This window comes from Ptychodera flava, chromosome 20, assembly GCF_041260155.1.
Source record: "Ptychodera flava strain L36383 chromosome 20, AS_Pfla_20210202, whole genome shotgun sequence".
Classification (NCBI taxonomy): Eukaryota; Metazoa; Hemichordata; class Enteropneusta; family Ptychoderidae; genus Ptychodera; species Ptychodera flava.
This window is the reverse complement of record NC_091947.1, coordinates 11308707-11442284: the sequence shown is the minus strand read 5'-3', so window position 1 is coordinate 11442284 and position 133578 is coordinate 11308707. Positions and strand designations below refer to the sequence as shown.

The window sequence follows — 133578 nt, the reverse complement described above, 5'->3', positions numbered from 1 at the left end:
AAACGGCAAGCATTCGTTGTGTCAACTTCATGGGACAAAGAAAATTTTCATATTTGGAGACAAGGAGCTGAAAATCACAGGGGACAGTTACTAGTATAAAATCAAACGGTAAATAAGTGTCCGTCCAAGGCTACTATTGCTTCAAGACAGAATTTTTTATCATTGGAGTTGTAAAAACCCCACAAACACTGTATTTATTGTTTTTCAACCCCCTCTGCGAGGTGTCTTAGAGGGCAACACCACTTGAATGTCACTTTATGTAGGTTATCTTAAATCTTAGATGTTTACCTGTCAATTCCTGGAAGTGTGAAGCTCAACGAATGACACAATCGCGGCGTGATAACATCGAACCTATTTCAGGCAATGTCTACAATGTATCATTGTTAGATTAAATAATAATTAATAATTTGTGCATGACTGGGCCTAAATACTAGCATACCAAATGCAGACCATCGCCTGGAAAAATATTGCTTACCCTATTTCATGTCAAATTGGCCACATCTTTGACGACAAAATCATATTAGCGTTCTAGATAAGAGGAGACTGTAACGGCCATCACACGAAACAGTGATGTTCCACAATGCGAAACTTAAAGGGATGCACTCGTAGGAACTGCGCCCAAAGGTCGTATGGGACCCATACGACCAATGTTAACACTGTATCCAAGGTACTTTTGTGATTGCTGAAAGTTTCAACATGTGTACATCGTATAATTTAAACTTTGCAGCTAAGATGATTAGGTGCATCTTGATATCGTGCACGAAACACATTGTTTGTAAACAAGAAACTCGCACAGGCGCAGTTTCGACGAAGGTTTCCCTTTAAAAGGTGTTGCTATCTATTACAACGGTTGAACTTAGAAGTTTTACATTGTCTATAGTAAGTAAACGAGATAAACACAGTAATTGAACATGGCCTACTTCAGCAGTTAGGGTTAGGGTTAGTATACGTATACTCACGGCAGTACCAGCCGGTGTGTGCACATGGATGAGGCACTGTAAGTCTGGTCTAGCAGCGTGGACTGCAGACTGCAGCAACCAACCCGGGCGGAAGCACTCATACTCAGTGCTGCCACGTTCCAAGATGTTGCCCTCCAGATCAACCTTGATCAGATTGGAAGCTGAGACTTCATAGAACATCAGTCCAAAGGGATTGATTAAGAACTGGGTATTGTCTTTGGACGCATTAACCTATATACAATAAGACGGGATCGTCAATGAAACAATCACACTGGATAATATTTGAAATATCTATTCACGTCGAATTTTGAAGAATTTGCATGCAGTTTATCCTTGAATAGAAGTTTTAGATATGAAAAAATTGAATGAGAAGTACGTGTTAGGTCGAATGTGTACGTGTGCGATGGCAATTTACTTGTACAAAGTTTGTGCATCTTCACAACCATTTTACGAGCTTCCTCTGTAATTGAAAAATCTTACAGACATTCCCATCATACATACATACGTGTACATATAAATGTTAAAAGACGCACCATGGTGTAGTCAATTTAAGCTAAGTTTGAAGAAATCTGAGTTCGAGTCTTGTCATATTAAATTTTAAATTAATATCACAGCCGCCTTATAAAGCCCTTGACCGATGATATAGTAAGACAATTCATCTACTTATGCATATGCAGTAGGACATTGTTGTAATATCAACTTTCAATAAAGGAACGTTCAGACGTGTCTTATCAACCCTGCGAACTGGCTAACAAGAAAACACGGATGCATTTAATCACTGACAGCCCAGCCATGGGCCCAAATCTGTAAGTCGCGACTCGGTGCCCAGTCTACAGAGAGTTAAAGGGGAGAAATATCCTTAGTGAGTGGACAATATCGTATTGTGCAAAGCAGAGACGGGAAGCTATTCGTTTCTGACACGTGAAATTTAATTTAACTTAGTTCTGAGTAATAACTATGAAAAATTCATATCAATCACCTGTGATTAAACTATACACGTATAGCATGAGTTTGATGAGCCGTACCGTTTTCCTGGAATCATTCCGATAGGAACCTTTTGAACCTTTGAACCTTTTATTGACAATTTGATTTCATATTTTTGAATATCTGCTTGATTAGAATTTCGAAATGTCATGGAACGACACAGGAAACCGTTATGTCGACAGTGACTCAAGGCATTCCCTATGGATTGTCAAGAAAGGTCTATCCATCGGACAGCCTCGCGATACTGTACCGAAGTTTGGTCGGTGGAAGTCAACAAGAGGTAAATCACAGTCGATTTGATTTTAAACTTTGAACACTAAAGTAACGCCAAACTTTATACCACTTTCAGTGACGACATGAAGGGTGCGACAGCGAGTAAACGGAGAATACGCACACAAAACCAATAGGTGAGATTGACCAGTCATAGATTTTAGTAGAGTATTTGTGTCAATTTTCTATAATTCATGAATAATAATTTTATGCTCCGCGGAGATTTACTCTGGAAAGTAAAAGGGATGTTTTTGGCATTCATTACGTTATTGGTCAAGTGCAAACCGGTTCAAAAGGTTTCAAAGAATAATTTCTTGTATATTTTGAATTTACTGTTTCATTATTGTTCTCCAGTGTCAGTCTTTCACTTCGTGCTCTGACGATGAGGTCGATATACATGTGTATGGTTAAAACGTATGGCATCGAAGCCAGCTACTCACAAAAACCACACGTGATTAAATAAATGTGTAATTTGAGAGTGTGAGAATATTGGTTGAGCTGATTGTTTCTATGCACTGTTCCTAACTGCAATAATTATCGTCAGTCGTATTACGGCTTTATTTGCTAGTTTACAATATACAGCGTGTCTGTTTCGTGCTCCTTGAAGTACATCCCTCTTTCTGTTCTGAATTTGCTCTTTAAAAAAGGCTTGGTATGCCGGAAAGACCGAACCAAAGCAAAGTGCAATAAAATGATTCTGTCGATGTAGCTGCTGATTTGCCTTCCTACGAAACTTCACGAGACCTGAATGTAATCGAAGAAAGGGTTTAAGGTAGTATGCGCCTCGAAAGTGAAAGACTTAAACTTTCGTTCAAATTTTCTTCAATCAAACTTTCAACCACCAAATCGAGAATAAAAATCATAGGTCACCGGTCACGAGAGAAATAAATTATCTGACATTTACAGATATTTGAGTTCAAAATGGCCTCCATCCCTGTGTTACTATGGGGAAAAATAAATTTTCAACAAATTCAGACGGTGAATTGCTTACTCAAAGAGCTTTAAAATAAGCCCCACAAATAGTACATCATGCAGAAAAGACGCATTCTACTTATAGGTTCTCAGGTCTGAAATACGGCAGGTCAGCGTCGAACATGTTTTGGCTGGTTTGAGTCAACACTAATGAAAATCATATTCCACCAGTATTTCTGTTTCTCTCACTTATTTAATTGATGTAACTTACTGTTATGTGATTGAAGATATTGTTTGACCATCCATACAAATCGATCAATCTGTAGACTGCAGCTAATTTGCATCTCAATTCTTTCTCTTCCGGACTGGCGTTAATGTTGTCCAAGTCATTATCGCAGATTGGAAACTTGTATCTGTGAAGACCAGCCTTTGAGAAATATGCGATGCAACAATGATCAATTTTGACATTGTTATCTCGCTTTTGCGACGCTTTATCGAAATGTGGCATTCATGCAGACAATCGTTAGACGTTTTCGCTTGAATCCCGGGCTTGAATTAGTATATTTCGTCTTTAAGTTGGCTTTAAATGGGCAATTTAGTTGCTTTGAATGACTATAGCGAAACCCTTCTGGTTAACTTAAATCTCGTCATAGACAGTAAAAGTGAGATACTCTATGATCTCGTACATAGGAATAAGTCTTCGATAGCTTCTCATCTATTAACTTTCATTTAGTATCAACATCTTTTGCACGAAAAGCCCAAGAAATTCATTCAAGAGTGGCTTTGGTTGTTAAACACATTACAATGCAATATCTTAACATCAGCCAGAAAAATTAACACGACTAAAACAGGAAAACGTTGTTTGTCACTTACAACCGTTCTTGTACTTTCTAAAGCCTTCGCAAAATGTCCGCTCACACCTGTATTTGATGCCATCTGATCAAATTCTTCCTCAAAATCTTGATCGCACTGTCGCTCTTTATAACTCTGTGTTCTGTTTACTACGCACCAAGAGAAACCTGGACATGAAAGCACAGCAACGTTATCAATAACCAAATTAAATATTTATCAAGTTCAGCCGGACCAATCCCAGTATTGAAGGTCACAGTATCACGTTTGTGGTGTTCAAGTACTCTACATGCATGCTCAATCTAATTGAAATCAGATGTAGAGGACGGCGACGTCTATACTTACGCGGCCCGGTATTCTGTTGCTGTCCGGGCTGTCGCCTATTTCTACGACAGCAAGAGAATACCGCGTAAGTACGTCGCCGTACGTTACATCTGATTTTAATCAGATTGCATGCATTCCATGCAAAATACATCAAACATATAGGCTAACAAAAACACATATATACGCACGTGCAGCACGTGAGAACAAAATTGATATCGTTGAGTTTGTAAAATAACACTGGTAAAGAAAAACGGACGGCCTTCCCATTCTGATTGACGGCTAGCATAAAATAGAGTAGAACTTCTGCGGTTAAACGCCTTTAAATTGTCGCAAGGAACGGTTTTCTCATTTTCACTGCTACGGCATTTGTACACTGCTGTTGTCTGCCAGCCGAAACAGCCAACACGGTGGTTTCAATCGGGTTCGAACTGACAACGTACGGTACCCGTCACGTAGCGGAGAAGCCAGATACAAAACCGCTCGGCTAAATCCCCAATCTCAAAAAGATTGGTTCAATAACCGGGCTAAAGTTGTTACAATTTCTGACTGGACCTCTCCACACGCTGTAGAGTTCGTGAAGCACTCACGCTCGTACGCTCACTTCCACACATCGCTCACAAACTTTGTCGAAGCGAAGCAATGAATACATCGCTGAAACTGGGCGGAAGACAGCCTCGGGGACAATTCTGTCCACCAGCAGCTATATCAACCCAAGGTAGAAAATACGATCATGGTTTCAATCGGGTTCGAAGTCACAACGTACGGTACCCAGTCACCAAATGTCATCAACGACATCAAACGAATTCATCAACCTGTCAACAGCACGCGAGATACTGATGTAGTGAAAAGAAACAGCGTTAATGTCTCGCCTGATTTTGACATAACCCCTGACACATTTAAAACCCTGGGCAGTGTCCGCAAACAAATTTCAGCAATGTTTCAATTAGCTGTGGATCCATAGCTGTGGTTTTTTGAACGGGATTTCTGCCTTTTACGGGCTGGTTTTGACTTTTACGTCTTTAACCTCGCCACCACAGCTATTGGCATCTCTGTTGACTAAGGGAGCGTTCAGTTTTTACGGCCGGGGGTGGGCCGGCAAATTCTTTCTGCACATCAGTCAAAATAAGTGAACCCCATACTCATTGCAAAAAATTGACGACCCCCCTTTTAAGATAACAAAAATTTCATGACAGCCCCCCACATTGCTTGAGTAAAGCTGCACACACAAACACCTTTGGAGGGGGCAATAGAATCCACCAAAAAATTCTCAGATTTTTTCAAGTGACGCCCCCTTACAAACTCACAAGGTGTTAATGTTCAAATTTCCCCTTCTGACTTGCTATAATTTTGAAATTACCCCTCAAAGGGATTGGACAGAAATTACAGATGGATTGCAATATTTTTGCGCAAGCGCGTGTGTACAAAATTTTGATATTTGGATTCTATTGATAAGCAGCTGTTGATAATGTTGATTCACTATACATGGTAGTCTATGAGAAAACTATGTACACTTTTTCACTACAAAACTATATCTATGCATTTATAGATATTTGATAATGTACTTAATTGGAATTGGGTTGTTACAACTGGTATGTAGACAAAAAATTTGACTTAAGAATTTCACCAAAAATGTTCATCCACTATACATGGGAGTCTATGATGAAATTGTGAATAATTTTTTTCTAATGAAAAACTTGCTATACTTATGGACATACGGACATTGAATAATTAACATAATTGTACTTGATTAGAATATTATGATTTAAGGTGCATATTATGTGTACAAGAAATATGATTTTAGAATTTCACTGAAAATGCTCATCCATTAATACATGAGAGTCTATGAGAAAACTATGAATAATGTTTTTGCAATACAAAAATAGGTAAATCTGTGTATTGATGTACTCTCGATTATTAATATTAATTGTTTGATTAGACTTGGGTGGTAACAAATGGATGTGTTCGCCAGAAAGTAAATTTTGGAATTTCACCGAAATGTAGATTCACTGTACATGGGAGTCTATGAGAAAACTATGAATAATAGGTAAATCTGTGTATTTATGTACTCTCGATTATTAATATTAATTGTTTGATTAGACTAGGGTAGTAACAAATGGATGTGTTCGCCAGAAAGTAAATTTTGGAATTTCACCGAAATGTAGATTCACTGTACATGGGAGTCTATGAGGAAACTATGAATAATTTTTTTCCAATACAAAAATAGGTAATGTACTCTCGATTATTAATATTAATGTACTTGATTAGACTAGGGTGGTTACAAATGGATATGGGTGCAAGAAATTGGATTTTAGAATTTCACCGTTGATTCACTATACATGGTTGTCTATGAGGAAACTATGAATATTTTTTTCCAATACAAAACTATCTAAATCTGTGTATTTATAGACATTTGATAATTCATTTTAAAGTACTTAGTTAGACTAGGATGGTTAAAAGTTGATATATGTGCAAGAAATTAGATTTTGGAATTTAACCGAAATGTTGATTCACTATATATTGGAGTCTATGAGAAAACTATGAATAATCTTTTTACAATGCTAAACTAAATTAATTTGTGCTTTTATAGGTGTTTAACAATTGATACAAATGTACTTGATTCAAATAGGGTATTTGAAAGTTCAAATGTTAATTGACAACAATATTGATATTGGAATTTCACCGAAAAGTATAATTTCACTTTTCATGGTACTAGTAGTCTACAGGTAACTGTTAAATAATTTCCCTGACAAAACTTGCTCTATCTCTAATATGTAAGTAATAGGAATTGTTCATTAATCTCAGTGAGTTCGAGCTCAATTTACAGTAAGGCAAGCCTCAGAATTGCCAAGGCAAGATGTTCATATGACAGATAATTATACTTTTGTTCAAATTTACAGTTAACTGACTTCAGAGAATGAAATCATGCAGCTAATCATTTTTATCTCCCAGAATATTTCTGAACACTGAAACTGCTTTTTGACGGGACGGATACTTATGAAAATTAAGTGACCCCCCCCCCCCGCTCTGAGCTGTTTGAAAAATACATGAACCCCCCCTTTGCAGTTTTCAAATTTAAAGTGACCCCCTTGATTTTGCCGGCCCGCCCCCGGCCATAATAACTGAACGCTCCCTAATGTCCAAAGTACGCCAGACAGCACGCTTATTATATCGCTAGCTGTGGAAACGCAGCTATCTGTTGGCGAGGTAGCGTGCGTCACTATGCGGCCCATCAAAAGGTCAACCCCGCCACGGATAGGGCGGGGTTTACATTTCGATGACCCGCGTCACAGTCACCTGAAGTCGGTCTTTGTACTTTGTACTTGTTTATTTCGGACTACATTCGTCCCTATAAATTACACAAAGGAAATACAGATACTGTGATACAAAAATACAACTGGTGTTGGATATCCTATTCATATATAAATTCATTCACTATTAACCATGAAAGATCGACTTTCTCCACAGGTTACGCAAGTCAGAACTGTAAAACAGTACATCATTAACCATTCTTACAATTGTATTTCACTGTAAGATATTCTTTTCATCAGAAAATACATTTGCTTTCGTAAAAGAGCATAAAAACTATCAATCCTATGAGAAACAAACATAGAGTTTGCACTACTGCGTCTCTCATAGCCCAGAAAAATGCGAGCTGCATTATTGTAACCAACTTTCACTTTTTTCAAGACACCAGCAGTATAATAAACCCACAGATTACCACCATGTAATTGATAACAATATGCTTTGAAAAGATTACATTTTACATTGAATTTCAAAGAACATTTCCTCGAGAGCATATTTACAGATACATATAATGCTCTCCTTTGACGCTCAATGTCTTCATTATCACTAAACTGATCCGTCAACAAATACCGACGACATCATGCTTTTTCTTATTGTAATTTTCATACCATTAAGATAAACAGATGGAGTGTGTACAATCTGAGTGCGTTTTGAAATGACACGCATGCAATGTGTTTTCTTCGTATTAAAAGTAATGTCATGCAGGTCGCCATAGTGGCTACATATGTCAACCAGTTTTTGAGTTCCCTTGACAGAAGGGCTGATCAAACAGAAATCATCAGCGTACATTAGGTGATTTATGAAGACACCACCTATGTTACATTCCCACTTTTGAATTGACTAGTCTTGTACTCAGATGATCAACATAGATATTGAAAAGCTTCGGAGATAAAACTCCGCTCTGCTTAACACCATTGACTACTGTAAAACTGTCAGATAGGCAATAGGCCCAACGACTAAAAATATTCTGAGTTCTGTACCAGATAAGGAGAAACCTTACGAAAAGAATTGGTACATTTCTAGAGATCAGCTTTTCGAACAGTGTCCAGTGATTAACTCAATCGAATGCTTTGGAAGCATCCATAAACGTAATAATAACATTGCTACCTCGTTTCCTATAATAACTAATGATTTCTTTCAAAACAAATACACACGTCAGTAGAATGAGAGGGCTTAAAACCAAATTGGTCTATTCCGCTCGGCGTCTATTCCCCATAGACGTGAGAAGAATGTGTGTGTATGTATATAAGAATATATGTATGTATGTGTAGTGTGTGTGTCTATGCATGTTTGTGCGGATGTATGTGTGGACATGCGTACGTATGATGAATGTATGTATGTATATGTATGTATGTATATGTCAACCCTGCAACGGATCCGTGGCGGGATTGACCTTTTGATGACCCGCATAGCGACGTACGCTACCCCGCCAACAGATAGCTGCGTTTCCACAGCTAAATAAAGTCAAAATTACATCGCATGGAAAAGACATTTTTATCAGGAATAAAAATGAGTGGGTCTATGTATGTAATAAAGAAATAATCTCCCAGTATTCCTCACTGGTGTGACGTCATCGAAGACACGCGTTATCCCTCCTCGCCTACCGGCTCGGAGGGATACTGCCGCTATGTTGGGGGAACCCTCGTCTTCGATGACGTCACACTCGTTCGAAATACTGGGAGATTATATATAAATATCCATTCTACGCAATAAGGACAGGATAAAATTCAAATTCGTTACGCGCGACATTGTGAATTCTACCCATCCATCTCAGAAACCCTGTTGCACAAATCGCTTGAACTTGCAAAACAGCACAGCACCATATCATATAGGGATGTTCATATCATTATGTGCACTAAAGGAAAGTATTTCTATTTGACGACTTTCATACCATGGATTGAGCGTGATAGCACAGTCCAGTTAGTATTACGTGACAATGGGAAGTTGTGACGGAACTGAGGTATAAGAACTGGTGAGACTTAACATTCTCAACATACTTGCCTCATCATTCGATAAAAAAACTATATTGGTCTCAGGCGTACTTAAGAAGACAACTGTCAGAAAAGCAAGGAGAATAAAAAACCTATCACAGTCGTTCCATGACCTCGGCCTAAAAATAACCATCCACATAACAACACGACTTTCTACGTCTCTTTCTACACTCTATTTTGCATTCTATTACTCGACCTACTTCATCATTTCACAGTTTAACTTTACTTTTCAAAGTTAAACATTACTACTCTCCATTTTATTCAGCTACATTTCACTTTACAATTTGACAACAAGTTCCTATTTTGCTCTTCGAAATGCCATTTTACACTTGTCACAGACATTGAATGTGATGGCTGCATTCGCGCCAGAAGCATTCTATCTTGGAGAATTGGCATTGTGCATAATTTTGAATTCTTCATGTTAGAGCGACCTCTATCGATGTACAGGGTTGACTTTTCTGCGAAGTTTGCCCTCTCGCGTGTAACGCATTGAATACGTTGGAGATAAAAAAAAAAGTTCAAATTCAAGCAAAACATGGTATTTCGAAAAGCAAAATAGAAATTTGTTCTGGTAAATTTAAAAATGAGATTTAGCAGAACAAAATGGAAAGTAATAATATTGAACTGTGAAATATAATGTTAATTGTGAAATGATGAGGTAGCAGGTTGAATGTAAAATAGAATGCAGAAATAGATACAGAGAGCCGAGTTGCAAACTTGAATTCAGAACAGAATATTGAGCAGCAAAATTGAATTCAGAATATGATGTCGAGTTGTAAAACTGAATTTAGAAAGAACGCTGAGTTGTAAAAATTAAATTCAGAATTGACAAGTACTCAGAAAAAAAGGCAAGAAATGTATTAAGTTTTAAAAGTTTGACCTGTAGTGCGTAGATTCCAAAACTGCCCATCATTAATTTTAGGATTCTGGAATCTTACCAGCAGAGCTAATGAGAATAGGTGATTTTCCCATCATCCGAATTCATGATTCATCCATAATTCATCAACTCACTGCTTTTAACTCTTCTGTCATTCAACAATAAAGAGATCATCAAGTGGGTGGAATGTCAATCGTCATCGATTGCCTTGTCTAGTGACCTGTATCAATTTTTCATCTTCTAATGATTGACTTGCCTAATTGTTTGCAAATTTAATTTCCAACTTCTTGGACTTTTCATTCAAATTACTGGCATAGACTAGCTAGCAGAGTCATTAAATTGATAAAGTCTGCTTATATACAAGGTCGCTTATCTTGTAACAAATGTGAACGTTATTTTTCAGCGTCACTTGTATGGATACAGCTGCTAACAGCCGACTTGTTTGTAAGGCACACACCTTTGATTCCAGCATAATTTCAATCTTTTCCCAGCTTGACAAATTTTTTGTAAAATTGTACTTACTAGGATGGAGTGTGGTTGATTGTTGGCGTGGATACAGTTGCCATGGTAAACGTGCACTGTAACAGTTGCCATCGCAATATTTAAGCCCAACATTGGACATTGTTCTACTTGTTTTTATTCGAATTCCCTATTAGGAAAATAGCAGTTTCTCGGTATACTCTCTAAGGATTGTAGAAGTGTCAACACGGGCTGTATGTGTGTGACATGTATTAATTGTGATTGTTATCGGTGACCGCAACATTCATTTGTAGACACATATCAACTCATCGATTTTATCTTTACTAGCGCATGCAACATGTACTTGGAAAATCTCAGAACATTATCTCTTTGGTCCAAAGTTTCTTTTATTGTTGCACGGTTTTTCATTCATTAGTTGATGATTTTATTTCTAAATTGAATTGACACAAATTTGTCCCTTTTATTTCTGAATTGAATTGACACAAATTTGTCCTTTTTTCTAAGGCACTCAGAGAGCACGTTAATAGTTGCTATTTGCCCACATTGAGTGCTTGACATGACAATCTAAAGACATTTAACTGCAATATGGATTTGTTCAGCTTTAATAGATTTGCTAAAAATTATCACAACACAACGATTTGAAGGTCGATGATAAATAGTACACACGTTTTTCACGTAAAAGAAATATTCCAAATAAGTTAAATTTATTTAGTCTCAAAATAATAGCTAATAGATGAACTGACAATTTTTATGTAAGCATGGGCTACGATGATGCTCATCGTGTGCCGCCGATTGTACACACCAAATTTTAAACAAAGGACTCAAGGTGTGATCGATTTTACATGTAAAGTTGTACAGTCAATTTGACTTACAACGTTTACCACTATGCAGTCGTCACCAACTCGGTAAACGTAGAAGTAGTTTATATCTTAGCAGGTGTAACATCCTTTTAAGACTAACGCTGCTTTCTCGAAGCTCTTTTTCAACTTGTCTGTTGTTCTATTGATTAGTATTTACTGAAACAATAGTTCGTTCAGTAATGTACATTGTTCTTTGATGTGGTGAGTTGCCATTGACCGTGATATTACAAAGTGCATTAGTTTCTATTGTTTTCCAAGTAATGTCTATGTTTTTGTGAGAATTTCATCCAACTGGTGATGTTTCGTTTAAGAAAGGCGGACGAGAACAAAACTTGTCGTCTTTCATGCCATACCATAGGTCAACTTCCGTCACATTTGCAAGGGGCGTTCAAGATCCTGCAACTTGGTTTGACAGCTGTCCATTGTAATCAATAAGTTGGTATAGGATCATGGCACTTCTCGTGTTGTCAACGTGAAGACTAGACAAGTTGATTGCCTTGACGGTTAGATTTCGTGTAACACTTTCCATCGACAAGTCTATATTAAAGCTTAAAGGTCTATCTCGAATAAGCTGTGTATGTATATGTGTACACAGCTTATTTCAAGACAAGCCTTTCAGCTTATACAACTTTGTGTAAGAGTTCAAAACCATTTTTCAGATTATTTTCAACTGAAATTTTGGAGTCAGTCAAGGATGCATGCTCAGCCCACTGTTTCTTGTTTTATTCATTAGTGAACTAAAATCGTGTATAATGAATGCAAGTTACACAGGAGAGCAAACAGATGATTTGTGTGATATTTTGTACTCGTGTTTGCTGATGACATTATCTTGTTCTCTAATAGGGTAAACGGTTTACAAAATCTCATAAATGTACTTTTATAACTCTTGTTATAGAAATAGAAACTGAATGTGAACCCATAAAAACCTATAATATTTGTGTTTTAAAAGCAGGGGGAAAACTAGCCAGTGAAGAGAGATAATACTTTAATGAAAAAAATCTCTACTGTAAGTTTTTATATATATCTTGGTTTGCTATTTTCCTGTAGGTAGTTGGGATAAGGTCAAAGGGAGAGTAAAATCTATCCATACTACAAAAGCCTTACTTTAAATCAAAAAGCTGCCTTTACCATTGTATTTCAAACTATTTAATGCCATGGTTACTCCTATTTAAACGCATAGAGCTGAAATTTGGGATTATAAGCAGTATAACAATATTTTAAGGGTTCAACAAAAAAATTATAAAAATATTCTTTGTGTAAGGTCAAATACATTTAGATAACCGGTCTTAGGGGCATGTGGCAGACTACCTAAATTTGTTACTTGTGTTATGAAATGTATAAAGCCTTGCTTAAAATTGATGCAAAAGGAAAACTACAGACTCCCTTTCAGAGCTTATGCATAAACAATTAGATTATAGTGAGAAAATTACCTGGGCAAGTCAATTACGCATATTACTGCAATATTTTGGTTTTCATTATAAATGATTGGCTCAGGAAGTTGGTAATTCCGATTATATTTTGTCTTGATTTATACCAAGAGTTGTTTAGGTTCGATTTAAGGCATGCAAACATGTACAATTATGTATATTACTGTGAGAATGTCTGGTTTGTAAATATATTGAGTTGATGGAAAAGCGGGATAAATGTGTGACTCTTGGCTCGCTAAATATATCCATCATTGTATAAATAAAAGATTGATATCAGAGAGAGAGAAAGGTTGAAAGTTTCATTGAGGAAAGTTGGAGCAAAGTTTAAGTCTTCACTTTTGAGACGGGCGCATGCTACCTTAATTCGAGAAAGAATATACTGACTTGATGAAGCAATATCCTTCAGGATAAAATACCGTCATAATGTGCTGTGTAATGCATTTTCATGAAATTCTCAGCTGCCCATAGATTCTACTCATTAAAGAAGAAATGATCGTCACTTTCTACGACGTCGTCCAAGTCCAAGTTGCAAGAGAGTCTCGTAACTACAAGAGCTCTACATGAACTGCGAACATCCAATGTGATTTTAACCAGTCGTGTTGCAGGGAGGCTTAGGCGATAGGTTAGCTTCTTTCTTGAAGATATTTAATCTATATGCAGTAAATTGTTGCTGTATTTAATTGTCACACTTGCCATCGTTAAACTTTATTTCTTGATATTATAAGTGACCCTCTCCCTAGACGAGTTTTCTGAGAAGCTAGCCTCCACTCCTTCCCCTGTTATTGTGGTGAAACTCATCCACTCACAATTACTAAAGGCATAATTATTATTAGGGTTTGTCCATCGGACCGTCATCCATTCAACGTATAGTCTTACGCTGATGAGGATAAAACTCCCCTTATAGAACCAATTAAAAGTATACTGCTAATTATGGCAATGTATCTGACGACACTAATTTGAATTATGTTTTAAACTTATTAAGAAAATTGCCAATATTAATGATTCACGATATCCGCGCATGGTGATCACATTTTTATGGATCAATTTAAATAACCTCTTGGTTTATTGACGTATGTACTCCAAAACTCCATTGTACTAACTGCTTACATCGTCTTTGAGATGAAATAGTTCCGCAGCGATAGAAATGGTTTACATAAAGAAAAGTACGGTGTCATTTAGGGCGACACTCAGTTCTGCACTCAAACATTAAGTTCAACTTTCTTTCTATCGGCACGCTGTAATCCAAAGAGTCTTTCATTCTTTCATACAGGAAAGATATTTACATTTTCTGGACCAGTGTGTCTGGAAATGATAAGTAAAAATATATGAATAGAGCAGAAGAGTCTTTGATGAAGAATCGTTAGGTTGAGGTTCAAAATCTGGAGGACAGAGAATTAGAACATCGGGGGGGGGGGGAGTTGGGCCATTCTCACCAGCCTGAGAGTTTTTATCCTCCTGCTGTTGCCGCAAAGATATAAGTAGTGTACGACGTTCAGCTACGCATGTTTCTAAAATCGTATAGGCGAATTAAGGGAGTGTTCAGTTATTATCTTCTGCATCAGTCAAAAGGAGTGAGCCCCCTCCCTTTGCCGCCCCCCAAATTGATGACCCCATTTAAGATGAAAAAATAATGAACCCCACTCCCTAATATTGAGTAAGTATTGATCAGATTTTAAATGGTAACTCTGGTCATTACCCGTGCATAGATACTATACGACAATTTGAGGCACCGTTGGCGGTGGTTAGGGCACCTGACTCGATATCGGAGGATGGTGAGTTCGAGATTATATATATATATATATATATATATATATATATATATATATATATATATATATATATATATATATATATATATATATATATATATATATACATATATATATATATATTTACTTACTCATCCAGAAGGCCAACCCAAATACAGGATGAAGTACCCATATATGTATATATATATATATATATATATATATATATATATATATATATATATATATATATATATATATATATATATATATATATATATATATATATATATATATATATATATACACAAAATCTTAGAATTTGGATGGTCTCAACAAAACACAACTTATGGTTCTTAAAGTGACAAGCTTTCGCCTTGTTCACAAGGCATCGTCAGGTCCAACTGATGAACAGAATCCAGGGGTAAAGTACAACCAACGGGAAAGTACAGGTGTGAAAAAAGGACAATAGGGTGTTGACGGAATTCAATGTTATGAGCAGATGACAGGAACAATAGGGATTGTTGGAACTTGAACGTGTCAATTACACGGTTATAGGTGTTTCTGTGTTTAGTCCATCGGGGAAAAAAGTGCGTAGTTTCATATATATATATATATATATATATATATATATATATATATATATATATATATATATATATATATATATATATATATATATATATATATATATATAAGTTGAAAAGAGGATTTTTCCAATATCCTGCTCTTCTTTCAGATCTCGTACTGTCTACTGTGTGTTGGAAGGTTCAAAAAATCTTCATCACTTGTGCAGCTGCCAATTTCACAGATTAAATCCTCATCATCCTCTTCCTAGGCAAAATGCTCTGAGTCTGTCACTGTCACTGCATGCACCATCAATCTACCTCAAGGATACTTTACTATATAGTATACAAACATAATATTTATATTTATATCAAGAGTGATAACACAAAAGGTGTATTTAGGTATTTCTTCGTTATCGCATTGGCATAAAAAACGATGCGATTGAAACTTTTCATTTATATTCTAGCCTTTGTGTTTATTTATAACAATTTTGTACATCTCTGTCCTGAAAACTGGTTAGATATCAACAGTAGTGCTATGCAAACACACATGAGGAACCTTCCAATTTAAGTCAGTTTTCAGTTTAATATATAAATTGTTGATTGATGTGGTGTGAGTTACCATCGACAGTGATATTCATTACAGTAAATGCATTAGTTTGTATTGGTTTTCAAAGTAATGTCAATGTAATTGTAAGAATTTCATCCAACTGGTGATGTTTCCTAAAAAGGCGGATGAGAACGAAACTTGTCGTCTTTCCTGTCATATCATCAGTCTCGTTCTTGACATTTGCAAGGGGGGGGGGGCCACAAGATCCTACAACTTGGTTTGACAGCTGTCCATTCTAATCAATAGGTTGGTATAGGATCAAGGCACATGCTCGTCCTGTCAAAGTGAAGACAGACAAGTTGATCGCCTTGACGGTTAGATTTCGTGTAACACTTTCCATCAACAAGTCTATATTAAAGCTTAAAGGTCTATCTCAAAATAAGCTGTGTATGTATATGTGTACACAGCTTATTTCAAGACAAGCCTTTCAGCTTATACAACTTTGTGTAAGAGTTCAAAACCAGTTTTCAGATTATTTTCAACTGAAATTTTGGAGTCAGTCAAGGATGCATGCTCAGCCCACTACTTCTTGTTTTATTCATTAGTGAACTAAAATCGTGTATAATGAATGCAAGTTACACAGGAGTGCAAATAGATGATTTGTGTGACCTTTTTTGTACTCGTGTTTGCTGATGACATTATCTTGTTCTCTAATACGGTAAACGGTTTACAAAATCTCATAAATGTACTTTATAACTGTTGTTATAGAAATAGAACCTGAACGTGAACCCATAAAAAACCTATAATATTTGTGTTTTAAAAGCAGGGGGAAAACTAGCCAGTGAAGAGAGATAATACTTTAATGAAAAAAATCTCTACTGTAAGTTTTTATATATATCTTGGTTTGCTATTTTCCTGTAGGTAGTTGGGATAAGGTCAAAGGGAGAGTAAAATCTATCCATACTACAAAAGCCTTACTTTAAATCAAAAAGCTGCCTTTACCATTGTATTTCAAACTATTTAATGCCATGGTTACTCCTATTTAAACACATAGAGCTGAAATTTGGGATTATAAGCAGTATAACAATATTTTAAGGGTTCAACAAAAACATTATAAAAATATTCTTTGTGTAAGGTCAAATACATTTAGATAAGCGGTCTTAGGGGCATGTGGCAGACTATCTAAATTTGTTACTTGTGTTAAGAAATGTATAAAGCCTTGCTTAAAATTGATGCAAAAGGAAAACTACAGACTCCCTTCCAGAGCTTATGCATAAACAATTAGATTATAGTGAGAAAATTACCTGGGCAAGTCAATTACGCATATTACTGCAACATTTTGGTTTTCATTATTAATGATTGGCTCAGGCAGTTGGTAATTCCGATTATATTTTGTCTTGATTTATACCAAGAGTTGTTTAGGTTCGATTTGTGGCATGCAAGCATACATAATTAATTATATTTACTGTGAGAATGTCGGGTTTGTAAAATATATATTTAGTTGATGGAAAAGCGGGATAAATATGTGACCCTTGGCTCGCTAAATATATCCATCATTGTATAAATAAAGATTGATATCAGAGAGACCACAAGAGCAAGGTTAAATTGGAGTATCATGCTGTTAGTGCGTCCCCTTTTTTCTGTACTTTTTTTCTATAGTGTTGTATTTTTTACAGCTGTTGTTGTAACCTGTTACCCACCACAGAGACTTTATATTTTTGTTTGTTTTATTGAAGTAATAAATCACGATTATAAAAGAAAGAAGCTGTGTCAGCAAAGAGGAAATGATGGGTCCTGACTGACGTATTAAACAAAGAAATTTGCGGAAGCTGGCTTTTTATGAAGGCCTGGCATTTAATTTGAAGTCGACTTTGTGCTGTTTTGGTTACTGTGGTAGAATGTGCCTCGGGTACAGATATTCAGACACTCAAACCTTTACAATTTTCGTCTGACCTACAACTTGTGGGTTCTCATTTTACAGCTCTTGGATAAAGAAAACATTTTACTGTCATAGTTTTCAGAAAATTGATTTTTTTTCTGTCGAGTTAAGACAGAGATGACAGCCATTGTGGATTTCAGATTTTTTTTCTCTCGTACTAAAATTTGCAGGGTAACCCCCGATATATGTTCTTGATTCGGTTAGAGAAAGTTTGAAAGTTTCATTGAGGAAAGTTGGAGCAAAGTTTAAGTCTTCACTTTTGAGACGGGCGCATGCTACCTTAATTCAAGAAAGAATATACTGACTTGATGAAGCAATATCCTTCAGGACAAAATACCGGCGTAATCTCAAGTGCTGTGTGATGCGTTTTCAGGAACCTCTGAGCTGCCTGTAGATTCTACTCATTAAACACGAAATGATCGTCCTTTTCTGTGACGTCGTCCAAGTCCAAGTTGCAAGAGATTCTTGTTACAACTGCGCAAGCTCTATAAACTGTGAACATCCGATGTAATTTCAACCAGTCGTGGAGGCTTAGGCGATAGGTATAAGTTAGCTTCTTTCTTGAAGATATTTAATCTATATGCAGTAAAGTTGTTGCTGTATTTGATTGTCACACTTGCCATCGTAAACTTTATCTCTTGATATTATAGGTGACCCTCTCCCCAGACGAGTTTTCTGAGAAGCTAGCCTCCGCCCCTTACCCTGTCAACTCATTCACCCACAATTACTGAAGGCATTTTTAGGGTTTGTCCATCGGACTGCAATCAATGCAACGTTTAGTATTATGCTTAAAAGGATTAAACTCCCCCAATAGAGCCATTTATTTATTTATTTATTTATTTATTTAACTTTATTTACTGTCGATAACATGTTCGGCCAATAAGGCCGATCTTCCACAAGGTCGACATTAAAAATTTACAGAATGACAGAGGAAAAAAAATACAAGTACAAATACAAGCAACAAACCAGTAAAAAATCAGGTCAAAAAATAACAGCAATTAAGACAATGAGGCAACTAACAATACAATAAAAACACAAGGCAGGAACATATCACACCCGATCCATGAGAAATTTATACAATTTCAACTTGAAAGATCTCAGATTTGGGCTGTTTTTCAAAGACGAGGGGATTTCATTCCAAAGGACAGCATCAGAATATGAAAGGCTTTTTCTCATTATTTCCGTTCTAATTTTTGGCAAGAACAAATTGTTTGTTGAAGTTGAGCGCAGAGACCTGGATGGAAGCAGGCCCAAAGTTTTAAACAATGGACCATTAAAAATTAAACTGCTAATTACATTTATAGCGATGTGTCTGACGAAACTAATTTTAATCATGTTGTAAACTTATTAAGAAAATTGCCTCGTCACAATTTTAATAATTCACGATATCCACGCATGGTGATCACATTTTAATGTATAGGTCAACCTATTAATTTATTGATTTTTGTATTCTATAACTCTTTAACTGTCTATATCGTCTTTGGGATGACATCGTTCTGCAGCGATAGCATTGGTTTATATAAAGAAAAGTAAGATGTCATTTTGGGCTACACTTAGTTCTGTACTCAAACATCAACTTTCTTTCTTTTGGTTTGCACGCTTCAATTCAAAATGTACAGGAAAGATATTTAGTCCTTCCCGGGCACTGAGGTACATTTTCGAGACCAGTTTGTCTGGAAGTGGATCAGTAAAATATATTAATACAAGAGAAGAGAGTCTTTGATAAAGAATCGTTGGATTTAGGTTCAATATCTGAAGGACAGAGAATTTGAACATGGGGAGGGGGTGGGGTCGGGCCAATCTCACCAGCCTGATAGCTGTTTTTCCACCCCACGATGCTTCGTAAAATGCCTCCAGCTGTAGCCGCAAACATATACATTCGTAGTGTACGACGTTCGGCTACGCATGTTCTCCAAATTGTATAGGCTAATTTAGTTCTCCAAATTGGAAACACAAATAGGATATGGCCAACTTGCCAGTTTGGCATGGATATGCTCCTCGGGGATGCTTTCTGATTGGTATACACCCATATTGGTCCCCTTGTTCAATACTTTAAACTTTTGACCAAGATATCTTTGACAATTCTGACTCTAGCACAGCTTTTGATATGAATAAACATCTATCATTTTTAGAAAGAGTTATAACTTGACCAAACTGTTGGCCAAAAATGTAGAGTTTTAACAACTCACCCCTCCCCTTAACGGAAAATTGTAGCGTTTGTAATTTGTAGTTTGAACTCTGTAGGGTACACCAAGTACCTTATTGAGGGGACGGGGGTGTATGCCATCTCCTTGGAAGCTACCAAAGAAGTAGCAACCACGACTTTGCAACAGACAGCCGGTAACCTATCAAATAATGCCACAGGGCAGGCAGGATGACCAGTCTGATCATTTCTTATGATGAAGACCTTTTGACAAGGCAAGGATCGCTTGGCCAATATTGTCATTATAACTAGGACATTCAGCAAAATAATTGAACAGATGTTTTATTAGGGATAACATTTATTGAACTTACTATGTATCATGAAAAATATCAATAACCACTATTTCCTGTCCTTATCTCTCACGCACCTGACACGTTGTTATCTTTCCGGTGCTAATCCTAATTGCAATTTGATTTTAATAATCTCTATAAAGATATACGCCCTTGATTATTCTTTACTGTGGTCGTACCGATTATGGTACGTCGAAATATGTCATTGCGACTAATTGGGAAGAGAAAAATGAATATTAAAAGTTACCGTTCTTTGAAATTCACCTTGAGGAGTAAGATGTTTGAGTTATTACACTTTTTGTTAATTACACGAAATTTTAGTGTTCTTATAGACCACCACCTCCCCTCGGAGTGGCATTCCCGCCTCCAGTGCACACATATGATTGGTAGATATTTCTCAGCACCAATTTTCGAAGATTAATAGGACAGCTTGCGCTCTACGAGGTAGAAAGCCGTCACTTGTGTTTGCGCTGTACAAAAAAAATGGTCTGTTTCTTCCCCATCAGATATATTTATACGAGGCAGGTTCAGTTGATTTCAAATCTATTTTTATAATAGCCATTTGAATCGCATTATGTCCAGTTGTTTTGATCAGATTTTCATCACCAAAGTCACTAATTGATTGTACATATATATATATATATATATATATATATATATATATATATATATATATATATATATATATATATAATTATATATATATATATATATATAATATACACAATTCTTGCGGTGTGACACAACAATTTAATTCAATTCGGATATCGTGAGAACTGTTTCACCTGTATGTCCTTGCTGCAAACACCATTTGCAAATAATCATGGAGTTTTGATAAAGTTAGGCAATATTATAACATTTCTTTACAGTCATCGAATGTAGGTTTTTGATGCACACAGTGCAGTTCTAAGTGAGACACTTTATTGAGCATGCAAAATATTCTCCGGTGAAAAATACTATGACAACGCCCTTGGTTACACATGTATAATTAATGCATTGCCATGAAACTACTTTTTTTAGATATTTATCAAACACTTGTTGCTACCTCCCTCGAGTGGTATCGTCCAGGTGCGATATGTTTTTGTCATTTACATAGGTATGACTGAACCCTGTTAGGTTTGTCATTCTGTGTTGACAACGGAACGTGTTACAAAGGTAGGTGACACTGTTTCAATACATCATGTCATCGTAATTTATTGTATAACCTGATTAAGTATTCGTTAATCCCAATCTAAAAATGATCTTGACCGTAAGAAAAGTAATTTTACAGGGATGTCCTATTTGCCTCTATTTCACATGATATAACTGTGAAACAGTTTTTTTTCCGTTGCTGGTTGTTTATGTTTATTTGTAGTTTACCTCCACGTATTACTGAGCATATAACACATGTGGTGACAGCTTTCGGTCTCGAGCAATAACTGACGTTTACACAATAAAATCGCGAATGTCAGTGTTCACGTTCTATGCTTAATTTTATACTCACTGTGTAGTTTGCCTGGTGGAGCGTTTACATCATCATAGTTTGCCGAGTGGAACGTCAACACGACACATTCCGAATTCCAATTACACTAATTAGTATTAGTCAAGACAAATCAGCCATGCCAACAATTTTACGATAGGCACTTCTCTCAGCTGGCAGTGGTGGCAGTATACGTGAGACTTACGTCAGCTGTATCGGTTAATAATTTATATTTTAATTTTTTTGTCGATGCTTTTATTGACGTACTAGAGGCAAACTGTGTGTGTATTTTTTGATGTAATTAATATCCCACAATCAACTGGAAAGTATGGCAGAATTTTCATCGTTTTTTTAGTGCAATTGATGTCTGTATCATGCTGACAAAATCGAACTGAATCTTTTCGCTGAAAAGGTGATTAAACCTATATTGAAAAATGTGGTTAAATATGACAAATATTGACAAAAAATATTATCAGCAATTGGTTAAAGTTTCACGCATTAGAGCGCTGAATCAATGCTTGACTCAACTAGGTCATGCTCCACATCATAATGGCTGGTTGCCAAAATTCATAGAAATTCGAACACTTTAGTTCCCTGAGAAGACACATAGCTACATCAAATATATGCGTTAACATAATATCGATGTGAATCTAACTGAACTGTGTTGGAAATACGAACAGTCTGGCTGGCTTTCGGTTTTCGACAAGCGCTGTGTCCTTGTGTCTATTTCTACCAATCAAATCTTGTGTCGCTGTTCTCATGAATGATCGTTCTCCTTTTAAACTATTAGGGTTTAAAAATGACCTTACTCAAACGCATTTGTTGTTCCGGCTTGGAAAAAAACAGTAATAATAGTACACTAAAAAATAGACGAACTGCGTAAAACACATGTCTCTAATACCTACCAGTAGAAACCAGAGAGCAGACCGTATGGAGAATTTTGAATAAAACTGAAATACAATCATGACAACAACCACTGCAATGTAAATTTCAATATGGTTTTTTGACAATTACCAAAATTAAAAACCGTTTTAATGATGTCTGCGTTTTGTCGGTCAAAAGGGAATATATCAAATACATGTAGGTAAGTGTAACCCATTATAATGATTGGCAGACAATCTGAACACGGGCATGTTCAACCAAACAATTGCATATGGACGCCTCTCGAATATGCATAAATGTCATAATAGACGATTAATTCCCGCTAGCAAACTCATTGTATGAAAGGTGCGTTTCCATCTGCGCTAAATTTCGGGGTAACATGATTCAAGGGTTGTTTATTTTGAACTTCAATGAGCGGTGTTAGGCGTTTTAAATCCACAACACCACCTCACGATTTTTAACTTTTTGAAACCCGTGTCCGATGACATCTGTGACTTGGATACTGTTGACGATGCCCTTGAAGAAGTTCCCGGATTTTATAAATTTGCCGTCGAAATTTATGATTACATAAAAAGTATGTAAATATCAATAACGGAATCCATCTATATTCTGGAGAGGATTATAATGCCAATGAATAGACGTACAAGTCCTAAATAATAACTACAATAGCATTCCCATCATCGAGGGTTTGTTTAATTTTGATTTCGAAGGGCCATGACATGCCAAACTTGCAAATTTGCATACTGACCGTGTATTGCAGCTTGTATTTACGAGTTGGTGTCTGGTGAATGAACTTCAGAGCTAGCTGTCAGCACGAACATTGACCAGCATCGGGTTTACATGTATGTTACATCATTTAGTTGGAACATGTTTTAACTTGTTTACTGTCAGAAAGTTGTGAAAATTGCTTATACGGGCATGTGCTCTCTCATCAGCCGTCAATGTTGTCGCCGCTGTCTCCTTAGCTGGCGCTGTCCCTATACATGACGTCATTTTCATTGCCCGTGGTGTGCCAATGACACCGCTGTACAAGATCAGTGAAGTCCGCTGCAGAGCTATACATCCTGTGCCGTGCTGAACGAGCTATCTGGTGATTCTATAGTATTCACACAAATGTTGATTAATTTGTATATCTGATAGTTTTGCCGTAGACCCTAGGGTCTATACGTAGACTTCTTTTTCTGAGGTCGATGGTTTTATTAACGGAAGTCAAATACTGCCGGAATGACAAGATCAAGAAAAAAAATGAATTTGTGCGAAATCAGCTGCGTTCATCCCGGTAAAGGTCATGAAATTTGGACGTAATTGAGATTGTCTGGTAAGGGGAAAGTTGATGAACAAAAAGCGCACAAGAACAGTCTTGAGAAAAATTGATACACAAGATCATTAGAAACCAATGAAGGAAAATCCGTGTCATCCTGAAGTCAAAATATTTTAGTTCAATCAAATATAATTACTAAATTTAAAAGATTTTCGTGGCCACAATATTTAAGCAGCGGGTTTTTTATGAAATACAGGAGTATGCAGTCTTCGATAATTTCTCAAACCCTCTTCTCTCACAAGGCAACATTAACCACTAAGTTTAAAATATATTTCCTGGGGGCTGGGCAATGATAATAGTTGAAATTGATTTGTAATACCATACAAACTTTGTTTTCATCGTTTTGCGTCAAAACCTACCAGTGGCGCCTGTTGACGGCAAATACATTTTTATGGAAGGCGTCTTATCGCCAATAAAATTGTTAACTATATTATAAATAGTTTTCAAATTTGAGTTGACAAACATATTGTTATCAGCTTCCTTAGATATGAATACAATTAATATATGCTATTACAAGATTACTGCAAAAATGAACATTGACACGACAGCATATGTACTTGGCTGTGTAATTCATTCTCATTGGAGGCAGATTACATACAAAAAGTCAAATGTGGAATAATATCGCCATCACAGCTTGACAACAGCATGCGATAGTATTGCCACCGAAATTACACTTCTCTCCATTGTACACCTTCACACTTGAATAATTCTCATAATAACCCGACTCGCTCAGACCAATAGCAACTTCAAAATTTCCTATTGAGATTCATTAGTTTTGTTAATTTTATTTAATTCACCTAGATAATGGTTCTAAATGATAATTGCGTTTGTATAATGTCAGTAAAGGGGTATTTACCTTTTTCTAAAAGGGCATTCACCTGTTTCTAATAGCCTGCGAGCATCCAGGGGTCCTATTAAGATGGTTAAGGATGGTTACAACACTTCCATGGTCTGTTGTGTTATTATTTGTGCGATAGCAACCGTCTGTTCTAACTATTGTATCGTACGGTGTCGATATTCCACCAGTACGGTGCAATATTTAGATATTGTACTGCACCGGTGCAATATCTAAATATTGCACTGCACTGGTGCAATATCTGATTTTGCGTAACACACCAAAGGAGTCCAACATTGAGAAAAAGTGGTGCTTTCGCGCTGGTAATAAAAAGTTAGTGTGATGCAACGAGAGAAGAAAGGACAACAAATGACATCAGAAGATACTTTAATACACCAAGATCGGCCTCCAGGTGAATGTAATGGAGACCCGGACCGCCGTAGGATTAATTTGGACATTGGAACACTCTTCCATGCCAGCAGGCCCGTCAATTCTTCATCATACTTCTCTTTGATTGCCCTATATTTTCCGGAATTATCCGACATCTTCGGTATTTTGGTGGTCTTCCATGCAAAACTCGGCTGATTTCAAACTGTTGCTTGATACTTGTTCCCTGCGACTACAATATAGAATGCTTTTGCAATAAGATTACTATTTCAACATCGATGTTTAGTTATATAACCATGAGCAACACACATACCGGTCGTGGCTTGCACGACATGGAAAACTAAAAACCAGTCTCATTTTTAATGAGACTATAAAATGAAACCTGCGTGGTGACTGCAAGGTAAAGACAGTGAAGTTGCAAATTAAAGCGTTGTCACTAACCCAAACCATTCATTCCGTAGCACTATTAACGTTGCAATGTTAATGTACTGTCATATTTTTCGCATGGTAGTAAAATTTAATTGGTAAATGTTCTCATAATCTACCTCGATTAGAACAGATAATGGACATAGTTATCATTAGCGTATTTCTTCCAACAGGCACAGTCGTATACCAACGGTCTGCTCTGATTTTTTTGGCCGGCAGTTGATAGTAAATATCTTAAGGGCGATCTGGTTGACTAAATAGATACGCAAGTGTTACTTTACTCAAAGATGCATCGGCGCAATGCATACTAAATACATATTCATTTAAGAATTGGAGACACCGCACTAATCACTTAATAAAGTCTGTTGTAGGTATCATGCAAATGCACGATACATTTCTTTTTGCATTCCATATTTTTGGACACGACATAGGGTCATAAGGCGCTATCAGTCATAGCAAGAGTGTAAAAACTAATAGATTTATGGTTATGAATACTGTTGATAAAAATGAAATATTTCTGTCATCATTGTATCCTTCCAAAGTACCCTACTGCACTCCAATCCTGAATGACTATTAGTTTTATTGCCAAATTCACGCAGAATATACCCGTTAAAGTAAATTTATGATTACGAATATTCTTAATGAAAATTAAATATTTCTGTTATTATTGTATAGGTACAAAAAATACCCTACAGCACTCGAATCCTGAGTGATGACCAGTATTTATGCCGAATTCACGCAGTTGTAGCGCGGACCCTCAGAAATATGATCGGTATAGTTGCAGCAGTTCTGTCACCGGCTGTTGTTTATGATAAAGGGGTTATCAGAGATAGACAGGTGCAACCAACGAATCCTGTTCGCACACGCATGGTACTTGTCGGAACTGTGTCCGTAAATAGCGACATAGAGGTCGGAAGAGACCGATCCAGACAGTTTGTCACCACAGAGTAAAGGTAGCGCAAGTCGTTGCGTTGGTGCGTCAGACATCGCTTGGCGTTTATCGCGTAAAGATGTGCAGTGTTACTCTTCGAGTCAGCGAAGGACAGGAAGCGGCACTCGCAGCCTTTTTACAGTCACAGTGACTGGGAGCAGAATTTAAGTCGGCAGAGAAGATGAAAATTCTATTAATACTAATAAAGATCGAAGAAAGTCCAATACAGTTTACCCGACATCAAACAAACTATTCCGAGAGACCTCTGTGCTGCCCAATTTCGACATCATTAATGTCAATCATGCGGTACCAGCACATTTAAACAAACTGTAAAGGCATCGGCCAGGTAGACCGAAAGTACATGTGAGTTCACACGCACCCAAATAAACGGCGCTCTGCAGGACCACTAAATATTCCGAAAAAGAGATACACGATCGACAATTCGAGATTTGTCCTCTCAGGGTGAAAGGTAACAGCCGTCAATCTGTCCCTTATTTTTGCGATTTCAGTGTCGCTTATAAAATTGTCAACCTCGATGGATGTTTAATAGCCATGTTTTGCTATTGGGCAGCTACAACGCAAACACCTAAGAACCAACTATTTTAGGATATCTTGCCAATTTTCTGCTAATACTCAGTGTCTGAATGAACAGAGATTTAGGCTCAATGAGACTTTTGTCAACTTGGTTACGATTCCACTAGTGGAGAAAGAGACAAGACATAATAGTATATCTCATTTTAGTACACAAGAAATAACATTATATCACTGTAGAACCTTTGCTTTTGAAAACACCTTGACATAACAAGCCTTAGGATGGCCGGCAATTTTGACGACACTGCCTTGGACTTAAAAGTGCTCACCATTAATAAATTGTAACAAATTACCAGAAATTTAACCTGAGCAACTGTAGTTTGATTTATGACAATTCACCACCTCTCTAATCAAGCACAAATCACCGTTTTAAAGTCTAACATATCTGTATCTCCTATTTGCCAGCGACTTTAATTTCCAAAAAATTTTCTGCTAGGAGTCATGATGGAATCTTTCCCCGAAGCTAAGTCGATTTCCTGGTCTTTTATGACGTATAACACTGCTACATTCATCATAATTGATAACTCATCATTAAACCATTCGGGAAAAATGAGATGTAAATTTCAAATATTGTCTCATATCTTATCATTATGAAATTAGATCTCATCTATCGAATGCTCAAATTTGATCGGAAAGATTGCGAGATATAACTACTAATAGAGAGGACATAGTTGAAATTTTTCAAGAGAAGTTATAATAATGAAAACCCGTGACCGACCGAACCTAAAAAGTGTTTCCTCTATGTCTCATACCACTGTCAAAGGTTACCTGTATACGCAAACAACAAAGGAAATAAATATCATCTCCTCTAAATGGTTCCATGGCAACCACTAGCTGTTTTATGAAGCAAGACAATAGAGAACTTAGGTCTGCGTCATCTTGACTTGAGGAGATGACGAGATGACAGGAGACAAAACTAGATTTTACTCTGACAGCCCTAAGTTGAAAATTATATTCAGAAACAGCTATGCTAGATCAAAAATATGTGAGTATTTGCCTGATGCGATCTGTTTGTGCATTTTTGCAATCGGCTTCCACATACTATAAAATATATCATTTTAGCGATCATTTTGAGCTAATTTAGCTGGAATGAAGGGTCGCCAATTAAAGATGCAGCTTATTCAAGCATTTTCCTTATCATTAACAATGATCAAAAGTGTCTTGTTTAATAGCGAAAATAAGCATCCGCTGATTCAACTCAATTCTCAATTAGCTAAAATGCAGCTGATTCAAAGTATTTTACAGAAGTATTTTACAGTAGACTTGTTACTATAACGTTAGAATAAATCCTTGCCTTGAGTGTTGAGTTGTCAAGAATCAGATAAATAGTCATAAAAAATGAAGATCTTCATGTCGTTATATGTTAACCGATATCTTTGTATTTTTCTTGCAAAAGTCCCTATAAAACTTGTCGCGGCCAGGATTCAGCAAAACTTGCAAATTAACAACGTTTATGCAAAAATAAGTTACAGTGTGCAAATGATAGACACCGCAGTACAGAAACTGCTATCACAGCGCATGTTTTACAACTGAAGACGGCTTTGAACACAAAATTCGTACCTAAGATATTTCAACCAATTCACATGGTCTTCATCAGCTATGCTAAGATTGATATTCGTAAACTTCTGCAGATCATGGTCATGTGAATCATGCAAGTAATGTGACTAAAGAAGATGTTTTAACTCCATTCCTCCACACTATTCAGTGACTGAAGCCTTGTTTGATTTCACAGTAGCTTCCTTCACATGTAGTTTGATAATGTGATCTTCTTATACTAATGCTTTAAATTTGTACTGTTAAGGTTGGTGATGTGACCTGTTTTGTCACATAAAGTGTTCTTTTATTGCTAAGGATACCCTAGGCTGATGTTCTTGGATCCTGATTTCCAAACATCTCCACGCAGTCGCTATCCCAGTTTTCACAGTGGCTATGATAGATTACACCACATTATTTCAGATTTTCATTTTTCCCCCTTAATGTTAGTCACCACATCAACAGCGACTCGCGTGATGGACAACTTGAAAGAACAGTCACTGTGATTCAAATGTATTCATGCACAGTTCAATGACGAAATTTTTTAGAGTTTTAAAAACGTTTAAGAGAGTTTCTTCTATAAAGGAAATCAAGCATATAATTGTCATTTGTATATTAAACAAAAAACATGAGTATGAAAATTATTTCAGCGTGGCTTTTTATGAAAACAGGCCAAAACAGGGACTATGACTTTGTGCCTTCGAAATAGGAGACATTTATGGTATTGATATAGTTCAACAATCATAGAATTCCCTGGACACAGGCCAGAGAGAGAGAGATTAATAGAATCGCCACACCCAACGGGTTGGGATGGAATGTCTCACACGAGTTGGGGAATTCTGGCTCACACGAGCCGAAGGTAAGTGTGAGACAGAATTCCCCAACGAGTGTGAGATATTCCATCCCAATCCATTGGGGTGTGGGATTATTTTTCTCACGTCCCTCAACTATCTTTAGAAAAATGCATTTTATATTATACTATCAAAAAACAGCACCCAATTGCTCTTGTTTCATTTGTATCATTCCGCACAGAAAAATGAAGTTCCTTTCATTGATGTGCATATCAAACACGTTAACATGTAGATTACCGATATGGCAATTTTGTTTTGTTGGTCAGCCACAAAATTCCCCAGGTCATCTGTGGAAAATGTTGCGAAACAGCTCTAGTGGCCAATCAGTTGATGACATTGCGTGAATGCTGTCGTCTGCTACAGCCTCGTGTGCAGATGGCTCGCTCATCGAAGTCTTTCGCTAACTGTATCGCTGTCAAGTCAGTTCTTCTCCAGAAAATATGTCGACGAGCGTACACAGCCGATAGGTTTGTAATGGCCTGAATTCTCCCGTTAGGGATGGACCATTAGACCTTGGGAGGGGGGGGTGGTCACAATGAAATTGTGAAAATTTTTTTTTACTATTGTAAATTTCTGAAATTTTTTTTTTCCAATTGAGATTAGCTGTGCAAATTTTTTTTTTCAGAGTAAATTTTCAGATTTATAATTTTTTTTTCGTTCGTCGCTGTCTGAAGATAAAGAGGGCAAACATGTGGTGCCAAGCACCACAAGCGGTCACTGGGAAGAGGTCAGGAGAGGGGTGTCCCCCTGCTGCTGTTGGAGCTTTTGAAAAATAGAGATTAAAATGGTGTTATTTGGTGGCACTTGGGGAGTATTTTTGCGGGGGGTGGTCAGGAAGGGGGTGTCCCCCCTCCTGCTGTTGGAGCTTTTGAAAAATAGAGATTAAAATGGTGTTATTTGGTGGCACTTGGGGAGTATTTTTGCGGGGGGTGGTCAGGAGGGGGGTGTCCCCCTCCTGCTGTTGGAGCTTTTGAAAAATAGAGATTAAAATGGTGTTATTTGGTGGCACTTGGGGAGTATTTTTGCGGGGGGTGGTCAGGAGGGGGTGTCCCCCCTCCTGCTGTTGGAGCTTTGAAAAATAGAGATTAAAATGGTGTTATTTGGTGGCACTTGGGGAGTATTTTTGCGGGGGAAGGTCAGGAGGGGGGTGTCCCCCTCCTGCTGTTGGAGCTTTTGAAAATAGCGATAAAAATGGTGTTATTTGGTGGCACTTTGGGAGCATTTTTTTCGGATTACACATCTTCCTCTGAAACATGGTCTTCTTGCTCCTCAGTAGCTTCGTATAGTTTTGAAAATTGACTATTTTGGTTTCCTGGCTTCCCTTTCTACTGCGTGGTGAAATGCCTACATTCACCCCACCAAACATCATGCATATCTCATGATTTACAATTGATTTTGACAAGCTGAGAAGCTAAAATAAGCTATTGAAATTTGCATATTTGTGTTTTTAGAGCAATTGTTGCCCTTTTTTGATCAAAACATCTATTTCTCTGTAGCAGCATGTCCAAATTGATTGGATGTGTATAGATGTGTTGAAATTTCAATATTTGTCTTTTTGGGCAATTTATGCCATTCATGGTCAAAAAATCTGTATTCTCTGAAAGGGCTTGTCCAATTTCTTTGAAATTTGCTACACAAAAACGATTAACCATTCAGATTTATTCAGTATTTGCTATCGAGAAACTTTCAAAGTTCAACCCTTTTATGTGTTTTTGTGTTGGGATTTGTTGGATAGATGGCATTCTACGTAGTGTATTGTTGAATGTTAAAACATGTGTTGCTGTTGTTATTTGAGGCTGTTTTTTGAGAAAAAAGAATTGAAAATGCCTTTTTAAAAGCAAAAAATACATAATGACTTGATATGTCGTTTCATCATTATTGACGTGTTCTACTTGTTCACCCATTCTTGCATTCATCATTGTAATAAAATGCTGTGAAAAAAATGAAACTGATGTGGCCGGCATCTGTTTACCTTGATCTTAAAAGGCAAATACAACTTTCTGTCTTGACAACCATACCATAGTTTCAATGTTTTACCTAGTGTACCTGCTTGGTTTGTACGCAGGAAACAAGTAGAAAACAGGCTCTATAATTTCATAATTTTCAAGTGATCAGAATACAAAAGTCCTGAAAAGATAAGATAATCACAACTTCCAGTATAAGGGATATAGTCACTCTAAATGTATAAATTAAAATTAAAAATGTGCCGGGAGGATGTATTAAAAATACAGAAAGTTGCTTACTGTCGGTAAAATCTAAAAAAAATTCAAATTTTCAAGACTTCTGCAAATTTTTTTTTTACGCCTTTGTCTTCTTATTAATTTTTTTTTTATTTTGCAAACTAGTTTGAAGATTTTTTTTTCCTAACTTTCTGCTCTGAAATTTTTTTTTTCTGTTTTTGACCACCCCCTCCCAAGATCTAATGGTCCGTCCCTTACAACATAAAAGCGGTCATCCTCCGTGTATTTGTTGCCGACGCTGACCGTACTCAAATGTAGAACAACCTGTTCACTCTGCGGTTCAGTCGTCTGTCAGCTATAGTGCCAGTTGTACATTACACGCGATGTTCTATTCGTCAAATAATTCGTACAGAGAACTGGGCGCTGAGCAAAATCGACCAATCAACATACGTTTCACATACGAGGTGTTCGTTCGCGCAACAATACAGAGTGTGAGAACAAATTGATCTCACACTGGTGTTCTACACTCCAAGCGCACTTGGGACGTGAGAATATGAGACATGGTGTCAATATTGAACAATTTATCGATGCCATGCATTGTGAGTGGTGATAGATTAACCGTATCGATACAATGTAACATGTGCTGTGATTGGTGAAAAGTATCAGTACCAAGTATTGTGATTGGTTAATTTGTGATTGGTGAACAATATCGATACTATACAATGTGATTAATGAAAACACCTCCACCAATAATCAGAATTACGTGATCTTGGAGTTCAACACGATTGAAAATTAAAATGACAGGGCGTTTAAATAACATTTTCAGAATTAACATCCATGGCAATACACAATATTAGCAAAATCATCTGAAACTCAAAGTAATTCTTCATGCCTTAGTTACATCTGCGCCAGAATAGTACGCGTTTTAGTTTGGTGTTGAACTTTTAAAAGCTATCTCCAAAAACCGCAAGGGGGACGGACGGTGGCATCAAACTTTCAGAATCTTTGTCGGTTCAAAAAGAGTCCTACATAATCTCCATATTGTCAAGGAAAGTGCAGGACTTGTGAAATATTTCTCGGAGTTAATATTTTAAACTCAACTGGCATACATGAAGCAAGATAGCATACATTTCTGAAGTCTTATCCATGCAGAAGTTGTCATGGACTGAGTTCGAATGGTGCTATGATGACTGATGCAGATACCATTTTTCCTGTTGCTAGTCAAAGATAAACTTTAGATTACAAAAATTAAAAAAATACCTTGACAAGGATTAACTGCATCAAGATAAATACACACAAAAAAAAATCTCATTTGTGTACACATACAAGCTATATTTTCTCTATTTCAACAGGATAATCTAACAATTAATAATAATAATAGCAGCAGTAGTATTAAACTGTTGTTGTTGTTGTCGTCGTCGTCGTCGTTGTTGTTGATTTATTGCTGGCTTGCTTTAAAAGTGAATTAGTCATGTGATAGTTTGTTCAACACATTTCGGTCCGACATTGTCAATATGAGATTGAGATTGCATCATGATTATATCAATTGAAAGTGGGGGGGGGGGGTGGGGGGGGTTGAAATATCACTTAGTATACTCTAGGAATTCACTTGATATAGAGTTTATTTTACTTCTTCTATGGAATCATAGTCAAAAATCGACTTCTTGTAAATCGGCATAGGATTACAGTGAGGAAATCATTTAACAAATTTTTACAAACAAAAATAATAATACACACTATTTTCATTGTTGTTCGTAATGATTTTTCAAGGTTTCTGTGTCCGCTTAATCTTCTGTGAAAAGCTCAGATTTGAACTTCTCATTATGGATTACAAGGGGATTCACAATAATGAAACTAATAGCTGAAGTAAGTATTACTTTTAAATTACCGAAGTTTCTATATTTTGATAACTTAATACAGAAACCTGGACCCTCCTGTAAGGAGTTCACGACATTGTTATCAAGATGACCAATCTCTTTATCTACTTGCTCGCTGTCGGCATTGTGGCTAGTGCGCCATCTACCGGCATTGATGACGCAATGAAAGAGCTTTTACGTCGAATGATACAACTAGAAGCCAGATACAGTGAACTCAGGAGGGAAAACGCGGAGCTTCGATCTGTTGTAACATCGCAACAAACAATCGACGGCGAATACACCAATGACGGGTCAAATATTAAACGTAACCTACGAAATGAGGAGGCCTCTGAAGATGACACCGTTCCTTTACAAAGAAAATTGAATATCCAAGAGAGAAAGATTCAGCAATTGACAGAGAAGCAAGAGAAATTAGAAGAACGCCTCCGTGATCTTGAGAAAGAATCGCCCGTCAACACCAAATCTGCTAATCAAGTGCAGAATATGATTTTGGGAGACAAAACATTCGTAAAGGAACTGAGTTCTACCTTATCAAACAGTAAGATCTGTTTAAATTATTTTTTTATAATTCTGAGGGGACAAATTGTAACAATTGTCCATATGCTACCATTTGTCATCATTCGGCATGTAACGCCTGTTTATCTATGAATTCGCATTTTGGCTCAATTCATATTTGCTAAGGGCTTAGTGAACAAAATTTTACTATCTATTCAACATGTTCCGTGTAAATTTAAAATGATTGAGTGATAAACTTTTTTCTAAAAATTACAGCGGACTCATAGTTGAAGGCACTTCTCAATTTTTTTGTTACTTCATGACTTACAGATCATATTATAGGTAGCTCTAAGGGACATTCATCGTCACACGGTATATCTATTGTACTTTGATTTTTGAAAACATGCATAAATTTAATGACATTATAAGTAACTATTTCAGAGAATGTAACGACATGAGTAAAGAAATCTCAGTGATAGTTTGTCACCTTTTGAATATTCGATAAGTTGCATTCACTCCGGTGCTTCACTCGATGCGCTGCGTTTTTATCGGGAAAACAACGATTTTACAAAGAATGATAAACTAATTTGACACAGCAAAAGGAAAGATAAGATGAGAAAACTTAAAATGTGTCTTTCAAGCGTATTAGACACTGAACAGCTCTTTGTAATTACAAATATATCGTCAAAATTATCGTAAAACACGAAAACTTACAAACGATTCACCTCGTTGCCACTTTTGACATCAATAATCTTTTCAAGGGGTTCATTCGACGCGTTTTGAATGAGTTTTAAGGTGAAATGAAAAAAAAAATAGACTTTAAAGTTTAGCAGGTCATAATGTAAAATGAGTGGTTTAGTCACGGTCAAAACGATAATCCTCACGGTTGGTGATCCATGGGAATAACTAATGGAGGGGAATAGAGTTGGGTAATGAATAAATATGGACTATTTTCGTTGAAATGAGACATGAAGGTAATTTAGAATAGCTGTAATAGCAACACACTAACGTTGTTCAAGCTTTTATTCTACAGATGTTTAATATGTAATATTTATTTCCTATTCAAGCCATAGTACACTGGCTTCAGAGAATGAAAATATTTAGAGAATGACCTTTACTTCCGGGAATTTTTTGTACATTGATACGAGGATTTTTGACAAGGTGGACATATGTGGATTTTGAAAGGTGCAAGTAATCCCTTTTCAGTTTCAAATTTTAGAATGCCCCCTTAGATTTTGCCGGGCCGACCTCTTCCCGACCGTGATATATGTACTCTTCCGAAAATGTAAGATATGATTTTGCCAAGTAATAATATGTAGATAACGGTGATGGAGCCCATGTGTGTATCTTACACAAACAAACAAACATGGGGCTCAGTTGTCTTCTCAGGGAAGGACATTGCAAAAGTGATAGATGCATCGATGCAACGTATTACAATTACATAAAATGATTTCGATAGGAATCAAAGACTGTTTTCTTACTAAATTATATTTTCTGTAAAATGGAAAGATTCCAAAACTTCAGCGAGAAATTACTCAAACATGTTTTCGTATTACTGTTTAATGAGTAATATTTTATGGGTTTTAGACCACTTTCAAATGGAATTGACATAAACCATTAATATACGTATATAAGTAAATACCGTGCAGTTTTTCACATTTACACCAAATAATGATCTTTATGGTCTAGGGAAACGATGAAATCCCGCCACAATGACAAACTTCTAAACGAATGATTGTTCTGGAAGAATATGGACTGTTATTCAGCGGTTAGTTTGGACAGTCCCAGGCATTTCATGTAGCAAACACTATCAGTCGCTGAAATCGATTTACAAATTTATCATAGTACATGACACAATCATCAATGTTTAAAGGGAGGATGTCGTCGGAACTCTGCTCAAAGGTTGCCAGGGACCCCAACGACCGATGTAAACACTGTATTTAGGGTACGTTGGCGATTGATGAAAGTTAAAACATGTTTGTTAACAATGGATATCGTAAAATTTAAACGTTGCAGCTATGTTGACACCATGCATCTAGACATAATCGTGCATGAAATACATTGTTTGTAAACAAGAAAGTCGCACACGCGTAGTTCCGACGACTGCCTCCCTTTAAGTTATGTCTTGTAATTGTGGACATTTACATTTATAACACAAATAGTCCAATGCAATGGACACGGCGGGTCACGTAGAAATGATGGTGATTAAAGTCTACAGACGACACTCTTATTGCACGGGGACGTAATGCTTACACATCCACATATTTTAACGGATATGAGGATGGCGTATAGGCGGTAGAGTGACGATTTAAAATAGTTGTATGGAACACTTCAGGAGGTACATTTTACCAAAGCGTTCATCCTGTCTATTACAGTATCGAAGAAGTGTGCTTTCTCGGGAGTCCGAACTCGACTCATGCTTGGAGATTCTTCACAGGCACAAATCGTTACATATGACGAGCAAAACGCAAACAAGGGAAAAGATTTCGACATCGATACTGGTATTTTCACCTGCGAAGTTCCTGGCATCTACTATTTCTCCTTCACCATGCGGTCATATCACTCCCACTCCATCGGAATTACGCTGGTGAAGAACGGAGAACTGGCCGTATCCATGTTAACTGACGGCGATCCAGATACCCGTGACATCATGCAAAGTCAAAGCGTGATGTTGGACTTGGTGGCCGAAGATGAAGTTTGGTTACAACTCGGTCCTCACGACGATTATGCGGTTTTCAGCAGTGGTTCCAAGTACATCACTTTCAATGGGTTCATTTTGTACCCCAATCTTGTCTAAACGCCGTCTTTAATAAAAATACAATTACAAATAGGTATGAAAATATCTTCGAACACGATTGGAAATATTTTACGATAGTTGCGTGGTGTGAAAGGTAATATCTGAAATTGTCAAGAATAAAGTAATATAGTGGCAGGGCATGATTGGCAAATAATTATCATCTTCTTGCAAGTTCAAAAGACTAAATGAGATTAAAAATTCAAGGAAGAGGGAAACTAGTAAATCTGTTAAATCTTTTATAACAATACAGTTACCAAAATAGTTCTGGGCAAATATTTCACAAATCACACAAATATACCCACTTCTTAAAATGAAATGAAAAATATGCCCACTGTACCGAAATACATTTCACAACTGAGAAACGAAAACTATCACTTGAAACATATCATTTTGGTTAGATCCTATGTTTTTAATTCGTATGTCAGTTGGCTTGTCTTTAAACATATCAGGGCAGTATATTCGATGATGGTTTCTGTTTTCGAGCTCTCGTAAATTATCACACCAGAACGATACATTCAGTGATTGTGCTATTTCATGTTTTGCACCGATATATTTAAAGTGTAAACATATTGATCTTTTCAATATTAGGTTGTTCAAGTTACTTTTCAATCCTGGTTTCCGGGGCTCAAAATAGTATATGTAAAGCCCATAAAAATAGTACATGTGAGAGAGTGAGAGAGTGCGTGTGTAAGACTCGGTGCCAATGCATTAATTGTGAGTTTTAGCTGCGGATCGTTATGGACGCTAACAGTCAGATGGAGTGTCTCTGCAGTGTACATTTGTATCGTTATTTGGAACCGTTATTTGATTTCAGCTATCTGCACAATCAATGAATACAATTTATCAATAACTTTTCCCAGTTGGAAAATATCGCGATAAAGATTTGAACAGATTTCTGCTTAAATTGATCTAGTACCTTGATGATATCGGTTCAATTTTAAGTTTTGGTGAAAGGTTTTTGGAATTCGCCAATTAATATGCTTTAAATTCAGTTCATTACAGTGTCCTGTTATTCGTCAAAATATACTGAGAGAAACATAAGTGTAATTAGTTTGCAAGAGATTCAATTTGAAGAGGACGTCTTAGTGATTACTTGAGCAATTGACCAGCATTGCCACGAGGCGGTCGTGGAAGCAACGAGCAAAAAAGACTTAAATAAATAGAGTCTGCTTGATAAACATATCAATAACTTCTTTGCATGTATTTAAGACATATGGTTAACGCATATATACCTATTAGAATATATTCATAAATTTTATCACAGGTTGCACAGTAATAAGAAGTATTTCTCAGGCATACTGCACTAACTTTGCCCAGTTTTGAGCAGTATTGCTCAGGCATACTGTGTACTTACCAGAATAAATTCATAAAATTTATCCAAATTTGCACGCTTTGGAGAAATATTGTTCACGCATCATGTATCTTCTTTGATTTTCACGGTTTACAGCAGAAATTAAAGTAATTTAATACACGATCTCTAGAAGTCAGAGGGCTGGAAGTTTGAAGTGTGACTCTCCCGCTGTACTGTTCAAATCAGTCACAAGGCTGGACGTTTCCAAATCCCCATTCCAAACTCTTACCCCAAAATAATCAGGTGCCGCCAACTAGTAAATTTCATTGATTTCCCAAAATCTTCACAAAACATGTTTTAAAGGCTGATATACCAATTTTACTTATTTTTTGACTTTGACCTAAAATTTGGAGGGGAAAGTAGAGCTGTTCGTAACTCCCCTCCTACTGGCAAACACAGAAAATGTGCCCTCTCACTGAATTTTGATGCCCACTGCCCTTCAGCATCTATGGTCTGCCCGCTCCCCTCTCCCCACAACAATTCAAGCTCCCCACTGCCCTCTCCCCACTACTGAAATTGCCAACTAGATGCCCACTAGGCAACCCAGATCAATACAAAACTTTGCCAGAAGCTAGCAGTATACGTTGGAATATTGCTGCCTCTAAGTTAGTTCTATCAACGACGGCTTTGTTCCCCCCCTACGTATTTTCCAGTACCCACTGTAAAAATTTTCTCCCAGCCCACTGAAAATAATGACATTTCTTCTCCGCCCACAGTAAATACCGACTTTTTCTCCCCGCCAGCTGATTAGGTAATTTCAAAATTTGCCCGCCCGCTGAAAAACTGCGCACGAACACCTTTTTGCACGAACAGCTTAGTTGGCGGCACCTGAATAATTCATCGCCCCTTTGAGAACGTAACCTTTGACCTTATTTCCATTAGTACACACATCTTTGACGTCACCACTTTGTGGAATGCCATCATTACAATGTTGCCAGAAGTGATAATCAGTTGCAGGATACGGGAAATGTTTACAAGAGTTCCAATAATTGAAGCTTTTGTAGCGTGGACGACTTATGGAAAAACAGCCTTAATGTGTATTTTTGGCATTAACAAATGTTATATGGGACCCCTGGAGCTTTGACCCCAAAGTGAAAGGGATCACACGCACAGTGGTTGCTGTACATATCACCTGTGGCAACATATCCCTGGTATATGACTTTGCACACCAATGACAGACAATCCGAATGGCCTGGAATGAATGAACCTGGACAAGGTATGGTGTCCAATCCATGCCAAAATTACTACTTTGATTTTACAACACAACATGCCATTCCGAATTCTATTTTACAATTCAACATGCTCTTCTGAATTTCATTTCACAACACAACATGCCATTCCGAATTCTATTTTACAACACAACATGCCATTCCGAATTCTATTTTGCAATTCAACATACTCTTCTGAATTTCATTTCACAACACAACATGCCATTCCGAATTCTATTTTAAAACACAACATGCTATTCCGAATTCTATTTTACAATTTAACATGCACTTCTGAATTTCATTTGACAACACAACATGCCATTCCGAATTCTATTTTACAATTCAACATGCTCTTCTGAATTTCATTTGACAACAACAACATGCCATTCTGAATTCTATTTCACAACACAACATCCCATTCTAGACCAAGTTCTGCATGGCAGGGGTGTGTTACCGGTGTTATACCGCCTCCCACCACAAATGCTATTAGTATATAGGCAAAACCGCTGCAGATGATAGCTCTCGGAAAGAAGGTGCGGTTTCTCCGCCGAAAACAGCCGATTTTGAATCCAAAACTTGCATTGATCATCGTTTTCGAGCACACCCATCTCACCTAGGTATACAATGTGCTCAGCCGCGCTTGTAAACTTACGCAAAGCGTACTTTTCTCTCTCTATGCGAGGGAAGTGTTGGTATATCCGCCGCAATCGTAATCATTCAACCAATGAGCACTCGGGCGAAAACAAGCCTTGCAAACAAAGGAGCGTCGAGATGTAGCACTCTGTAATGAACATTAGGGACTGGTCAGTTTCTTCGGCCGGGGGGGGGGGCGGTGGATTATTTTTTGCCGACGTCAAAAAGTGGCTGACCCCCCTATTCCAAATTTTGAAAACAAGGTGACCCCCCATCCCAAATTTCGAAAACAGGGTGACCCCCCCCTGCACGCGACAACTGTAAAACAAAAGGTGGACATAAAATATATATATATATATATATATATATATATATGTGTGTGTGTGTGTGTGTGTGTGTGTGTGTGTGTGTGTGTGTGTGTGTGTGTATGTGTATATTTAATATTAATATATTTTATATTTTACATACATTTATATTTTAACAGTCATTCTGTGTTTTAATGAAATTGTTTGACATGTCAGTTGTAAGATAGGAATTTCAAAGTGTCAATCTTGACGTTTGAATACAGTACATTTTGAATGAGTTGTGAATGTATTTCACATTTTCTATGCTTAACCAGATGTCCTGAACAGAAATGGATGTCAATCATTAATATCAAAGAGGAAAAAGCAGTAAATCAAAAATTTGATGGGTGTTAAGACTTGCCAGCCATCCAAGTAAATCTCCTGAGAAGCCATAGAGAGGCATTTTTGCTAAATCTGATGTGTGCAGTGTCTGAGATGACCATTTCTTGTAACATTGAAACCATAAAAGCACAGCTAATGACAAAAACTGCCTTTTCAACTGTTATTTTGGTCATAAAAAAGCATTCTACAGAAAACCTGAGACACAAAGGAAAACAGTTGCATCAATGACAATGAAAGATATCTTGTCATTTTTCCATCTCTAAAACAAGTCACTTTATCAAATATATATTGTGAAATATTTGTGCATGTTGCTTTCTCATACTGAATTCTCATACAGAGAACAGAAAAGTATCAGGAATTTGTCATGGTTTTCATATGAAATGCAGATTTCATAACGGTACACTTTCACTTAGCAAACATCAAGATATCTCTGGCATATATCTCTGATTTATTAAAGTATGGCGCCCGAAGGGCGCGGAGAAAAATATGAAACATCCTGATACCTCTGATATATATTTCTTGTTTATTAAAGTCATGCACAGGAAGGGCGTGCTGAAAAATGTCTGATATATTAAAGTAATGTGCTCGAAGAGCACGCTGAAAAATATTGAACATACAGATATCTCTGATACATGTATGCCTGATATGTTAAAGTTGGGCGTGCTGAAAATATGTCTGATTATTAAAGTTACGCACCCGAAGGGCGCGCCGAAAAATGCAACTGAATGATGAAATTTGTGGCTGACACAATGCATTTTAGGCAATGATGAGCCTGTGTCGAAATTCAATAACACACTGACCCCCCCCCCTATTAGGCATTTCAAAAACATGGTGACCCCCCTATCACCAAAGTCAAAAACAGGGTGACCCCCCATGAATCCACCGCCCCCCCACAGGCCGAAGAAACTGACCAGTCCCTTATTTCTAACCACCACTCAGCTATGAACAATCTACGATGATCATTTTCTGTTGACAAAATAATTTTCTTTTTTCTCTTCAGAAGTTTTACATATTTCACAATTTTCTCTTGTTTCACTCCTCTCAGAACGTCGACTTTCGAGGTTCGACATCGCGATGCTCTTTTGTTTGCAAGGCTGTTTTTCCCCGAGTGCTCATGGGTTGAATGAGATAAACGATGGCGGCGTCAGACACGAACGCTTCCCTCGCATAGAGAGAGAAAAGTGGGCTTTGTGTAAGTTTAAAAGCACAGCTTAGCATATCGTGTATCTAGACAAGTTGAGCGTGCTCAAATAGGAGATCGATCACGATTTTGCAATTGACTAATTATATTTTCTAATTTTTATAAGTCAGCCGGCCCATTGACAAGTTTTGCAGGATGTTCTTAATCACAAGGCCTGACATGGAAAATTGTGCGGTGAATTTAACCCAATATCTCACTCTTGTTCATCTACATTCACGTGTAGGCCTACATACAAAAAAGCATAATATATTTACTGTATAACAAACCTTCTAGTTTTAACGTTAAAAACAATAACATTCTGGGGGGAAATCTCTTATCCCCATAGGCCTAATTGTCAATGTTAGAGATTTATCATGTAACTACAATTAGTACATAAGTGCGACCGTTTAAAATTTGACCACGTGGAGAAAACGATCATATTTTTATATTATTTTTCGGCTATATGTACTATATTTTATACATTCCTTTTCATAATTCATTTCACATAAACTGATCCTGTAAAATTTGATATCTATTTCATGATTTAGATATTGGTTATAGTTATTTCAATGTCATTGGTCTATTGCATGAATATGGATTCATGCCTATAATATTTTGAACATCGTATATTTTAGTAGCAATTTCTTGGTCGTACATAATTTGTCATTGAAATGCAAAACGTGGCACCATAAATTAAACTGTATTACTCCACTTTCTTTTGTTTTAACAAACATGAAAGGTAGGGAAAGCAAAGCTAAAACACAATCCTGCACTTTTGTCCGTCATGTCCCTGCTTGGCACTCCTCGGATCTCTGCTTGCTTTTGCATGGCTAGTCAGCTGGCGAGTATGTCAGCCCAGCTAAATCTGAACTACTTTATAAAGTATACTGAGTGTAGAAGCAATAATGAGATCGATCAAGTATCAGATACATGCTTTTAAACTATAGAACATCCTTGTATTTAATTCGTAAAGATTAGAAACGATAATTAGATCGGTTCAATATCAGATATATCCTGAAAATATTTTACTGAAGAATGCCAGCTAAACTTGAGCCAATTTATAAAGTTTAGAAACGATAATTAAATCGACCAAATATCGGATATATCCAGGAATAAAGTACTTAAGAATGGCTAGCTAATTTCTGCTTATTTATGAAGTTTAGAAATTATCATTAGAGCAGCTAAATATTGGACATATCCCTATTTTTGTTAATGAAGAAAGCCAAGCTATATGACATAACTTTAGACACTTATGCTAATTTATGAAGTTTAGAAACGATAATTAGAGCAGCTAACTGTCAGGTATATCTATTCCATAATATTTTGTTAATGAAGAAAGTCCAGCTTTCGGATATATCTATACAAGTTTTTCTTCAGGAACGCCCAGGTAATTTTGATGTAATGTATAATGTTTAGAAACGATTATTGGATCAGCTAAACTGTTGAATTAGCTGTGCTCATTGATACAGTTTAGAAAACAAAACCTTTAAAGGCTCAATTCCGCACCTTGCTTGTCATTCAGTTGGTTGTATAATTCAGTATAATGCCTTTCTTTTTTCGTCTCCATTACAGCGAGTAGAACACGTACCATAATAAGTTTTCAAGAATTGCTCTGCCAAAAATATTAAATTAGAGTTCCACATAAGAACCTTTAAGGTCAAATCTTATAAAACAAACTTGAAACAAAATAATTTAATATACGATGCCAATAATATTTTGAGATCATCCGTGACTATGATTTTGGCTGACTTCTTTCATAAAGACGTGTTGATAAAAATTTATATGTTTCAGGAAATTTGCCGTATCTGTGTACCCCTAGAAATATGATCCCAGTGGCGACTAAATCATATTAAGTTCACTTCATATTTTGACATACGTCTGTTTCAAACAAAACGGATTTCATATAAGCATTATATTGTCTTCTGTATTGTGTGGAGCAAAAACAAATGGTAGAATGTAAGATAAGCCGTAACTTGAAATGTAATCTTTTTGGGTATTAGGTAAGTCTTGGTCCTATTTCATGAAAACTGTAAAAGGATATTTGTATATTACAAAAGGTCACCTTAAAGAAAAATAAATCGCTTTACTAATGATACCCCACAACCAGGTTATGTATAAGTTAGGCTCGGCATATGACTTAAACAGAGACAGGTTTAACAAAAATGTTCGTGGGTCTCAAAATCATGATTTTGCGGTACCCTTCAACACATGACTGTGACAGCTATTGCGTCCCAGTATTTTTTCAGTTAAAAGTCTATTTCATATTTGTGACTTGGCCTTGTAGCAAATAAAACAGATTTTCTACAAGGCATTACCCTTTATTATATGTCTAGGTTAAAAAGTGGTAGAATTTTACGTTTAACAAAAAAGATGCGATTCGCAATACTTTGACTTTACAGTTCCCTTTTCCAATATTTTTTCTGTTAAAAGTCTCTTTCATATTTTCATATGTCTCCGTAGCAAATAAAACAGATTGCATACAGAGAATTGCCCTTTGTAATATGTTTAGGTAAAAATTGGTAGAATTTGAGATAAGCAGTGACAGTAATTTTGCAATATAAAGTTTGGGGTATAGGGTAAGTTTTGGTCATATTTTATAAAAGCTATTAAAGATATTACATATTAAAATATGTCATCTAAAAGCAGAATAAAATTCCTTTCCAATGTAAGCCGACAAGCTAGGTTATGCTGAGCTTACTCAGCAGATTACTTACAAGAAGACAGGTTTAACAAAAACGCATGCGAGTTGGCAATACTGTAATTCTGCGGTACCCTTCAAAGTATGACCGGTAGACCTATAGCATCCCAATATTTTTCCTATCAAAAGTCTATTTCACATTTTGACATGTCCCTGTAGCAAATAAACAGATGTCATACAAAGCATTGCCTTTTGTGTTATGCCAACGTAAAAAATAGGTAGAATTTCAGATTTTTGGGGTATTGGGTAAGTTTTGTCCCATTTCATATAAATCTATCGAAGATATTGCATATTACACATGTCATTTTAAAGAGGAATAAATTTCCATTCTAATCACTGATATCCAACAAGTCAGGTTATGTTAAAAAAAACTTAGCAGATGACTTACAAGTACTACAAGAAAAATGCACGTGGGTAGCAAAATGGTTATTTTGCGGTACCGTTCAAAAGTCGACTATAACAGTTATTGCATCCCTATATTTTTTCTGTCAAAATTCTATTTCGTATTCTAGGGATCCCAAGGCTTCTACAAAGACAGGTTTGTTATCCTGGGGGTGCAAGTAGACCCCTCTAGCCCACGGCCTAACATTTCTTGACTGCTGACATAGCGTCATCCTTTTATAGGATCTAATACCGTGAATTTTATGCATAAGAATTGTGTTTTTTGTCTGTATTTACCCGTTTAACAAGTCAGGTGGTGAAGAAAATTTAAAAGAATTTTCAAACAACTCTTTTCAGAGTTTCTTATTGAAAATATCCAACCTAAAGTTAGTCAAAACCACTTCTGCAATTAACATTTACTAGGTGAGAAATACCTGTCTGGCAGCCATTTTGAAAAAAATGGTTGCCATGGCAACGCTTCGGTAGATTTTCAGTGGCTCGGTATCTGAATTTGTTCAGCACATATTAAGACACATCTGAGCCAAGTTTGGTGCTTTTATCACAAAATGCACAATGGATTTGCCATGACGCAACACCATATGTAATTATAATGACGTGTAAAATTGTCGTTTGACGTTCCGAACGTCTGTGCTACATGTATTCGACGTCCGGTTTTCACGTGACAAAGACGCTACGCATACTTCAATAACGTCACAGTCCCTGAAGGACTGTGATTACGGCTTATTATAACCTCCCTTTTGTTAGGTATTAAAGGACGTATGACGTAAGTGTCTATTCTCTGGTTTAATTACATCAGTTTCCATGCACACTTGTCGGGGTTTATGCAAATTTATCTTTCGACCCAAGTGCAGAGAGAAAGAAGCCATCGAGGCAGGATTTGAGGTGAGCGATGCAGTGACGATGGTCTCAGAAGTGATATGACAACGTCTATGAACACCCACTGTGCGTGAGCCACAGTATGAAGGGGCTGGGTTGAGTGCAAATTACAGGACCTGACCTGGCCAGACAGTAAGCTGGTGAGTTGCCGTTCATTGATATTTGTTTCTTTATTGTCACCCTTTTGTGGAATACTGAACTGTTGTTCCTATCTTTGTGCATGACACTTTCCCCTGTTACATAATAGGTAACTAAAAGTCATATCGCAGATCACGACCCGTTGTCATCGAGGAAACGCGGATGCTCTCCGGAGTCGATAGACTGACCATACCATGCCTTGGATAAAGGTGAGAAGAGACATCTTTCAATACTGCTATAATGAAAGTGCTTTTTCGGCATTGCAACCAACTTTACTCACTTAAAAGCTAAACATCTGTTCCAATGGAATATTACACTCATAATTTTGAGGCTCAACATCAATTGATAAAGCACTATCGATTGTGGACGATACGGCATTAACAGTATCCTGGACCCCCTCCTTAGTAGGGGGAGTACTGAAACCCCCCTCCCCATGGCATGAATTATTGGATACAAATTGAAGTGTTGTGAAGTTTATACTGGGATTGTACATGCACTTCATTAGCTTACACTTTCACTGGACGACATCGAGAAATAGCTGACGTCCTTTAACAATTGCGTTGCTGCAGCAGTGCCTTGTTGCTAACTCTTGATGTCTCAAGATTAGACATGCGCCAAGTCTGTAGGCATATGGATATCTTGATACAGTAAATTGAAGCCTTGACTGTCGAGCTAACTATGACGTTTACACTGCTAACCAGTAACTACCGCATACGCCCGAGCAAGATACAGAACAAAAGCTGACCTTGAACAAATACCAAAGCGACCATAGTGCCCTAGATTATCGGAAGTTGTCTAACAACATGTCCAGTCTCTCAATTGATACAAATTTGACGATCGCAAACCATTGTTAGTCCAAAACCCAGCAAGTCTGACCTTTTCGGGTGTGATAAAGTTTTACCATTAGATTGCTAATCTTTAGTCGAGTCTGAGTAAATGAAGCAGATTCTGAACAAAAAGTAAAGTAATTTTATGTTAGTCGATCACCTGACCAAATTGCCAAGAGGGCAGAACCTAGCTTAGCTAGGATTTAGGTCATCTACATAAATTTAGATATTTTGCATATTATTTGCATTTAACTAGCAAACAACACTGAATGTAGGATTTTTATGTCTACGCATTCGCTCGATATACATCCTGGTTATTGGGAAAAGTAAGCTATAACAATGATATAGTTTATGTGTGTGATATAAAGTAAACACCAAATACCAAATGAAAAAATGCATATCGAGTTCAGTTAACTTCCTGCCCTTACACGTATCGAGTATTGCTTGTAAAGTATATATTAATCATCCACGACCCCTAGCCAAAGGGCCTATAGTGTGTTCAATGAGTAGGACTAACTCACAATGCAACGTTAAAATATGCAGATACATTTGAATGGCCAGTGCAGTATGTACATTATATAATCCTCAACTGCGAATGACAATACAATCGAAGAACGAAACTAAGATATTATATGTACTTTGCAAAGTTGCAATACTGCCATATTTTATTTGATTAACATGTCCAGGCCAGAAATCTAAAGCTGTCTTTTCAAAGAATGTACTTCGACAAATCACTCTCGTGCTCAATAGTGTAAATGACATTGTACAGTTTTAGCAATGGAATATGATATTTTTTCTGGTCTATTATTCTTGGTACATGTATCTGCACTCCATCAATTCGTAACGGTAACTTTTTCAAATGGCCGACAACACAGACGTACGTGGCGTATTTCACTTCTGTAGAAATACGTGAGTGCGATCGTCATAGAATTTGAGCTCTGCGACGCGCAGGCGCGAGGGAGAACCTAAAAAAATTCACTGAGCCACGATCAGAGCAGTCAACCGAACAGCACGGTAAGGCATGAGCACGTAGAGATAACTTAACATAACCAGGTATAGCATGGTCACATGGCCCAATTGAATGTTTAGGTGTCCTTATTCCTCTTAGTGTAAAAGAAAATATCTTTGCCTTGAATTATGAACCAAAAATCCAGTCAATGAAGATTCTCCTTTATATATGGTCAGCCAGAAATCTTTCTTTGAATGGCAAAATTACTATTTTGAAAAGTCTTGCATTGTCAAAACTTACTTTTCTTGCTTCGGTGATAACCAATCCTCCAGACAATATTTTTCAAGATTTAGAGCACATTATTTTCAGATTTATTTGGAACAATAAGGGTGATAGAATAAAAAGGACCATTCTCATGAATGATCGACAATTTGGAGGTCTGAAAGCTCCAAAGTTCAGGGCGATTTGCATGGCCATGAAAGTTCGATGGGTAAAAAGACTGATTCAGATGGAAAACAATACCCAAATTAAGTTAATTTACACCCATCTTTTGTCCTCACTTGGTGGTTTATTTGTTTTTCATTGTAATTTGCACATTCGCCATATTCCTAATTTTTTCAAAGTTTATCCTTTTTTACACGACATAATTCATACTTGGTGAAAATTAAATTTTCAGAATAATGTGAATCCTCAGTCAGATTGTATTGTATGGAACAATTCTGACATTCTGATAGATGGGAAAGCTATTTTTTCAAAGAAACTCAATGATTGTAATGTTAACTTTTTGACAGATTTCATTATTGCAGGTTCGGCTGTTGAATACAATAGTTTTAGGTTAAGACACAATGTACAAATTAATTTTATTACTTATTTCGGTATTGTCAAAGCTATCATGGAATACAAGAAGAAATATCATGTAAGCATGTCTTACCCTTTATATACATGCCATTCAGAATTTCATATTAATGTATTTAACAAGAAATGTTCTGAATTTATCCCTCAATTAATAATGACAGACTTTGTTTCTATGCCAGAAAAAAACTATGAATTTCTGGGCAAAGACATTTGGCGAGTTTGATGTAAAAAATTGGAAGAAAATATTCAGCCTCCCATATAAGTGTACTATTGAATCAAAAAGTAGAATTTTCCAGTTCCACCTTCTACATAGAAATATTTTTACCAATGTAATTTTAGAGAAATCGGGTAGAGTAGAAAGTGAACTCTGTAATTTCTGTCTTGAAAGTCTTGACTCTATTTTACATCGCTTCTGGTTTTGTCCAATAGTAGGATTTCTGGAGAGAATTTTCTTTATATGTTTTCGATGCTTTCAATATGGATATTCAACTCGATGCCATGTCAGTCATTTTTGGTTATGATTTCATTGCAAAGGATATTCTTTTAGAACATCTACTCATCCTTGCGAAACAATACATTCATTGTAATGTCAGAACCCCAAAGACATTAACAATAGGTAACTACACGAGAGTGGTTAGTAAAATCAAAGAAGTTGAACACAATATTGCCCTTAAGAATGGAATACTTGAAAAACATAGAATGAAGTGGAAATGTTAGTTTTGTGAACTTTTCTTCTCCTTTAACTCTTTTTGCTTTTTGTCCTGTTTACGTTTTCCTGTCCTTTGCTTTATGTGTTTCACAGATTAAATACATAAATTAATAAAAAAAGGTATAGCATGGACAGTTTCGTCATCACTGTCGTAAAATTTAATGTAATTGACATATCTGGTAATAGACTACTTCGTTCACACCACGGGGAATTCAGTATCCTTGTTTGTTTGTTTGTCTATTAGTGTTTGTTTACTATGTATAATTATTTTCATTTACAATAAAGAATCAATAAAGAGTTGTATTTGTATTCATGTTTGTCGATATAGAACGTTGTTTGTTTTGTTTTTGTTTTGTTTCGTTTGTATCTTTGTTTGCAAGTGTTGTCAATAAATGATACTCTAAAAGTTTCTAATACAATCCCACTGTGCACATATATGAAATATAGCATTCTGCGCCTTTGCCGTGAGGATTAAGCACCCATGTGTGTCTACCGCACTCTCTGAATACTCATGGACCCTTCCTAATGACTCACAAAGGGATGCATCTCTGCTTGTCATTTTGCCCAACCATCCTATTTTCAAGTCCATCAAACAACACCAAATAAATGCCCGATAAATAAAATGTCGCTTGCGTGCAGAGAACATTACCTGTGTTTACTGTATCCACTCTCATCACAAAGAGAATTTACATAGACGAGTTTTGCCCTGCGTATTATCCATTTTGATATTAGGTTTATGATTAATGTAAACTTTGTCTGAACAGGAAGAACACGAGGAAAATAAAGAGTAAGTACAGATAATGTTATCTGCACAGGGAAGTATTTTATTTATCATATATTTGTTTGATGTTGTTTACTGAGCTCGAAAATAGAATGGTTGATGGGCAAACAAAATGACAAGCAGAGATGCATCCCTTCGTGAGTTATTAGAAAAGGTGCTTGTTCAGAGAGCGTGGTGAACACATACGAGTATTTAATCCTCATAGCCAAAAGAAGGGTATGCTTTATTTCATATGTGGAATTGCATTAGAAACTTTTAAAGTATTATTTACTGGCCACACTTGTAGTAAATAAACATGCAAACAAACAAAGACAATAAATATCGTTCTTTATTGACAAACATGAATACGAATACATCTTTATTGGTTGTTTATTGTATGTGGAAATAACCTTACATAAGTAATAAACAAACACTGATAAACAAACAAACAAGGAGACTGAGTTCCTTGCATTCACACTACAGATTTTAGGTCGCCTCTGAATCGGTGCCAGTGAAAACAAAACTATGGGATCGGGCTAAGTCGATCCTTGGTCAGCCGTGTAATTAAAATTGTGCCCGCGAACGATTTAGGTCGGCCCTGGACCCTGCTAGTTAGCACCCTCACAGTCGACTTAGAGTAAGATCGATAAGTGACTCCAGAGGGGAGATTTGAATACAGTATGAACGCAAGCAAAATTGTTCTTATCTCTTCATAATCTTGTGCCAGGCCTAGAGGTAGCCGTTGACCTTAGTGTGACATTAGCAAGTGTTGTTTATTTCAGCAGTCCAAACTGATATCACTTCCTTTTGAATATCGGAGAACTGACGTCAACCTCACTCTATGGCGTACCTTCTCTTTTTTTTCACAGTTAAAATACTGCTACTTCACGCTAGCAACGCTGGTTTTCTTGACCACTGTGCTCTACACGCTGTGGCCCGATAAGACAAATATCGCATCGGCGCCGTACATGACCAGGTAAGCTGAAAATATGTAAAAAACGAAAAAACAAAATACAAACTGACCACATTTTTTAGATGTCCATTTCCTTGTTCGAAAGTGCTCTTTCACATCTTTATAATCCCACAGCTTCATGTTTAATTTTCTTTATGATGTTTCACTCTTGTTTTTCATGTTGCCAACCAAAAGCATGTTGAGATACACAGAGTTGAGTTGGTCAACTCAACCTGTACACGTGTAAACTGCGTTATTATTGTTGACATGTGCATTTATTTCTTGTCCGGACAAGAATTCAACCTTAGACGATAACAGTGCATTTAACATGTGTAGATGTTGTGTTGACAAGATAAATAGTTGTTTTAACATGCTTTGATGAGTAAAACAATTTGCAATGGACATAAAAAAACAAAAAAGTCATCAAAAGCTACGTTTTGAAATGTTCGCTACAAACACACAAAAGAGTGCTACCATTTACTTACTTACTGATTTTGGTAAACCAACGGGCCAGACATTGTTTAAATAAACTCTGCAAAAAGATAAAACCGAACAAAGTACCAAGGACAAAGTAATACAAAAACAACAACAAAGAAAAAATAAGAAACGATATTTACAAAAATGTTAAGCGGACAAAAACATACTTAGAAAAAACTTAAAAGCAAATTTAAAAGAAAAAAGTGTGCCTCTTATCCTCGCGCGCGTCAATTAAGACCCGCCGCGTCAACCTTTTTTTCTGCTCATGTCATGAGGAAATAAAATAAAAAATATAAACGCAAAAATACACGATGATAGTGCATAACACAGTGCTGTAGAAAACAACCGTAAACAACATAATTGACACTTACATTCCATTCAGAACTGTACGCTGTGTCACTGTTATATTACGCTGTCAAAACTGTGATTGGTGCACTAAGTAAAAGACAAATCGCACAACTGTTGTTATACAAAAATATTAAAGCAACACTGCTGTGCAATTATCTGTGCGTGTATTTCTATGTTGTTGTAATGTTTTTTGCGCGTTCTAGTTGATTGAAGAATTAAAAAAAGTTGAGAGTAAAAAAACCCGCGCGCGTCACCGCATCATTTTTGCGATATGTCTAGGATGAGAAACAAACTTTTTATTTTTCTTGGCCTTATAGACTATAGTCTAAGAAAGGTAGAGGCTAAACTGGACAAATAAATGAGTGGATGTGCTTTGCAGACATGATCGACATTGATTGTCCACCTTCAAATGAAGTACTCTCTTAAGTTAATTCTACTGCTGTAGCAGCATGTGCGCGGCACGTTAAAATATAACTTAGAAAGAAAATACGGACAGTTGTTGACCATTAACGATCCTACTGTGGATGATACAAACATCATAAATTCGTACACAAAATGGCCGAGAATGTAAATTTGCAAACTCATTTAAAATTGCAAAACTCCCTGACAGCGATCCATCGACGCATTCATCTACGACATTTATTTTTGTTGATTTTCTTGTCTTACCTTTGCTTTCAGGAGAATTAATACAAATAAAGAGATGACGGCCGGTGATGCCCAGCCCAGAATCGATTCTGACGTCATCGTGGAAAAGAAAGCACTGGACTCTCGACAGTCATGGCTCACTGATATGACCGCATACGATAGGAATTGTGCCCCTCTACACAATATCGCAAGAATATTCAACCGGAAAACAGCTGGCACAACTCTGGATACTTTGCTCGATCGATTTGCAAGGAAACACAAATTTCAGTTCAAGCGACTGAGCGTCTACCACGAGGGGCAAGGCTACTCAGGAGCGTCCGATACCTACCACGTTGACGGATCAACAGGCAATGTTTCACTGCCCACTTTTTGGGCGAACAGAAAAAATCGAGTCCTACTTTTAAGAGAAAACGAAACACTACACTTTGCCGCCTCGGACCAGGCCCACCTGTACCAACGAACCGAGTCGCCCGGGGCCATTTTTGTAGCGACTGTTCGTGAACCTGCTGCGCAATTTGAATCTGCGTTCAACTTTTTTAAGCTTTTCAAATATGTCAATTGTAAGAAACGATCATGCGTGCCCTCGGCGTTGCAAGAGTTTCTGAAAAAGCCAGAATATTATCACAAAAGAATGGAAAATAGTAAGCGAGAGTGGCACGTGGCAAGGAACAGCCAGGCGTGGCACTTAGGATTAGAAAACCGATATCATGACAGTCCTGATGTTGTTGAAAATTACTTTATGATTCTCGAACGGGAACTAGATCTAGTGCTAATTACAGAATACTTCGATGAGTCCCTTGTCTTGTTGAAGCGCATGATGTGTTGGAAGATGGAGGACATTCTATATATTGCCCGTAGGGTACATGGAACACACAGCGCCCTGGATCCAGATTTGCGACAGAAAATTTACCAATGGAATAAGGCTGACGTAAAGATTTATGAAATATTCAACGCTTCCCTATGGCGTAAAATCAAACAGTACGGACCCGACTTCGAAAAGGATCTTCAAGACTTTCGCTATCTCCGAGACGCTGTCACCAATGAATGTGACGTTGAGGGCGGACTTTCTCAGTCCACAGTTGCGTCCTTCGGTTCTGTTGTGACCGACGAATTTTGTAAAAACCTATATGCATGGTACACATTTCTATCAGATTTGTCCACACGAGGGCAAGAACACGGGACTGGAGCCTATGCGATATCTACCGAAGGTTCGTTACAGATTTCTTCAGTATACAATCAAATATAGTAGCGAAAATCAAGTAGGGGTAAAGATACTAAAAACCCGTTTTTTCTGAATTCCTGAGTCTCACTCAGAGAATTTGCTTCAGTTATTCTTTGTTATTGCGAAGCCACTCCCCGATATAGAATTGGCAGGGCATATAACTCATGACTTGAAACTGATATGTGATATCTGACGTACGCCTAAGATTGGAACCAACATGTACACAGTTCTTGGATTTGTGTCGGTAAGGGAGTCAATTTTTTGAAATAAAAAAATGATAATTTGCAAACTGTGCAGACTTCAAACTTTGCGACAATGTGGGTTTGCGGTCAAGTTCTGGATGCAAACTGTCAAATGATAGCCTTCCGTTAACTTATACGTAGAAAAAACAGGGCTTCAACATGTAGGAAAGCAGCTTATACTCTTCCTTGCAAGGATAGGTGATTAGGCAAAAATAAATAAATAAATAAAATAAAATTGTGCTGTTCCGATAACATGTTTTCAAAAATAGGGTAGGTAGGTCGGCAGGAATTGTTTTCCCAAAATGTATCATACATATAAACGAAAAAAAATCATCAAAGAAAAAACCATAAAAGACATCATCATTCAAGCAAATTCAAATGCCAAGTAGGCCTAAAGAACGCGTGATTTAACGGGTTTTTCTTTCTTTTCTACTTCCGTGTTTACGTAGCTCTAAAACGTTTAGGGTTTGCAGGTAAAAACTAGGGTAGGTCGGGTTATTGGAACAGCACAATTTTGGTTTTGTTCGGCCTTATATCAGTGTGTAGTTTGGAGGATATAGTGAAAAACACACTCATGAATGTATGTACATTATGAACAATGTTCAAACAACCCCATAGTAAGGTGTCGATCGATTTTTTGGCTTTCATTTACTTTTACTATATTCTTGGCGGCTTTCTTTCAAAATCTATTTCTTCCCTGCAAGTCATCACAGACTGTCAAGTACAACCGTGAAACAGAATACTGCACGCAGCAGTATATTCAAATATGTAGACTGGCCCTATTTTTATCAGACGCGTAGTTCTTTCTACAGTCTTGGAGAGAGATACTTTTATTTATATGTGAAGACAAACAGCAAGGAGTAATTCCCATCCACAAGTTTTAATTATTTTCCTCGAGCATATCAACTCTTATCTGGGGATTAGGGCATAAAAGCTCATTTGCTGTATATTTTAGCACTAGTTTTATGATTTCACTTTCAAACTAAAATCAGTTTGTGAGAATGAACTAATTTAGGTGTGTATACACTTATATGCAATTTTGAACAAGGTCAAGATAAACCGTTTTCCCAAATATTAAATCCCAGCCCCAATAAACGTGGATACTATGTATATCTGCGCTGAAATCTTCACATAAACTGCACAGAGTAGTCCAACGTAATGCATGTAGCGGTGAATGTTTTCAACTGTGACATTGTATGTTCTGTAAAAATGCAGAGAAAACCGGGGGAGAATATATGGATATTTTGAGGACCACAGATTTCAAGAGTTACAGCTAGTCGGGCTTTAACTTTGTCAAAGTTCCGTTGAAAAGTACGTAATTGTTACACTAATTGCTAGCCAGCTGTGTTTTATCCCACGATCTTACCGTTTAAGTACTAGTTCTTGCCTCTTGACCTACAACATTTGCAGATTTGCGCCCTCAGGTTCATCCTTAACGTTGGCGGCTAACACTGTTGTCTTGATCGATTTTATCCAGTCGCAGGTGATCCATTCGTAAAGTTGAACCTGGTGGGAAGTGACAGCAAGCAGCGTTGTATGAGAATCTTTTACCGTGAAGCCCTACCGGAGAGCGACAGAAGAACCCTTGATGTGTACTTCTCAACAAGTGGTTCCACAATTCCCCACAATGTGACTGTTTGGAAATCTGGAGAGAACGAATTCATTGCCGCCTATGACCTTGGAAGTCCCACAGATTTGCAGGCAAGTTAGTAATCCGACCCAGCGTCATGTGTAAATTGTCTCTACGAATGCAATCGGTCTGTTCGGGTTTCTTTCTGCACAAGTCAGGTATACTTTTGAAAATCACGGAATAGTGGGACCATAATCCTGCTCCTCACAGAAATTGGTTGATTGGCTGCAATAAACACTGTTGCCTTTATTTTTGTGATATTCTAAGCTCCTTCTTTGATTTCATTTCGTAGTTTACTACCTACGACTGTTATTCTTTGAGTCTGGTTATTTCATTATAATATATGCAAATTAATATGTAGGCTTTATGGAAGTTATTCTGCCTTTCATTTTCAAGTTATCTACTAAATCAGAGAAAAATCACGCCAAAAGTTCGTGCCCTTCCCCCAACATTTTTTCGCCCTCTTTAATTGTGCTCTTTCCTGAAAGCATTCTCGTAGCTGGGTTATTGTCAAATGTGACATCACTCTTTTGGATAGTGACGTCAGTAGATATGAATGAATTGAATGAAGGCTCCAATTGACGTACAAGATAAACGAACAAAAGCGAAGCTTCAAATGTTCACACACCTTCCCGGCAACTTCAATAACATTTTGTCCGGTTACGTTTAAAGGTTACAACAACAGGGAGGTACTCCGATAGCAACTATTTGATCGACTCAGTCTGCATATCAAGAGGATCATGCGAAGATTCGGTGATAGCAGAGAACTAAAGACCGAACAGATACGCTTGCCGGAGTACTGATCTTAATCAAGAGTTTGATACTGTGACAAATGTGCAATGAAAGACTGCTATATTAGTGACCCCTCCATGCAGAGTATTGATCATACGGAGCGCCCTCGAGCGACGAATCTTTCGGTTGAGGCCTATAATGGTTCTTGGCTTGGTAAAAAAAAATCAAGCCCGAGCTTTGCTTCATTTTTCCCGCCAACTTCACACAGTTAAATGTCGAACGATTTAATTATGAATACTTTCAAAAATGTCCATGGTTGTGTTATAATTCTGTTGTTGAGGAACACTTTATTTTTTCATGTTTATTTATCCGCCCTCGTCCCCATAGAAACTCAGCCTGTTGGTCACTTTTCAACAGATCCTGTGGAAGCAGTTTACGGCAGGACTTCATATCGTGTTTTCCAGAAATATTTTCATATGCCAACGATTATCATTTTACTATCGTAGGTATTAAATCTCCGCCAAAGCTGAAGCTTACCACTTCAGTCTGGTTTTGTTTTTTGTTTTTTTCTGGCGCATTTAGTTTCCTATATTTACATCAACACCACGTCCTACATCGACGGTGTAGTTTTGACGTTGGGATAGCTCTGTTACTTGCTCCATGGTGCTTTTCGCGCCAGGGTAAGTAACTAATATAGTCCGTGGGCTAGAGGGGGTCTTACCCGAACCTAAAACGTGTTTTCACTATGGATCATACCACTGCTAAAGGCTGCCAGCACACGCAAACAACACAGAAAATAAATATCATCGCCTCTAAATGGTTCCATGGCAAATACTGTTTTTGCGAATCAAGACAGGAGAAAACTTAGGTCTGATTCATCTTGACTTGAGGAGAATACGAGATGGCGGGCAGGAGACAAAACTAATTTTTACTCGGACAGCCCTAAGTTGCAATTTATATTCAGAAACAGCTATGCTAGATCAAAAATATGTGAGTACTTGACTGATGCGATCCGTTTGTGCATTTTTGCAATTGACTTCCTCATACTGTGAAACATGTCATTTTAGCGAGCATTTGGAGCTAATTTAGCTGGAATGAAGGGTCACCAATTTAAGATGCAGCTTATTCACTCATTTTCCTTATCACTAACAATCATCAAAAGTGTCTTGTTAGCGAAATAAGCATCCGCTAATTAAAATCAATTCCCATTTAGCTAAAATGCAGCTGATTCATAGTATTTTACACAAGTATTTTACATTAGCCTTGTTACTCTACCGTCAGAATTAATGATTGCTTTGGGTGTTGAATTGTCAAGAATCAGATAAATAGTCATAAAATACATTAATACTTGTCATTAATACTTGAGAAACATGTTCACATTGCTCTGTATGATTATTTGTCATGTAATGATTTGCTGTTAGATAACCAGTCAGGTTTTAGAAAAACTTCCCGTGCCAAACTGCTTTGTTACGCCTTACAGATGATATTTTATGTAATATTGATGACGGATACTTAAATGGCGTACTCTTGCTTGACCTCTCAATGGCTTTTGATGTAATCGACCACAAATTCTTTTGAAGAAATTGTCAGTGTATCGTGTATGTGATGAAGCTCTCAGTTGGTTCAAATCTTATCTTTCCAATCGTCATTTAATTGTTAGCTATATGGGCGGTATGTCTGAGAGAGCTCTCGTTCAAGCGAGCGTTCCACAAAGCTCCACTTTAGGACCGCTCTTATTCACACTTTTTATAATGATTTATCATTATCTGTAGTTTCTTCTCATTTACATATGTACGCAGAGGATCAGACGTTGCTTGCACGTGGGAAATCCATAGATGATTCAAACAATACTATAAATAATGATGCTGTACCTATCAAGAGCTGGATTTCTGCAAATTCTATGCGCCTTAATGTTAAGAAAACAAAGAGTCTTTTGATTACAACTAATTATAGGTTAAATCGTTTAAATGATCGTGATGTACCGTTATCTGTAAACATTCATGGATTTTCTGTACCATGTGTTTCATCTGCAAAGGTTTTAGGTTTAACTCTTGATGAAAGCTTATCTTGGAATGATCATATAAATTGCATGTGTACATCGTTGAGCAAAAGAATTGGTCTTTTACGCAGGTACGTTCTTTTATACCCATTGATTATCGTATCATTTAATACTATGGTTTAATACAAAGCACATTAGATTATTGTTGCGTAGTATGGAGTAACACGACTGAGAAAAATCTAGAGAAACTTTTTACAGTGCAGAAGAGAGCTTTGCGGGTACTTTTTGAATTGCCCTATGATTTTCCTTCTGTAGAATTGTTTTCTGTTTTTAATGTTATGTCAGTAAGACGATGAATTTATTATTTCATTGCAATTTTAACATTAACTGTGTGACAGGTAATGCTCCGCAATATCTTTCAGATATGTTAATCTTCCGAAGTAGAATTCATCAATATATATACGTCATGTAGAAAAAATGGATTTTAATATTCGCAGAGAAGTTTTAAATATCGATCATCGCAAGTCTGGAATTCTTTACCCAGTGCATTAAGACATGCTCCTAATATAACAACGTTTAAGGTGAAAGTGAAACAATTCATAAAAGAAAATGTTCCTCTATAATTAGTAATTAGTTTTGTTCTTTTTTGTGATTTTTGCTCTTTATTTGAGCCCCGACGAAAATTACTCCTTAAGTAACTTGGTCGCTCAGTAAAAGTGTAAAAATAAATAAGTAAATAAATAATAAATAAATAAGTAAATAAATAAATAACCGTTATCTTTGTGTTTTCTTGCAAAAGTCCTTATAAAACTTGTGGCGGTCAGGATTCAGCAAAACTTGCAAATTAACGACGTTTATGCAAAAATAAGTTACAGTGTGCAAATGATAGACACCGCAGTACAGAAACTTTTTTTATTATTTATTTATTGACACTTTTATTGAGCGACTGAAAATCTGAATTACTACAGATCACAGAAATACATACAAGAAGAGAGAAACTACAAAGAAACATTCCTTCTGATTTATTCTTTCAAGTTACATAGACTAGTACTTGTTTGATATCTGTAGGTAAGGCATTCCACACTTTAGGGCATTCAACACTTTAGACCCTTTGAAAGTGAAAGCTACGTTGACCAGCTTTTGGAATACATCTTTTTTTTCTTTACTTGTCTTTTACAAGTAGTGAGAAAACACTTTCATGTTCTCTTAATAGCACTTCGGCGTTAAAAAATTCAAATAAATTAATATTTTGCAGCTTATTTGTGTCTTTGTAAAGCATCCATGACTTATAGATGGTGATCATTGCTACTACTATAAGAAGATTAACAAGTTTGTTTTGATTTGGTAGACACATAAAAGTGTCTTCAAGGTGATCTCTACATGAAAATGAAAGTTTTGTAGTAAAAAGGATTTAAAGTCTCTCCAGAAAAGCTTAACACGCTCACACTCTATGAACATATGACAAAGGTCATTTGGTGACATACAGATCTGACAAAGACTGGTTTCCATTATTTTCCACCTGTACAGGTTTAAACCATGTGGAAGTATGTCATGTATAAATTTGTACATAAAGTTTGACAGTTTTCTTTCCTTAGTTACAGTTATAACTCTGTTATACCATAGTTCTGACCAATCAAAGTCATTCCCTAAATTTAAAACTCGATTCCACTTTTTGGAAACCCAAGGCTCGACAAATTTTTTACGAATGAAAGACGAATAGTATTCCTTTGTTGTGATTTTGTGGATAAATTTTCGTGGAGAAAAACCTGGCAGAAAAACAGAGGCTGTCGACAAGTTCAGCGGCTCTGGTTGAAAAATAGAAGTTGACTGCTTACTTGAGCACGCCAGCCAGCTGGTATGGCATTATACAACATAAACAGCTCACATACAAAATTTGACTTGTCATGAATATTACGTGAAAGCCATCGTATACGAAAACTACCATCAGTATCAATGACGTCATTTATTAAGAAAATATTAGACTCGACCCATGATTTGAATAGTAGAACTTTACCCTTAAACTGAACATGTTTGCTACACCAGATAACTGTTTGTAGGATATCTTTTGCATTGTTGACTGGTGAACAGCCCCTACCAGCCTTGTGCCATGCAATGATGGCATATCTATAAAAGTCCGGGAGACCAGGTGTGGCCGGAAAATACTTTGAGTCATCAAATTCATGTGAAAAATCATTTTATCAAGTCCTGCTCTGTACAAGAAAGCAGGGAATGCATTTTCATGAAGGCATAATATTATCGGAGTCTTCTCTCAGAAATCGTGAAATCCAAGCAGCAAGGAAGGATTTATATTGAGAGAATACGTCATACATTTTTAATCCACCTTGGTTATAATCACCAATTATAGTTTTGCGCTTAATTTTGTCGACCTTTGATTCCCACAGAAAGTTAAAGAAAATTATTTCTAAACGTTTGAGAAAATCTTCCGAGACAGTGCAGATATTTAAAAGAAACATGATTTTTGCAGCTGCCAAGGATTTAATAACAGTAATTTTGCCAAACAAAGTAAGGTTTCTATGAGTCCAAAGATTTAGAGTGTTTTCAAGAGATGACAGTTTTTTATCTAAGGCAAAACGAATCCCATTATACGGGTTACTTGAAAAATAAGTACCAAGAGATAAATACCAACGTATGCCTGCATGGGAGTCTTTTATATTTTTCAAGGAACCAATCCACAAACCTTCAGTTTTACTGATATTTAAAGTGGGGCTTGCTACTAAACTAAAGTCGTTAACAATACCTAAAACCTTAGTTATTGAAGTTTTATCAGAAACAAAAATGGTAGTATAATCAGCTACCTAGGAAATGCGTATTTCTTTTGATAAATTTTTTGAGTAGCATAACCTGATTCCATTCATGTCTTTTTCAGATCTAATTTTAATAGCAAGAATTTCAACGATTAATAAGAAGAGCAAGACAGATTTGGGGCAACCCTGTCGTATACCTCTTTTAAGTACCAATGGTTGTGATATCCGTCCATGATTCAGCACACTAGCTTGACAGTTATTATACAGGACTCGAATAAAGTTAATAAAATTATCCCCAAAATTAAACTTCTTGAGAACATTGAACATAAATTCAACTCAACTGTATCGAAAGCTTTTCGAAAGTCAAGAAAGAGAACAGCACCTGGTAAGTTTTCATTATGTGTATACTCAATGATATCATAAATTAATCTAATATTTTGCCCAATAAAGCGCTTTTTCAGATAGGCTGTTTGATCATGATTAATAATCCTACCTAGAACGGGTTGTAGTCTAGCAGAAAGAACAAATGCGATAATCTTATAATCCAAATTAAGAAGACTTATCGGTCTCCTTTTCAAGTCTGTCTCGTTCATTCTTTTATGGTTCCAAACAATGAAAAGCTTGACCTTTCCAAGAATACTGAAAACCAGACAAAATGTCTTCAGTGATGTGCGTTTCCTGCAAGAAAGCGACATGAACCCGTTGTTTAAGAACCCATAAAGCAGTGATTCACGTTTAATTGCGTCACGAAGACCTCGAACATTTAGAGTTAGACATTTCAGTTCATGGTCATTCATTGTAAGACGAAAAGATGCAAGTTATATACAAATTGATGGCTTACGATGGTTTATTTTGTTTAGGAGATTGTTGTGGGTCAGGGGGTGATTGTAGTAGCGCTTCCTTCTCGGTGACGCGGTGCCCTGTTCTAGCACGGCATGTTTCGACGATTGAGTATTGCGCTGATGACGCAGGAAGGTTACAATCGATGTTTGTGGTATTGTTTCGAGGACCTCGTGCGTCTAATGGTGGCACTCGTATTGGACGATGTTGCGAGAACATCTGTCTCCGTAGTCCTGACAGGTGTTTCATTTGCGGCGCTTCTTTGCTGCATCGCGTCTTGGGTTGTATTTCGTTTATCCGCGTTCTCTTACTTTTCTTCTTCTTTTTCTTCGATTTTTTCTTACCATTCTCCACCGTATCATCATCCCGCGCGACGGTAGACGCATCATGATCGTCGGCTGGAGCACTTTCAACATTCTGTACATACTGTTTATCAATAAACGATTCTAGGTCAGATATAGTGGTAGATGATATCGATGATTTTTCTGACCGATTCCCGGTTATCTGATGCTCGACATTTTCTATCTCAGTAGCCGTCGCATCAGTACTAGTTGCGTCGTTCTCATCGGGTTCATCACTGAACTCGGCAGCCCCAACATTGTTTTGTGTTCTACTAACAGGCTGCACAGATGACGTGTCCTGACGCTCTTGCTGACTGGCTGACGTTACACTTTCTCGATAGTTTTCATTTTGTTGTTTTTGTCCTCTATAATAAATTCTAATGTTATTGAATTTTCCCATTTTGATATTATAAGTTGGAATCGGTCGGGCGACAGATTTTACGAACACATAGCGATTTCCGGTATAGCAGTCCGTTAGCTTGCCATTGACACGGAGCTGTTCATGGTTTATTCCAGTAATCTCGCATCCGTACATATGAAGCCCAGCATGAATTATGAGTTATCTGCCGAAAAAGGCAAACCTTTGAGGGTTAGCCGTACACCTTCAGAGCGACGAATAAATGGATTTTGTTCTCTAATTTGTATGAGTTTACCTCTCAAAACAATACCTGAAGCCATGATCCGCATACGGTTTTCCAGTCCGTCAATATAAATGCGACAGAGGCCACCAGCTAACTGTATACAGCGAAGGAACTCTGTAGAAATTGAGCCACTTGCGCTGATATAGACCTCTTCATGGGTTAGATAGAGTTCAGTATTTCGTTGTTTCTCTGGAAAGACATCGTTGAAAGTGAAGAACACGGTCTTACGTCATCGTTGCCACGTTCTTCCATGCTGTTGCTCTTGGTTCAGATTTCTTTTTTGAAGTATGGATATCTCAGCTGGATAAGCAAATTTTCGAGAAATTTAAGCGTAGATTCAACTCTAGGGTATTTACAATACACCTGAGAGTGATTTTGGACGAGAAAATTTGTAGTAATACAACAGTAATCTAGAATCAACCTGAGCGCTGCGTCCGATAGCCGTGGCTTAGTCGAGCCTCGCTCTGGTTCCCAGTACAGAAACTGCTCTCACAGCGTATATTTTACAACTGAAGACGTCGTTTCCTTACTCTGGGTTGTAAACAGTGGTTGGTTTCTGGACTTTGAACACAAAATTCGTACCTAAGATATTTCAACCAATTCACGTGGTCTTCATCAGCTATACTTAGATTGATATTCGCACACTTCTGCAGGTCTTGGTCATATGAAACATGCAAGTAATGCAACTAAAGAAGATGTCTGTAAACAGTTTTTAATTCCATTCCTCCATCACGATTCAGGGACTGAAGCCTCGTTTGATTTCAAAGTAGCTTCCTCCACATTTCGTTTGATGATGTAGTCTTGTTTTACTAATACTTTAAATTCATATTGTTATGGTTGGTGGTGTGACCTGTTTTGTCATATACGGTGTTCTTTTATTGCTAAGGATACCTTAGGCTAATGGTCTTGCATCCTGATTTCCAAAGATTTTGCCTTCTCTCCCACGCAGTCGCTATCCCTGTGTTCACAGTGGATATGATAGATTACACCACATTATATCAGATTTTTATTTTTTTCCCCATTATGCTAATCACCACGACAAAAGCAACTCACGTGATGGACAACTTGAAAAGACAGTCACTGTTTAAACATATCAGGGCAGTATATTTGATTATGGTTTCTGTTTCCTAGTTCTTGTCCATTATCATACCAGAACGATACATTCGGTGATTGTGCTATTCCAAGTTATGCACCGATATATTGTAAGTGTAAACATGTCGATGTTTTCAATAATAGGTCGCTCAATTAACTTTTCAATCCTGGTTTCCAGGGCACAAACTAGTGTATGTAAATCCCATGAAAGTAGCACATGTGAGAGAGCGCGTGAGTGGAACTCGGTGCCGATGCATTCATGTGCGTTTTAGCTGTGGATCGTAATGGCCGCTAACAGTTAGATGAAGTGTCTCTACAGTGTACATGTCTATCATCATTTGGAATCGTTATCTGATTTGAGCCATCTGTATAATTAGTGAATACACTTTATCAATAACTTTTCCAAGTTGGAAAATATCGCCATAAAGATATGACCACATTAAGTTTAGGAACACATGCACAGTTTAAATTGATCTAGTACCTTGATGACCTCGGTTAAATTTTAAGTTTTGGTGAAAGGTTTTCGGGATTCGCCAATCAATATGTCTTAAATTCAGCTCATTACAATGTGCTGTGATTCGTCAAAATATACTGAAGGAAACATAAGTGTAATTAGTTTGCAAGAGATACAATTTGGAGAGGGCCTCATGGTGATTGCTTGAGCAATTGACTGGCATTGCCACGAGGCGGTCGTGGAAGCAATGAGCAAAAAGACTTTATTAAATTGAGAGTAAATTACATTCTGCTTGATAAACATATCAATAACTTCTTGTATTTAAGAGATATGGTTAACGCATATATACCTATAAGAATATATTCATAAATTTTATCACACCTTACACAATTAAAGAAGTATTTCTCAGGCCTACTGCACTAACTTTGCCCAGTTTTGAGAAGTATTGTTCAGGCATACTGTATACGCATCTGAATAAATTCATAAAATTTATCCAACTTTGCACGCTTTAGAGAAATATTGTTCATGTATCATATATCTTCTTCGATTTTCACGGTTTACAGCATAATATACGTAGTAATTCTTAATACACGATCTCTAGAAGTCAGAAGACCCGAAGTTTGAAGTGTGAGTCTCCAGCTGTACTGTTCAAATCAGTCACAAGGCTGGACGTTGCCAAACCCCTATTCCAAACTCTTACCCAAAATAATTCATCGCCCCTTTGAGAACATAACCTTTGACCCTATAACCTTTGACCCTATTTCCATTAGTACACACATCTTTGACGTCATTGCTGTGTGGAATGCCATTATTACAGTGTTGCCAGAAGTGATAATCAGTTGTAGGATACGGGATATGTTTACAATAGTTCCAATAATTGACGTTTTCGATGCGTTGAAGACTTCTGAAAAAACAGCCTTAATGTGTGTTTTTGTCATTAACCAATGTAATAGGGGACCCCTTGACCTTTGACCCCAAAGTGAAAAGGGGTCACACGCACAGTGGTTGCTACTTACATATTACCTATGGCAACATATCCCTGGTACATGACTTTGCACACCAATGACAGACAATCTGAATGGCCTAGAATGAATGAACCTGGACAAGAGGCCTGAAACAAGGCTGGTGAGGTCAAGCGCCATGTGCAATAGAAAAATGGGTAGCTAGATAACGCATACAAAGATGATTGCGTCAGTATTGCAAAAGTGGCTACAGGATAGCTGTGTACTGCACGGCGGCCTCGCTCTGTGGACCTACAAACTAGATTTGTGTTATCACACAATTCTTTATTTTGTAAGTACATGGCGCTACGCAGGATATGGAGTTAAAATATTTTTAAATATGAAACAGAAAAAGAGCAAAGTAAATAAACAAAATACAAGGAATTGAACTAGCAGTGAAAACCTGACTACAGATAAGTGTAATGTCGATAAACTAAGAAAGTTAAGAAACTAGGTTAAAGTACTACATCAAAACTAAGTTAACAAAACAATTCAAAGATTGGGCGAGGGGTCTCCGCCAGTCTGCTTCCAGGGCAAACGTTTGGGTTGCAAAATTGGGTTTGCAGGCCTTTGGGAAGCCGAAAGTGAAAGTGGTTTTACCAGGCCGGTGGTGACCACCTTCTTGAGTGGGGGTACATGTAATGGACGACCCAAGCGGAGGGCAGTCGGACAGACTAGACGGAGAGACCCCCATGAAACTTTGTAGGAGAACGGTGTTTTTTAAAGAAGGTATGGATGATGGTGACGCTCACGGCCAAAGTTGTTTAGCTTGGCTTGAGAAGATGGAATTCGTGATGCTCAACAGCCAAAGTTGATCTCGCTCGGCTGGTGAAATGGACTGGTGACGCTCAACGGCCAGGTTGACTCTCTTGGCTGAGGATGAGATATGGGAACCCATGCCCCGAAGGGCAGGCAGCACGGCTCGGGGCAGTTGTGATCTGGGGGATAGGTGTCCCTGTACGGCCCCAGGATGAGTGGCTGACTGATACAGAGCCATGCAAATACCTCTCCCACATAGCTGAACAATTGACAATTACAGACATATTGAAAACAGCGGTCATTACACTGCTGCAAAAAGGGCTGGTACAGGGCTCAGGGAAATAGCTGTCACCCGTTTTACTTAAAAACCAATTCTTTGGTAATGTCATTCACACCCATGATACATAGCTGCAGGGACGCAAAGTATATTGATATGAAATGCAAATATGCCACAGTTCAGACAGTTACACTTTCACCACTGCTGTAGCAGATAAATTTTGATATACCTAGTACAACGTGTAGTTGCACAGGGCTGTTAGAGCTGTGTGCACATTCATGCAAAATTGCAGTCAAGTGTTACAAGAGTGTGCAGGGTTCCCTGTGTAGTCTTCCTCATATTGATGAATATAAGTCTTAGGTAAAAAGTGCATGTGAGTAGAAGAAATTTGATTTTTTAAATTTCATCGAAAAATGTTGATTCAGTATACATGGTAGTCTCTGAGAAAACAATTTTTTTTCAATATAAAACTAGCAATATCATTTCATTTATTGTACTTGATTAGAATAGGATGGTGACAAGTGCATATGTGTTTAAATGCATTTCTGGTGATCCTTGGGATCGCCTTTGTTCTGGCTGTAAGAGGATTAGAGGATTAGAGTGTGGTAGCCTTTTGATTTTCATTGAAATTATAATCTTGTGGGTAAATTTTCTGATGAGACAATCTGGCGTCAACGCATGCCTTTAAGAAATTTGATTTTGGAATTTTCACAAAAAAGTGGATCCACTATACATAGGAGTCTATGAAAAACAATGATTTTTTTTTCGATATTAATCTAGCAATATCTGTGCATTTATAGCATTGGATGATTGGCATAAATGTACTTGGCCAAATAAGGTGATTAAAAGTGCGTATGTACACAAGAAATTTAATTTTGGATTTTCACCGAAAATGTTGATCCCCTATATATGGAAGTCTGTGAGAAAGTTATGAACAATGTTTTCAATATAAACTTAACAATATATATGCACTTAAAGACATTGGATAATTGACATAAATGAACTTGATCAGAATAGGGTGGGTACAAGTGCATATGTGTACAAGAAATTTGATTTAGGGATTTCACTTAAAATCATACACGGCTGATCCACAAAGATGGGAGTCGATGAGAAAACTGAAAATAATTATTTCTTTCCGTTATAAAACTGGCAATATCTATTCATGTATTGACGTTGAATGATTGATACAATTCTACGTGATTAAAATAGGGTAGCTACAAGTGCATATTTGTACAAGAAATGTTATTTTTGTAATTTCAGCAAAAATGTTGATTCACTATGCATGGCAATTGTTGTGAAGTTTCTTTAGACGACTCATTCAGACCTTGCATTCATCATAAAACTTGATAATGTAAATGTGATCATCTTTCAGACTAAGATTGTAAAATGCGAGCCTCCCCAGGGCAAGTTTGTAAAATATGACCTCCCCCCCCCCATCTTCCGGCTCACACCCCCTCATAATAACTGGAGACTCCCTGTGGCTGCGTCAAAGTTACCTCTGGAGTGGAGGCTGGAGAGTTGATTAGGATCTGAAATCAAAGTAAAACTTAAGTTGCCCACGCGGTAATAGTTGAAAATGCAAGGTTAATTGAACAATAGAATTTGTCACAATACAAATTTACCAAACGAAAAGGATTTGTGTACCTATGATATAAAACCAGGCATGGGATGAAAGACCAAAATATTTCTATTAACATTACATGCCACATAAATATCAATCAGTCTTTTATTTGAGTAAACAAAGCAAGACAAATTATTCTTAGAATGGACAAATAATATGCATTATTCAAATAACACCATACAATGCTATAGAAAGAACAAACTTGGGAAGTTACACAACAACTACAATAAAGTTAGAGAAATCTAAACTTGTGAAGTGTAACTTTGAAATTTTGTGTAATTGTGATATGAATGATGCCAGATTTAAATCTTTTGTTTGACTGTTATGCATCGTGAATTGTGTAGGGGTAATGACATGATCAGATCAAAGTAAGTGAATTTGGTATGATTGACAGCAAAGGTTTGTCAATTCTATGACTGTGTGTCAAATTTTCCAGTTGTTTTGTCTGAAAAAGTATCTTTCACTGTAGTTTTTATGCTCCCTGGAGGTGAAATCCACAAGATATAATTGGTTATTAATAATGATCAGCCGTTCAGAAATCTGTGGAGAGAAAAAGGGATATATATATATAAAATAAGTCATTGACAATGACATAGTCCCCACTTGTAATAGGAGTATTAGTCTTGATGGGGCAGGGAAATGTGGTCATTAAGAAGTATCACTGGAGTGTAATGTTGAGGTCTATGTCGTTGTTCCCAATTTAAAACACATGAGGCATGTCTAAGTTATGGTTCTAAATCGGGGAAAAAGATCAGACCTGTAGCTGTATTGGCCAGCCAAGAAATACATATGCACATAATAAATGAGGTACAGGATGTGACATCTTAAGGTCTAATATCCTATCAAAATTGAAGGGTATAGAACTTGTGGTTACTTAGTTATGCATATATATGTATATTCAAGGTCAAAGGTCATCGAGATCACGTGACATTTTGAAAAAAAATGTATTGCTAATAAATCCCTATATGCCAAAAATCAGACCTCTAGCTCTTTTCGCTTGCCCAGAATTAGATATGTGCATAATTAATGAGGTAAAGCGTGTGTTGTCATAAGGTCTCCCATCCTACTAAATATAAAGGACATAGCACTTGTGGTTACTTATTTATTGACATAAACGTATATTTTAGGTAAAAGTTCATCGAGGTCACATGACATTTTGTCAAAAAATTTATATCCTATATTTATCCCATAACAAAAATCAGACATCCAGCTCTATTGGCTTGCTCAGAATTAGATATGTGCATAATTAATGAGGTACGCGGCGTCATACCAAATATGAAGGGTGTACCACTTGTGGTTACTGAGTTATGGACAAATATGTATATTTGAGGTCAAAGGTCATTGAGGTCACGTGACATTTTGTCAAAAAAGTTGTATTGCTAAGTTATCCCTATATACCAAAAATCAGAGCTCTAGCTCTATTGGCTCGCTCAAATTATATATGCACATAATTAATGAGGTATATTATGTGGCGTCATAAGGTAGCCCATCATACCAAATATGAAGGGTGTAGCACTTGTGGTTACTGAGTTATGGATAAATATGTACATTTGAGGTCAAAGGTTTAAAATGATGTACCAATCATTTTGGAATACTGTTTCAATTTATTTCATTCTATTGGTTGCGTCATTGTCAAGTTTTCGCTGAATAGAGATTGATTTTAAACGGAGTATACCAGGGTGATTGGAGTGTTATGCTTGATTTCATAGCGACGTAATTACTGATTGTAGGTATGCTGATGCAGAATGAGAATGAGATTTGGTTAGATTTTCACCCTTCCAAACTTTCGTTTAGGAGGAGTTGAGGGCAAGACAATTAGTTATGTTTACCATGCACAAGCTTTAATTATCCACGGCCTCTTAGGCTTTTAGGCAATTACTCTTCAATTAGGTTTGCTGTCACAAATAGATATGAAAACGCTATTGTGAGCAATATAAGACACGTACATTAGAAAAATTCCAAAATTTTGTGAAGGTTTTGACCGTGGGTAATTTTGCCTGACATATTCACAGCATTGTGTTTATGGTATTGTACCTACACTAGATTTGAAATGAAAGTGCTCCTGTGTTATTGTATATGTTGCTGTTGTCTGTAATTTGACACTTTTCTCCAAGGTTATGCCATTAGATTTTAACTTGATTGAAATGCTTAAGTTTAACATCACTAGCAATATCCATTGTGTATAGCTTCAATTTTATATCTAAATGTGAAAGATCGGAAAATATGTGAAATTAAAATTAGATGTGAAATTGACGTGCCTAATCGGTTCTATACACGAGACAGTGAAACAAAAAATACACACTACTATACATTAAACGCAAATCACCAATATATGAACGATGTGTGGAGTTGCTTTCCCTTTATTAACTAATTTCTTTCACTTCTACCATAACAGTCCGTCCAGTTAAGGTAGTTATATGTGCAAATCGGCAAATATAGGTGATATCACAATGCTAAATGTCTTTCATCACGGTACGTAATCACATCATCAAATTAGCGAAATTCTTAAACTTTTGTCATATTCTTCCTTCATTCCTTCTTGTCCCTATTTGGTAAAAGCATTTAATATGCAAACTACTAAAACGCAGATTTAAAACTGTTAATTGAACATATTAGTGTCGTATCATAGAATCGTCAATATACATGGCATTTTGTCGACTTTGGTCATCTATACAGATATATATTCCAAATTAGAAAAGTCTCTTAAAAACCTTAGTTACTTATTAGGTTTGCAAAAATGCTAAATGACTTTCACTTATGTTATATAAGAGTATTTTCAGTTTTGTCAACTTTGGTCAGTCCATCGAGATGTATATCTGTAATAAGGAAAGTTCATTACATATACAAACAAAGAGTAAATTGTCAAAATTCTTAAAAAGACAAACAAACAGACAAACACTAATATAGACATACACAGAGAATTAAAAACATCAGTACCACAATAGCTCATTCGAATCAACACACTAGCTAAAGATCGTAGTCACAGTGAATACTATTTATCCGAGTCCTGTGTTCCCCACTCCTCATAATTTAGTGCATCCTCCCTTGCTATATAAATGAGCAAAAATAAGTCAAAATATTACTTCAAAAATTAATTTCTGCTGAACTATGGAACCAACAACCACCGAAACTTTATCAGATCTAGTTTCCATCCTAAATATTCTGTGTACCTAATTTCATGACATTTGATGAATGAGTTTGAGAGATATGACCCTAACACACACACACAGACATACATACATATTACAGACACACATACAGACTAACAAACGCCACCCTATGACAGAGGCCCACTTAGGTGGGCTACGCCCACCGCGTGGGCCAAAAAATGAGATGTAATGAGAAGGTTACGTAGTAGCTGCTAAATATTCCCGTAATGGTTAATAAAATCAGTATAATAAAGATTTATTTTATTCCATTCACTACTTATAAGGGTATTAGATATTATCTGATGTTGCAAACACTGTGACATAATTTTTTCTCTATTTTTAGACAGTATTAGTACTGTAGACAGAAGAGAATTAAAATCTATTTATTTATTTATTTATTTATTTATTTATTTATTTATTTATTTGTCTATTACGCCAACTACCAAAGTCACTGAAATGTTTTGTATGATATGTTAATTACTGCGTCATTTCATTAGAAATCAGTCAGACTGCAAACACGGTGTCAGAGTGAACAACACGTGGCCCCCGTCATTTTACCATTGTCGACCAGCATCAAACAGATTTTAACGAAAGTCAAAATAGCAGTGCGCGCATGGATATTTTACATCTAGTGTTAAGCGTCTACTTTAACGTCGAAAACATCGAAAGGCTTCACTGGCCCGGGTAACCATGGAAACCGGTCAGTACATTGTTCACCGGCCCGCTAACATCCCGGATGTTCTTATTCAAATCAATGCACTAATTTGCATTCACCTCGAGGCATGTCATAATCTCCTACTCTTTTCTGACATCTTTCTCTGGGATCATCTCAAGAAATGCCGTTGGCATCTTCTTGTATTTGTATCCAGTCTTCAAACCCTGCAAGAACAGTGAGGGCTAAGGTTTACTATAGGTCCAGTGAATCTTCATGCTCTGAATTGAACATCTTAAATTGATACTTAAGCTCAAAGGTTACTCATGTCTAGAATTGCATAGCCTACTCTTTAGACGGAGTATTTTGGCCTTCGGAGATTTTTGGCCTTCTTCCTTACTCCGTCTAGCCACGCAGTCGATGATAAAGCTATAGTACACGTAGTGAGCAAAAACTGCAAATTTAGATGTAAATGGTGGCCAACAGAGGCCAAGACGTCACTGGCGTCCCTTTCAAAGTCAATCACTTAAAATGGTCTTCTCATGATTGGCCTATGATCTAATGGGTGTTGCTTTTTAATATTCATTCTGCTAAATTATGTCAAACGTTCCCTGGCGAGTTTTTCTCGCGGTAATTATATTAAAGCTACGCTCCGAACAAGTCTCCTGAGAGGATTTATTAGTGATTAATTTTGAAAGGGACAACAGTGACGTCACGGTCTCTGTTGGCGACCACTCAAATTTAAAATGAGCAGATTATAAACATGTAGCTTGGTCACAGCTCACGCGGCTAGACAGAGTGTGGACGAAGGCCGAAAGCGAAGTATAGGGTCTAGGCTAGGATTTACATTATGTACTTAACTACTTAGATGCCAAAGTGGATTAGGGATATAATGCAGCTGAATTTCTCTCCATGATCGATAAATACCCAATTATAATTTGTATTTTTATTCGTTTTTATTTATTTATTTATTTTACTCATTTATTTTGTAAGGCTTATAATCTGATACATATTTCTAAAATAGCAATGGTCGAAGCTTTATTATCATCGTTATGCAACACAAAACAATCCAAGTTGTGGATATCGCTGTATATACGTTGTAATTACCCTGCATTTCTGTGAGCAGTGTATCTCGCAGTAAGAACTCTTTTATTGACATAATCCGCTCCATACAAATTTTTACTGAAAGCATGATTCTTACCATAATATCTAACATTCTCATTTCACCTTCAAATTGTATCTCTTTCACTGACATTGGTTTGTCACTTTTGGTCATTTGTCCTCCATCGCCAGTGTTATCACGAGAAATAACATCTTGTACCTTTTCAAACGTGTCCTCTTTAGGCATAATGACATTATCTAAATTGCCAGAAGCCATTAAGCGAACCTATGGTATGGTATAGATAAGAGATTAAGAGAGATAAAGACAGCAGAAAGATAGAGAAATGAGGTAAATACAAAAATAATTGCTTTTTACAAGTGCATGAGCCTTGTTTGTCTAAGGGAGCGTTCAGTTATTATGACCGGGGATGGGCCGGCAAAATCCAGGGGGGGGGGGTCACCTCAAATTTGAAAACTGCAAAGGCCATGTATTTTTCAAACAGCTCAGAGGGGGGTCACTTAATTTTCATAAGTATCCGTCCCGTCAAAAGCAGTTTCAGTGTTCAGAAATATTCTGGGAGATAAAAATGATTCGTTGCATGATTTCATTCTCTGAAGTTATTCACCTGTATATCTGAACAAAAGTATGATTATCTGTCACATGAACATCTTGACTTGACAACTCTGAGGCTTATCTTATCGTAAATCAAGCTCACTGCACTGAGGGCAATGAACAATTCCTATTACTTACATATTAGAGATATAGCAAGTTTTGTCAGGGATATTATTTAACAGTTACCTGTACTGAGACTACTAGTACCATGAAAGTTAAATAATACTTTTAGGTGAAATTCCAATATCATAATTGATGTGCACATCTGAACTTTTAAATACCCTATTTGAATCAGTACATTTGTATCAATTATCAAACACCTATAAAAGCACAAATTAATTTAGTTTAGCATTGTAAAAAAAATATTCTTAGTTTTCTCATAGACTCAAGTGTATAGTGAATCAGCATTTCGGTGAAATTCCAAAATCTAATTTCTTGCACACATATCAACCTTTAACCATCCTAGGCAAACTAAGTACTTTAAAATGAATTATCAAATGTCTATGATTACACAGATTTTGATAGTTTTGTATTGGAAAAAAATTATTCATATTTTCCTCATAGACTCCCATGTACAGTGAATCTACATTTTGGAATAATTCCAAAATGCCATTTCTGGCGAACACATCCATTTGTTTTCACCCTAATCTAATCAAGTACATTGATATCAATAATCGAGAGTACATAAATACATGTGTTTACCTATTTTGTATTGGAAAAAAATTATTCATACTTTCCTCATAGACTCCCATGTATAGTGGATGAACATTTTCAGTGAAATTCCATAATCAGATTTCTTGTACACATAATATGCACCTCTACCATCATATTCTAATCAAGTACAATTATGTTAATTGTGAAAGTCTGTATATGCACAAGTATACCAAGTTTTTCATTTGAAAAAATATTATTCACAATTTTATCATTGACTCCCATGTATAGTGGATGAACATTTTTGGTGAAATTCTAAGGTCACACTTTTTGTCCACATGCCAATTGTAACAGCCATATTTCAAGTACATTTATGTAAATTATCAAATATCCATAAATGCATAGATATAGTTTTGCATTGAGAAAGTATTACATAGATTCCTCATATTTGTATGAGAAAATAAATGTATACCATGTATAGTGAATCAACATTATCAACAGCTGATTTTCAATTAAATCCAAATATCAAAATATGTACACTCGCTTGCGCAAAAATATTGCGATCCACCAGTAATTTCTGCCCAACCCCTTTGAGGGGTAATTTCATATTTATAGCAAGTCAGAATGGGAAATCTGAGCATTAACACCTTTTGAGTTTGTAAGGAAGGTCATTTGAAAAAATCTAAGCTCTTTTTGGGGGATTCTATCGCTCATACCCCTGAGGTGTTTGTGTGTGCAGCTAATTTACTCAAGCAATGTGGGGGGGGGGGGTCATGAATATTTTTTGTCATCTTGAAAGGGGGTCATCAATTTTTGGTACAATGAGTAGGGGGGGGGTTCACTTATTTTGACTGATGCGCAGGAAGAATTTGCCGGCCCACCCCTGGCCATAATAACTGAAAGCTCCCTAACAAGCAGAGATTCCCTGAAGAAACGTCCCTTGACACACACACACACACACACACACACACACACACACACACACACATACACTTGTGTTGGTATATACATACATACATATATATATATATATATATATATATATATATAATATATATACATATATATATATATATAATATATATATGTGTGTGTGTGTGTTGTGTGTGTGTGTGTGCGCGCATGTATACACAATCATACTACACAGATGTTCTCGTTTGAAGTTACAGTCTTCGATGCTACAAGCAGACAGTTATAAAAAATTGTACCTGTTAGCTGAGCAGTTTGGTATATGACCAGACCTGAAACAATTTGGTCTTATTGTCGTAGGACTGATATGAAATCCATCAAACAAATCAGGCAGCTCATCCAATGCGTAAACTGATATGCCTATACTAGAAAGTCCTGAAAGGGGATAAAATATTGAACAGTGTAAAACATGATCTGTTGTAGTCATTTTGTGTTCTTGCTTTATTTGGTATTTGAAGTACAAATTATGTAGTCCCACCCCTTTCAAAACTCTCAAATGTACTGTGTGCTAGTCGAAAAGGGTTTGTGCATATCAGTTTACTCAGTGGAGGAGCTGCCTGCTGGGTTTGGTGGCTTCCCTATCAGTCTTCCGACAATAAAACAGACTTGTTTACAAGAGGCCATATAGCAAAGTACTCAGCTAAGTTGCTGGGTGTTTAATTAATTTGGGGTGCAGATTACCAGTACGCCCGCTGTTAGTTTCATGCATCCTACAATGATCAGATGTCTGAAACTTATGTAACAGTATGATTCTTTATAATGTTCTCCTTTTAGCATCGAAGACTCGTAATTTCAAACTAGGACATCTGTGTACTATGATTATATATATATATATATATATATATATATATATATATATATATATATGTGTGTGTGTGTGTGTGTGTGTGTGTGTGTGTGTGTGTGTGTGTGTGTGACGTATATATTTCACACTACGTTTCGTCCTAAAAGAAGGACTTCATCAGGTTGAAGATGTCTACAGAAGGAGAATACACAAAAAGAAACAGGCGAGTGTTGATCTTCATTAAATGCTGAACGTATAGGCTGAGTAAATAAGAAAGTTGCAAAAGATATAGGGTATGACAATCCTTACCGTTCATGTGTGGCGCAGATAGAAAGTGGCAATTGAAAATTGACGCTAATGGTTATTTATAGTGCCTGTCCGAGAGCGCTGTGAGCAATTATTATTTGAATCATTTGTCGAGCACAATTAGCTTAGGATGTTGAGATCGTTTGGTGACATTTACCTAATTTTGAAACCCAGATGGATTCTATTTTCTTTAGTCTAATCAAGACGTCAAACAGAGAGAAATTCAATGGGATTCTATATTTATCACATTAATAGTTTTCTCACTTATTGTATGATATGGATGCATTGAATTTATTTTTGCAGATTGCAACAATAGTCGCAATCTGTGATTTAATTTCTGCGAACTACTATCATTTAATGAGTAAAAAGTCTATATCACCTGGGAGATATGAAAATAATTTACAGGGTTATACTTTCATTCATAAATGCGATCAAGTTTAAACTTTGATACGCCTAATGCCATCCTCACTTATAAGACATATATATATATATATATATATATATATATATATATATATATATATATATATATATATATATATATATATATATATATATATATATATATATATAACATCTTACCAAACTCTTATTAAGTTTATCCAATACTTCACATCCAAAAAAATAAATGAAGATACTGTATTAAACTGTACACTACACAATAAATATGATTTTGAGTTGGAAACGCATATTTTCAACAGTTGTCAGGTGAGTGTGCATACACGAGAATATTTCTTTATGCCAATATATTTCTTACCTGAACTTCACAAGCAGACATAACATTAGTCAGTCTGCAATATGCATCCTCAATATTCACTCCGCCAACCAACAAGCCATGGTTTTGCAAAATCAAGGTCTGGGAAATCATTAAAGATGTGAGATTGTAAAGTGTTAATCCACCAGTTCCAATAACCAAAGGATCTCAAAGATATTTCATAACAAATGTCAAGGAATGCTGTATAGACCAGTAAGCATTCATATAAAAATACCGTCAATGACGCTGTACCTTCTCTAATGTGTGGCCAGGTCAGGTAATTGGTTGTTGGCATGGAGTTGTTGGTAAATAGTTGATGATGTAGGGGCATGAGGTGGGATATGGACCCAAAGAACCCAAAAGATGATTAAATACATCAATCAAAAAAAATCTAAGCTACAGTATAAACTGCCTAAAGATAGTTCAATGTGGAAAAAAGTTAAACAATTCAGAAATAAGAATTAACAGTCCAAAATAGTAATGACGCACTTCCTTACTGACCTGAGTGCATGTGAAATACACAACCTGGCATCTGTAAATTAAATGTATACCAAGTGATCATTTCCAGTCACTTTTAACTGTTTTTAATGGATTTTCCAAAGAGTCCTGTGGAAATGATGAAAAACGCTTATCTGGTCTTGTGTTTGTATAACCTCATGGCTGATAATTGTCATAGAAATGAAAAAAAATTGAAAGTGAAGAAATTACTGTTTTTAATAGGCATATTTTCCTTGAAATACATGACCGTCTAAAGAATATATACTTAAAGTGTTTAAGAGTAAATTTCTTTTCAAAAAATAATTTAATTTGTGACCAAAGGATTTTTATTCTTTGAGTTTACAAATTCAAACATTGCTATTTGTTCAATCATCTTGTGCAGTGCAAAATTTATAAAATGACTGAAAAACAAAAAAAATTGGCAGAATTAGAGTCTTTGTGATGTAAAATTATGGGTTGACATCACGATAACTGTTAATCTGTTTGAAGTACTAATATACTATAATTTAAAAAAGAAAAATTCATGCAGAAACGGTAAAATATATTGTCAGCAATGTAGTGTTAATTTTGATTTTACATCAAAATATGCCTTTGCTGGATACCAAATATATAGGGCGAAATATCAGCCATGTTCAGCAAAATCCACACAACAGCATTGATCCTTTTCTAATTTGATTTGATTTGCTTATGTTATCCTTGTTGTATGACAGTCAGTACAATATGGAACTTGAACACAACACAGTGAATAAGTATGCTGTAAATGAAATGGTGTGGCTGCATCCACATGCAGCAATAAAAGTGCCTTTGTCTCTCACCCCTCATTTCCAACCTGTCCCATCCCTGAAAAAATAGTTTGGTCTTATATTTATAATGTTAATAATTTCTGTATTTGTTAAAATGTGCGCATCTCAAAAACTTTTGATCATAAACATTTTCATTGTTTTTTATAGCTGACCAATCAGTTAACCTGTTTATTTTGAATATTTGCGCATTTTTCCTCAGTATTTGACATTTTCTGAATACCTTCTTATTCAGTTTGTCATTTTCTAAAAGTTTAAATGCTCCATTGTGTGGTCAAGCTTTCCACAAGCATCAAATGTGGTACTTCATATAGGAGGGTCTGCCTCTAGAGGGCGGGCATCATGAACACTCCTGTGTTTGTTGGTTAATTCCTCCACGTAAACTTCCGATTGTACTGTGAACATTGAACATGGCCGACGTCCGATTTTCCTGTCTAAAACTTTCACTCATTTTCGTTCATATGACTCTGAAACTCCAGGAAACGATTGGGAAGAAAGGGTTATCTTGAAATATTGAGGTACTCGCCGATATTTTGCAAAATTAAATGAGAAAAAATGCAAGGAAAATGCCGACAGGCTTACATAATGACAGTTTTCAGACTCGGAGGCATATGATCATCTCTGCAGATTATGCAACAGGCCCAGATCACGTGAGGCCATGAGGGGATATCCACGCAACTCAGTACCAAACACTAGCGCTCACAGAGTGAGCAAACACAAAGTGAGTACCCCTAACGTCAGCTCAGTAGTCTGTAATACAGTAGATTGTAGTCAACTAAGAAACCTTGGATAAAGGCTTAACACTGTGGCTATGCCGCTAAGTCCCTTTTGATTTTTGTCATGGCTCAAAATCGTTCTCCCACACCTCAACCTGAGCCATGAACACCCCCACCAGTTTATGATATGACCCATCACAATGGCATGACGTCCACGGATCTTGACAGACGGAAGTCTTGACAGACGGAAGTTCTTGACAGCAGCATATTGGTTTTCAACTCTAATACCTTCTCTGTCTATAAATAGACACGAGAAGGTAAAAATCATTTGGTTATTCATATCAGTGATATTAAGAGTGTATAGTGGATGTGTGTACATGTGTTGTGCAAAATGCGTGTGACAGCATTTTTAACCCTTTCACCACCATGGTTTGGCCCAAAGCCATTGTTGTCAATGGCAAAGTGTACAACATCTTATTTTTCATTTACATGTTGTTAATATTCTATAGATATCTCATCGTCATTTCATCTAACTTAATAAATCTTTTTAGTCCATGTTGTATCTATATTATCTACCTATCCATCTGCTATTTGATGTTTCTCTGACCTATGGCCTCAAAAGCATGCAAAAGAAGAACACAAATCAGCTTTCAGTTGGCAGAATATGTTATGATGGAATGTGATTTCATTTTCCACGATTATTGAACCGCGAAATTTTTGTCACCATTCAGAATTTGGCAAGTATTTCAAGTAGAAGACATGGGATATTGAATTCTCATAAATATTTCATTAATTAATATGTGTCAGTATAGACTGACGTAACAGGCCGTTTCAGCTTAAACACATTGCCATAATCAAATGGTGCTCTATGTTCAATTTGGAAGTCGTCGAGGATTGTTACGTGCATGCCTAAAGGAACCTCCAGCTGTATCAAATTTTAAAATGTAAAAGCAGTCTACAAAGTGATCTGTGATAATTTCTGTAGTAATAGGGCTAACAACAATGAAACAGCCAGGATCATAGGACTCAATGTAAAATCTTATACCTTAGCAGTGGGTCCCATACTCTCGGCGATCGACTTTCTTTCTTCTTCATCCATTACAATACCATTGAATGGATGATAGGCTACTTCCCCAGCAATCAGTACATCCTGAGAACATTCGAGGAGTCCACATTTCATACATGATACCTGTATAGAAAATATGTATTGTTGAAACAAACTTGGGTCAACAGACAAAGTGAAAGTTACAAAGAGTGCACATGCTGCAGTAACCACATGTACTACTTTATCATATCTGACATGATCGACCAGGAACCTATTAATGTTAAAGGTATACTGTCACCTGTTTCAATTCTGCTACAGTTACCAAGGAAAGAGAAAATCTAACTAATCACAGATTTTAAGCGGGTGGCCGCTTTTTAAAACAGCGCCCTCACATAGGCATTTTGAATACCAAGGAACGCCTCTTTGACCATATATGGGCATATTTAGATTACAGGTGACTGTATACTTTCAACCTATGAGAGAGCTAGGCTTATCTGGAAGATATGAGATAAGGAAGAGAAGGTACATAGCAAAGAGATACTTTTGTAGGTTGTTTGATATATTCATCATAAACAGATGCAATTCAAGTATGTAAGGCAAAGGAAATCAAAGACGTATTAACTGCCCGCTGAATGTTTGAAAGTTTGTCCATGTATACCAAACTTCAGACCTCTTGCTCTATTGGTTAGCCATGAACTAGATATTTGTATATATAATGAGGTACAATATGTGGTGGCTTTAGGGAGCCTTCAGTAATTACAGGGATGGGCCGGGGAATTGGGAAGGGGTCACTTTTAGAAAACAGTTCAAGGGGGGGGCACTTTTATAAACCTATCTTGGGGGAGGGTCACTTTTAACAGAAGCTGATATTATGGCCAAAACTTTTATTGTCCATGTGATATTTCCTGAATAGGAAATCACCAACAAAATACGCACACACTTATAGACCGCCATGCATAGTGAATTGACATTTTTGTGAAATTCCAAAATCAAATTTCGTACACAACCATAGACTTGTAACCACTGTAGTCTAATCAAGAACAATAATCTATATAATCAAGCATACATAGATGCACAGATTTATCTAATTTTGTACTGAAAAAAAATTATTCATATTTCATCATAGACCCCAATGCTTAGTGTATTGACATTTAGGTGAAATTTCAAAATCATATTACTTTCACAACCTTAGACTTGTAACCATTCTAGTCTAATCAAGAAAATTGATATCAATAATCAAGAGTACACAAATGCAAAGATTTACCTAATTCTGTATTTGAAAAAGTATTCATAATTTCATCATAGACACCATGGATAGTGAACCAACTTTTTAGATGAAATTCAGAAATCAATTTCTTGTACACAAATGCACATTTTACTTCCCTATTCAAGCAAAATACATTTAAATACATTATCAAACATATATAAAATACAGATATAGCATGTTTTGCGGGGGTAAATTGTCAATAATTTGCCTGATTATAGACTCCATGTATTATGATTTGATATTTTTGGATGAAGCACTAAATCAGCTACATCTTGCCTTCTTATAGTTGCACAAAATATGGTGACCCTCCCTAAAATGTATGAAATACTATATCTCTTCAAAAATTCTTGCGTGATAAATTGTGACTGTCCCTCCAAAAACACCAGCCCTCCCCTCTGTAATTTGTCCCTAACATAACAATTGAACCAAGTGTTATGTAAATTAGCTGATACTGTTTTAGTTATTCGTGGGGAGAATACAGCAGTGGTTGGGGGGGAGGTCAAGTTTTAGAATGTCCGACAAGGGGGAGGGTCACATTGTAGACAGGAGGTGAGGAAGACGGGTCACATTTTACGGCACTAATTTGCATATTTTCAACAGTATCAAAACATTAAAAAAAAATAGTTTCTCAAAATCATATTTTTCATCTACACAACAAATATCAAATCAGTAAGTACGCTTACTGTGGTTCTAAAGATATTTGAGTGGACGGACGCCACACAAACGGACATACATACATACATACATACATACATACATACATACATACATACATACATACATACATACATACATACATACATACATACATACATACCTACCTACCTACCTACCTACCTACCTACCTACCTACCTACCTACCTACCTACCTACCTACCTACCTACCTACCTACCTACCTACCTACCTACCTACCTACCTACCTACATACATACATACATACATACATACATACATACATACATACATACATACATACATACATACATACATACATACATACATACATACAGACTGACGACAAATGCCGGATGGATATCCATCCCAATAGCTTCTATAGACTATAGTCTATAGTAGCTAAAAACTCTGAAGAATTCTGCAGGTAAGCAAATGATGTCATTATGTATATCAATCAGCGATGGTAAGCGGCCATCGCATGTATGGAAAATTGACACAAATGGCAAAGAGTTTTTGATATCGCACGCATTTTTATCGCCTAAACAATGTTGAATATAATGTAAACTACATAAAACTACATATTTATCATTCCATAAGGTATATGATAAAACCTATACGGCCCTGATACGGGCACGCTCGGGCCCTTCCACCATACGACCCCGGAATGCAAAAGCCGTATCCGGGTAGAAAAAAAATTAATAGTCATAGCTGAGCTGCATAGGTATTGGGCAGGTCAAAAGTCACAAAAAGTTCTGAAAAATAATCGTTTTAAAGATTTTCTCAAAATCGACAGGGACAGTTGAACTTTCACATATAGGAACCTGGCCCTCTGGTCTACAAAGTGTGTTTACAGAATTTCGATTGACAAAGCTTTATGCAAATGAAATCGATTTTAATGATTCAATCCAAGATGGCCGCCAGGTCATATTACCAGTTGGCATTGTAACCATATGAAGGATTAAGATTCTTGAGTTTTACTATATGCCAAACTACAAGTCATTCGGTGTAACAGTGTTTAAATGGGAGCCGACTTACATTGAAGTAGGTGAAGGTCGCTCAAGGTCATCAAAAATTGTCAAAAAGAAATTTGTTTCATACTGACTTATGGGACCAAGAACCACGCCTGTAGTCCCTGTAGTGCCTGAGATACGATGATTTTGCAAAATTAATTAGATACGAAAAATCACTTGAATTGAAAATCTACTTCTAAACGATAAAGTCAGTGACCTTGAAATTTGGTACAAAGCATCATGGTAATGTCGTCTAAATTTACTGTTTACAGGTTTTTGATATATCATGTTTTATGCAAATTAGGGAGATTTTAATATTTCAATCTAAGATGGCAGCCAGGTAACATTATCCGCTTAATTGAAAGGGTCATGTGCACTAGTATTCAGTGGGCTTATAGCCCTTCAAGTTTGTAAAAGTTGTGCGTAATAATTTCGGAGATCTGTCTTGGCAAAACAATACAGACGAAGAAGAAGTTGCAGAAGAAAAAGAGGAAGAAGAAGAAGAGGAAGAAAGTTGAACCCCAGAGGGCTTGGGCTCTTCAGAACAGTGACCAAGCTGATAAATGAGATTATCCAGCCCCACGGGGGTTTCCATTTACACTCAGTCTGGTATCTCTACGAATTATCTTGACAGTATTTGTATTAAGCGCTTATGTGCATCTAGCCATCCGGTGTTCCGTTTTTGCCTCAATTCAACAAAAATTGCCTTAAAAATTACAAATTTGTGTATTTCATCACGATTTCAACAAATCTAAATGACGGATTCCTTATGGACATATTATATAAAGCTTTCTGATGAGCACTTTCGAGGAAGAAGACAAAAAAGTGCTTATGTTGTATTGGATACCTAACTGCGCAAGAACCCTTACAAACAAAGTTTTATTGCAGGATCAAGCAATTGCAATACCAAACATCTGTCACAATTATTGACTACAATTTTAACAACCATCAAAAATGGTCTTTTTCGATATTGTGACAAAATGTATGAAACAAGTTGGTTGAATCAAATGTGGATACTAAAAAATTCGAAGGAATTGTTGCTTGATTTAAAAGTCAAGAAAAACAAGTTCAGCTCAATCCGAACATTTGACTTTTCCACATCATACACCACAATTCCCCATGATAAACTTAAAGCAAGGCTGTCATCTCTTGTTAAACAAGCTTTCCTGCATAAAAATGGAAGTAGAAGGTACCAAAACATTACCAACAAACATAGGTCAGGTTATTTCAGTAACAACATGGATGCCCAGCATAAATACACAGATTAAGAAATTATTAAAATGCTTAATTTCTTAATCGACAACATTTTTGTTAAGTTTGGCGGTATGACATTTCAACAATCTATTGGCATACCAATGGGTACAAATTGTGCACCCCTTCTTGCTGATTTATTTCTGTGTTCATATAAAGCAGAGTTCCTACAATCTCTCTACAAAGCAGGATCTAAAAAACTTGTAAGGGGTTTTAACAACACGCACAGATATATTGATGATCTGATTAGTCTAGACAATCAAGACATATCAAATTACTGACATCATATTTATCCTGATGAGTTGGAAATCAAAGAAACCACAGAGAGTAGGAACTCTGCTTCATACCTTGATCTGTTCCTACAAGTGAGTACTAATGGGCTATACACTAAGCTGTATGACAAAGGGGATGACTTCGAATTTGAAATCATAATTATCCCCGCTTTTCAAGTAATATTCCGTCTGCAGCTGCTTATGGTGTGTACGTATCTCAACTTCTCAGGTATTGTAGGGCTTGTGATTCCTACGCTGATTTTCAACTGAGACACAGTTCATTGGCATCAAAATTAGTGAGACAGGGATACACAATAAAAAGACTTTTTGACCGAAAATGAAATTTGCCTAAAAAATACAAACTTGCATCTTAATAACAGTTTGAACAAACTTGGGTCGGATCATCTCTGGGGACCTGTATACCAAATCTATAAGCTGTCAGACCAGCCAGCGGTAATGGGGGAGAAGATTTTTGCCATATTTTTTGCATAATTAGCATATTTTTGAGATTATCAATAAAATCAAAGTAACACATGCAGTACGGGAGACGGGAGACGCGCGACGCGGAACGAGGCTGGACATGTGATCGATCCAGACGTCTTTTTCGAACGCTCCTCCGGCTGCATGGCAAATTTGCAGAATCAGACCCGAAAAGAGTTTAGCAGAGGTTGAATTTAGGACTAAGAACATATATAGTACTTACAGAAACAGCAATGCCTCCGAGAGTGGACAAGAAAAAGGGAAAAAAAGAGAAAACAGGCAAGTTAGTTGAGCCAAGGTTATCTCGAGCACGTGGAGCCACGTCACCGCTGAGTCTACATACGCAAGAAGAAATGAGCGATGAAAGTGTAGAAGAAAGTCAAACGGAAGAAAACGTAACGATTGAAATGGTATTCAGTCTTCTGCAAAAGTTGGACAGAAAGACAGATAAACAACACAAAGATATCGAAGCAGCTTTGAGAAGGCTGAATGAAGTAGAAGACAAACAGACGCAGTTGCAAGAAAAGATAGACGAAATTACCGACGCGGTGAATAACCTCGACTACCAAGAAACTCAGATACAGTTAGAACGTATGGAGGCAGAGCTGAAAGATACGAAAGCTGAGACGGAGAAATTAAAGGAGGAAAATCTAAGAATGCAGAGATATACGCATGGATTTAATTTGAGATTCGGTGGAATCAAGGAAACTGAAGGTGAAAACTCTATAGAAAAGTTGCAACTTTTACTGCAAGAGACACTCAATATAGACGCCGACGCTGTTGAATATGCACACCGTACAGGTCAACCACGTGGAGGTCCACGACACATTATTGCCAGATTTGTGAGACGTACTACACGTCGCCAAGTATGGATGAAGAAGGAAAAATTGAAGGAAAAGGGTGTCTTTGTAAAAGATGACCTCTGTGAGGCAGATTTCAGAATGAAAATGAAAGTAAAACCGCTAATGAAGGAAGCATTTGAAAAAGGCCATAAGGTGAGCTTCAGAAATGGGTCCCTATTTATCGATGGACAGCGGCATCGGGGAGGAGAAATTGTTAACCGAAACAAGTAAAGTACAATATTTGGGATGTGCAGACGTATAGAATGATTTAAATTGAAGTGTGAATATGCACGGGCAAACTTTTATTTAACTGAGGATATGATGAAACCGATACGCCGTCTCTGTCGGCGAGAGGCACAGCAAGGGTGAAAGTGTTTCCTGGCTGACAAGCAGGATTTGCTCCCGGGCAAACGCGGCTTGGAACATCGTTCGTCGACCGCCCGCGCTCGTTTGGTGTGCACGACATGGAATTTAGTTCGTCGATAAAAGGGGAATTCAAGATGTAGACTGGCTGTGAACACAGGTGTAAATTTTTTCGTTGTTGGAGGTGATTGGACAAAAGGTCTGAACACATTAAAACAAAGTGTGAAGTAGTTTATTTAAAAAAAATTGTATAAAAGATTGTAATGTTAGAGTGCAGCTGGGGGAGTTCCGATTTTTTGCCTGTTCCCCTTTTCTGTTTCTTTTGCTGCAGGTATTGCAGCTGTTTTCGTGTACATGCCTTCCTACTGTGGTAGGAACTGTTTTGTTTTGTTTTTGTTTTTGTTTTGTTTTTGTGTTTTTTTCGCCTTTTCTGTTTGCATTGTTTTGTTTTGTTCTTTTTGTCTTTTTTTTTCTCTGTAAATTTTTCAAAATGGGTTACAAAAATAAGAGGTTGTATGAGTGTATTGTATACAAAATAAGTGAAAAATCATGGTATGTAATATAAAAATTATAAGTGTGAACACTAGAGGTCTTGGACATTACAAAAAACGTAAGAGTTTATTTAAGTGGATATCTGAGAGAAATCCAAATATAATTTTGCTACAAGAAACACACAGCACAAATGAAACCTCCAAATACTGGTCTTCCCAATTGAAAGGTCATAAAATTTTTGCTCATGGTTCTAGTAATAGTAAAGGAGTTCTTACTGTATTTAATGGTATGGATTTTAATGTAAACAAAGTGGTAAGTGATCCTGGGGGACGATTTATTATAACTGATATTGACATTTCAGACAAAAAATTTATTATAGTTAATTCATATGCACCAAATGAGGAAAAAACTCACATGTTATTTTTGAAAGACTTATTTTTAAATATGAAAGATTTTGTTCAAGATCCAAATGTTAACATTATCTGGGGTGGGGACCATAACATTGTGCTTGATCCAATTAAAGATAGAATGGGGGGTAACCCTAGACCCTGGAAGCACTCATGTAAGATCTTTAAAGAGATAATGGAGTCCTTTGAGTTAGTAGATATTTGGAGAGTGAGAAATCCAGATAACAATGCTTTTACTTGGAAAAGGTATAGACCAGATTTAATACAGAGTAGACTAGACTACTTTATAATCAGTGATAATTTACAGTTAGACATCCAAAATACAGGTATAATGCCTTGCTTTCTATCAGATCATTCTGCTATCACCCTTGAAATGGGTTGGGAGGAAACAATAAGAGGCCCATCTTATTGGAAGCTGAATAATAGCTTTTTGAAGGATAATGATTATATTGAGTTGATTGAGGATAATTTTCAGTCATGGGTTCAAGAAAGTATGTGTATAGAGGATCCCCGAGTCAAGTGGGACTGGCTGAAATATAAAATCAAACAGATGTCAATAGAGTATGGTAAAAAGAAAGCAAAGGAGCGCAAGAATGTTATGAATGATTTAGAACAGAAACTGGTTCATTTGGAAAAACAATTGAGTGATGCCCCTAGTGAAGAAATTATTTCTGAAATTGAAAGGGTTCAAAATGATATTCAAAATGAGTTTGACAAAAAAATAGAGGGATTAATCATTAGGTCAAGGTGTAACTGGGTGGAAAACGGGGAAAAAAATACCAAGTATTTTCTGCAATTAGAAAAATATAATAGTAGTAGAAGCCAAATAAATAAACTTACTAGGGAGGATGGAATTGAAATTAGGGGATTAGATAAAATAAATCAGGAAATTAAGAATTTTTATCAGAACTTGTATTCATCTAAGCTTGACCATAATATAAGTAGTATGTTAGAAAGTGAAAGTTTTTTCCTAAATAATTGTAACATTCCAAAATTAGATGATGAAATGTCAAATTCATGTGATGGTCCTATTACTGAAGATGAAGCATTAACAGCCTTGAAATCCATGAAAAAAATAAGACTCCTGGGAATGATGGTATAACTTGTGAATTTTATTTACAATTTTGGGCACTTGTTAAAACATTTTTGTTGATTCCTTTACTGCTTCTTTTGAACATGGTGAATTTTCACCATCCCAAAGACAAGGTGTTATTTCCCTTATTGAAAAAAAGGGAAAGATAAAAGGTATATTCGTAACTGGAGACCTGTTACTTTATTAAATGTTGATTATAAGATAGTAACAAAGTGTTTGGCAAAAAGGTTGGACAATATTCTTCCTGTGTTAATACATGAAACTCAGTCAGCTTTCGTAAGAAACAGATATATTGGTGATGTAATCAGACTTATTGAAGGGTGATGGATTACACAGAAGATATGAATTTTCCCGGTATTTAATAACAGTTGATTTAGAAAAAGCATTTGACTCACTTGAATGGTCATACCTGTTTAAAGTTCTAAAAACTTTTAATTTTGGACATAGTTTTATAAGTTGGATTAAAACATGTTATAAAAATAGTGAAAGCTGTGTCATGAATAAGGGCACAAGTACAGGTTATTTTAAACTATTCAGGGGAGTCAGACAAGGAGATTGTATATCACCAATGTTATTTGTGCTGGCTTTGGAAATTTTTTTGATTTCTCTCAGGTCTGAGAAAGATATAAAAGGTATTGATGTACATGGGGAAGAAATTAAAAATGCTTCATTTGCAGATGATCTTACTTGTTTTATACAAGATGTAAATTCTGCAAGAAATATGTTTAAATTATTGGACAGATTTACAAGTGTTTCAGGTCTCAAAGTAAATATAAATAAAAGTGAAGCTATGTGGCTTGGAAAACAAAAACACTGTAAAGATAAACCTTTGGAGGTAAAATGGACAGATGATCCAATTAAAGTTGTTGGAATTTATATTTCATACGATAGAGAAAGAGCTCTCCATATGAATTAGCAGAATCTTTAGAAAACTTAGATGTAGCTTAAATTTTTGGAAAAGTAGAGACCTGACTATTCTGGGAAAAATTCAAATAATTAAAAGTATGGGCATTTCTAGAATTCAGTATGTAATGAATATGATTGAAATTCCATGTATTGATTTGAAAAGGGTTAATTCTTTGATTTACAAGTTTCTTTGGAAGGGTCCTGATAAGATCTCTCGACAAACAATGATTGGTACTGTAGAACAAGGGGGAATCTCTATGCCAGATATTAGAACAATTTATAAAGCTCAGCGTATTAATTGGATTAGAAGATTATGTGATTCTGGTATAAGACACCCGTGGAAAAGAATTGTTATGAAAGAATTGGAAAGAATTGGGGGTATAGAAATGTTGTTAAATTGTAATTTTAATGTTAAGAAATTATCTGTGAATTTTTCTAATTTTCTCAGATGTATGTTACAGGTTTGGTCAGAGATTAATAATTATGCAAAATGTGATGAAGAAAGTGTATTTTACCAAATAATCTGGAATAATCAAAACATATTATTTCAGGGGAAATCCATGTTCTTTAAAGAATTTGTACGAGCAAATATTGTGTATCTGGGACAATTGTTTGATCAAAATGGTAAAATTATTTCATGGGAAAAAGTAAGACAAATGGGAGTTCCAAATTCATCTGTGCTGCGATGGTTTGGAATTATTAATGCCATACCAAAAGACTGGAAACGTAAAGTAGATAAGCAGATGATTGACAGTTTTAGAGTTCCTGAACAAGAGATTTTATTTAAGATTGGCACAGTGTGTACAGAGATAAAATGTTGTAATACAAGAAATGTGTCCAAGTGGATAAATGATTGTAATTTTATTACCCCAAAATCTGAGTTCTTTTTTACCAGAGTGTTTAATGAGTTTATTGAAGATTGGGATTTGTTGTATCAGTTACCTTATAAAGTGACAATTGATAATAAGCTTAGAGCATTCCAGTTTAAAGTACTGCATAATATACTTCCAACCAATGTAACGTTATCAAAAATGACACCACCTAGAGTTGACTCTGAGAAATGTACCTTTTGTGAGGATCAGAGTGAAACACTGGTTCATTTGTTTCATGAATGTGTATTTGTGGTGGAATTTTGGGAGGGAATTTATAGGGTATGGGGAAATAGAATTGGATTTCAGAGTCACCCAACTGTTAGACAAATTATTCTTGGAGATGGAAGATTTTCTTTATTTTTAAATTTTGTAATCCTTGCTGCTAAATACTACATTTATAGATCAAAATATCAAAAACAAAAACCAAGTTTGGATGCTTTCAAAAAATATCTGCAAAGTATTCAAAACTTGGAATTTCATATTGCTAACAAAAAGAATAAGTTGAACTCTCATCTTAAGAAATGGGGACAGTTTCTAAGATTATAAGTTTTCTTTTTCTCTTTCTTTCTGTCTCTTGTGTGTGTCAACTTGATATTCCTTTTATTTACAAGCACAAGACCTGTATGTATTATTATTAATATTATTATAATCTGTATTACTACATGGAAATCATAAGATATGTAAAATACATTCATGTAACAATTGGAAAACAACTTTTTTGTAAACCTCAAGTAACCCAATAAAATGTTAAATACAAAAAAAAGTAACACATGCAGTGCTTTTAGAGTCATTGCGTTTGATATATATATATATATATATATATATATATATATATATATATATATATATATATATATATATATATATATATATATATATATATAAACTTAGGAATCGGTTTTTTGTTGTGAGGATCAATCACATGAATGATGCAATGTTTACAAAGATGTCATAAGGTGTTAAAACAAATATGGTAAAAATCTCCTCTCTCTCTCATATATGGTATATATGGTGTATATGCTATATATATATATATATATATATATATATATATATATATATATATATATATATATATATATATATATATATATATATATTTATATATATATGGTAGCTAATAAAAAAACCGAAACTTGGTTCATTGATGTAACATTCATTGTTTGCTTACTTTGTCGTGTCTGATTGTCCTCTGCAACATAACTTAAAGACCATTCTTTTATGCAGTCATTGCAGATTTATGACACATGATGATAGTCAATCAACAGATGTATGTTAGTATACGTTAATTAATGGATAGGCCTATCTCGATAGATTCCTTTCCTCTTGTTTGCAATAAATATGCTACAACGTCATATAAACGAGATATTAAATGTATATTTTATTATATTGTGCAATTGACACAGCATGCAAAGCTTTAAAATATATAAGGCCAGGATAACTTGTCACTCCATTATTGAGACCTTAAACTCCGAGCACAGATACACTCAACCCGATGTGTCAAAGACAAACCCTTCATTTTCATTATACCTTTTACGACGCGCGTATTATATTCTTTTGTGTTTACAAAGATGTCAGTAGATGTTTGTAGACCTGTAAGTCCTAATTAAAGTAGTTAAATCTATATTCAACATTTTTTGTTGAGTTTTCACATTATTGTCATTCACGAATGCATTTTCCGACCTTTTGGTCTGTTTTTCTGAGTCGACTGAAGTTAATCCAAATCCAGTTTGGTCAATGGTATCTGCTAAGGAGTGCCCGCAGTGACAATCATGAAAGAGTATGCAATTTGTAAATTCCTAGAAACATTTTACCAAATAGTGAAACATTAAGCACAATGACCTACCAAAAATATGTCTTCAAAAAGTACAAGACAATATCTAGAATTTGGAGACATTACACAAAATTGACAATACTAGAAGATTATAATATTCCATGGAATATAACTTTAAATAACTAAAATTGTGGCCTAAACAATAACAAATTTGGTAAAAAAAATGCATGATTTCCTTTATTCACACGTTTTTTTCTCCAAACTTCAAAACTGTTCATAGTTTTAATTTTTTGTTATCATACGGTAAGAATGTGGACATTTCATTCACTGCATGAACTTCAGTGAAATTAATGGCTTGTTATAATGACTTTCAGAGACTCATAAAGAAAAGTTTCGATCGGATTCGAACTCACAACTTACGGCGCCCGATCACCTTGTGAAGACATCACAGTCAAAATCGCTTGGCCAAACCCTCACCCTTCATTAACCGAGCAAAGTTGTTATAGCTGTTCATGTTTATTTCCCCAGTAGTTTACAATTTAAAACATCATAGATACAGTTTACTTTGTATTTCATCTAGCCTTGTGGTCTGTGTATCACAAAATGTTCTATCATGAAAGAGGGTAGTGGAGGGGATATCCCCCTCCAACATCCACCACACTTTGGTTCAGATTGACATGATTGTCAATCATTGATCAGAAAAAAAGAAAAAATGCCGCTCAAATACACCTCAAAAATGAAGACTAAAACTGTTGACAGCCCCATATCCTCCCTAACCAAATGGTTCACCCCATCTCACTTACTTTCCTTAACTTTAAAGAGAACTTAATTTCACATGATCTAATGTTTTGCTGTTTTCATAAGACTGCTGTTTCATTTGTACACTGATCATCTCCCACCTGCACATGCCAAAAATTTAGAGCAACGATTTTTATTCCGTCCGGCTCCTTTACTTTAAAAAAAATATTTTATTGAGTATTTGACAGCTGTCTTGGCGAATTAGGAATGCTTTCTTTTGTTTATACTTAATGAAGACATATATTCCTGCCATCAGGCAAATGAGCCTACACACGTGCACTCAAACATTACCTTTTGTCTATTCAATTAGCTTCGCTAAATGGAACTTTAAATTATATTTCAAGCATTAATTGTCATAATTGTCACGATTACAGCCAGAAATCACGGAAAGAGTGAGTGAAGCCTCGTTTACAGGTGCACCGAATATTCATGTCAAATTCTTTACAATCAACAGACGGCTCACTCATACAAAACAATATAATTATGGGGAGCCTTATAACTAATAAATAACAAGCACAAAACAAAATTAGGCATATATAGGTTTTTTCTAATACTTATATATTCACTAGCTGAACAAATTCAGACTTAACAGAACTTGAAAATACGTTAGGATAAACTGCCGCAGCTTTTAAGGAGTATACTCACTGCAGAGCCAGCCGGTGTGTGCACATGGATGAGGCACTGTAAGTCTGGTCTAGCAACGTGGATTGCAGACTGCAGCAACCAACCTGGGATGAAGCAACCATAATCAGAGCTACCCTGTTCAAGGATGTTGCCCTCCAGATCAACCTTGAGAAGATTGGAAGCTGCGACTTCGTAGAACATCAGTCCAAATGGATTGATTAAGAACTGGGTATGGTCTTTGGACACTTTCACCTATATACGGCAAGACGGGAACGTCAATGAAAGAGCCCATGCTGTTTATTCGAAATATCTTATTCAAAGTCATATTTTGAAGAAATATGGTTCAGATATGCCCAAGAGTAGTACCGTTATAGCTGCATACAACAAAGTTAAAAGTGCGTAACAGGTCGTATCACACTCAGTAGGTCGTATCACAATCAAAGTTATCGCTAAATTTGCAAAGTTATAAAATGTGTTCAGTATGTTACGTAAATCATCTGCTCCAGGAATATGTAGTCTTAATTGAGTTTTCCTAAAAATCTATCTAGTTTATGGGATTTAACTTCTCTTTTCAAAGTTGGTTAAGTAGTGCATGTGAAACTACGCCAATGCAAAGTAAATTAAAATGATGCCTGGTGATTGATGCCATAAGCTCCTTTTGAGATTTTCCAAATTTATCAAGAATTATGTGATAATAGAGAAGAAATATGTCCACCATGTGTCAAGTAATTTTCAGGTGGGTCAGAGTTGACCATATTTTAGCTGATTTAACTTAAGTCAACGTTATTTGACCACTGCACTCTACTAATTCACTACATTTACTTCTTTCGACTATGCATGTACTTACTGTTACATGATTGAATACGTTGTTTGACCATCCATGCAAATCGATCAATCTGTAGACTGCAGCTAATTTGCACCTCAATTCTTTCTCCTCCTGACTGGCATTAATATTATCCAAGTCATCATCGCAGATTGGAAACTTGTATTGGTGAGGGCCGGCCTTTGGGAAATATACAATATAAGACTTAGTCTCGATTTTGACTATATGTGCATGCTTTTAATTTTCGAATTTGTGAAATATTACATTTGTAGGGATAAACGATAGATGTTTTGCTTGAAATAGTTTATCTCCTTCAGTTGGACAACATGTTCGAATTCCTTTCAATGAATTTTGTCATGCCTCCTCATCTAATAATAAACTGAAGTAAATCTTCCAAAACATTGCATGTGTGAATCTTCACCCATTATTAATATTTTTCCAGCACTGAATGCGAAGGAAAACGTTTGAGGAATTGCTTTGGTCCTTCATCATTAATACTATGTCATATCTTAACATCCACCAGAAAGTCGATCAGGTTAACTAAAGAGAAAAATGTCTGGCACTTACAATGCTGGCATTACTCTCGAAAATCTTCGCAAAGTCACTTTTCAAAATTTTGCTTGATGCCATGTTTTCAAATTCTTGGGTACAAATACGATAAATGAAAATTAATCATATTATCATTCAACAAGCATCATATTTGAACAAGTCTGACAATAGTCCCCCTTGTTATTTGGAATTTTTATATGGAACTGACTTAAAATTGAAGTCGATATGATGCGCAAGAATAGAGAAATGCGGGTACTAAAGCCCTATATGTGACTGATGCCCATATTGGATTGGATTGTAAATAAGTAGGCATTAGTAATAGTATAAATGGAAGAAGGTTATGTCCTTTCACCCAGTTAGACAGAATTAGGTATGTCATGCCCTGGCTCTTGAAATGTCAAAATTAAACTAATCTGTAAGAAACTTGTCCATGGCATGTCTTAGTAATGGATATGGACATGAAAAAGTCAGGGCACCAGATGTGACCTGAAATGTCCCTATGTTCAGTACAGAAGAGACTTCCATAATAATTAGCTATTGATGCTGCTAAATGTCATTCTTGACCGGTAAATCTTTGCATGATCAACATCTGCAGTATCAGATTTAGTGCAGTCATTCAGAATATAGAACTCAAACTACAAACATTGTTTCCCTGCCTAGCCAATCTAGGCTGCAACACTAATCACAAAAGGTTATCAATTTATAATTTATCGACAGGACGTCGCTATACACTTTTACAATACTTGAAGATCAGCATCTGTACCATGTTTCATCAAATCTGATGCAGTATTTCTGATCATATCACACTAATTATGAAAGTTCATTAAATATGCAAATTAGAAATTAATAACATGATACCGATAAACGTCTTTATACACAGTTAAAGCAACATGAGCTCAACATCTATACCAAGTTTCAACAAATCTGATGAAGTGTCTTGAAAGGTTATTTAATGATACAATAGAGATGTCACCAATTAGACTAATTAGCCTCTTGTGAATAATATGATTTGGCTGTTGGGCAGTCCGTGTTAATGAAGAGTTTTTGAACTCCCTGAACGACCTCGACACACACACAGGGATATGCCAACATGTTTTTACGTGGTATATAGTTTTACAGTGTTGATCAAGCCCAAACGAAGTATTTATTGACGACAGGGAATGTGTTTGCGGAGGGAGCGGACACGGATGTGTCGTATTTGTGTCGGCAAGTACGCTTCGTGCATGATTAATATTTGAAAGCGCCGACGCCCGTACACTGAACGCAATACTTTAAATTTAGCGACGTACTTAGAACTAATTATGTCAGAAGGGGAAAAGTCGTGAAAGCCGATCGCAAAATCTCTTTACGGAAATAAATCCTCGTTCAACCGTTTATACTTCTAACGATCGCTTAAAAACTGCTATCGCCTGTAAAGCCTCGCCTAATAAAATCTGCGTGCGAAAATCGCAAGCCATAGCAGTTAATTGACAAGATATCACTGAATGTTTTTCTTCACTATTACAACGCTGTGTGCTAAACATCTGTACCGAGTATGTCTAGACACATTTCCTTAATTACAGAAGTTCATCAAATATGCAAATTAGCACTTGAATGACACGATCCTGCTAAACGTTTTTGCACAAAATTACAGCTATAGTATATGTATATCTGTACCAAGGTTGATCAAATATGAGTTAGTATATCTTGACACATCAGAATTATTAACATTACACATGCAAATGAGCAATTAAATGACATGATCCGGCTAAATTTCTTCGCACACTGTTACAGCTCTGCTATATCAACACCTGGACCACGATTCGTCAAATTTGAGTCGGTACTTTTTGACATAGTACCCTAATTACAAACATTCATCAAATATGCAAATTGGCTATTAATCGACACAACCAACTAAATATCTTTGCACTAAGCTAAAGCTCTGTTATATAAACATCTGTAAGAAGTTTCATCGAATTTGCGTCAGTATTTATTGGTATATTACCGGAATTGTGAAAATTAATAAAATATGCAAATAAGCAATTAATTGACACAATACCGACAAATGTCCTTGTGTGCTTTTAGGAGCTCTATCAGGCAAACATACGTACAACGTTTCATTTAATCAGGTGCAGTCTCTTAAGAAACAGTGCTTTTATCAAAAATCACGAATTATGCAAATTTGTGCTAATTATGCACGCCACACCAAAAACAAAAGACGTACATATGTATGCCTTAGTGTCTTATCCTAATATAAAGTTTGAAAGGAATGGACTCAGACGTGTCTGAGATATCTGCTTGCACGCCCGCGCGCGCGCATGCCGATGGACATGGATGTAGCTCTGTCCGTCAGAATTCGTGCGCAGGGACTAAGCTTAACAAACGAGAGAAAAATTGATCACAACGCGCAGCCCACAAAATAGCGACAGCGTGTGCTTATGCGATGTGCACTAATATACAATATTCCGAATACCGTATCAGTTTCTCCTCTGGCGTGACGTTGGAGCATGACATTTGAGAGGACGGGTAACTTAGCCCCTCTTTTATAAGGTCTGAATCGTGTTGTTACACTTAAACGCTTTGGTGTAACCCGAATTAACCATCAAGACGGTAGTCCATATCACAACAGTACAAAAAATCCCTGCTGTGTGAGTGTATGTATCGATCTGAAGATTGCAGGATGCATGAAACTTTAGTAACAGTTATTATCGCTTTGTACTTAAAGTAATTTTTATTAATATATATATATATATATATATATATATATATAATATATATATTATATATATATATTATATATATATATGTGTGTGTGTGTGTGTGTGTGTGTGTGTGTGTGTGTGTGTATATATAAAATAAATATATCTTTGTTACTCTGTTACTCAAGTTTCATGCATCCTGCGATCAAAAATTGACGAAATTTACCAGTTAGCGTCAAGATCAACTCAAAACTCTCACAGTGGAATCAAACACTTTACCATTTCAACCACAGTCGCTTGTGGCTGCTGTGTGGTTAGCTGTGGGTCCATAGCTGTAGTGTTTTCAGACGGGATTCCTGCCTTTCATGGGCTGGTTTATACTTTTAAGATTTTAACTGGTCGCGGGGTTAAAATCATAAAAGTCGAAACGAGCCCATAAAAGGCAGGAATCTCGTCTGAAAACACCACAGCTATGGACCCACAGCTACTGTGTGGTATGTATTTTCAAACGTTATGAGTGACGAAAGACAGCATAGCAATACGTACGATGTCAACATTGAGTGGTGGCCATGAACCGCTCACAACATTTCTATAACCACAATACGTCCATTTTAAAGACAAAAAAACATTTAAAGACATTCGATAGTGATAACTTGTGCTCAGACTATACATATCTCCGGTCTTCTTTTGAGAGGCTGCTATTGAAAACGGCGTGAATAAAACATTAAGAGTGACGGCAGAGGTCATACCCGATACCCGAAATTGACGTCATCATCGACCGGTGGCCGTGAACGGCTAGACTTGACACGAGAGAGAGGGGCGGTTGGGGTTTTAATCAGTCGGGAACTGATCGTTGTCTTTCGGAAATATGTCGTCGGTTTGCACATTGGCGCAGCAAAGACATGTACACGTACTCTCCCGAAAATTGACCAACCTTATGGCAAGAGTTGAACAGAGCCAACAGTGCTGGCGTTGAAGTGACTTTCAGATGTTGGTTTCGCAACTTTACCCTAAAATCTACCCTAGATTACCCTACTATCTAGATGACCTCATTAACTGATATAGTGATAACCACTCATAAGCACTGTACTGTATTGCTATATTTCCCCTGCTTTGTCACAGTGGCCGTACTTTTGCACGAGTTTAACGTTATTAGAGCAAATTCAAACTTACGATGATGTCCTTGTACTTGGTTTCCGCCAGTAGAGGTAATGGAATATCATTTAAGTATTAAGACAGAAGCTGATATCGCTGTAGTCAATCTTTATCGCCCCTGGATAACCCAAGATGACGTCATAGGCTGATGTAGTTGGCACCGTGATTTGTTTTGTCTGGGTATTTCGGGCAGTCGGCTATTCTGGAAAGGCCTGTTTTAATGGTTTCTAGTTTCGATGTTTTCTACTTGTATTTGTCATGAGTATAGGCTAGGTCATTTCCCTGAGTGTGTACGTGTATTTGTATTGTTAATAGGCCAGGTTCATATTCATAGCGTGACATGTATAAATGGATGTGTGTATAAATAACTTCTGCCATGATGTGTACGTGTACTGAGTCATTGTATTGTGCATTGACTTGGTCATCTTATTTGCATAGGTATAATGTTTGCATGAAAACAGGTCTGGAACGTCCTCAGGGTGAAAGGTTTGCCGCACTGCAGCTGCGGCTGATGTAAACAACTTTCAGTTGCATATTGATGCGCAAAGTTTAGCGGAGGAATATAAAAACATAGTCCCACCCTATTTCGAGCAAAAATTAAACTTCATTAACGGTGGTATATACTTATTGGCGTGGATAAATAGGGTATCCAAAGCGTCCCGTTTGATTTGGTCATCTTAGGGACCGTTCAGTTTTTACGGCCGGGGGGGCCGGCAAAATCCAGGGGGGGTCATCGTAATTTTGGAATCCGCAAAGGGGGGGGGTCATCGCTTTTTCACTGGTAGGAAAGGGGGGGTCACCACATTTTCAAAAACATAATACCAACAATAAAGTTCACTTTATGCCATGGCCATGATCGACCCTCTTTACCGGCGGGCCGCCTTTGGCGGCCCACTACAATAAATATACATTATGTATTACCCATGACCCTCTTAACGGGCAGACGCCTTTGGCGGCCCACTCCAATTAGGTTTACTTCATGCGATGGCCATGATCAACCCTCTTTACCGGCGGGCCGCCTGCGGCGGCCCACTACAATAAATTGACTTTATGTAATACCCAACGGCAATCTTAATGGCCGCACGCCTTCAGCAGCCCTGTCCAGTAAAGTTTACTTTATGCAATAGCCATGATCGACCCTCTTTACCGGCGGGCCACCTTTGGTGGCCCACTAGAATAAAGTTGACTTTACGTAATGGCCCATGACCCTCTTAACCGGAGGGCTGCCTTTGGGAACCACTCCAATAAAGTTTACTTTATACATTATACAATATTGCTACACGAATAAAGTGTGCCGCGTACCGGAGTTCAAATCCAAACCATGCGGGTAAATTTGACATGTGAATTTTGGTTATTTTTCAGCGAGGGGTGGAGGGGGGTCATCAAATTTTTTCATCTGACAAAGGGGGGGTCATCTTTTTTTCACGAAAAATGCAGGGGGGGTCTATATTTTTTTGAACACTGGCGACAAGATTTTGCCACCCCCCCCCCCCCGGCCGTAAAAACTGAACGCTCTCTTAGTTGGCCTTGACACGAGCGAGATTGAGTCTACAGCACCACTAAGTTGCGTATTCACAGCTGGCCCAGGCTACGGCGGGCCAAATATTTCAAAATATTTATCGTTACAGAGTAATAATAAACTTTCAAATTTTCTTTCTAAATAAATTCTTAAACGTGTATGAACATGAAGAAAAAAGTTCTTTCGTCCACATCGCATTTTATTAATGTACCTTTTCATAATAATAGCATTCACTTAAACATAGGGCCAAAGTCCCTGAAGCTACTATAGACATGGATACAAAATTAAGTATTTCCTTACTGTATGAAATTATCTCACTTAGGTCATCCTAGGACTTGTAAACCAAATATTAAGCTGTCTGACCAGCGGATTTGAAAGAACAAGCAACTCAACAGTTGACAGAGCTCTGCTGTGTTATGTAGAGAATAACCTTTTGTGACACATGTATTGATGAAGAAGGTGGATATCTTAACATTGTGAGTTCTGTTGAATAAGTTGAGACTGTACATACTCAGAGAAAGCACACTGAAGAGACAAATGTTTGAAACTTAAGAAGTTCAAGGTCATCAAAAGCATTATAAGGAATCATGTAACTTTCATTGCACTGTTTACACAGATTGCATAATTGCTATAAATAGCACATGAGGAATCTTACAGCCCAGCTTTACCATAAAAACCCTATCACTTTGACCACTCTTTTAATTAACCACAATTTTTTATTTTATCCTTACCAAGTCAACCATAAATGGAAATTAGAACTTTCTCTATCTCTATATCTCTATATCTCTATCTCTATTGACCATTTTGAGCAACATACAGGGCACAATAAATGACGGTTCAGAATATGTCAAAGTTGGGATTCAGGACAGTTGCCTTTACATTTTTTAATCCTTCATGATGGTAAGCATTTCACTATGAACTGTCAAAAAAAGTTGAACTTTCTGATAATTCTACACTAAAATTATTTTGGCTTTGATGATTTCCTAATTAATTCAAATATTTAAAATCATATTAATTATTTTTTTCTGGGTGAATTGATAGGGTTTATACAGTACAAGAATTACATACAATGTAAGTCAAATTTTGACAAAAATGACAAAAAAATTCCTTAAAAATACACATTTGCATATTTCATCACAATTTGAACAAATCTAAGTTGGGTTACCCCTACGGACCTGTATACCAAATAACAAAGCTGTCTGACGAGCGGTTATGAAGAAGAAGATTTTTTACCAAAAACACCTTTTTTGGCATTAATTTGCCTATTTTCAACAATATCAAAAAATTAAAAAAATTAGTTTCTCAAAATCATATTTTTCATCTACACAACAAATATCAAGTCAGTAAGTACTGCGGTTCTCAAGATATTTGAGTGGACGGACGCCTCACAAACGGACATACATACATACATACATACAGACTGACGACGGACGCCGGACGGATACCCATCCCAATAGCTTCTATAGACTATAGTCTATAGTAGCTAAAAATACAATATTTGAAAGCGTCTGTACAGATAAAGATGACGTGCAACCTCTTTCTCGATTGAAATAAAAATTTCAATGGAATTCCGGAAGAAAATGAATGGCGGTGCCTGTGTTCGAACCCGATTGAAAACTTACCGTATTTTCTTCTCTTGGTTGATAGCTCTGCTGGTGGACAGAATTATCCTCGAGGCACTCTTCTGCCCAGTTAAAATGTGTTTATAGATTCGATAAAGTTTGTGTGAGCTTGATTGCGAACTCTACAGCGTGTGGGGGTCGCTGTCAGAAAAATTGTAACAACTTGGCTCATTTATTGAACCACTCTTTTTGGAGTGGGGATTTGGCCGTGGGGTTTTGTCTGTGTCTTCTCCTTAGGTGACTGACTGTCTGATGTTGTGGCTTTGAACCCGACTGAAAACTTCACCGATTCAAACTATATCAAAATAAAGATTTGTTTTATTCCATCAACAACTGGTTATTCTGGTTATTCTGGTTATTCCATCAACAACTGGTAAGGGTATTAGATTATTTCTGATGTTGTGAAGACTGAGAGGTAAAACATTTTTCAAGTGTTAGACGTGGAAAATTACTTCAGAAATAAGGTAATACAAAATTTAATATATCATTATTAAATAGAGGTTGTCGTCCTGTCTGCGGCTACTCAAACTTTCTTGTCGATTAACATTGCCTCTTCCCTGAAATTGGCGTTGAAAGTCGAGCAATGTGAAGTAAATTCAGCAATTAATGCGAAAAAACTTAAAGCCAAAAAAGTCACTGAAATTATGCCATTTTTGTATGATATGTTACTGCATTATTTCATTAGAAGTTAGTCTGACTACATACATCACGTTAGAGTAAATAACATGCATGACATGTGGCTCCTGAAGGGCATTTTGTTTCTTATGAGCAGAAGCATTTCATTAGCTAATTGTATTGCTGGTCAAATTATTAACAGGTCAGCATATAAATACTGTTCATATATTTCCTCAAAGATGTCCTCGTATGTCTTATCATCTTCACTTTCACTTTTTCTTCTCTGGTATAATGCTCTCCTATTCTTTTCTGAGATCTTTCTCTCAGATCATCTCAAGAAATGCCTTTGGTATCTTCTTGTATTTGTATCCAGTCTTCAAACCCTGCAAGAACAGTAAGGGCTGAGGTTTAAGTTCCTTCCAGCTCCTCAAATTCAGAAGTAGAATCTACTTTGAGTGCAACTTGGATTGACAAGTAAACAGAAGCAAATAATTTACATGTAAACGTATGAAAATTTTGCTTTAACTCAAATATTTCTCATAACTGGATATCTTTTCTTTTCTTTATTTATTTGTTATTTATTTATTTATTTATTCATTATTATTTACTTATTATTTATTTATTTATTTATTTATTTATTCATTTATTCATTTATTCATTTATTCATTTATTTATTTATTTATTTATTTATTTATTTATTCATTTATTAACGCGACAGAAAATAATAATAATATTCCTTTAATATCCATGGTCAAAGCTTCAGTACCAGTGTAATACAACTCAAAACAACCTAAGTTTTGATTATGGCTGTATTGACGTTGTTTACCTTTCACTTCTGAATGGCAGTGTATTTTGCAATCAAAACTCATTAAACATTATGATTCCTATACAAGTTTTCACAAAGAGCATGATTCTTACTATTGTATGTAACATTCTGATCTCACCTTCAAATTGTATCTCTTTCACTGACATTTGTTTGTCACCTTTGGTCATTGCTTCACCATCGACAGTGTGATCACGAGAAATAACTTCTTGTACCTTGTCAAGCATCTTCTCTTTGAGCATAATAACACTATCTAAATTGCCAGAAGCCATTAAAGAAATCCAGGGTACAAATATGAGAGTAAGAGAGATATAGGCAGCAGAAATTATGTAAATACAGAATAGTATTGTTTTCCTTCAAGTTATTAGCCTTGTTTGTCTAGTACGACTGGCAGTGAACCATTGAAGAAACATGACTCATATATATATATATATATATATATATATATATATATATATATATATATATATATATATATATATATATATATATATATATATGTGTGTGTGTGTGTGTGTGTGTGTGTGTGTGTGTGTGTGTGTGGATCGATCAAGAAATCGATCGATCTACTAATCACTACTTGCAGACCATTGGCATTGCATCTGTTGAGCCCTGGTAATCCTTTCGGTTATTGGCAATAGCTAAAGCGCAAGCGACTTGAAACTTCGTTTGACATGCCTTCCCTGTCTATTTTTATCGCATCATCTTTTCGTAATTATTGTGAGAATAAGGTGTCAATCGCAATGGATTTGTCCCTGTGTGCTCGCGGGCAGGAAAAAAGTTCCTATAGATTAGCGGTAATGTGGGTAATATAGATTTTTTATCAGTCCTAGTCTACGTCACACAGGTGACAAGACATTCAATATCAGGAAGTTGTTACTCAGAAAGAAGATATCGATGAATAACATCTTACCAAACTCTTATAATTAATCAAAACTTCACGTCAAAAATAAATGAAGATACTTACCAAACCATACAATAGAAAATAAATATGATATTTAAGTTGGAAACACATATTTTCAATAGTTGCCAGGTGAGTTTGCACATATGAGAGTTTCTTTATGCCAATATTTTTCATACTTGAACTTCACAAGCAGACATAATATTACTCAGTCTGCAATAGGCATTGTTGATAGTCTCTCCACCAACCAACAAGCAATGATTTTGCAAAATCAAGATCTGAGAAATCATAAAAGATGAGAGATTTTAAAGTTTTAATCCATTTGTTCCTGTAACCAACTTAAGGATCTCAAAGATGTTTTTCTTCAGATGTCATGGAATTCCTAATGTTTTGTAGACAGTCAGCATTCATAGAAATCATTTTACAATTCATATCTCAATGATCTAAAGAGGGCATATTTGATGTTTGCACATGTGCTGTGCAAATTGCGCGTGACACCATCTCTTATATTTAAACCTCTTGTCTCACTGATTCAGTTGATAATTTGAAAAAAGGAAAATTTTGGTTGATACTTTCTTCAAACACGCAGAATATAAATTTACATCTCTTTCTAATTTCAATTTTGACTTAGCATTGAACATTCTCAGTTTCAGCCATTTACATTGCAAGCTAAAGTTGAAAACGTGTTCGTGAAAGTTCGTGAAATAAAATACACTTTTGTGATAAACTACATCGAACGTGAGTCAATTTCCCAAATAACTAGAACTATAGTACTGCAAGGAAGAAATTTCTCGTCCTTTTGACTGATTTTTTATGAAACAATCACACGTTTTACATACATCTCCACACACTGCTCAAACTTTAAGCTAGTAATTGACCTCAACAAGTTTCGACGTCGTGGTGACCATCGTACGCATGCTATCACTCGCTGTTGCCAACATTAACACTTTTTATAACACGCCACATGCTCATTCCGTGTCGCGAGACGAGAAAATAGATACGTCTATTCCCAGCTGGATCGACAAAAGTGACGTCAGAGGGTATTTTTGAAAAGCTATTTCCCTAGAGAAATAGTTCTGACCAAATTTGGAAAAAGTGTACGGTCACGTGACCGTAGTGTCGTCTGCAGCTTTGCAACGATGGCGGGTGACTAGAACGTGATATGCGTCCGGGATAGGTGACGACACATTCTCTAAAGCAGATTTTCCAACATTTTCCAACATTCCAACAGCGTAGGAACTTGAACAGCTCATCGACGGAAAAGATTAAAGTGCAACTAAGGATGTCGCTAGGTATGCTTAGAATATTTTTTGAAAGAAAGTGGTACCACGTACAACCGTACAACATCGCCCAGTAAACTTGTCACAATGGATTGGTGCGGTGCAAAATTTTCGAACACCATTAAAAACTATATAACAATACAACGTGAGCATGTGATGTGTTGTAAAACACCTATAGCCTGGTCTTTATTCGGGCTATAGCGCCCGTCTATTACCCCTCGTGGCCGTGTGTTATCAGAAACACATCGCTATACCCCTCGGCCTACTGCCTAGGGGAATAGCGATGTGTTTCTGGTAGCACACGACCCCTCGGGGTAATATGGCCAGGCAATAATGTTTAATATGTCATGTAAAGTGTTTAAGAGCGATAACTTTCGACCATGAGCACAGCAGCTAGCGGTAGAGAGCGTTTCATTTCCGCTTTAACACGGTTACTTTACCCCACGGTAGAGTAACCGTGGCTTTAGAAACTTTGCACGTTGCGCAAACCACTGACAGTTAAGGGTCTTCGTGCAAACGTCGGACGAAATTTTACACAGGATGAATATTATTACTGGATGCTGAAAAAAACATTCGATCGAGATTTTGGATCGATGCTTTATGGCCCTTCAGGCCTGCATGCATGGGACCGTCTGACCGACGAGGTCCATATGCGAGCGGTCTTTCTCAAGGGCTTTACTTTGATCCTACAGTAATTTTGAAGCAGTCGACATAGCGATCTATGGCAATTGCTGTAGTAATAATGAAATAGCCATGGGTAAAAGACTGTAAAATGTCATGACGATTTTCCTTTTTATACCTTAGCAGTGGGTCCCATACTCTCCGCAATCGACTTCCTTTCTGTCTCATCCAGGGACATTGAAATGAATGGCTACTGGAGTGTCTCTCTTATGACGGACTGAGGAGAGATGATTGTTGAAACGGAGACGGAGTGATGTTTTTATTTCTCCCACGTATTGTTTAAGGCAGTGTTTGCATGTCAGTAGGTAAACTATGTTTTTGGAAGTGCAGCTAATGTTGTTTCTTATTTCGTAAGTGTTCTTGTTAACTGTGCTGTGGAATTGTGTTGTGTCTGATGTGTGTTTGCAGATGTTGCATCCCCTGGTGGATTGACACTTAAAGGAACCCGGATTACCTTTGCTGGCGTTGGTAATATCTGATCGAACTAACAGGTGCCGAAGATTTACATTACGTCGATATGAAATTATCGGTTTGTTAGGTATGACTTGTTTGCATTTGGCTGACTTGTGTAATGTCACAGTGGAAATTAGAGTTTATGATGTGACGCAAATTTGAGTGGTAGGGATTGAAAGTGGTGACAAAGGGGATACGGGAGTCTCGGTTTTGTTCATTATATTGGAGTAGAGTCGATCTGGGGATAGATCTGGCACGATTTATTTGTTCGGTGAGTAAGTTTTCAGGGTAAGCCCATTCCATTAATGCTTGTTTAAGTGTGACAAGGCGTGCATTTCTCCATTCTAATTCTGAGCAAATGCGACAAATACGTATAGCAAGCCTATTTGGAACGCCGAGTTTTACATGCCTAGGGTGGGATGATTTGAAATGTAAGTATTGATTTGTGTGGCTGAGTTTTTCATACAAGTCTGTCATTATTTTACCATTTTCGTTGGCATGAACTTTAACATCATTCATTAGCCATTCATTTCAATTCCGGCGAACACGACATAAATGATATTACAATCATAGGAATCATACAAGTAAACAAACAAGACGACAAATTTAGAAAACAAAGTGAATCACTGTGGATAAAAAAAACAAGACACACTGTTCCCTACCAGCATGAATGTCCACCCAATATTCAAATGAGCTTCAAACAGCGCCATCACACATCAGGGTTCAAATCACTACAGATAAGCGTAATGTCTATAAACTAAGAAAGTTAAGAAACTAGGTAAAAGTACTACATCAAAACTTAGTAAACAAAACAACTCAAAGATTGGGCGACGGGTCTCCGCCAGTCTGCTTCCTAGGCAAACGTTTGGGTTGCAAAATTGGATTTGCAGGCCTTTGGAAAGTCGAAAGTGAAAGTGGTTTTACCAGGCCGATGGTGACCACCTTCTTGAGTGGGGATACATGTAATGGACGACCCAAGCGGAGGGCAGTCGGACAGACTGGACGGAGAGATCCCCACGAAAGTTTGTAGGAGAACAGTGTTTTTAAAGGAGTTATGGATTATGGTGACGCTCACGGTCAAAGTTGTTTCGCTTGGCTGGAGAAGATGGTATTGGTGACGCTAAACGGCCAGGTTGACTCGCTTGGCTGGAGATGAGATATGGGAACTCATGGCCCGAGGGGCTGGCAGCACGGCTCCGGGGAGCTGTGATCTAGGGGACAGGTGCCCCTGTACGGCCTTAGCATGAGTGGCTGACTGATACAGAGCCATGCAAATACCTCTCCCACATAGCTGAAGAATTGAAAATTACAGATATATTGAAAACAGCGGTCGTTACATTGCTGCAAAAAGGGCTGGTACAGGGCTCAGGGAAATAGCTGGCTAGTTAAAAACCAATTCTTTGGTAATGTCATTCACACCCATGATACATATAGACTAATAGCTGCAGGAAGGCAAGGTATATTGGTATGAAAGGCGAATATGCCACCACTGCTGTAGCACATAAATTTTTGATATATCTAGTGCAACGTGTAGTTGCACAGGGCTGTTGCAGCTGTGTGCACATTCATGCAAAAGCTTTGTGATTGTAGACTGTGAGTTCGAAGAGTTCAGCACTACTATAACTCACTCATAGCACACTGTATATCGAAATACATTTCTATAAAAATGATCAAACTTCGAACAATGTCAAAATAAAGATTTATTTTATTCCATTCACTCCTTATAAGGATATTAGATATTATCTGATGTTACAAACACTGAGACTTAATTTCTTTCCTCTGTTTTTAGACATTAATAGTACTGCAGACAGGAGAGAATTAAAATCTATTTATTATTATGAAATGGAGGTTGTCACCTGAGCTGTGGCAGCGCAACTTTCGTGTTGATTAACATTGCCTCTTCCAAGAAGTTGGCAATGAATATCGAGCAATGTGAAGAAAATTCATCAATTAATGAACGTTCATGTTTCACCAGTTTTGTAGCTCTCCATTCACTGCAAAACTTTGCCAAATAAACTTTGGTTGTATCGTTTCTTTACATGAAGCTGCTTCGGTTGCGGTCACGAGTCATAGTATAACGACTATTCTAAATTTTTGATTTTTGATATGAACAAGGTATGTTGGGATATATTGTGCCTACAGCAGCCTCTTTTGTATGCAATGGGTCCCAAATGCACAGCCGCTGACAGGACGACCCCCTTCCTTTTATTGACAAAATTATAGTCATTACACCAACCACAGAAGTCATTGAAATGTTTTGTATGATATGTTAATTACTGCATCATTTCATTAGAAATCAGTCTGACTACATACACGATGTCAGAGTGAATAGCACGTGACCCCAAAAGGACATTTTGTGTATTGTAAACAGAAACATTTCATTAGCTATGTGGACTTCTTTGCAATTGTATTGATGATCAAGAAATTAACAGGTCAGCACAAATACTTTTCATATTTTTCTTCAAAGATGTCCTCGTCTGTCTTACCATCTTCAATTTCATTTTTCTTCTCTGGTATAATACTCTCCTATTCTTTTCTGACATCTTTGTCTGAGATCATCTCAAGAAATGCCTTTGGCATCTTCTTGTATTTGTATCCAGTCTTCAAACCCTGCAAGAACAGTGAGGGCTAAGGTTTACTATAAGTCCAGTGCCTCTCATTCAGCAGGAGAATCTTCCGGCTCTCAATTGAACAACTTCAACTGATACTTTAAGTCAGGTACTCATACCTAGATTTGCATAGCCTACTCCCTAGACGGAGTATTTTTGCCTTGGAAGATTTTTGGCCTTCGCCCGTACCCAGTCTAGCCACGCAGTCGATAATAAAGCTGTAGTACATGAAGTGAGCAAAAACTGCAAATTTAAATGTGAATGGTCACTAACAGAGGCCATGGTGTCACTGGCCGTCACTTTCAAAGTCAATCACTTAAAATGGTCCTCTCATGATTTGCCTATGATGGGTGTTGCTTATTAATATTCATGTTCCAATTTGCCACAGTTACCATGGAAAGAGAAAATCTAACCAATCACAGATTTTAAGCGGATGGCCGCTTTTTAAAAACAGCGCCCTCAAATGGGCATTTTGAATACCAAGGAATTTGACCATATATGGGCATATTAAGATTACAGGTGACTGTATACCTTTAAAGCTACGCTCCGAACAAGTCAAATGAGAGGATCATTTTGAGTGATTGACTTTGAAAGGGACGACAGTGACATCATGGTCTCTGTTGGCGACCACACAAATTTAAAATGAGCAGATTTTAAAACTGTAGCTTGATCATTGCTCACGCGGCAAGACCGAATGTGGACGAAGGTCGAAGGCGAAGTATAGGGTCTAAGCTAGGATTTACTACTTAAATGTCTGAACGGATTAGGGATACAACTGCAGCTAAATTTCTCTCCATGATCGATAAATACCCTATTATTATTTTGATTTTTATTCAGTTTTATCTATTTATTTATTTCTAATTTAGTTTGTGAGCCTTATAGTCTGATAAATATTTCTTTAATACCAATGGTCAAAGCTTTATTACCATTGTTATGCAACACAAAGCAATCTAAAATGTGGATATCGCTGTATATACGTTGTAATTACCCTGCATTTCTGTAAGACAGTGTATCTCGCAATCAGAACTCTTTTATCGACAGAATCCGTCCCATACAATTTTTTACTGAAAGCATGATGCTTACCATAATATCTAACATTCTCATTTCACCTTCAAATTGTATCTCTTTCACTGACATTGGTTTGTCTCCTTTGGTCATTCGTCCACCATCGCCAGTGTGATCACGAGATATAGCATCTTGTACCTTTTCAAGCGTGTCCTCTTTGGGCATAATGACATTATCTAAATTGCCAGAAGCCATTAGGCGAACCTAAGGTATGGTATAGATAAGAGAGTAAGAGACATAAAGAAAGCAGAAAGATACAGAAATGAGGTAAATACAAAAATAATTGCTTTTTACAAGTACATGAGCCTTGTTCGTCTAGTTACCACAAGCGGCGATCCTCTGAAGAAACGTCCCTTGACACACACACACACACACACACACACACACACACACACACACACATACGTGTATATATATATATATATATATATATATATATATATATATATATATATATAATATATATATATATATATATATATATATATATATATATATATATATATATATATATATATATATATATATATATATATATACACACACACACAAAATGTATACAATGTGCCCTCCCGGTTATTACCATAATGGCTTTATGGCAACCTCTGAACTTGGGCACAGAGAGTATATATATATATATATATATATATATATATATATATATATATATATATATATATATATATTATATATATATATATATATATATATATAACACAATAGTACACAGATGTCCTCGTTTAAAATTACAGTCCTCGATGATAAAAGCAGACCGTTATAAATAATTATACCTGTTAGCTGAGTAGTTTGCTATATGGCCTGACGTTTACCTGAAACAACTTGGTCTTATTGTCTTAGGACTGATATGAAATCCACCACACTCATCAGACAGCTAATCTTAACCTGATACGCCTATACTGGAAAGTTTTGAAAGGGGATAAAATATTGCAGAGTGTAAAACATGATCTGCTGTGGTCATTCTGCGCCCTGTACTTCCTTTGTTATTTGAATTACAAATTGTGTAGTCCCCCGCCCCCACAAAACTCTCTAATGAACTGTGTGCTAGTCGACAAGGGTTCGTTCTAGTGCACATCACTTTACTCGGTTGAGGAGCTCCCTGCTGATTCCCTATCAGTCTTCAGACGATAAAATAGACTTGTTTACAAGAGGCCATATAGCAAAGTACGCACTCAAGTTGCTGGGTAATTAATTAATTTGGTATGCAGATTACTCATACGCCTGCTGTAAGTTTCATGCATCAGCAGTGATCAGATGCCTGAAAATTATGTTACAGGTATAATTATTTATAACGGCCTGCTTTTAGCATCAAAGACTGTCATTTCAAACGACGACATCTTCTGTCAGAAGATTGCAGTGTGCCTGAAACTTAAAAAAAACTTCAGTAACTTATATATTATTGCTTTGTACTCGAAGTAATTTATGTTAGTGGATATAGCGGATGAATACAATTTGCACACGTCTAATGGTCTGGTTGTACATTTTCTGTTTATTCTGTTGGTAATTTCGACACAAATTTTCGTCCTAAAAGTAGGTCTTCATCAGGTTGAAGATGTCTACAGAAGGAGAATTTTGAAAAAGAAACTGAACAGCGTAAGGCTTGTGTTGTTCTTCTTTAAATGCTTAACGTATTTTATAGGCTGAGTACATTAGAAAATTACAAACGATATAGGGTATAACAACCCTTACCGTTTATGTGGCGCAGATGAAAAGTGGCAATTGAAAATTGGCGCTAATGGTTATTTATAGTGCCTTTCTTAGGGCTCTGTGAGCAATTTACATTTAAATTATTTGTCGAGCACAATTAGCGAAGAATGTTGAGACCGTTTGGTGACAATGTACCTAGTTTTGAAATCCAGATGGACTCTATTTGCTTAGGTCTAATCAAGACGTCAAACAGAGAGAAATATCATGGGATTATATATTTATCACATTAATCAATAGTTTTTTACTTATTGTGTGATGTGGATGCATTGAAGTTATTTTCTTGCAGATTACCATAAAAGTCGCAATCTGTGATAAACTTCTGGGAACTACAAACATTTAATGAGTTAAAAGCCCATATACATAATTGTCATATTTTATATTTACAGGGTTATACTTTCATTCATTATTAAATGCAATCAAGTTGAAACTTTGATACGCCTAATGCCATCCTTACTGATATATATATATATATATATATATATATATATATATATATATATATATATATATATATATATATATATATATATATATATACATATATATGTATATATATATATATATATATATATATATATATATATATATATATATATATATATATATATATATATATATATATATATATATATATATATATATATATATATATACAACAGCTTACCAAACCAAATATAGATAACGGCTTACCAAACTCTTATCAAGTTTCACCAAAACCTCACATTCAAAAAAATAAAGGAAGATACAGTATTAAACTATAGGCCCCCTATAGTACACAATAAATATTATTTTGAGTTGGAAACGCGTATTTTCAACAGTTGTCAGGTGAGTGTGCATGCACGAGAATATTTCTTTATGCCAATATATTTCTTACCTGAACTTCACAAGCAGACATAACATTAGTCAGTCTGCAATAGGCATCCTGGATATTCACTCCACCAACCAACAAGCCATGGTTTTGCAAAATCAAGGTCTGAGAAATCATAACAGATGAGAGAATTTGTAAAGTTTTAAGCCACCTATTCTAATAACCAACGGATCTCAAAGATATTTTCATAAAGATGTCAAGGAATGCTGTGTAGACCAGTAAGCGTTCATATAAAAATCATTTGGCAATTCATATCAGTGATCTAAAGGGGGCATAGTTGATGTTTGTACATGTGTTGTGCAAAATGCGTGTGACACCATCTCTGATTTTTAACCCTTTCACCATCATGGCCAAAACCCATTGTCATCAATGGCAAAGTATATAACATCTTGTTTTTCATTTACATGTAGTTAATATTCTATAAACATCTCATCGTCATTTCATTTAAATCAATAAATCTTCATTTCTCACTACTCTTGTATCTATATAATCTGCAAATGTATCTACTACTTAACCTATCTCTGACCTATGGCCTCAAAAGCATGCAAAAGAAGTACACAAATCAGCATATTTGTCTCAATTAAAACAACTTTCAGTTGGCAGAATATGTTATGATGGAATGTGATTTCATTTTCCACGATTATTGAACCGCGAAATTTTTGTCACCATTCAGAATTTGGCAAGTATTTCAAGTAGAAGACATGGGATATTGAATTCTCATAAATATTTCATTAATTAATATGTGTCAGTATAGACTGACGTAACAGGCCGTTTCAGCTTAAGGTAGCGGTAAAGGCTAGAGCGTCAGTTATAAACTTCAATAAAACTATTAAAACATGAAAGTAGTCAACATTCTCTGTGGAATAAAAAAAACTAGACATTTGGGGTCATAGGCATTGCAGAGTTATAGCCCGTTGAAACTTCTGAAAAACTGACCAAATAAGAGGAAGTTGGGGAGTCCTTAGTGTATTAACTATGGTAGAGGTCCCCTAGCTTTTAATAAAATGTTTGAAAAGGGAAAGTCATTTTTTACTGTTTTCCAGGAAAGTTTGACAAGGCAGTGCTTGCATTCAGAATGCGTGACTGCTATTATAAATGCATTTTTAGATTCTTTGAGTGTCAAAGAGGTGTCAAAAGTGAGATTAACCAAAAAGACTGCTCTGTGACTTCAAAAGAGGGGTGCAAATATGGCTTGTTTTCAACAATTTTGACAGAATAACAGTTTTCCTACATAATTTTATACCAATTTAATCCAACCTTTGAAATGAGATATGGACATGGAATTTTTACAGCCTATTAACAAGGTTACAGATAAGATTTGTACGGCACAATTTTCCTTTATTTGAAGTACTTTTTGAAAAATCACATTTTGAAATTTGAAAGAATGTTTAATAATTTTTTGATATGTAAACCCATGTAAAATCATAAAAACAAATTTTATTTACAAATCCTGCCGTACAAATCTTACAATTAATAGCGTCAACATATTTATAACTAATTGGTAATATTATTATTATTATATTATTAAATTCAAAGATGTAAAAAATATGAAAATTAAATTTTAATATTGATTGGTGTCATATTTCAAAATCATGGCTACAAATATACAATTTTTATATTCTTTGGAGAAAGTATTAACTAAGGGAGTTATCCTGAAAATTTGAACTTAATATCTTGATTTTAACACTTGAAACTTGACATTAACTCTGAGAAAAGAATTGGTGCAAAAATAGCTTTACCGCTACCTTAAACACATTGCCATTATCAAATGGTGCTCTATGTTCAATTTGGAAGTCGTCGAGGATTGTTACGTGCATGCCTAAAGGAACCTCCAGCTGTATCAAATTTTAAAATGTAAAAGCAGTCTACAAAGTGATCTGTGATAATTTCTGTAGTAATAGGGCTAACAACAATGAAACAGCCAGGATCATAGGACTCAATGTAAAATCTTATACCTTAGCAGTGGGTCCCATACTCTCGGCGATCGACTTTCTTTCTTCTTCATCCATTACAATACCATTGAATGGATGATAGGCTACTTCCCCAGCAATCAGTACATCCTGAGAACATTCGAGGAGTCCACATTTCATAGATGATACCTATATAGAAAATATGTATAGTTGTAACAAACTTTGGTCAACAGACAAAGTGAAAGTTACAAAGAGTGCACATGCTGCAGTCATCACATGTACTACTCTATCATATCTGACAAGATGGGGACCAGAAGCCTGTTAACGTAAACCTATGAGAGAGCTAGGCTTATCTGAAAGATAAGAGCAGGTACATAGCATAGAGACACTTATGTAGGTTGTTTGGCATATTCATCATTAACAGATGTAATTCAAGTATTTCAGGCATTCAAAAGAAATCAAAGACGCCTGAACTGCCCGCTGAACGTTCGAAAATTTGTCCAAGTATACCAAAATTCAGACCTATTGCTCTATTGATTAGCCTAGAATTAGATATGTGCATATTTAATGAGGTACAGTATGTGGTGACTTTAGATGGTCCATCAAATCGAATATGAATATAGAATATATCAAATATAGAATTTGTGGTAACTGACTTTATTTTTATTTTATTTGACTAGGAACAACGAGCTTGCGCCCATTTACAGTTCCAGCAAAAAAATAAATAAAAATACAGAACAAAACATACAACCAGAAAACAAGTAAATAACAAACAAGTAACATACAGGAGGAACAAAAGTTGCAAAATTACGACGAATGACTCGAGTTGAATAAAAATCTGCGGAATTTACCATAGCTACAATTAAAAATATCAAAAGTCTGATTCGGTAAAATTGTATGTTCATTGAACGTTGAAGGAATGCAAACGAGTGCACATTATTCTTAGATACTGTCGGTTTAAAAAGCTGTACTACGCGTATGAACGGGAAGGTACATTAAAACAAATATTCTCTAAAATTTCAGGACAATCGTATGAGTAAAACATACACTTATAAAAGAGAGTCATATCTAAAAAATGTCTACGCTCCTGTAAAAGCGGAAGTTTAAAACATGTACAAAGTGGCTTGTAGTTATTTGATGAGTATGCTATTCCTAGTCTGCCACACAAGTATTTTACAAATTTACACTGAACCCTTTCAAGTCGATTGATAAGGTAATGTTGGTGTTGAGACCAAACCTGGCTAGCGTTCTCAAGTTGGCTCCTTACAAGTGTTGTTTATAAAGTCTTAAGGGTGTTTACATTTAAAACTTGCTAGAAGTACGTTTAATAAAACCAAATTATTTAAAAGTTTAGAGAGTGACCGCATTTATGTGAGTGGAGAAATTGAGATTGTGAGATCTTTAATTGATGTCACTCTATCTACAATCTCATCATTAAGTGTGTAGTCATAAGAAATGGGTACTTTTTCGTTGGTAAAAGAAATTATCATGCACTTTTTACAATGAAGTTTCAATTTCCATATCGCACACCATCTCTCTATGTGTTTAGATCTTGTTGTAATGACCTACAATCCTCAGTATCAAAAACTTGCTTGTATAATTTTGAATCATCTGCATACAGTGACATATAGTTGGCAACAGATGAGTTGATGTCATTTATGTACAATATAAATAAGAGAGGTCCTAATTGGGATCCTTAGGGGACACCAGAAGTAACGTTACACCAAGACGAGAAATGACCGTTAATTGTTACCCGCTGAACTCTGTTTGAAAGATACGAATGAAACCAGTTGAAAATATTGCCATTGAAACCATATGTGAGAGTTTATAAAGTAGGAGCCTGAGGTTAACTGAGTCGAATGCTTTGCTGAAGTCGAGATATATTGAGTCAACTTGACCCCGATTATTCATAACAGTAGATAAATAGTCGGTGCATGAAACAAGATTAGTAACAGTGGAGTGGCATTTTACAAAACCACGTTGATTGATATACAGTGAATTCTGTACATGATTGTAAATGTGAGGAAAAAATGCTTTCTCAAAAACTTTACTGAAGACTGGAAGTAGTGATATTAAACGGTAATTGCTGGCCTCATTCCGAGACACAGATTTAAAATAGGAACAACGTTGCCCCTTTTAAACAAAGACGGGAAAACATCAGTTTGAAGTGACTTGTTAAAAATCAGAGTTAGGGGCAATGCGAGTTGTTTGACTTAAAGACCCATTTGTGAAATTAAAGGTTATCTGGGTCACATGATATTTTGGCTAAAGGTTTAGTTTCGATACATATCCCTCTGTGTCAAAAATAAAACCTCCAGCTCAATTTGCTGGCCCGGAATTAGATATGCACATAATTAATGAAGAACAGGATGTGGCGCCATAAGTTCTCCAATCATACCGAATATGAAGGCAATATTACTAGGGGTTACTAGGGGTTATATGTATATATATGCATATTTATGGTCAAAGGTCATCGAGGTCATTTGAAATTGTGTAAAAACTTTGCTTCCATACTTTCCCCTGTGTACCAAAAATCAGACCTCTTATAGTCTATTGGCAAGTCAAAAATTTGAAATGTGCAAAATTAATGAGGTACAGGATGTGGCTGGTCATGTGAAATTTTGTCAAAATCATATGCTCCCACACTTCTCTATCAGGTAGGCCAGACTTAGATATGTGCATAAATAATGTAGTAGGGGATATAGTGAGAGTCAAAGGTCAGGGGTAAATTGAGGTTTGGAATTTGGTCCCTGACTGTCCATTGTTGTATAGACAACAGTCCTATTGCACTCATATACAAGCCAGAATAAGTAATAGTCATAGCTGAGCTGTAGAGGTATAGGGCAGGTCAAAGGTCACAGAAAACACTGAAATATAATCGTTAGAAATCTTCTCAAAATCGACAGGGACAGTTACCTTTAACTTTCACATATAGGAATCTGGCCCTCTGGTATACAAAATGTGTTCACAGAATTTTGAGATGAATTTTAATGATTCCAGCCAAGATGACCGCCAGGTCATGTTTCCAGTTGACATGGTAACCATATGAGTTTAACTGTATGCCGAATTACAGGTCATTTGATGCAACAGTGTTTGAATGGGAGCCGAGATACATTGAAGAAGGTCAAGGTCACTCAAGGTCAACAAAAATACTGTCATATGGGACAAAGAATCTCCCCTGTAGCCCCTGTATTGCCAAAGATACAGTGATTTTGCATAATTAATATGATAGGGAAAATTTTAAAAATCACTTAAAATCTACTCCTAAACGACAAGGTAAATGACCTTGAAATTTTGATATATCATGTTTTATGCAAATTAGGGAGAATTCAATATTTCAATCTATGATGGTAGCCAGATAACATGATCCGCTGTGTTGAAAGGGTCATGTGCACTAGTACTCGGTAGACTTAATAAGCCCTTCAAGTTTGAAAAAGCTGCGCTCAATAGTTTCAGAGATCTGTCTTGGCAAAAAAATACAGACGAAGAAGTTGCTGAAGAAAAACAGGAAGAGAGGAAGAGGAAGAAAGTTGAAACCCAGTAACAACAATAGGAGCCCAAGCGCCAGAGGTCTTGGGCTCCTAGTAACAGTGACCAAGCTGATAATTGAGATTTTTCAGCCTAATGGGGGGTTTCCATTTGTACGTGTATCTCTATGAATTTTCTTGACATTATTTGTATTAACCGCTTATGTGCATCTAGCCATCTGGTGTTCGGTTTTTGTAAATTGTAAATTCCTGGATACATTTTGCCAAATAGTGAAGATAATAGACAATATCTAGAACTTTGAAAGGTTATACAAAATTGACAATACTAGAAGATTATAATATTCCAACGAATGAAACTTTAAATCACTGAAATTGAGGCTCAAACAATAACAAATTTGGTAAAAAATAAATGATTTCCTCTATTCACACGCTTTTGCTCTAAAATTCAAAATCTTTACTATTCAAAGTTTTAACTTTGTGTTATCATACGATAAGAATGTGGACATTTCATTAACAGCATAGACTTCAGTGAAATGAATGGCTTGTTACTGTATAATGATTGTCAGTGACTCATGAAGAAAAGTTTCGATCGGATTCGAACTCACAACGTACGGCACCTGGTCATCTTTTGAAAACATCACAGTCAAAATCGCTCGGCCAAACCCTCACCCTTCAGTAACCAAGCAAAGTTGTTATAGCTATTCATGTTTATCTCCCCAAATGTTTACAATGTACAACATCATGGATACAATTTACTTTGTAGTTCATCTAGCTTTGTTCAGTGTATCACAAAATGTTCTATCATGGGAGGGGGTATGGGAGAGGATATCCCTCAAACATCCACCACACTTTGGTTTTGCATAGTCTAACAGTTTCATCCCAATGACTTTCATTGAGAGCGTTGCATGCAATTTATTTAATTAAATTTCTTTTTCAGTTTGATATGATTGTCAATCATATGATCAGAAAAAAATGACAAAATGCCGCTCAAATACACCTCGAAAAATGAAGAACAAATCTGTTGACATTCCCATATCCTCCCTAACCCAATGGTTCTCACCATGTCACTTACTTTCCTTAACTGTAAAAAGAACTTAATTTCACATAATCTAGTGTTTCGCTGTTTTCATAAGACTGCTTTTTCGTTTGTTCACCGATCATCTCCCGCCAGCACATGCCCAAAATTTAGAGCAACGTTTTTTCCCTTCGGCTCCTTTACTTTAAAAAGAATAGTTTTATTTTACATTTGACAGCTTTTTTGGCAAATTAGGAATGCTTTCTTTTGTTAATAGTTTATGAAGGCATACACGTATGTATTGCCATCAGGTAAAAGAGCCCTCACACGTGCACTCAAACATTACCTTTTGTCCGTTCGAATTAACTTTGCTAAATGGAACTTTAAATTATATTTCAAACATTAAATGTCACGATTAGAGCCAGAAATCACGTAAAGAGTGAGTGAAGCCTCGTAAACAGGTGCACCGAATATAGAACATATTGCCTTGAAAAATTTGCTTACCCTGGTTCATGTCAAATTCCTAACAATCAATAGACGGCTCACTCATACGAAATAATCTAATTATAGGGGGCCTTAAAGACTAATGAATAGCAAGCACAAAACAAAATAAGGCATATCAAGATTTTTCTAATATTTATATATTCACCAGCTGAACAAATTCAGACGTAACAGAATTTATCTGTCTCGATCGTCCAGCATTAACAATTTAATTGAACATACGTTATGACAAATTATAACACGCCACATGCTCATTCCGTGTCGCGATTGGCCAGAATACGTCACGTGACAAGAAAATATATACGTCTAGTCCCCACCGGATCGACAAAAGTGACGTCAGAGGGTATTTTTTGAAAAGCTATTTCCCTAGGGAAATAGTTTTGACCAAATTTGGAAAAGTGCCCGGTCACATGACCGTAGTGTCGTCTGCAGCTTTGCAACAATGGCGGGTGACCTTAACGTGATGTGCGTCCGGGATAGGTAACGACACATTCTCTGAAACAGATTTTCCAACATTTTCCAACATTCCAACAGCGTAGGAACTTGAAAAGCTCATCGACGGAAAAGATTAAAGTGCAACTAAGGATGTCGCTAGGTATGCTTAGAATATTTTTTGAAAGAAAGTGGTACCACGTACAGCTGAAACCGCTGTGGAAACATCGCCCAGTAAACTTGTCACAACGGATTGTTATTGAGGTGCAAAATGTCAAAACTCATTAAAAACTGGACAACAATACAACATGAGCATGTGGTGTGTTATAAAACACCTACAGCCTGGTCTTTATTCGGGCTATAGTGCTCGTCTATTACCCCTCGCGGCCGTGTGTTACCAGAAACACATCGCTATACCCCTCGGCCTACGGCCTCGGGGAATAGCGATGTGTTTCCGGTAACACACGGCCCCTTGGGGTAACAGACGGGCACTATTGCCCTTATGACCAGGCAATAGGAGTTTACTACCGTATCGTTTAAGGAGTATACTCACAGCAGTACCAGCCGGTGTGTGCACATGGATAAGGCACTGTAAGTCTGGTCTAGCAGCGTGGATTGCAGACTGCAGCAACCAACCCGGGATGAAGCAACCGTAATCAGTGCTGCCCTGTTCCAAGATGTTGCCCTCCAGATCGACCTTGATCAGATTAGAAGCTGAAACTTCGTAGAACATCAATCCAAATGGATTGATTAAGAACTGGGTGTGGTCTTTGGACACATTAACCTATATACGACAAGACGGGGTCGTCAATGAAAGAGCCCATGCTGTTTATTCGAAAAATCTCATTCAAAAACAACTTTTGAAGAAATATGGTTCAGGTATGCCCACGAATAGTACCATTATAGCTGCATACAACAAAGTTAAAAGTGCGTAACAGATCAAACGGTAGGTCGTGTCACACTCAAAGTTATCGCTAAATTTGCAAAGTTACAAAATGTGGCCAGTATGTTTCGTAAATCATCTGCTCCTTGAATATGCACTCTTAATTGAGTTTTCCTAAAACTCTATCTAGTTTATGGGATTTAACTTTTCTTTTCAAAGTTAGTTCAGTAGTGCATTTGAAACTACGCCGATGCAAAGTAAATTAAAATGATGCCTGGTGATTGATGCCATAAGCTTATTTTGAGGTTTTCCAAATTTATCAAGAATTATGTGATAACAGAAAAGAAATATGTCCATCATGTGTCAAGTAATTTAACGGGGGTCAGAGTTGACCATATTTTAGCTGATTTAATTTAAGTCCACGTTATTTGACCAGTGCACTCTACTAATTCAGTAAATTTACTTCTTTCGACCATGCATGTACTTACTGTTACATGATTGAATACGTTGTTTGACCATCCATGCAAATCGATCAGTCTGTAGACTGCAGCTAATTTGCATCTCAGTTCTTTCTCTTCCTGACTGGCATTAATACCATTCAAGTCATCATCGCAGATTGGAAACTTGTATTGGTGAGGGCCGGCCTTTGAGAAATATACAATAAAAGTCTCGATTTTGACTATTTTTGCATGCTTTTAATTTTCGCATGTGTGAAATATTACATTTGTGCAGACAAACAATAGATGTTTTGCTTGAAATAGTTTATCTCCTTCAGTTGGACAACATGTTCGAATTCCTTTCAATGAATTTTGTCAAGCCTCCTCATCTAACAATAAACTGAAGTAAATCTTCCCTAACATTGTATGTGTGAATCTTCACCCATTATTAACATGTTTCGAGCACTGGTTGCGAAAGAAATTGCTTGAGGAATGGCTTTGGTCCTTCAACATTATTACTATGTCATATCTTAACATCCCCAGAAAATCGATCAGCGTAACTAAAGAGTAAACTGTCTGGCACTTACAATGCTGACAGTACTCTCCAAAGTCTTCGCAAAGTCACCTTTCAAAACTTTGCTTGATGCCATGTTTTCAAATCTTGGGTACAAAAACTACAAATGAAAATGAATCATATTGACGTTCAACTAACATTATATATGAACAACTCATCGGCAATGACATAGTCCCTCTTGCAACTTGGAATTTTTCAATGGAGTTGACTTAAAATTGAAGCCGATATGATGAGGATGAATAAAGAAATGCAGGGACCAAAGTCCTGTCCGTGACTAATGCCAATATTGTATTGGATTGTAAATAAGCAGACATTAGTTATAGTATAAATGGAAGAGGGCTATGTCCTTTTACCTAGTTGGACAGAATGAGTATGTCATGCCCTGGCTCTTCAAATGTCAAAATTAAACAAATCTGCAAGAAACGAGTCCATGGCATGTCTGAGTAATGGCTCTTGACATAAAAAAGTCAGCCAGCCAGATGTGACCAAAATATGCCCCTTTGTTCTGTGCAGAAGAGACTTCCATAATAATTAGCTATTGATACTGCAAATACGCAATAAATTGACATGATACGACCAAATGTCTTTGTTTGCTACTACAACACTTTGAGATCAACATCTATACAAAGTTTCATTAAATTCGCTGCAGTATTACTAAACATATCATACTTCTTACTAAAGTTCATTACATGTGCAAATAAGCAGTTAATTGACATGATACTGCTTAATGTCTTCGCACAGTATTAGAGTATTCAGAGATTAACGTCCGTACCATTTTTCATCAAATTTGGTGGAGTATTTTTGGACGGAGGGCACTTATTTGGAAATTCTTTAAATTCAAAAATTAGCAATAATTGACAAGATAATGCTAATTATTTTTTTCTCTATTACAACGCTGTGGGCTAAACATCTTACCGAGTTTCATCACATTTGCTGCAGTATGTCTATACATATTTCCTTAATTACAGTAATTAAACAATACTGTACATAGTTGTATACTGGATATGCCGTTAGCTTTTATATCTATATTTTGTTGTGACTTTGAATTTCATTTTGTTGGTTACATCGTCTTGAACCGCCATGAGATAACCGATGATAGTCTAACAGGTTTAACTAGGATTTGAAATGGTCTATACTATTGCTGTACTTTTTAGGGTATTGAAGAGGGGGTCCTGAAAAAAATTAGATTTCAATCGCGATTCCTCCAACCACTTCCCCCAATCGTTATTTGTGAACGCAGCCTAAGTTTACCGGCTTCCGAGAAGAAGGATGAAATATTATTAGAAGCGATGTTCGCGTTTTGAAAGTCTGGTATTGAAGACGGCATGAATAAAACATTCAGAGTGATGATAGAGGTCATACCCGATACTCGAAATTGACGTCAACATTGAGCCAAGGCCGTCAACCGTTAAATCAATGTCGACAAAATAAAACATTCAAATGGCTACACTTGACAAGAGAGAGAGAGAGGGCGGTTGGGGATTTACGCAGTCGGGAACTCATCGTTGTCTTGGCGCTGCACAGATATCGAAAAATACTTCCCCGAAAATTGACCAACCATATACAAGAGTTGAACAAAGACAACAATTTTGGTGTGGAAGTTACTCTTCAGATGTTAGTTTCGCAACTTTACCCTAGAATCTACCCTAGATTACCCTACTATCTAGATTAGCTGGTATAGTAATAATCACTTATATGCACTGTGCTATATTGCTAGATAGTTTACCCTGCATTATCAAGGTAGCCGTATAATAGCACGAATGTATCGTTATTAAAGGAATTTCAAAATTACGATGATCTCCTTGTACTTGGTTTCCACCAGTGGGGGCTATGGATATCATTTTAAGTATTAAAACATAAGCAGATATCGCTGTAGTCAATCTTTATCGTCCTTAGATAACCCTAGATGACATCATCGGCTGATAGGGCTAACACCGTGACAGGTTTTGTTTTGGTATTTTGGTCGGTTGGCTATTCTGGAAACGCCTTGGTTATCTGCTATGATTTGTACATGTATTTCATGAGAATAGGCCTAGGTTATTTTCCACTGTGTGTATGTGTATTTGTATTGTGAATATGCCAGGGTCATACCCATAACGTGACATGTATAAATTTGTGTATCGGCCGGGGTAACCTTCTGTCATGATCTGTACATGCATTGAGACAGTGTTGTATTAGACGTATATCATTTAGGACATACATTTTTGTACTAAACCCCAACGTCGCTCACGTTGATTGGTAGGTCTTATGTCCCTATGTCCCATTTGCGTTCATTCATTGGCTGCCTATATGTCCTCAAGTCTCATTAATATTTACTGTTCCGAATGCAACTCATTCATTGGCCGCCATGTGTTCTTGTCCTTGCCTCACTTTTGAGTGTTCCTTGTCTCGTTCTGCCATGTGCTCATTACTGTAACCTATAACGCATCTGCGAGCCTAGGCAATCATTACCAGACAGCTAGAAGTCAGATAACTTTGTCTTTACAAACGTTGCGACTACGCTCTAATTACAGCCACCACCCCAATCGTTATTTGTGAACGCAGCCTAATACACGCATAGTGTTGGTGCTTGTGCTATTCGAGTGCGTTTGAACTTTACGGTTATTTTGTGCTTGTAAGCTAGCCACAACAATGATCGTGGTATTGCCATCAGGTGAGATCACCGCTGATCAGGGCTGTTCGAGGAAGAAAGGACAGGCCCAAGGCGTCGATCATACAGCACTCGTTCACGGAGGTAACTGCAGTCGGCTGTGCAACCTACTTTCGCGGTATACAGAGTTTAGATAAATAAAGACAAATATTTAATACCGACATTTTGGTGCAATAAACCCATGCACAATGATTGAGGAAGGTAAATTTGGGTTAAAAGACAGCAATTCTTGGTATTGGGCTTTCCTCGGGGCATTCGACGCAAGCTAGGAGCATGGCGGTACCACAGACAAATAATATACGAGATGAATAACTTTACCGGCTTTGGAGAAGAAGGCGTTTTGAGAGTCTGGTATTGAAGACGCCATAAATAATCCATTAAGAGTGACGACAGAGGTTATACCCGATACCCGAAATCGACGTCAACATCGAGCGGTGACCGTGAACCGTTAAAACCAATGTCGTCAAAATAAAACATTGAAATGGCTACACTTGACACGAGAGAGAGGGCGGTTGGGGATTTACGTAGTCCGGAACTCATCGTTGTCTTTCGGATACGGCGTCGGTTTGCACATTGGCGCTGCACAGATATCAAAAGTGTGCACACTCATTCCCGAAAATTGACCATCCATCTAGCAAGAGTTGAACAAAGCCAACAGTGTTGGCGTCGAAGTTCCTTCGCAACTCTACCCTAGAATATATCCTAGATTACTCTATTATCTAGATTAGCTGATATAGTGATAATCACTTGTATGCACTGTTGCAATTGGCGACTTGTATGGAGATTTTACATGTTACACATATAACGGCTCAAGCCTTGTGCACTATGTAATTGCACAATCAAGCCTTCACTTTAAAATTCAATACTTAAGAGTTCACCAATTGACCCACTTATCAGACCATTGTCCACTATCTTTTGCACTCACTGGGCAAGTCAGAACTGAAAATGTGGACAACAGTACCGGTCTTAACCCCCTTCCCAAAAGATATTTATGGGAACAAAGTTCAACTGAGAAGTATCAAGAGGCTCTCCAAAGCCCACCAGTCAGTTCCAAAATTACTCAGTATTTACACACAAATTATTTGACTGGTAATATTGATGATGCTGTACAAGGCTTGAATGATATAATTTACACGGCTGCAGACATGTCACTCAAAACCTGCACTCATAAAGTTATAAAGAAAGGCAATGTGAAAAAGAAAACAGGTCGTCGATGGTATGACAAATCATGTTTTATAATAAAACGTGAAGTTAGAGCAATGGGTAAACTGATTGTGAAATATCCAAATGACCCATATGTGAGAGGTCGATATTTTCAACTTAAGAAGGAGTATAAAAATTAATCAGAACTAAAAACAGAATGTACCAGGAGAATCTTTTAAATAATATCACGGAAGTGAATGGTGGTAAGTTAGATCAATTCTGGAGTGCATTGAAAGAATTAAAAAACCAACAATTCCTTACCAATAAATGATGATATCAGTAATAGTATAAGTGTTGAGGAATGGATCAAGCATTTCTCAAATCAAAATAAGAAATATAAACATAGTTCAAAATTAGACAAAAATTAGAAATATATTAAAGGAGCTAGAAAGTAAGGAAATTAATGAAGAATGAATGGGGATATTACTTACTCTGAAATCTTGAAGGCAATTAAACAGTTATAAAAGAAAAAGTCGCCAGGTGATGATAAAATAATCAATGAAATTTTAATAAGTGGTCAGTATGTCCTTCTGAAACCAATTACAAAACTCTTTAATTATTAATAGTATTTTAAATTCAAAGAAGTTTCCAGACATTTTGCGCACTAGCATTATAAAACCACTTTTCAAATCAGGGGATAAAAATAACCCAAATAACTACAGAGGGATAGCTCTATCAAGTTGTCACTCAAAACTTTTCACTTCAGTTTTGAATAACAGATTACATAAATATGTTGAGAGTCATGATATTCTAAGTCAATATCAGGCTGGGTTTAGGCCTGGATTTCGAACAACAGACAACATGTTCATCTTAAAATCGGTTATTGATAAGTATATTAATAAATCAAACATTGAAAATGCGAAGGATAAAAGGAAAAATATAAATAGGTTGTTTGTAGGATTTGTTGATTTTAGAAAGGCATTTGATAGTATTTGGCGTCAAGGGCTCTATTATAAGTTACTAACACACAATATTAATGGCAATATTTATCAAATAATTAAAAGTATGTATGACGAAGTCAAATACAGTATAAAACTTAATGATGGAATCACACGACAGTTCAAATCAATGCGTGGAGTTAGGCAAGGTTGCAATATTAGTCCCATTCTTTTTAATCTGTTTGTTAACGATTTATCAGGTTACTTTGATGATAGGTGTGAACCATTAATTTAGGACAGTCTCTGATCAATTTCCTATTATATGCTGATGATCTTGTTTTAATTGCAGAATTAGAGGCTGGATTACAACGTTGCTTTGATAAACTTCATTCATATTGTAATGACTGGAATTTAGAAGTCAACACTAACAAAACTAAAATCATTGTTTTCAACAAGAATGCTAGGGTCCTTCGTCATAAATATAACTTTTATTATAATAGTATGAAATTAGAAATTGTTCAAAGCTACAAATACTTAGGCATAGACTTCAAATGTAATGGGAAGTTTGACATTGCAAAGGAGACTCTATACAACGAAGGCACTGAAAGCGTTCTTTTATATTAGAAAAGTTGTCAGTTCATCAGCTAACATAAATATTCATGCATGGATTCATATTTTGACCATGTTATCAGGTCTATACTAACTTACGGATGTGAAATTTGGGGAACTGAGAAATATTCAGATAGGACACCAATTGAAAAATTGAATCTTAAGTTGTGTAAAATACTTCTCCAAGTTAATCAGTCAGCAACAAATTTAGCAGTGAGAGGTGAGATGGGCAGGCATCCTCTTTTAACTTTTATCCAGAAAATGATGGTTAAATATTGGTATAGAACATACACGAAGAAAGAAAATACTTTGATCCATGAGGTGATGGTATTTTGTACTAACAATAACATGGCCTGGGCAACTGCAATGCAAGAAATTACAGGACTGGAGGGTGTTGGTAATTTTTGGCAAAATGATAAACATAGTGTGAAAAACTTAACAGATAAGATAAGTAATGACTACATTTTAAATGGAAAAATGAAGTTAATGCAGAAAAGACATCATCAGGAGAGAATAACAAATTACGCATTTATAGAAAGTTTAAAACGGATTTTAAAATGGAAAGTATTTAAGCTGATCAAGGATAAAAATGACAGAAAATACATTACCAAGCTGAGAATACGTGACCATAATCTGATGATTGAGAAAGGTAGACACATGAGACCAAAACCAAAAGCTGAGGACAAATTTGTAATAGGTGTGATACCAACTCAGTTGAGGACGAATTTCATTATATCATGTGTTGTCCATGTCATACACAATCACGACAAAAATTGTTAGACTCGAAAGCAGTCAACAATGAAAACTTCAACAACTGGGATTTGCAAGCCAAATTTTGCTACATAATGAGCAATACAGATAGCATGATATACCTCACAACATTCATCCAAGAAACATATATTTTTTTAAGATTACCTCACATTTCATATTCTGCATAAAGTTATATCTTATATGTATATGTATATATATTATATATTATATATATATATATATATATATATATATATATATATATATATATATATATATATATATATATATATTATTTTTTGATAGGTATCCTTTTCTTATTTTTGTAGTATTAGTTCTTGACTATGTTCACCTTTGAGGGAATAACGTCAATAAAGTTAAAGTTAAAGTTAAAGTTAAAGTATATTGCTAGATTTTTCCCCCCGCATTGTCACGGTAGCCTTATATTCGCATGAATATATTAAATATGATGGTTTCAACAGGGTTCGAACTCACAACGTACAGAGAAGCCGCAGACAAAATCATACATCGCAAACAAACTTTATCGAAGCGAAGCAATGGATACATCGCTTAAACTGGGCGAAAGATAGCCTCGAGGACAATTCTGTCCACCAGCTGAGCTGAAAGAAATATCAAACTTACGATGATGTCCTTGTACTTGGTTATAGCCAACAGGGGTTATTGATATCATTTAAGTATTAAAACATAACCAGATATCGCTGTAGTCAATCTTCATCGCCCCTAGATAACCCTAGATGACGTCATCGGCTGATAAAGCTGCCACCGTGACAGGTTTTATCTGGGTACTTTGGTTGGTCGGCTAATCTTGAAAGGCCTTGGTTATCTGATATGGTTTGTACATGTATTTGTCATGAGAATAAGCCTAGGTTATTTTTTATGTTTTGTGTCTATGTTTACAACTATTGCCTTGCGAATTCTGACCTACTGTCATTGGATTATGGATTGGTATGATTGCGATCATTTTTCCTTTGTGTGTACATGCATTTAAATTGTAAATAGGGCAGGGTCATACCCATAGCGTGACATGTATAAATTTGTATATAGGCCGGGGTAACCTGCTCCCATGATAACATGTATTGAGTCAATATTGCATTGTGACTTGGCCAGGGTCATCTCATTTGAATAGGTCATAATATTTGCATGAAAATAGGCCCGAGACGTCATCCAGGGCAAGGTTTTGCACACGGTTACAGCTATAGTAAATGGATACCTGTACCAAGGTTCATCAAATATGAGTCAGTATTTCATGACATATCAGAATTATGAAAAATCATTAAATATGCAAATGATCAATTACATGACACAATCCTGCTTAATTGCTTTGAACGCTCTTACAATTCTGGTATATCAACATCTGGACCACGATTCATCAAATTTGAATCGGGCCTTCTTGATATAGCACCCTAATTACAAAAATTCATCAAATATGCAAATAAACTATTAATTGATATGATGCAACTAAATGTTTGCAAAAAGCTACAACTCTGGTATATAAATATCTGTAATAATTTTCTTCACATTTGAGTCAGTCTTTGTTTGCTATTAGAGCGCTATGTGAAAAAACGTATTTACAAAGTTTCATCAAATTTGGTGGAGTCTCTTGAGAAATAGAGTTTTTTCGAAAATCACTTATCATGCAAATTAGCTCTAATTATACATGCCACACAAAAAACAAAGAACGTGTAAATGTATGCCAAACTTTATTATGCTTATATCGCGTTTCAAAGGAATTGTCTCAGACATGTCTGACATATCTGCTTGCACGGACGCACGTACGCACACACGCACGCAAGCAGTTAAATACGACCATCGGACTTCTTCCGCCAGGGCTAACAAACGAAGTGAATAAGTTTACCGCCTTTGGAGAAGAAGGATGAAATATTATTAGCAGCGATGTTCACTTTTTGAGAGTCTGGAATTAAAGACGGCATGAATAAAACATTCAAGAATTATGATAGAGGTCATACCCGATACCCGAAATGACGTCAACATCGAGCGGTGGCTGTCAACCGTTAAACCAATGTCGTCCAAATAAAACATTGAAATGGCTACACTTGACACGAGAGAGAGGGCGGTTGGGGATTTACGTAGTCGGGGACTCATCGTTGTCTTTCGGATACGGCGTCGGTTTGCACATTGGCCCTGCACAGATATCGAAAGTGTGCATACTCTTTCCCAAATATTGACCAACCATATAGGCCTATAGCAACATAAATTTTTACTATAACCCCAAACGGGATTCCAACCCCACACACTCACGGCAACATCGCCTAGCTGCTAGGCCTAACACAAAACCAGTCAGCCACCGCTTCCAACCCTAAAGAGTTGGTCACAGTAACTATGAAATCCGGTCACGACATGCGACATGCGACCTGCGACTTCAAAACCGCGACCTGCGTCCTGCGTGTTTGTCAAACTGCAACCTGCGACTTCCCGGTGCTCTGGCCTAGCTGCCACCTGCGAGTTTGACACTGCGACCTGCGAGATCACGACCTGATCCATGATTTTAGGTATTTGGTGTTTATTGAGAGTATGAAAAGCAGTCACAAGTAATATCAGTGATAGGTGGTGTCATTTAGGAAAGAGATGAGCTTCGATGACACAGCTGTGTTGGCCTACGTGTTGTTCGGTTGCTTTCAAAGTCCGGTTTCAAAGGGACAATGCTCAACTGATCACCGATTTTCATGAATAAAATTTGTTTTGATAGGCCTACTTCAACAAGCATGTTGTTATATATGTTGTTTCCTAAAGTGGTGGCTATTTCACAGATCGAAATGACCTAGTTTAGGCCTAAAGAAGTATTCTGTGGTTGTTGTACTTCGATTCGGTGACCATGCACCCCACTTAAATACACTGTACTATATCGCTAGATTTTGTATAGGCGATATCGCTCCCTTGTATATTAAAGAAACTTACGTTGATGTCTTTGTACTTGTTATCTGCCAATAGGGGTTATGGATATCATTTAAGTATTAAAACATAAACAGATATCGCTGTAGTCAATCTGTATCGCCCCTAGATAACCACAGATGACGTCATCGGTTGATAAAGCTGCCACTGTGACAGGATTTATCTTGGTATTTGGGTTGGTCGGCTACTTGGAGAGGTCGTGGTTATCTGCTATGTTTCGTACATGTATTTGTCATGAGAATAGGCCTAGGTCATTTACCACTGTGTGTACGTGTATTTGTATTGTGAATAGGCCAGGGTCATACCAATAGCGTGAAATGTATAAATTTGTATATAGGTCGGGGTAACCTTCTACCATGATCTCTACATGTATTGAGTCAATGTCGTATTGTGACTTGGCCAGGGTCATCTCATTTGAATAGGTCATAATATTTGCATGAAAATAGGCCCGAGACGTCATCCAGGGCAAGGTTTTGCACACGGTTACAGCTATAGTAAATGGATATCTGTACCAAGGTTCATCAAATATGAGTCGGTATTTCTTGACATATTATCAGAATTATGAAAAATCATTAAATATGCAAATGATCAATTACATGACATAATCCTGCTTAATTTCTTTGCACACTCTTACAACTCCTGTATATCAACATCTGGACCACGATTCATCAAATTTGAATTGGTACTTCTTGACACAGCACCCTAATTACAAAAAAAATCATCAAATATGCAAATTGGCCATGAATTGATATGATCCAACTAGATGTTTGCACAAAGCTACAACTCTGGTATATATACAGTCTAGTCGGAAGGTAGGGTTCCCATGCACCCCATGGATATATAAACTACATTTTTGCAGTCCTTAGGGTCTATAATTAATGGATTTAGATGTTCCCTAAATCAAATATTGTCCCATGGGGTTCATTTGCCGCCATCTTGGCCGCCATCTTGGATTTCAACAACGGGATAGGGGTCACATATTTACCGCTTGACGGAAATAGAAACAATAAAATACTATAAACGTTGCATTTGTAAAAAGCGCGGATCATGGCCTTTTCATTGATATATAACTTAATGGAGATAAATTAATATTCGTACGTCGATTATACTTTGTATCAGCCATTGGCCGTAAATCGTAAAATTTGCTAAATTTCAAACCCAATAATTAAGTTCCCGTTCCTTCAAACAATTTTTTATTAAGTATTTATATTTTTTGGAAAAACTTACTGCAATAAAAAAACAACAACATTAAAAGTATGTATCTTGAGATTTAGTGGGTGCATGAGCTTCTTTTCTTATTACGTGGTATGCCACGTTTCCATTTGTAATATAAGGGGGAGTGGTAATGTTTCCCTTTCTGTTTCGAATTAAGAATCACGAAACCATATAAATGTTATATCGGTTGAAAGTGCTGAATCAGACCTTTCTAAAAATATATAGTTTTATGGGGAAAAGTCGCATATTCGAAAGTTACAAAGCTTAAATCTTTCAGTTTGTGTCGATTTTAAGTGAGTTTTTAAAAACAAATTTATAATTTACGGGGTAGGGATAGTTTCATGGGACAAAAGTCGCATATTTTAAAGTTAAAAAGCTTAAGCCTTTCAGCTTGTGGCAATTTGAAGTGATTTTTTTAACAAAATTATAACATAAGGGGTAGGGGTAATGTTTCCCTTTCTGCCTCGAATCATTAATCATGAAACCATATAAATGTTATTTTGGTTGAAATATTGGAAAAGGGCCTTTCTAAACATGTATAGTTTTATGGGGAAAATCGCCTATTTGAAAGTAACAAAACTTAAACTTTTCAGTTTTTGTCAATTTTAAATGATTTTTGAACAATATGCACAAAGCAGTTAGTCCGTTCGCCAGGTATAGAAATCATCCCCTCTAAGGCATTTTACCCACTATGATTTTCTGTTATCTAGTATTCTCAGCTGTCATAATCTGCTTATTTGCCATTTAACTGATGGTATGCAAGAGTGTAACGACTTGTTTTGTAGGGGGCTATAACGCCCTCACTATAGAAATGAGTTAGGGTGACATATTTACTGCTAGTCAGAAACAAAAACAACGAAGTACCATAAACAATACATTCTTACCAAGCCCAGATAATGCCCTTACCATTGGTATATAACTTAATGGGGATAAATCAATATTCGAACATCGATTAGATTTTATATCGGCCATGAAATGTAAATTATAAAATTTGCTTAATTTCAAACCCAATAATTAAGTTCCTGTTCCTCAAAACAATTTTTACAAGGTATTTATATATTATTTTAAAGAACTTAAATTCAATAAAGAAGAAAAAAATTAAAGTGTGTATCTTCAGATTTATAGGTGCGTCGATTGTTTTTCTTTTTTATGCCATATACCCCT

General features: G+C 36.5%; 5 protein-coding genes across 13 annotated transcripts in view; 2 read left to right on the top strand and 3 right to left on the bottom strand.

Moving 5' to 3' along the window:
• LOC139120028 (alpha-adducin-like) overlaps positions 1-4864 on the bottom strand; it is an 11947-nt gene extending 7083 nt beyond the window's left edge. The window contains exons 1-4 of one of the 3 annotated variants that reach the window (XM_070684042.1): positions 4487-4864; positions 3999-4144; positions 3397-3552; positions 960-1190 (exon numbers count right to left, since the gene is read on the bottom strand). In XM_070684042.1, the coding sequence (XP_070540143.1) occupies positions 960-1190; positions 3397-3552; positions 3999-4144; positions 4487-4565 (612 nt within the window). In that variant the 5' untranslated portion in view covers positions 4566-4864. The other 2 variants (XM_070684041.1, XM_070684043.1) reach the window with 2 other exon arrangements.
• Positions 4865-21591: 16727 nt separating this feature from the next.
• Positions 21592-38571, top strand: LOC139120029 (complement C1q tumor necrosis factor-related protein 6-like). Its single transcript, XM_070684044.1, has 3 exons — positions 21592-21687; positions 33849-34343; positions 36676-38571. Exons 2-3 carry the CDS (start codon positions 33893-33895, stop codon positions 37095-37097), a joined length of 873 nt encoding a protein of 290 aa, XP_070540145.1. The 5' UTR covers positions 21592-21687; positions 33849-33892; the 3' UTR covers positions 37098-38571.
• Positions 38572-46134: 7563 nt separating this feature from the next.
• On the top strand, positions 46135-60277 carry LOC139120027 (galactosylceramide sulfotransferase-like). The gene is made up of 6 exons (XM_070684040.1): positions 46135-46271; positions 46379-46478; positions 51239-51345; positions 52825-53999; positions 55733-55956; positions 56558-60277. Exons 2-6 carry the CDS (start codon positions 46464-46466, stop codon positions 56654-56656), a joined length of 1620 nt encoding a protein of 539 aa, XP_070540141.1. The 5' UTR covers positions 46135-46271; positions 46379-46463; the 3' UTR covers positions 56657-60277.
• A 5792-nt stretch (positions 60278-66069) lies between these two features.
• Positions 66070-98911, bottom strand: LOC139120025 (alpha-adducin-like). Of its 5 annotated transcripts, none has more exons than XM_070684036.1 (9): positions 98796-98901; positions 94963-95036; positions 94420-94575; positions 93594-93824; positions 80446-80589; positions 77390-77488; positions 73410-73595; positions 72331-72435; positions 66070-68315 (listed from the first exon to the last, which is right to left on the bottom strand). In XM_070684036.1, the coding sequence occupies exons 2-8, from the start codon at positions 95023-95025 to the stop codon at positions 72352-72354; spliced, it is 963 nt and encodes a 320-aa protein (XP_070540137.1). In that variant the 5' UTR covers positions 95026-95036; positions 98796-98901; the 3' UTR covers positions 66070-68315; positions 72331-72351. The 5 variants fall into 5 exon arrangements, with proteins under 5 accessions (XP_070540137.1, XP_070540135.1, XP_070540136.1 ...); XM_070684034.1 differs by having other exon boundaries at positions 67922-68947; positions 98796-98904; XM_070684035.1 differs by lacking the exon at positions 66070-68315 and having other exon boundaries at positions 71992-72435; positions 98796-98911.
• Positions 98912-102812: 3901 nt separating this feature from the next.
• On the bottom strand, positions 102813-131491 carry LOC139120022 (alpha-adducin-like). 3 transcript variants are annotated; one of them, XM_070684031.1, is made up of 8 exons: positions 131206-131491; positions 122192-122278; positions 121656-121811; positions 120838-121068; positions 114894-115037; positions 112945-113043; positions 110364-110549; positions 108359-109281 (listed from the first exon to the last, which is right to left on the bottom strand). In XM_070684031.1, exons 2-8 carry the CDS (start codon positions 122252-122254, stop codon positions 109198-109200), a joined length of 963 nt encoding a protein of 320 aa, XP_070540132.1. In that variant the 5' UTR covers positions 122255-122278; positions 131206-131491; the 3' UTR covers positions 108359-109197. The 3 variants fall into 3 exon arrangements, with proteins under 3 accessions (XP_070540134.1, XP_070540132.1, XP_070540133.1); XM_070684032.1 differs by lacking the exon at positions 131206-131491 and adding an exon at positions 128911-129164; XM_070684033.1 differs by lacking the exons at positions 108359-109281; positions 131206-131491 and adding an exon at positions 102813-102916 and having other exon boundaries at positions 122192-122297.
• Between the last annotated feature and the right edge of the window lie 2087 nt (positions 131492-133578).

Coding starts and splice junctions, on each gene's coding strand:
- LOC139120022 (XM_070684031.1), bottom strand. CDS start 122,254: ATGGCATCAAGCAAAGTTTTGAAAGGTGACTTTGCGAAGACTTTGGAG. Junction 121,812..122,191: donor TGGAGAGTACTGTCAGCATT/GTAAGTGCCAGA, acceptor TATTTCTCAAAG/GCCGGCCCTCACCAATACAA. Junction 113,044..114,893: donor GTATGGGACCCACTGCTAAG/GTATAAGATTTT, acceptor ATGATTTCTCAG/ACCTTGATTTTGCAAAACCA.
- LOC139120027 (XM_070684040.1), top strand. Junction 54,000..55,732: donor CTATGCGATATCTACCGAAG/GTTCGTTACAGA, acceptor GATTTTATCCAG/TCGCAGGTGATCCATTCGTA. Junction 55,957..56,557: donor GAAGTCCCACAGATTTGCAG/GCAAGTTAGTAA, acceptor TTACGTTTAAAG/GTTACAACAACAGGGAGGTA.
- LOC139120025 (XM_070684035.1), bottom strand. CDS start 95,025: ATGGCATCAAGCAAAATTTTGAAAAGTGACTTTGCGAAGATTTTCGAG. Junction 94,576..94,962: donor TCGAGAGTAATGCCAGCATT/GTAAGTGCCAGA, acceptor TATTTCCCAAAG/GCCGGCCCTCACCAATACAA. Junction 77,489..80,445: donor GTATGGGACCCACTGCTAAG/GTATAAGATTTT, acceptor ATGATTTCCCAG/ACCTTGATTTTGCAAAACCA.
- LOC139120029 (XM_070684044.1), top strand. CDS start 33,893: ATGACCAATCTCTTTATCTACTTGCTCGCTGTCGGCATTGTGGCTAGT. Junction 34,344..36,675: donor GAGTTCTACCTTATCAAACA/GTAAGATCTGTT, acceptor TGTCTATTACAG/TATCGAAGAAGTGTGCTTTC.